Here is a 144,179-nt window from a genome sequence, read left to right on the forward strand (position 1 = left end):
GCATCCATGGTCAGGTCCACCCCTCGATCCCGAGCCCATCTATATGTTGCATCTCTTCCCTGATGGCCTGAGGTGTCATGGGCCCACCGAGCTATAAATAATTCACCCTTATGTTGCCAGTCCAGATCCACCTGAGCCACTTCAATCTTAGCAGCCTGATCCACCTGATGGTTGTTTTGATGTTCTTCGGTGGCCCGACTCTTGGGTACGTGAGCATCTACGTGACGTACTTTTATGACGAGATTCTCTAGTCGGGCAGCAATATCTTGCCACAATTCAGCAGCCCAGATGGGCTTGCCTCTGCGTTGCCAGTTGCTCTGCTTCCATTGCTGCAGCCACCCCCATAGAGCATTTGCCACCATCCATGAGTCAGTATAAAGATAGAGTACTGGCCATTTTTCTCGTTCAGCAATATCTAAAGCCAGCTGGATGGCTTTCACCTCCGCAAACTGACTTGATTCACCTTGTCCTTCAGCCACTTCTGCAACTCGTCGTATAGGGCTCCATACAGCAGCTTTCCACCTTCGATGTTTGCCTACAATACGACAGGACCCATCAGTAAACAGGGCATATTGCCTTTCGTTCTCTGGCAGTTCATTATATGGTGGAGCCTCTTCAGCACGCGCCACCTCCTCTTCTGATGATATTCCAAAATCTTTGCCTTCTGGCCAGTCCATGATCACTTCCAAGATTCCCGGGCGATTAAGATTTCCTATTCGAGCCCGCTGTGTAATAAGCGCGACCCACTTACTCCACGTAGCATCAGTCGCATGATGCGTAGAGGGGACCCTCCCTTTGAACATCCAGCCCAGCACCGGCAGTCGGGGTGCCAGGAGGAGCTGTGCTTCAGTACCAACCACTTCTGAGGCAGCTCGAACTCCTTCGTATGCCGCCAATATCTCCTTTTCAGTTGGAGTATAGCGGGACTCAGATCCCCTATATCCTCGACTCCAAAACCCTAGAGGTCGACCTCGAGTCTCTCCTGGTGCCTTCTGCCAGAGACTCCAGGTAGGGCCATTCTCCCCGGCTGCCGTGTAGAGCACATTTTTAACATCTTGTCCTGCCCGGCCTGGCCCGACGGCTACGGCATGAACTATCTCCTGTTTGATTTGTTCGAAGGCTTGTCGTTGCTCAGGGCCCCATTTAAAATTGTTCTTCTTCCGGGTCACTTGATAAAGAGGGCTTACAATCAGACTGTAATTTGGAATATGCATTCTCCAGAAACCCACAACACCCAGAAATGCTTGTGTTTCTTTTTTGCTAGTTGGTGGAGACATAGCTGTTATTTTGTTGATCACATCCGTTGGGATCTGTCGATGTCCATCTTGCCATTTTATTCCTAAAAACTGGATCTCTTGTGTAGGTCCCTTGACTTTACTTTGTTTTATAGCAAAACCAGCTTTCAGAAGGACTTGAATTATTTTCTTCCCTTTCTCAAAAACTTCTTCTGCTGTGTTGCCCCATACGATGATGTCATCAATGTATTGCAGATGCTCTGGAGCTTCACCCTGTTCCAGTGCAGTTTGTATCAGCCCATGGCAAATGGTAGGGCTGTGTTTCCACCCCTGGGGAAGTCGATTCCAGGTGTATTGGACACCCCTCCAAGTGAAAGCAAACTGTGGCCTGCACTCTGCCGCCAAAGGGATTGAGAAAAACGCGTTAGCAATATCAATGGTGGCGTACCACTTGGCTGCCTTTGACTCCAGTTCATATTGAAGTTCTAGCATGTCTGGCACGGCAGCGCTCAATGGCGGCGTGACTTCATTCAGGCCACGATAGTCTACTGTCAGTCTCCACTCTCCATTAGACTTTCGCACTGGCCATATGGGGCTGTTGAAGGGTGAGCGAGTCTTGCTGATCACTCCTTGGCTCTCCAGCCGACGAATCAGCTCATGGATGGGGATCAGGGAGTCTCTGTTGGTGCGATATTGCCGCCGGTGCACTGTTGTGGTAGCGATCGGCACCTGTTGTTCTTTGACCCTGAGCAACCCCACCACAGAAGGGTCCTCTGAGAGACCAGGCAAGGTGGACAGCTGTTTAATTTCTTCCGTCTCCAAGGCAGCTATAGCAAAAGCCCACCGGTACCCTTTTGGGTCCTTGAAATACCCTCTCCTGAGACAGTCTATGCCCAGGATGCACGGAGCCTCTGGGCCAGTCACAATGGGGTGCTTCTGCCACTCATTCCCAGTTAGGCTCACTTCGGCCTCCAGCACAGTCAGCTGTTGGGATCCCCCTGTCACTCCAGAAATACATATGGGTTCTGCCCCTATATGGCTTGATGGCATCAGGGTACATTGTGCACCAGTATCCACTAAAGCCTTATATTCCTGTGGGTCTGATGTGCCAGGCCATCTAATCCACACAGTCCAATAAACTCGGTTATCCCTCTCCTCCGTCTGGCTGGAGGCAGGGCCCCTCTAACCCTGCTCATAGTACTCGTTACCCACTTCTTGTAAATAGGAATCAGAAGTCCCCTCAAGAGGATCAGAGGTGAGATCAGCTCTTCTATTCTTTCTGGGGAACTGCCCACTGGAAAGTGGAGCGACGATTTTTCTGGAGGAACATGAACGCCCTTTTGTAATTGTTTTCCCTTGCAGCTCACGTACTCGTGCCTCTAGGGTCGAGGTAGGTTTTCCATCCCACCTCCTCATGTCCTCTCCGTAGTCACGCAATTGAAACCACAGGGTGGCTCGCGGTGTGTATCCTCTATATCCTCTCTCTTGAACAGAAGAGCGCTTACTCCTAATGGCTGAGACACTGGTCCGTACGGGTGGAGGGTAGGGCATATCCTCTTTGAATTGCCGGAACTCCCGGGACAGATTCTCTACAGCAGAGACGCAGGCCCGTAGGGACGAAGAGAGACTTTCTTCGTATTGCCGGAGTTGGCCAGCCAATTCATCCACCGTTGGTCTCTCTCCGTCCTTCCAGGCCATTACTGCTAATGAGTTGGCATATGATGATGGTGCATTCCGTACAAACTTCCGCCACATAGGTCGCGTGCAATTGACTTCATCTGGATCTTTGGATGATTGTCCATTGTCCAAGTCACCATAAATCACTTCCAGCACCGCTAGCTCCCTCAGGTACTGGATACCTTTCTCCATGGTGGTCCACTTGCCTGGGTGACATAGAACATCTTCCTTGAAGGGGTACCTTTCCTTCACACCCGACAGGAGTCGTCTCCAGAGGCTGAGGACTCGTGCACCTTTTCCAATTGCTTTGTCAATGCCCCCTTCCCTAGAAAGGGATCCCAGCTGCTTGGCTTCCCTACCCTCTAATTCCTAATACTGGCCCCATTATCCCAGCATCGGAGCAGCCAGGTGACAATGTGCTCACCTGGACGACGGCTGAAATCCTTTCGCATATCTCGCAGTTCACTCAGTGATAGAGATCGGGTAGTTACCGTCTCTTTTATGAGTTCTTCCTCTTCCTCCTCTTCAAGCGATGACTCGCTCTCTTCCCTCTTCCGTGCTTGTGATGGCCCTGCTTCAGAGCACTCTGCCTCCTCACTCTCTTCCTCTGGCTCCTTCTTAGCAGAATCTTCCTCCTCCCTTACTAAACGAGCTGACTTCCGCTTCCAAGATTTCTTCTTTTGTACAGGGGCAACTGATACCGGGATGGGCTGGTTCTCTGGTTCAGCTGCAACAGTCTGAGTAGCTACAGTGCCTGTTGCAGGGGTTGGAGTAGTCACAGTGCCTGTTGCAGGGGTTGGAGTAGTCACAGTGCCTGCCACATTGCCATCAGACCCAGAGAGCCCCTCTCCCCTTTGCATAGTGTTAAATAGGGTTCGGTAGGCATGGGCCAGGCCCCAGCACATGGCAATGATTTGTGTCTCCTTGGAGCTGCCAGGCTGACAGCATACTTCTTCCAGATATTCTGCTAGTTTATCAGGATTCTGCACTTGTTCGGGAGAGAAGTTCTAAAACACCGGAGGTGCCCACCGCCCCAGGCATTTGCCCATGCTGTTCCACACACCCTGCCATTCATAACTATCCCGCCTTGGGGCAGATCTCCGGGTGATATTCTTAAATCGCTTGCCAACCTTAGACAAAACCGAAACAATGTTCCCAGAAGTAGCAATAGAGGTATTATAACTACCCAAGGGTGTTCAAAATACGGAAAAATTACTGTGGTGAAGGAGGAAACGTTATGCTAGAGGGTAGCAAAGGTATCATTCTGCATTTCCTCCATAGAAAGCCTTTCAGAGGCAGAAGTATAATTGCTAATCGTCTCCACAAGACTGTAGCCAAAATACAGTAACGGCTTTAGTACAGAGCTCAGATGATACCACATTAAGCTCAAGGTCAGTGCTCTAAAAACAAAACTCGCAGGCGAGTACAGCAGCCCGCAGAGACCAACACCGATCCTTAACATGTACAGCAAAGACGAGAGCATGATGCAAATCAAATAAACTGATATTGTGACCTGCAACCGTTATTATCTCAAGCCTCGTGCCCCACGTTGGGCGCCAAAAAGGACTGTCGTGGTTTAGCCCCAGCCGGCAACTAAGCACCACGCAGCCGCTCGCTCACTCTCCCTCCCACAGTAGGGTGGGGGAGAGAATTAGGAAAAAAACCTTGTGGGTTGAGATAAATACAGTTTAATAGGACAGAAAGAAAGAAGGAAACAACAATGATAATACCAACAAAGGAATGTACAAGAACAAGTGATGCCCAATACAGCAATTGCTCACCACCCGGCGATCGACAGCCCGTCCCCGAGCAGCGATTTCCGCCCCCCGGCCAACTCCAGTTTATATACTGGGCGTGACGTCGGATGGTAGGGAATATCTCTTTGGCCAGTCTGGGTCAGCTGTCCCGGCTGTGTCCCCTCCCAGCTCCCCGTGCATCCCCAGCCTGCTCGCTGGCAGGCCAGCACAAGAAGCTGGACTGTCCTTGACGGCTCAGCAACAACCCAAAACATCAGCACATTATCAACAGTTTCTCATCCCAAATCCAAAACACAGTCTCACACTAGCTTCTGTGAAGAAAACCAGCTCTATCCTGGCTGAAACCAGGACAACTCCTGAATTTGTTCCAGGCATCTGTGGACCCACAGGCGCAGCGTTTATCACAAGAACAGTTATACATGAGGAGCTGGCAGCTGCCACAGGCTCTTCTCCCTAACAGAGGCAACGCTATTGTCATTCCCCTCTTGCTTTCCATTGCAGTTCACCTGTGGTCAGATTATACCCATCTGCTCGTACAGTAACATTGTCCTTTGATTTAAGTATTTCTTTTTCCTCCCTACCATTTACCCCATCATATTTATAGAAGGCAACTACAACCCTTTGTGTGGCCTGTTTTGTTACGCTAGGCAAGATAGGCAAGCCAAAGTCTTTAGATTTGAAGGGATAAAGAGACTATTGGACATCTTATAAATTGCACCTAGCTATATCTCTAGCCAGCTCTAACTTGCTTAATAAAAGAAACATTCAGCCTCGATTTTTAAGCAATAAAAGAATGGATACACAGTAAGAGTTTTGAAGCTTGACGCTTGCTGTATGCACAATGTAGGAGCCCAAGTTCAAACAGGCAAGAAGTTTATTCCAGAGTGTAACTACTCTTACTACCAGATTCCTCCAGCTCTGGTAACAGCTTCAAAGTAGAAAAAAGCAGTTCTCCCAGAAAGGTGAAGATTTCCCCTTGTTGATATCGCAGAGCTCCTTCCCATCACACAGCTAAAGATCCCCTAAAATATTGGAAATGTGAGTCCTTCTACTAGCAGATCTGTTCAGCATCTGCCACCTCTTCCAAGCAGTCCTCTCCCTCTCACACAACTCAGCAACCAGACGATTCACAGGGAGAGCAATCACATAGTGGTAATGGTATGTACACGCAGCTCTCAATGGTCAGGCTACAGGCTGTGCGTCTTCCAGTAACTCACTTTACACCTCAAGACCCAAGGAAGGGGGAAGGGGATAAAACCAGGCACACTAGAGGTGAGCCTGGGGTGGCATGCCAGTGTTGGGGGTGAAATTGATAGCCCAGCTCAGGTGCATCTACACCAATGCACGCGGCATGGGCACCAAACAGGAGGAGCTGGAAGCCATTGTGCAGCGGGACAGATATGATGTAGTTGCCATCACAGAAACATGGTGGGATGACTCACATGACTGGAGTGCTGCAATGGATGGCTGTAAGCTCTTCTGAAGGGACAGGCAAGGAAGGAGAGGTGGTGGGGTGGCTCTGTATGTTGGGGAGTTTTGATTGTATAGAGCTCAACGATTGTGCTGACCACATCAAGTGCTTAAGGGTAAGGGTGAGGGGGAAGGCTAGTGAGGCACATATCCTGCTGGGAGTCTGCTATAGACCACCCAACCAGGACGAAGAGGCAGATGAAACATTCTACAAGCGACTGGCAGAAGTCTCACAATCACTAGCCCTTGTTCTTGTGGGGGACTTCAACTTACCGGACGTCTGCTGGAAATACAATACAGCAGAGAGGAAACAGTCTAGGTGGTTCCTGGAGTGTGTGGAGGATAACTTCCTGACACAGCTGGTGAGTGAGCCCACCAGGGGAGGTGCCTTACTGGACCTGCTGTTTACGAACAGAGAAGGACTGGTGAGAGATGTGGTGGTTGGAGGCCATCTTGGGCTTAGCGACCGTGACATGACAGAATTCTCAATTCTGAGTGAAGTAAGGAGAGGGGTCAGCAAAACTGCTACCATGGACTTCCGGAGGGCAGACTTCGGCCTGCTCAGGTTACTTTTTACCTTCTCATGGTAGACCCTGCCTGAGCTTATCCACCAAAAAAGTGAGTTTTACTACTTATTATCTACTACATCTATCTGTTAAAAGACCATCAATAGTAACTTTTTATAGCTATTTACCTTCGCCAGTTGGTACTTTGTGGGTACCACCAGTAGCTGCCTACGTACCAGCTCAGGGGTATGTATGCCTGTTGGTATATGGCAGGCACCTCCAAACACTGGTGCACATAAAAGGTTTTATTCATAATTTAGCAGCTATCTGTTTACAGTGAATACTGTGAATGAATACTGAACTTCGTGTTTCTGTTAGCCTGAGGAAGAAGGAACTGCCCTTAAGAAAGCTGCTGGCTGATGGATTCCTGGGTGCAACAGAAGCTCTAGTGCAGGGGAAAAAAGAAAGTATGGGGGATTTTATGAATGCCAGTTCAGCCCCTTCCTCAGAAAGCAAACTAACCCAGTTCCCCAGCACAGATGGCTTGGGATATTCAGTACAAGATTTATGTGACCATAACACGCAAAGCCAAGATTCTTTTTCCTCAGTTCTAGGTTTGGTTTTTTTTTTAAACAGCATTGTAAAAGGACTTACTGTGTATATAAAAAAAATCTCTTTAAACTTTCATAACACAAACACTGTTAAGTGCTAGCATTTGCTTGCCAATATCCAGAGCAGGAATTAGATAATATCAGGGTGGGACAGTTGTTATGGTCTCTTGAATTCTCATCCAGAACTTTGGTCCCAGCTGCCAAAGATTCCTGGTGCTCAGCACTGACACATTCACCTTGAGCTTCCACTTCTGGGAGGTCTGTCACTTCGTATCATGGAGGGTGTTATACTCACGGTGTACTTTCTCATAGATTTTTTTTGAGGAGGACAAGGAGAAGCACAGTTCAAAACATATTCTATTAGAATGGAGGAATAAAGCGAATGACCTTTTCCTTCTCCTTCATTTGCTATCCAAGCTACTGTACTGCTTAAGCCTCTTTTTTCTTAAGGTTCTCTCCTGTCTACATTAAAGGTAGCATTCACTCCCACATCAATAAGAGTTTCACATACCTTGAAGAATCATGTCCCAGCTAGAAGAGAGCTTTTTTCCCCGCCTTCGTCTCTCAGGCAGTGTTGTATTTTTCAACAGTTCAAGAATGTTATTTCTTTGAAACACAGTTTCTAGGCATTATCACTTTTTCTGCATGTTATTTCAAAGTGTCACAGAGATACCATGAATTTTTTTCATGCTTTACAAAAGGAAAAACCGAAAACAACAAATGGAACACTCTCTGGAATTTACAGCGTTCCAACATGAGATAGATACTTTTTGCAGGTAATATGGACATATAATGCCATAACAGTCACATGGCTAAATCTTCTGATGAATTTTCACCTACCTTTTCCTTAAGTGGAAGAATACTATGTACTTTTATCAGTAACAAGAGGAAACTTGTCAAGAAGTGTCAGAAAATCAATACAGAAAACTTAAATAGTTCTTTTAGCCTATGGCAGACAACCAAGGAGCCTCCAACCTGCCAATATAACTTCTGGAGAGCTAGCCGAGTGGTCAGACACTGCTTCTGGAAAAACATCTTCTTATGCTTGCATCTTTTGCCAAGAAAGGAAAGAATAACACATAATAATACAATACACTAGAACATCATCAGACTATTTCTTTGTTACCAAAAAGCACTTTATGCAAATGTAGTAAATGCTGGGAGGGGGAAGATGCTTGTAAAGAAAAACTCAGGAATCACATGGTAATGATTTCCCCATTGTAAAAATGGACTTAGATTCTCCAGAATACATAGATGATGTCCTCTATGACAAAATCTTGTTTATCAACAGATGAAAGTAAACCACAAAGAATTTTGATACTAATTCAAGTTTTAAACATTTTAACGGCATCCCAGAAGGCAATAGTTCTTAAAATGGTTTACTGTCGCTATTGAATGTGGATTAATAAGATGTATTTTGATTTATCATCTATGTTTTCCCCCTACAGGAAAATATTATAGTGTCTTTTCACAGGGGTTTGATTCAATATGTGTGAACTGTAATGACATATTCTGAGAGTGTTCGCTGCCAGGCCAGTCAGATGCACTGACAGGAAATTTCATTTTAATGCACCCTGAGTTTTCTGAGAAATCAGATTCTCTAGTTCTGAAAGATGCACAGCTCACGATTCTCAGCTCCTGCTCTAAGAGGCTGACCAACCTTGAAATATACTGACTAGACTCGAAGGTGGACAACGACACCTGGTCTCTGAAGCAGTAGCAGGACTGTTATAGTTCAGTTCTTACAAGAAAAAGATTTTATTCTTTTTCTTTTTCATTTTTAATTGGAAGACTATGATATCTTTCAGTTAAACAAATGAAGAACTGAGAACTATGCATATACATATACATATTTTCACCAGATAAATCTGCACATGTGGAAGCCATCTGTGACATCTGGTCTTCTACTAAATTATATATATGTATATACAGACACATCACTCCATATGTATTTACTCCAAACTTCCATAAGAAGATCATGACTCTCAGACGTACAAATTGCTGAGCTCCATACACTAAGCTTTCACTAAGAAACTCAGTTCCCACAGTAATACTTTGCAATTCTGCATCTTTATGTCCAAGTATATGCCTCAGCATCTAAGAGGCAATAACAATCAATGACCGTAGTAAAGTGGTAAATTTTAAAACCATTTTACACACACAGAGATATTATGAATTGAAGCTGTATTAAAAATTTAGTGTATTGAATTGAGTTCCTCTACTGACACCAACATGCAAATGTACCAACGAGGAAGTGTACTTTTTAACTCAAGGTCACACAGCAAGATGCTACTAAAAAAAAGTCCAGAAACTCTTTTTGCATCTTACCCTCTGCTTAAAAATTATCCCAAGATTCAGTTTTAAAGACTGTCACCAGGACAGTAAGTAAATGTCAGTTAACAGAGTTTCTCATAACTGTTTCCAGACAATATCTGGTAGTTGGATGGTGACATGTTTCACAGTGATTTTTTTTATTCACAGCTTCTGATTGCAGATCAACACCCACATGAACCTCATATAGTCTGTATGAATAGTAAATGAGTCCCTCTCCTGTGACTCATTAATCTGATAATACTCAAGTTTATACCATTTGTTTAACCTCTTACTGCAGAATTAGTTGAAGATCTGTGAAAAAATATTCATATTCTCAGTTAAAGGATCCAATCAAGATATCACCTTGAACACATCTACATTTACTGTATAACCCCACTATATTAAATGAAGTCAGAAAACTAAATAATTGTGAAGTCAGCTAAATTTTGGCTTGATAAAATCTTATAAGGAGCAACAATCTAAATCACATTTTCCTAGGCTATAATGCATGCATTTCAATGGGATGCAAGACACTTGCTAATAGTTTCTGGCTCTTTAATCATACAGAACTAGGTTTTCAAAGTGTTTGTCTTCATTTAAATAACCTTCATTGTTATCAGCTTTCAAAGAGGCACCTGCACAGGTTAGTTGGTTAGCAATTCCTCTGGAAAATTCCAACTTATCAAAAACAAATTCTTTTTGCAGAAATGTGACAGGTCCACAGACTCAAATTCAGAGCAAAATACCAAAGTATTGAAGCTCAAAGCATCCAAAGAGCTCAGCAGTTAAGGCAATCAATCATATAGATTCAGCTTCAAATCTCTTCCTTTTGCAGATCAAGGATTTGAAGCTTGTTTTACATTCGGTAAAGCCTCTTAATTAGTCTTCAAAGTCAGTCTTTCTTATTATCTTATTACACAAAGTGAAATAGCTCCAACATGAGATTTTGCTTTAAAGCTGTAACAAAGACTAGCTGATTGTACTCTCTGAGCAGCACTATACAGAAGTACTCATGCTAGGCCAGACTGGGCTACCTTAGAAACCAGAAGCAGTAGAGGAAAAGTAAAAGTCTATCTTTTATTGGCACAGACAGAAAAAAAAATTAAGATACAGGTTCCCAATTACAGGAACATAAAATGATTAAGAAAAAAAGGTAGATGAGAGGTATTCAAAGGGAAATGGCATAAGTAAAAAGTGGATTGCTTCGAGAATTGTTTTTTTGGATCGACAGTACTGTTTTCTGTAGGGACCGTGACAAAAAAGGTAGGAGCATGCTAATGACAACGGGATCAAAAGAAAGGCCAATTGGAACACAAGCGGAATTCGTTTTGAATTAGAACAATAAGGCTCTGAAATGCAGTATTATGAACTGCAAGCTCAAACACTTAAGAACTAATAAGCATAGCTACTTTAAGCTGAGGTCCCCTCCAACCTGAATTACCCCATCCTATAGGAGCTCATCCGCTACAAAAAACAGAAGAGGGAATAGATCTCCGTAATACTAGTTCATCAGAGACAACCTACATGACTCTTGTATAACTTACACAAGAATTAAGAAAAGGAGAAGCTGAACAGAGCTACATGCTTTGAATAAGTATCAACATCACCGAGGTATGACTGAAGTTCCTTACCTAGAATCATGGACGTATTTCTAGAACGATGCAATCCCTCTCAAATCAGTGAAGCAGAGAACTACAAGGATGAATAGGGAGTGGAAAGCCCTTCAAAAGAGGTGGAAAATTAAAGATTTGCTTGCCTAACCTAGCAGACGAAAGGCTGTCAGGGAACACTGGTTTTCTAAAAGATGCCCCAAAAAAAGGAGTAACTCAAGCCAAAGACAATGTTAGCATAAGAATAAAGGTATATAAAATGGCCATTAATAGATGCAGACTGGAAATTACATATAGATCCTGAGTCAGAATCATTCAGAAACAACCCTCCAGCAGGACTAATGGGGTGCCAAAACCACTACTACTTTTAAAATTGGAGCTCGATGTATGTGTGAATTTGATCAAATGAAATCATAACCTAAGCTACAAAAAAAACAGACTGGCTGATAAATCAGGGCTTTTTTTCCTGTCAAATGTACTACATGAAAATTTTTCTTGCTCTTGATAAAACAGATGTCTGGATACAGAAGGAAATGTTTTGCCTAGATGAATGCAAAATAAAAGTGAAATATTAAGAAATTTCCAAGTTTTCCACCATGTTTCTGATACAGAAGAATGTATATGTGTTATTTTAAATTATAATGAAAACTAATGCTGGGTTTTTCTACAAGTAAGAACTCTGGTTTTCTGTTTGTATTTGCTGCAGTCAGAAATCTTTATGACTTGCTCCTTTTTTTTTTTTTTTTTTTTCTTCCTCCCAGGCTCACCAGTCATACTACTATACATCTTTATTGGAAAAGGTGTCTTAAACGTGGATTTAAATTAGTATGCAGTGTGCACAGCTGGGAAAGGTTCTACAAACATGCTGGGATCCTGATTCCTTCCTGGCCTCATGACATGTTTCACTTCCAGCTCTCAAAAAATAAATAGTGTGAGATTGAAGGCAACAAAATAAGAGGTTTCTAGATTCTTTCTTCCACAAATTCAGTCAAAGCTTGTTCACATGAGCAAAGTCCTATAGTGTGTACCGAGGAACACTTGTCTGGGGAGAAAACTTCATGCATAGCTTCATTTCTCAGGTCCATGCCAGTGTCTTTCTGGAATCATCCTGGAAGCTTTTAGACTAGGTTTTATGAGATGCAAATGACTGCACTCTGCTATAACCGAGGCTGTGGTTTGGCTAAGTTACTCACTGCAAGCACCCTTCTGTGGGCCACAGCTCTGGGTGGGCAGCAGCTGCTGGGCACAGTGCAGGTGTGCAGGAACCCAGCAGAAAGGTGCTGCTCCCGGGGATGGTGCTTTCTCCACAGGAAATGGAAGGACACTGGGGAAAAAAAGCACAGCTGCAAGGTGGAACTATCCCTCCATGCATTACAGGCATCACTCTTTTCCTGCCACACAGGACACAGGCGACTCCTGGAATCGCTCATCAAACTACCACCAGCTCTTTACAAAATTTTATTTTACCTTGAATGTCAAGCATTTACCAATCTCTGATAGTAGGACAACAGAAAAACAACACATTAGAAAAAGCCACTTCTAAAGCGTCGGTTAAGTTCAATACAAGACTCTGCCTTAATTTAAGAAACGGATTTTAAATTCTCATGGGAACTGTGCCTTTGCTCTTTAAGTGAAAGCAAGCAATACACCTCATTAGCAAAGCATACAATGAAAATTACACATAGCTTGCTTAAAATGAAAAAGGAAACAGCATAACAAACATTGCAGCTAATTAGCCAGCAGCTAGACCTTTTCTCCTTGTAAACCTACTTCTTCAGTTTGGCAACTGCAGTCCTCGGGGAGAAACAACAAAGGGTGTATAACTTAATACTTAACTATGCAGAACTGTTACATTGGGGTTGTGCAAACATTGTTTAATTTTTATTTTTGTCAAATCATAGCTACAAGCCAGCTATGCCAGTTTTTTGTTCTTTTTTTTTAATGCTGTTTTCATATAAGCTGAATCACCCAGATGGAACCTTTTGACCTTTTTTAGCTGAAAGTACCATCTTCAATAAAATCCTGGCACTTCTTGAACCTTGATTTTAAGCAAAGAGTTGCATGGCAAAATAGGTGATATTACTTCCATAATAAGTCCAGATATTTCTCTTAATTTATAAAAACCTGATATATGTTTTCACTCACAGAACACTTGGAGCTATGACATATGAAATGTACACAAGCCAATGAGATTCACATACATATGAAGTCAAAGCGAGCCACATTCTTTCAAAATCAAATACCATATATGTTGGCTGCATGTGAAAAACTTCACAGTAATTTATACCTGACCAATACCATTTAAGGAATAATCCTGCTCCCTGTGGCATCTCCAGCAATTTTGCAAAGGACTTCAGTGGTAACGGGAGTATGAGAGGACACTTAAATACTAAATACCAAATATTAGAGTTAATTTTATTCCTATTAAAAAATGACGATTGTTTAAAAACTTGCAATTCAATCAGTGTAAGTTGATTAGAAATTATTGGAGTTTCTTTTCTAAAGGAACGTATAACCTTTAGGATCATTATTTATACCATTTATAATGTCAGAGGTACTTTTGTTCTTGTTTATGGGATTATTGCTGGTCACCTTCCTGAGACTTAGACCATAGAAGACAAGCACCACACCTATTCCTCTAAATTATTGTATCACAAGTTAATAATTTGGTCCCTTTCTAAATGGATCTCTCCCCACAATTACACTAAAACATAGTGATGGGTCACAAATTCCAGGGGGCCCAACAGGTCCTGGCATTCCTGGACTGCCACGATCTCCATCTTTACCGGGTTGCCCACGGTCTCCAGGTCGTCCTTCCTTACTCATACCCGGGGGACCTTCAGGACCTTAACAAAACACATACAATAAGCAAATATATTACAGAGAATTTCTGTTAAAATGCAAAGAAGACCAAGTATGGACCCACAAACCCCATGCTCTTCGGTGAAATATGCAGGTAAAGAAAATCTCATTTTCTGAAAACGACACTTCTTGTCACAAACTGCTTACATGTTTATATAACCAACATGATACTTACTAAGATTTTTTAAAAATGCATTAAAATTAAAAAGTAAGATTTTTTTTAAAAAGTGTAAAACACTTTAAATGAAGATAGCTTTTAAAAGGAAATATAAAAATCTACTTCGTTGCTATACTTTATCATATAATCTGGAACCACCATGGCATGAATCAGAGGCATCTAATTTCTATTCGTTTCTCTGCCTTTGGCCCTGATCTCTCTTCCAAGCACGCAACTTTACATTTTGTGTGAATACGCTGCTCTTAAGAAGAACATTTTCCTTCACTAAGCAGTGCTTACAAGTCACATGATTGTATCAGGGCTCAGTTTTCAGATAATGGCTGACTTCAAGACCCATCTATCAAGAAACAGCAGTCTCAAGTACCAATCTCTACAAGACCTGTCTTATACTAAACAATGTATTATACGACAATTTAAAAGGCATGGAAGAGAGAGGCATTAGCCATAAAACATATATAGTAATTAAGATGTGTAAAAACTATCTAATTTTTTCCAAAGTATATCAAAGTTTTTTCTAAAACACAATTTTTGTTAAATTATTAGCACGCACTGAATCTGCACAGCTCTCACCTGGAGGTCCTGGGGGACCTTGGATCCCAGGAACCCCAATTCCTTGATTGCCTTTTGCGCCATTTTTCCCTGGCAGTCCTGTGAATTAGCAAACACATGTATATCTTTGCACTCTAAGAATATTTTCGTCCAATGAATTAGGAAGTCAGCATTTGATAACACTGATTGAATAAAAACATTTAATAAAGCAAATAATGGGATGTAAAATAAGCATTTTCTTGTAACCTGCACACAGTGTAACTGGGTTCTAAACTATCCTCATTTCTACTGAATTAAGAGCTGATGTAGCAGCTGTTAAGCAGACAGTCACTATGAGTTGAGGGAACAGATGATGGGCAATTAAGAAATTTGCTGTCACTGCCTTTCCATTGGCAAAGTTTTTAAGAAGTTTTATGAAGGAAGTGTAAGGTATTCACCACAGGCCTTGTGGAAAAATACAATACAGAAAATCTTCCCCAACATATGGTAGGATTAAACCTCCACCAAAGAAATCCTGAGAGGGGCAAAATATGTGCTCTCTTACACTAGTACAACCCAATAAATTCAGTTTCTCATAGAAACAGACACCTATTTTTCCAACTCTTATGGAATAGCCAGACTGTTAGTGTCAGCTCCAGAGGAAAACTGCACATTCTCCTGAAATTATAAAAGCACTACTGACAAATCATCATTACATCCAACATGAATTTGATGTGCTAGATGACAGTTAGTAAGTCACAAAGAAAGTAAATATTTACCAACCATTTGCCTGCCTACCCTTTGCACATTACTAGTTAGTTGTATTTCATACATCTTTCCTGATTATTTTGATGCTATAGGAAACATAGGTGCTGGGACCAGTTACTAAATTACGGACTTCGCCCAGTCTCTTGGTCCGGTTCCAGACTATATATGCATAGTGCAAGTCTGCAAATACATCACAGAAACCGGTTGGAATGCTCAGACAGATGAGTTACCTGGAAGTATAAACCTTAGCTTGCCTAACAAGAAACCAGAATGTTTAAGAAAAGCATAAAGAAAGGTGTAAAAATCCTTATGAGATAAAAAGAAAAAAAGGAGAAAACCCCAGGAAATCAGAGGGAGTATAAAGGTTGTCACATGCCAAAAATCAGCTTACAGGGTAGCAGATAGTAAATAGCCAGTGAATAAATACTGTTTTTTAAAGTAGCGAAACCTAAAGAAGTTTGGAAGAAAAGAAACCAAAAAATGTGGAAATACATTGAAATCCATGTCTAATCATATTTGATCTTAAAAAAGATATCTCAAAGCAGTTAAAAACATTCACATGAGATAAGAACTCTCCAAAATGACCAAAGCAAAGTTTGACTGTAGTAGAACTGAACACTAGCTATCTTGTTGTGTTCTTGTATTTTATATGCGTTCTTCATAAGCGGTGAAACAGTCACATTGCACCATGTCCTCAATTACATTCTGTGACACAAACCCAGCTATTCCCTCACGCCACCCTGCACTAATCCCGTTCAAAACTGGAAGCAGAAAACAAAGTCACAAAGGCCATTAGCACTGTGACACATGTGCGCAAGTACCTCTTGTCCCACGAGCCCCAGGGCGTCCTGGGATGCCTGTCAGCCCCGGAATACCATCGTTTCCTGGTAAACCAGGAAACCCTCTTGGGCCTTCTGGGCCTCTTGGACCTGGTGGTCCTGGAAGCCCCGGGGAAGCGCTTTGGGATTGACAGTGGTTGCAGTTTTGTAGCCTTCCGCTCTGGAGGATGGCAGGCAACTGGGCTGGGAGAATTCAAACAAAAAATTGCTTAGAGCAATAAAATATAAATAAAAACAATAAACAATAAAGACAATAAAATATAAAAATATGCCCCCCTAGCCACTAATACAAAACCAATTTCCTCTCTTTAGACAAAATATATTTAGAGAATATGATACCTTTAAGAAACAAGATGGTAAAGTACAGAACCTGTGGTGTGGAAATATATTGCCACACCTGTAGAAAAACAAGTGATGTATCAGCAATATCGATCCTGCTTTCAAGAAAGCATCTTTATAATTATCAGGAAACTTCTTTAGCACTTTAAACAAGAACAGTAAAGAGGCTTTCAAACTTACTTCTCAGTACATCTGAACACACCTGCCGAATAAATTCTTCTGAAAATTCTCGTGCCTAAATTGAACAGAGAACGGTTAAAAAAACAGAGAACATGTATTTGTTTGGGATTTTTAAGGCATCCAGAACAACAGGTTTGAGGTCCTATACATACAGGTTTTCCATCTGATCCAGGTGGTCCCGGGGGTCCTCTATCTCCTGGCTGACCTCTGAGACCAGGAAGTCCAACCAAACCTTGGATACCAGATTCTCCTTTTTGCCCACTGATGCCTCGAATGCCTGGATCTCCTTTCTCACCTTTCTGGAATGAAAACCAACGAAAAGCCAATCCTATCTTCACAGACCATTTGGCAACTAAGTAGCATCAAGCAAACATATTCTGAGAAAATCTTCATTGATGATCTTCATAAAATGAATATAAGTGGTCACTGAAAACTAACTTGATACTGATGAGATCTATTTCACTAAAATGTACTGAAGTTTTCAGATTCTTTAGTAACTGTTTCAGATACAATTATTTACCAAATATAACTAGAAATAAATTACCTCTTTTTTTTTTTTAATTTTAAGGACCCATTTTATTGACTAATATTGACTTATTAACATATGGAAGGAAAGGCTTTATTCACTTTTTCATGAGAATTAGATAATTTGTTAAAGTACATTAAAATCCTTAGAAGGCTGGAAAAATTAGAAGTCAAATTCTGGCATCATTGAAGTTCTTGGCAAATGTACTATAATAATCAAAACTTTTACCCTATGTCTGTAGTGTATAAGACAAAGGAAAAAAATAGTTTGATTTCAGTTAGGTGTTTTTTGTTGTTTTTTTCTGATTTCATTTATTCTCCATATGAATGATAACAACTGTAGTCCACTTGCTTCACTGGAAAAGGTTAAAATAATAATGGAAAATATTTTGATACATCTTCATCAAAGCAATGGTTCTTCTATGTATGGAATTACCTACTGCAACAGTTCATGTGGAACTCTTTCCCTCTGCTGGAGCCAACAAAAGATCAGTACAATGTAATTTGGTACATGCCCAAGATTAAAGTTAGTATACTATGCTCCCTGATGAGTCATTTCCTTCCATTTTTGCACAGCTTCTGCATAATGTTATCAGTTGCTTCAAAATTTTCTTTTGTCCTTTCCAACTATTTTAGATAGAATTATGGAAAGAAGGCAGAAGGATTACTACATATGACAAAACTTACTGGAGCAAATAATGCAAGTTTAAGAAGCACTCAGGCATACAGTCTTCATAGACTTACACTGAATTTTAAAATATGGTATTTATATTATTTTTTATCATTCTATATAGTACTTATCAAAATTCTTTACATCAGAAAAATTCAAAGCTTTCTGTCTTGGTCTGAATTAGTAAAAATGTCCAGAGTTCTCCACAGGAATTATTACAGAGTAGCAAGCTTCTCATTCAGTGTCAGATTGCTCAGTTTTATGCAGAGCGCTAGCCACTAAAATAAGGCAGATAGTTTTTCCTCTTAAAAAAGCAAAGAAATGAGACAAAATGTGACAGACGTCAGTGAAGTGCCTAAGAGTACTGCTGGAAAGATGGTCCACCAGTCAGATGCCATGCATGAACTGAACAGCAATCCATAGCCTCTTCCCACTACAAAAATTACACCCTAATTCAGAACTGACTTTTTCCAAGGTTGCAATTGTGTTTTATTTTCTTGATACTGTCAACTTGAATGTTGTAGTCATAGACAATTTATACTCTGACACCGTGTAGATTCGTACTTGTTCATTTCTATTACATAATTACAATTTTTTTTTTCATTTAAGAGGGTCAGCAAGGCTCAGAGATAAACATATAGAGCATATGTAGCTGTCCGTGGCTATACTAGAAGCTATATGTGCTGGGATCTGAAAATCATGCTGTTCTTGTGGCTAGCAGTAATTTGTTTTAACTTTAATTACTTTTACAGCTATCAACTATGTTTACATAAAAGACATCTGACTTGCAAGTTGATTTATTTGGACTAAAGGGGCTAGAAAGCACTAAGAACCAGTGAAATATTGGGAAAATGGCACCTATTGTAGAAAAACATTACAGGCAAGAAGCCAATATAAAAACACCAGGACAAAACGTTGGAAGCATCAGCACAACTGCCTGCAGAACTTGCCAAAAACCAAATGAAACTGCTGAGGGAACGTTTTCTGCAATATATCTTGGTCTTGTCATGCTCAGCCACATCCCATGTGTGGCCTTGTTTGTTGACCCTTGCTATTGGCAAAGAAAATAAAGAAAAGGAAAAGAGCTCAGTAAGTGCTGAGAACTACAGAATGAAGAAACTTTCTATTGAGGAATTTAGGGCCTAACAAAAGACAACATATTTTATAAAAATAGAAAATAAACTAATTTTATAGGTCTGATAAACAAGCACGATGACATCATTATATCTTAGTGTATAGTAAGAATATTATTAAAAGGATTTTTTCAGAAAAAAATTATTACCATGATTTACAATATTTAGAGAGGCCAGTTCAATAGTATACAAGAAATCATTTACCAATGTTGGCAATGGTTTAGCAAATCGCCTATAAGCCAAACTGTAATTTTTAGTATTTCCTGGAACCACAGCAGCATATAGGGCAATTTATATATTTAAATGCATAAAATTATTTAATTATCAGAATGAGCTTCCAATGAATATGTCCAGCTATTGATATGCAACAATGCTTTAATGAAAAAAGGTTGAACAAAGAAATCTCTAAATAAAGTTGAAGGAGAATTATATTAATGGGACAGTGTGTACCCTGATTTCACTAAATATTGGAATAAATAAAAAATAACTAACAAAGTTAATCTTTTACATATCAATTCTTACACAACATGCAACAAAAAGATTAAAAGGTCTGGCCATAAATATATCTACATTAGCCAAACACAAGAGAAAAAAGAAAAGATGGGACTTGTGAAAATATTCCGGAGAGCAACAAATGCAGTTTCTGACAGACCAAGAGCAGTCTGAACAGGCTTCCCCTTACATCCCTCAAGTTTCAGGCTAAGTTGAATTACTCCTGTAAAAATTTGGTAACAGAGAGAAAGAATTCTGCCCTGCATTTTCTGAGCCAGTTTCAAAGACAGAATCCTCTAAAAAAAAAATCTTTGTAAAGGCTTCACTATATTCTTTTTTGTTAGCTTTGAAATAAAGGCACACAGAGAAATCTCACTGGTGAAGGTGAAAACACACAAGACAAATAGTTCAGCTGTGAAAGTCCTTACCACAGACTTTTATGGAAGCTGAAAGTGCAGTATATCAGCACAATGAATTAGGCAAATTCAAGATTGACATTAAATGCAATGCTCTTGATCTCTAGCTTAAATGCCCCTAATTTGTTGACTTCCAAAAAGAGTGCAAGTATGTAAGAAGGATCTTTGTATACCCTATGTTTTATTTTTGTGTCCTGCCCTGCTATTATTGGCTGCTGCTGAACAATATAGATAATTTTGATCAAGAATTCTATATTTTTATGAACTATATTTTTATTTTTCAATGAACTTAGAATCTCTTTTTCTTTTTTCCTTTAATATTTTGCTTTCTTCAACCAGCTCCTTCTCAGTTTTTTGTTTTTGTTTCTTAAATGATCTTAATGTATATGTTTGGCCTTAATTTTTAAAAAAATCTTTAATTTAATGAAATATATATTTCACTATGTCTCTTTTTAACTAACACTTCCTTCTCTAGTATTTCTCTGTTCATTTCTGTCACTTACAGAGATGTGAGTACGGAAATAAGACTAAGCACACATTTTACAGATCACATAATTTGCAGAAACAAATGTAATAATATTGTAATACTGTATTTTTCATTACAAAATACTTACCTCTCCTCGTTCTCCACTCAATCCTTCTACTCCCTTTAGGAATTAATATGAAAAAAAAATTAAAAAGCAAGTTGAGCTGAATTACTTGGAACCAAAAATAATATTGTTGCCCTTTGTTTTCAATAATTAATCACAAATGTCAGTTTTTAAAGATTATGTGATTGCTATTTGTCCAAAAAAACAAAATGCATGAGGATGAAAAGCATATATCACGGTGAGTTAACACTTTAGTAATACATCTAATATCATACACCGAAAGGATAAGTTGCGAATATATCATACACATTATAAACCACATATTTTATTAGTGTACAAGAAGCGCATATAGACAGAACCTTATTCACTCTACAAAAGACAGAAGAAATAAAATTTTGTGTTCTAGCAAAAGGAAACTCCTGATTCTACCTGTTTAATACTGTCTTACTAGACAGAAATGAAATTCAGAGCCTTTGAAATACAAACTCAGCTTCTAAGCCAAATTTTGCATGCTGGCAAATGGTTTAATTTGTGTAATTTCTGCCGAACTGTTCAATGGTGTTATTGACCATTAAGTTCCACGGCAAGATGGCAGTTCAGTGCAGACTTTCTCACTTTTCTGATATATTCTTACGGACAAGGGAATCTGTATTGTTTCTTTGAGAAGTCCTGGAGGCCTGAGAAACCTTGGAAGGACGTAGCACTGTCTATCAGAAGTATGTGCATGATTGATTTTTTGGTTACTGACCAAAACAGAAAAGCCTGGGAAACAATTTTAGACCAAGACTGTATTATTTTTTCAGCTTTCCCCCCCGCAAAAAAGCAAGCAACAGCAATTCAGTTGCATCACTCTATCTGGGAAAAAAAAAAACCAAAACTTTTCTTTCACTATCACTTTTGTTTATCTTATGATTAAGATAATAAATAAATTTAAAATGTGTCCATTATTTGCAAAAGGAAAAAACAGAAAGATTAATTTGTAAAATGGTAGAATAGGACATTACATTTCGTTAAAACCAATAAACTTTTAGTTTAAACTGTTTCTTTTCAAAAATATCTGCGCAGCTTTACTACGGGACTCCTGTCAACCTACACACCCGTGAGAGTTACAAAACTAGGCTAACATACAATCTAGATCTCCTGCCCATGCTCCACTGAAATCAGCTCCTTCTGGCTAGACAGGCAGCTGTATCGATGTCGTAATTCCGAAAAAAGCAACTGTGACTTCCTTCCAAGTCTAGTTTTAGATATGTACCTCTAACAAATACTTCTCTGTTTAGACACGACATAGATTATGTAGTTAACAAGTATTTATAAATACCAACAGTTATTTTCTGTGGTATAACAAGATAGCCAACTATGACACAATCAGAATACATTGGCCCAGAGTTAAAGAGAAACAACTGGATCTCACTGATTTGCAGTTGAAACAGGAAACATCTGTAATTTATGAGCATAGAAGAGGTCAATAAAGACTCCCAGTATAGTCTAGGAGGTAATGAACTACATGAAAGTGTAGCATGGTACATGCAAAATCTTAACAACTCAAGCATCACTCATAACATTTACACAAAAGGCGCTTTGTGCTGTTATCTGCATTTTATTTATAATTGTTTCATGACATTTTTCCATAATTAACTATTTAATAAAATAATCCAGAAAAATGTACTTCCAGTCTGTTTCTCAAGACATAATATCCCAGAACCACAGAAACATGTAGGTTGGAAGAGACCTCCATGGGTTCAACTTCCTTTTCAGAATAGATCCATTGAGCAGGCTGCTCAATGTCCTGTCCAGATAAGTTTTGCCACAATCTCTGTGAGCAGCCTGCTCCAGTGTTTGACCACCCGCAAAGCAAAATGCTTTTCCCATATAACAAGTTAGGATTTCCTGCATTCCAACTTGTGTCCATTTCCTCTCGTCTTCCACCATGCACAGCTGACAAAAGTGTGGCTCCATCTTCTCTATATGTGTTGTATTTGTTATTTTAAAAATACTAAGGTTGTTTAAGAGGTAACTTATATAACTATGTAATAATGTTATACATAAATACATTTTGCCTGATGCAAAGAACTATCCATGTTGATGGAAGTAATCTTAAGGAATAGATATGATTCATGGTTCTCTTGAACTAGGATCACTATTTTAACAGTACCTGTAAGCCTGGATTTCCTTGTCTTCCTTTTTCTCCTTTCAGTCCCTTCAGAAAAGAAGTACATTTTCTTAAAATATACATTTATCTGGGAGACGTAATTAAACTATCAAAAATAACACAAAGAGGTAAACCCTAAAATTTCATCCTAAACCAGGCCCAATCAATCTGAAAAGTACTTTTCAAGAGTTCAGAGCAGAAACTGTGCAGAAGGATACAATTTCTATTTGGAACACAGAGGAGCCAAGTCAGGATCTCAGTAGTGACATGATACTCTTCTTTTTCTTGTAGGTATTCCCATGACTTTTAGATAACAAGGAGGAAAACCCCACTGGTTATACTTCAGTAGGTCGGCAGAGGCCAGGTGGCATTACTTTGACTATGAGCATTTATCTGATCCCACGGTGCCTGGGGATGGGAAGGACGGAATCCATCCCGGGACTGTGCTGGGTCATGTCCCAGCCCCTGAGGCAGCAGTACAACCCATTTGAACCCAACCACCACTGCTAGGACCACACAGCTCTGCACCAAATGTCAGTAGCCTGCTCAGCCCCAGAAACGCAGCTGGAAATTCACGCTGGGCATACTAGGCAGTTTTCCTTGAAGAAGTGTGAGGGGTCAGTCCTATTCTTCCAGCAAACCTTCTGGGGAGCTTAATCTTAAAAAACAAAGTGTCCTGAATTAACACCTAAGACTTGTATTAACAGTGTTGCCAGATGATTTAATTAGAAACAAAGTTGATATACCTGGATACCACTTTCACCTTGGTTTCCTTTGTCCCCCTGTAAAATATTAGAAGAAAAGTAACATTGTAACACGATTCATCTCAAAGACGTGTAGTGTGTGTTTTAATTTAACACAGTAAATACAAGAGAAGCATCTAATAGCTTTTATTTATACTGAATGAAAACAAATGACTCTATCCCCACGTACACAAAAACTGAGCAAAGTACAGAAAGTTATTATTACGAAGGGAATCTGTCAAAGAAAGAACTATCAAAAAGAGAAGCGCATAATCATATACCAAGTTAAAATTAAAAAATACAACATAATGAGGTGGCAAATCCAGCAGGATTTTATCCACTCAGCGTATGGGAGTGGAGCGGGTGTAGGCAGGGAAGAGAGGCAGTATTTCTGATGGGTTAAATTCCATCTGGATGCTAGCCACTAAGTATGCTTGCTTTCAGCCATAGACAATAGAGTATAAATAATTTCTGTAACACTTACTATAAACCCATTGAATACAGCAGTTATACACGACACACTAAAGAAAAAAATACTTTTTTTAAAATAAGAAAAAAATATTTTTAAATGTAATAAAATCTGTGTAAGGACTAAGTAAGTTCCACTTCCACCCACTCCTGATATTCACTGAAATCTTTATAGTGAATAAACATTAGTGGAGTGACTGGCAATCAGTCAAAGATACTTAAAAGGCAGGTATCTAGGTTTATCAAGTTATCTGAACACCATCTAATTGACACTGGAGAGAAATAGGCAGCTCTTGAAAACTATTTATGCCAATTAACAGCAGAGGTATAAAATCTGTACTCTGAGAACGTGCCACTCTCTCTTCATTGACTGAGAAGGGAACTTAAAGTTATGGGCGAAGGCTCTGGCCCTAACTCAAACCTCTTAAATCAGTGTGACTCTGGTTAAATACACGTGAATCAAAATGTTGGGCCAAGAACATAGCAACTTGTGAAACAAGAGAGATCTGTGGGGGGATGTGCAAAACTGCATTTAATAAAGAAAATAATTAGGATGGAGGTTTTTGGATCCGTTTCGCCAGTTTTCTTGTAAGAGCCAAACGTGTGTGTTTGGTTGTTTTTTGAAAGAGAAAATGTTTAGTTAAAGGCTAAACAGGAGTAAAGAGGAGATTTTGCCATGCAAGTATTTTCCTGACTGAACAACCCGGAACATAAAAGGGTATTTATGCCAGTTGTATTTGGTTGTATTGTACTTGAATGTAAAATAATTGGTTTGGATTCAAGTTTTAAAATAAGCTATAGCTGAAATGCTTCACTTTTACTGTCAGATGCCCAAACTGCACTTTTTTCCTGAATAATCAAGAGTTTGTCATACTTATGACTTGTAACTCCAGTTAACCAGCAATATACATTCTGACTTGCATCTTTTCTATAAAATGGATAATGAATTTTGCAAAACCTTCTTCAGTTTAAAATTTAGAGAGGTTCCATAAATTTTAACAAAATGTCCCTCCTTAAAACCAGTATTACTATCTTGGCACATGTACCTTACATGACCCTTAGATATTGAGAATGAATATATGGTGATAATGAAACTAAATGAGCTATTGTTATGACTCTGACTCAACTCAAGTCACACTTCCATGGGGCTTCAGTACATTTTGAAAGACTTAAGCCAGGAAATTTTTGTCCTTACACACTCTGGAAATCACTGTTTTGAAACTGGTCAGAGGACTAATTTTTCTACATCTTGTCTTGGAAAATGGAACTCGGGTTCCATTACCTCATTTAACTGAGATAATCTCATCTAAATTCGGATCATTCTCTAGCCTCCATTGACCAGGGACTTGCTTCAGTTGTCTAAACATAGGCATTTAAGATGCTCTAGGCAACCCAAGGCATCTCCATATGTGTCTACTGACATCTGAAATACTCAAGCATACCTAAGACATCCATACATGGCTGGCATATATGACATACAGGTAACCTGTGCCCTTCTGGAGCAGAAGCTGAAGTCTAATGGAATACCTCCGCATGGGATTTTCATAAAACTTTAACTATAATACCACCCTTCTAACTTACTGCTTCTTTACCCTTCAACCTTTCTTTCCATGGTGAAGTACCTGATTCAACATTATTTCTGTAATGCCTTTAGATGAAGGGCTTTATCCTTCAAAAGGTGGTCCTCTACATTACCGGTGATTCCACACATATGCATTATCATTTTTTACTAGCTGCTTATCTCTATCTGACACCTTACCTGAGCTTCCTTTGCTTTTACAGGATTTTCTGTTTATGCTGAAATCTGTAGTTTGAATATGTAATGGAGAAATCTTTGCCCTCGTTGAGACTCCAGTATTTCCCAGGAAACATTGCTAGATTCCTAACACAAGTGTCAGATACATTACCTGAACACACTTAATTTATTTTTATATATTTTTCTATATAATCAAATATGAAGTTATTATTAAATAAGCTGAACTACAATTAAAAATCTAACTTATTAATTGAATTAATTACAAAGTAATACTTTTTTTAATTTAAAATTTAAATATCACATTTGGGCTGATAGCAAATATAGCAACATTTTTAGCCTCGACAACTTGTTGCTTGAATAAATATCTGGTTTGAATAGTTGCAGGTAAAGCTTGTTAGTTATAGTAAACTACATCCTAAGGAAACAAGTCTATCTGTTCTATCAGATCACTTATATTGTTCCAAAGAAACAGTATAACATTAAAATAAGCTTTATAGTATATGCCAATTAAGAAACTCACTGTAAAAAAAAATAATTTGTCATGCTTTCCCATAAAAATACAATTAAATTATGAAAGTAATAGCAGTACTCATTATCTTGCAAAGCAATGAAACATTTAATTTTCAGGATGCACATACTATTGCTTTAAAAGTGTCCAGAATGAAAAAATCTTAATTAAAATTTAGACTAAAAATGTAACGGATACAAGTCAGAACTTCAGTTACATTAGAATTAATTGATTTACACCAATAAAACTGATTTTACTTCAACCACTTTTGAACCATGACAGCTGACAGGCATTCAACCCTGAAATTCTCCTCATCACCCCAAATCATATTATTGAAGATTACAATAAATATTTTTTGTCCAGCTATTTCAAATAAACATGTCTTTCCTCCACATAAATTTGCCTAATGTATTGCATATGTATTGACAAGTATTGCATATATAAAGTGTAAATTCCTGGTCTTTTTCTGTTTCTTAGTTAAGTTGGAAAGGTGCCATCTAGAAAATACAACTCTCTTGAGATTTTGTAGTTACCCACAGGGAACAGAGAGTAATAATTTTCAATTACTTCTAATTTTCAGGTTCTTAAATCCCATTCTATAGACAAAGCATAGCTGATTTTTCCTCAATAGACTCGGTGCACACTCTAGTGAGTTCTGTGAGTTGCAGTAAGATAAAAATAAGTCATTTTTTTAAAAAAAGACATATTCTAGGGGCTTTCCAGCTTCCAGTCAAACAAAAACTTCTGCCTTATTGTCTGAAACAAAACTGAGAGGTTTCAACCACATGGGAGAGCTTTAGTAGAGCACTGTCTTCTTGTAGACGAACATCTCTAGGAAAGTATTTATGTAATGTTAATTACAGCTTTAAGTTATGCAAAAAGCTGTGTGCTTGAATTTCAAAATATGCCAAAGAACAACACCGCCTATAATCTTTTCAACCTGGGACTCCTTAAAGATATGTGATTGTCAGAAAATCCGACATACCTACACTTTAAAAAGAAGGATGACTATCCAATTAAGTCAAACATCAATATGAAATTTTACAATGTGTTCACAAAACAATTCTTCAGCAATGAAGAATTTCAGCATAGCCACGTCTGTATCAGTGTTTGATAGATGTAAAGCTGCACCAAGAGATGGAGAGATCCTAGAAGGCATGATCTTTATGAGAACTCAGTATGCAAAAGGAATAAACATAGGTTCTTGTCTAAAAAGAAGACATAATTTTCAACCTGTAGAGTAGAAGTACGATCCCTCTAACCTAACTTTTTCTATCTAAAATGTCAACATTTAACTTATCTAATTGTCTAGGCTTCAGCTACAGCCAAAGAAAGGTGTAGAGATGCAAGTAAATGACTCTGCAAGGCGCTCAGACTCTCAGCTAAATACGGAGACAAGCCAGACAGCTTGGTTAGATAACTCTTAATGGCTCAGGCTACCTGAGCTGAATCTGTCCCAGCTGCTTAGGGTTAATTGCTCCACTTCTTATGGGAGCTCCACAAAAGACTTTGTACAATAGACTTTATAGCTGTAGCACTTGTTGTAGTATATAAGACTAAGTAAATACAGAATCATGGGTCATACCACTATGTACTTTGATTTATGATTCAAATTTCATTAATACCTATGCTGTAGCATTTTATGTTAACAGTTTCTTCATTTTGGTCATTCTCCCCTCCCTAAGAAAAATTGTTTTTCTAAAGAGTGGACCTTCCAAAATATGCCTACTGTTCTTTAATAGTAAAGATGTATTTAGAAAAAGGACTTCCTTTAACAATGATGACTTACAAGAAAAGCACTTTCAATAAAAGATGTGATTAATGTAAAACTGGAAAAAATACTTACCTTTAAACCCTGGGTACCAGGAATGCCTGGGTAGCCTGGTTCACCTGGAGCGCCTGGTAATCCTAGTTCTCCCTGAGTAATACAATAGCTCTGTGTCAGTGATGTGCTGTGTATAAAAACATATATTGCATGGCTTCTCAAGGTCACATGATATGCTTTAGCTATATTTTGAAATTTTATAACCGAGAATGATTCAAAGGTCTTGAGAATTTGTGAAGGGATGTTGAATTCAGAGAAGCCACAAAAGGGACTCCTAAATCTTAACTTTAGTTTCCTAGTACCTATCTTTTTTAATTATCTTTTAATACTGTTGAAGTTGATTTTTCAAAATTACACAAATAAAGCTATCTGAAGTAATGGCAACATTTGCTGGTTTGAACTTCATGAACAGCTGACTTACGCTGACTGAAATCTAGAATAAAATTAGTAAGAATAAGCCATCAAATGGACTCTGATGAGATTTTATGTTAAATATGGTTTTATTTTGAAACAAACTGCCTTGTGACTAGTCATGGAAAATCATGGAAAATCAGTAAATCATGGAACAGTCAATCAATCCCTCCTTTACCTAGAATACTTCTAGATTCATATTTACCTTGGCTCCTAATGATCCTGGTTTCCCTTGTATTCCAGGTTCACCTTTATCACCCTATATAACAATATAAGAGTGTGGCTGATACATCAGTATGTTTTGACATATGTGATATGAATAGCAAACATAAACAGACACTACTTGGAAATTGGCTCTTAAAAATAGGCACAGATAGTGACTGAAAGGCTAAAGTTCTGCTCCCTTACAGGAAACCTGAAGTTTCAATTTTCTCTCAGGAAGAATGAGATATGGATGACAAAATGCAATCTGCCAGCCTCTGCTCACCTGTCCCTTCCCCACCTGCCTAATTTCCCTTGCCCAGTCATACCATGTTTCTCTGTACTGACTTCACATTTCCATCATCTTATTTAATAACACTCTGAAAATCCTCAGACTTGCGTGAGCCAAAATGTATATTTATGTTTTGTTTTTTACTGTAGCCTGTGGAATTAGGCATATACTCAGCATGAGGATTTTCATTAAAATCTTAGAATTATTGATTGCTTCATGATGCTCTTCTGTAAGAATGACCTTGTTAAGAATGATTCTGTAAGAATCAGCTTATATTCCGCATGAGAGAGAAATACACAGAACAAAAGCATTTTTCACACATGAAAATAAAGCTAATTAATTTTTAGTCATTTCATAGGTATTCAATCTTCTTGACCATAGCAAACATTGACCATTTTAAAAAAAGTTACCTTCAGCATACAATTTTAAATAAATGCCTATGTACTTTGGATAAAAAATAATGTATGGGTGGAAATGGAGCTAAATGTAAATACAAAGTTCAGGAAATGGATTCTATATTCTTAAATATTCTCTAGAACATACAATTCAGTGCTTACTAGCGAAAGCTCATCTTGGATTAAATTAAAAGGTTACACTAACAGATCTGGATTTGTAGTATTATCTATTTTAGTTTCTGAGAGCATGGGTCAATTTAATTCTTGCTGTAGCTGCAGTGCAATCAATAAAGTTACATCTGAAATAAGTTTGGCTCCTTGGGTGGAAAAAGCTGCATGTAACATTATTTAATACAATTAAAATATAAATAAATGTAACATGGGCAGAAAGTTCTGATGTATACTGAGAATTCTCTGGCTCCCAGGACTGCAGAACATTTTCCAGGACTCTGAAGCTGAAACAAAGTCTCATGACCATTTCTGCAATTGTTCCAAACCTCATGGGATGACAGGCACCATTTACTGAGCTATATTAAGCTCTCTTGAGAATGAACTATCATATAAGGTACTATAGGGAAAATCATATAGCTACTCACCAACATTCAACATACCAAAAAATTAGCTGTGAAATCCTTGTGTTTTTTCATTATAAAGCAGTCATTTATCATAGTCACAAGTGAATTAACACAAACACTTACCTTAGGCCCAGGAGCTCCAGGTAGACCAAACGAGCCTTCTGGTCCCATCAAACCCTATTTATTTTTGAAAAAGGCAGAGGCATTTCTGTAATAAGCTAGAGGAATAATGTCTTCCCTATAGTGTATTAGTATTAGTAGTATTAGTATTATATTTCTATAGTGAAATAAATAGGACAGGAAATATAATGTCTTTCATCACATTACTGTAAAGGCTGTAGCTCTGATAGAGCATAGTGGATTATTTAGACCTTCTATTGCCTCAGGAAGAGCTATTGCAATGGAAAAAAACATTCAAGAAAAAAGCACAGCACTGTCATGACATACTCTTGAGAGAAAAAATTCTGCAACTCAAAACCCTGTCTGTGTGATCTAACCTTTAACGTATCTTTAACACATCCTTAGTCATAACTGAAAGTGACACAAGAATTTTTTAGTTTCCATTTAGGGTTCCCAAAACAAGCAAAAGTCTGCATGGTATTTCACAGTTCTCTTCGTTCTTTCTGACTATGTGTCCTTCAAAGGTTGCCATGCCTTGACTCCTTTCGCAAACTTTATGGCGATTTACTGGGAGAAGTTAACTCTGGGGCCACACCTTTGCATCTTCTGCAGAATCTTCAGGACTGAACTGTTTATTCAAGAACCCAATAGCTTCTGCCACTTCAGATCATGACATTTCAGCACATGTACAAAGCCAGAGCATTGCCAAAACCATCCCTTGGACTCCTCTCATGGAAACATGTTGATAAAAGCATGTTTAATTAATGTTTAATATGTTTCATACATAAACTAAGAGCTAAAGGGTGTTAAACCATAAAATGCCTGGCTTGCTTAATTTCTGTTTAAGATAATCTCAAGTATAGATTAGAACGGAAATATTTTTTTAAAATCATACTTTCCAAGAAGGAATTCCCATTTATAGTATTTTCCACATCTGGTGTTTATATAGGTCTTTCTCACCACTTCATCTCACTTCCCTTTGATTCTAGAACTGCATGCATTAATAAAAACAATATATTATTATTGTTTTATTCGGACTTGCATATATACTCTGAAATATATCTGCTATAAGAGTCTATTTATGACACAGCATAAAATAAAAGCATAATAATGCAGAAAGTCAAACAATAAGGCTTGGAAATCTAACTTGTCAGAGATTAAGTTTTATCGATGATTCTAACTGATAGTATTTTCAAAAACTACTGTTATTATTACTATTTAATCTTTGCTTTCATATGGATAAAAACAATCACCTTCCATTTAGTACTAAATGTTAGGAACTGTTCAGTTCAGTGACATTATCTCAGACCGCCTTCAAAAGTTACACGTGATCAAAAATAAATGTGTTTCTACAGTAATTTGTTATGCAGATTGTAACTCAGTTTTGCCAAAAAATTATTAACTTCCTTTGTTAAAACTAAAAGAATAGCTTTGTTTTTGCAGATACAAAAGAAAATTCAGAATATTGGAACAAGAAGTAATTCTTTGTAGCCAGGGTTTTCAGCATTTGGTCAATTTTCTGGTATTTCACCTGTGCTTAACTGAAGCAGCACAGATTAACTCCAGTTTCTTTCCCACTGTGTTGTGAGAAAGTACCGGTCACCAAAACTTTCCACCAACAAACATAGCAACTTGCTCTTTAGGACACAGACACAGGTCCGTGAATACAAATAAATGGTACCAATCACAAGACTAAAACTTAAGTAACTTTGCTGCCAATTTTCCTCAGTCTCAGACTTTTCCCATTCAGTCAATTGCACGTGAAAATTCTTCTATTAAACTTCAAATTCTCTAAAATAACTACTAATACCATGCATCAAATCATTTCCAACCCTTTCCTGAACTTTGAAGATTAGATCTGCTTATTCTTACTTAGACAGAAAATAAGTCATTTTATCAAAGATGATGCAGTTAATCTTCTGTAATCTATAATTTGGTAAATAAATCTTTACTATAACCTATGCAATTACTTTCATAATTTTGGAATAGAAATTACCAATTCCTCTCCAGCTGGAGTGAAGTTTCTGAGGTCTGCTTCCACTCATAACCTAAGAGACAGTGTATTCCCATTAACCATTTGCTTACAGCCTATGTTTAGCGTCAGCTTTGTTACAGCAAGCGTAAGAAAACATTAATTTGGTTTTGGAACTTAACCGTGATTATATTAAGGCTGTCTTAATTCACTTGCACATCAGGCCTGCTTCTTCATTTTTTCTCTTTTTATTTACATAGCAAAATGGTTTTATCAATTTTCATTTCACTGTAAGGCTTAATTCAATTTGGCTTTTTAAAATCAAATTTAATGTTATCTGTTGATCTACTCACTTCTGAAAATACAGCTCTCTTTATTGTGCAATATTTTCTGCATTCCTTCAAGGCTATCTTCCTTTTCCAAAAATCATTGTGAAATTAGTATCTTCTTCTCAGATTCCTGTTCTGTGCTCATTACTAGGACATTATTTGGCAGAGAAAAGCAAGCACAAGTCTGGGGAGAGACAGTAGGAAGGGATGAGAAATGGGACTAGGGGATTTCTGGCTCCCTTCACGTTGCCACCTCAGTGTAGCCCTGTGCTGTTGAGACCCTACCCCCTACCAACTCCACACTACATCACTTCTAGTTTATGCCCACACCAGTCCTTAGATTACAGAAGTGGTTAAATGTTCATCACAAATGTTCCTCATTCGTTTTATATTATACAGACTGGAAATACTAGGTGTACAGAATAGTTGTTTGGTCGGGTTTTTTTAAATCAGATACGTGTATATATCCGCACTGATCTGCAAACATGTACTGGAGAAGGCAAATCAGAAAGTACGTTCAGTATAACTAAAGGTCAGGCATATATCTGCAGGAAAGGGAGAAATAAAACCCAGTTGTCTTGGCTGCTTTTCTTGCACTTTAATTACCAGGTCGTATTTAACATATTTCATTAAAAAAATTACAGGAAGATGACTACATGAAATCAGCACACTACAAGAAGAAAACTTTCAGATGCAATATAGGAAAAGCTTGAGAATGTAATTGGAAAATATGGAATGTAAAATTAAGAGAAGAGCATGTCCTGAATAAAAATAATGAACAATTCAAGGACATAAAATGTGGCATTACTCCCCCATTTTCTAGAGCTGACACTATTTATGTGGCAGATAAATTAATAAATTACTGATGTTGGCAATGTAATAGGGATTCTTATTACTGAAGAACTTGTTACTGAAGAATTTTCCCAAGGTATTAATAGACCATCCACAAGCTTTCCATCTGTTTTTTCTGGAACAAACATATTCAACGTGACTAATACAAGGAAAATCCCACTGTCTTTTCTGGTTGAAATTCCCTAATGCCATATAACACATTCAAATATTCCATGCATCAATTTCCTACTTATTTTATCAGGTGACAAAAGATACATTAAATGAGTTGACAGAAAACATGAATAAACTATTTTCAAGTGTATCAAGAACCAGATGTTATTCATCTAAATAAAATTTGAAGAAAACATGGTAGGTGAATTACTCGAATAAATACGTACACTTTGGAATCCCACAAGGCTTTGTTATAGCTGTTGATACAGGCTTCCCTCTGACATTTTGTTCAGCTTTGTCATAAAGAAATGGAGAAAAAATTTCCAGTGATAGGCAATAAAAATGATTAGAGGCACAGGTGAGACGACAAATGTGCATGTGTTAACTAGGAGTTAGGGACATTCGAACTTCCAGTTCAGGCAATGTTTCTTCCTTTCTTCCAAATTTGACCTAAACTGCAATAACTGGTTCTCAGGGAAATTTATTCTTTCCAGAGAAGATCTTTACGTGGCTGAAAAAGTCCTTTAAGTTCATGAAAAGAGAATTAACCAGTGTACTCACTTTATACAAAAGGGCTTCTGACAGCTGTAATGTAGTGGTCATGCCTGTGATAGAGTCAGGAAAGGAAGAGCTGCTGGGTGGATGCAGCGTAGCTGTATACTGTGCAGGAAATTCTGAATGTATTGGGTGACAGAATAGCCCAGAACTCGTAAAACCCAAAACTGGTTTCAATCTTTCTCTCCAAGAAGGACTGTGTTGGTTTTAATTGATCATGTATTTTGTTAAGGAACTGCAAGCATGGAAAAAGAGGTGAGCTCTTCAATACATTTATATATGTTCATATGCCTATATATAATCTTTGTTATCTGGAAATCAGAGTCAAGCTTTTTTAAACCTAGCATTACTCAGAGAGCAAGTTCAGGGTGCTCTCTTTTGTCTGTGGTTATGTAAAGATATAGGAGAAAGTACAAACCACAACCTTAGTTCTTCTGAATTTTCTTTGATGAAAACCAGTAAAACAAAGTGAGAAATTAAGAAAAGAAATAGGAAAGAAGTTGATATCTGTGGCCTGTACAACTTTGAGAAGTCTATTTACAGTTTAATAACCTCCTCAGCTTCTTCAAGTCATAGTCCACATACCCATTTGGATTCCACATGACTAAGCAATATTCAGAACACAGACAATCCTAAAGTAAAGATTTAAGAGTCCTTTGTGGAATCAATGATTCTGACAAATGCACAATCGAAGCAAAAAGACCACCTCAAAACTGGTGAGCTTTACATGTGATAGAACATACATTACTGGACAGACACAGCAAGCCTTGACTTACAGAGTGTGTGATGTTTCCTCCCTTTGGAGGTCTGAACAACCTGACTGATTACAAATGAAGTTTAGCACCTGATTTAAATGCAATTCAGTCACAAGATAAAATAATAAAATTGGGAGGGGTCTTAAAATACATTCTGTCTGAAAAAAAAACAAGTTAGCATACTATTCAGACTTAAGCATTGGAAGTTTATCCACCTTCTGACTGAAAAGAAAAGGCAACCTTCAAAGAAAAATAGAGAACAAATGGCCAGTCAAAAGCAAGAAGTCTTCCCGCAACGGACATAACATTCTATTAAAGCAAAGAACCTCTCACCAAATAAACAATCAAATAATCCTACATAAAATTACAAAATCGCAGGAAATGTTGGGGGAAAAACAAAAAACCAGACATGCTTTCAAGGAGAGGACATTAGGAGTTACAGATGATGAAAGGACTACTAACTGAACTCACACACATAATCAAAACTTCAACACTGAGATATAAGAAACAATAGCAAGGATGGAGAAGACTCAGATAAGCCTTAGGCCAAGTACATGCTCCATTTAGCCAGGTAGGCATATATTGCTCTTATTACCAGAAGTAATTGGAGAAGAACAGACTCTTTCTAGAAATAAAGAACTATCCAGCATATGTGTTGTAACTGGAGCATAGTCTTCTCTGAATACTTTATTGTCAGGTCTGCTGAGTGTGAGAAGAGCACGGGACTCATCACCAAGCTCAGAAAATCCACAAACCAAAACTATCTTAGCCGGACAGATGTAGGCACAATCTGGTAAACTGCATCTGACTTCATCTTTTGGTGATCCTTAGACAGCCATGGAAAAGGCATAAAGCATTATCTCTCTCTGTGACGTCAGCTCCAAAAGTGTAGTACTCTAAAGGAAAGCAGACTATATTTCCAGTTGAAAGCAAAGGAGACAAAATTTTGGAAAAGTCCGTTCATTAAAACATCAAGAGCAAATTTCCCACTCCTAATTCAATACTCTAAAGTGGATGAGAATGTCTGACATCATGTTCAAGACTCATACTTGACACAGATATCTGGTAAAATAATTGCAATATCATCATAGAAAAGAAGAAAAACCCTTTCATTACTTTGCTTGGGAATGGAAACGATCATGTTTTCAGTCCCTATTTGCTTACAGTGAGCCCTTAACCTGGGCTCCCCATAAACAAACTCCTCCTAAAGCTCTGAACCCCAATACATCAATGTGTATTTTCTTTTTCTCTGGAGAAAAGACGACTCACGGTTTTGGGTACCCTTCCTGTTTTTAGGAGGGAAACATGCACCAGTAACAGTCTGGACAGAGAAGTGCCATACCCTGAGGAACATTCCAGCACTAGTGTATAAATGACCCTTAGGCTAGTAGTTACCTTCATACACAGATAGGTAAGGTAGATACTGGCAGTCAGACAGCCTTAGCAGTGCGACAGTAGGCATCCTGATGACTGAGAAATTAAAATCAAACCCTTTTTAGAGAGCCACTGACTATCCTGTATTTGACTTGACCTTGTTGATATAAGTATGGATTTCTTGAAGTTCAGAATGAGCCCACTCCCTTTCTTCTACTTCTAACACTACATATTGGCATCGGAAACCCCTTTGTCTTTTGGAATGGATGAAATCCAGCCTGACGGCTGGATGTCAAGCAGCAATTCACTACTGATGAAGCATTTTCATAGGGTAAGACCTTGAAAAGAGATGGGGTAGATAAATTGAGAGACAGACAAGTTACGAAACTGAACAATACAATCTGCCAAAATCCAAGAATCTACAGTGGTGTTCTCGCACCTGTTGTCAGGTGGATTATCACGAGGAATTAATCAAAAGGAATATCAACAGGATTAATACAACAGCAAGGGCTGCAGAGAGAACAGTTCACAGCTTTCATACACAACTTTCATACTTCAAAGATGTTGCTACGCTATAAACTTACATTTGCCATAGCCTTGTTTTTTGCTGCTGATAGAAGGAATATTGCAACTTCTAGGCATAGTTTCCCTATTTAGGAATAAAATGGTCAGCGCCATTTGTACATATAATGCAGATATCACTTTCTAAGCTTCTCAGTCTATTCTTCCATTTCATGAATGCCATCTGCTTCTTTCTAATGATTTTTCTGAAGCTCTATCCAGAGTATTTCCTTCTTGTTGTTATTCAAATCCCTCAGCTTTTTCCAGATAATTTCATTTACTACTTCCTTTTACCCTTCCATTTCAGACAGAACTAATTAGAAAAAGAATTACTGCTCTGAGATTTATTTTTGTAAAAAGTGTTTCTATGTTAGTCTCTTATTTATTAAAGCAATGCTATCAAAGCATTTATAAGAATCTGATACTTCTTCTTGGTTCAGATATTAGAAAACTGATCACTATTGTTATCAAAATCAAAATCACAGAAAGAGTTGGACTCAATGATTATTTATCTTTAAAGCTAAAGAAATTAAGCATTATCATCCAGTTTCCCATGTAAACATATTTAACCCAGTAGTAACACTATAGAAATGCTGAAATTTCTCAATTAAATATTTTCACTGAACTGCTTTCTTGGGTTCCGGAGAAATCAAAGTTGTACCTTCTATTTGGACTGGGCATGACAAGTCTGTTACATGCACAACATATAGTGAATCTCAAGATGAGGCAACAAGGGAATAAAAAAGCAAGTGATCTTCCCATTGTTGTCACACATTAAAACATTTGCATATGCTAGTCAGCTACGAATCAAGAAGTGTTACCCAGTTCTTTCCCTGACAAGTTTTACTAATTCTACAGCCTGAATACAACTGCATAAAATGTCTTACTACCATAAATCATAGAATCTTTGGGTTGGAAGGGACCTTTTAAGGTCATCGAATCCAACTACCTGTGCAAGGAGCAGGAGGGTTCTTCTTCAATTAGATCAGGTTGCTTAGAGCCCCCTCCAACTTGACCTTGAACATTTCCAGGGATGGGGCATCTACCACCTCTCTGGGCAACCCGTGCCAGTGTTTCACCACGCTCATTGCAAAAAATTTCTTCCTTATATACAATCTAAATCTAACTTCTTTTAGTTTAAAACCATTACCCCTTGTCCTATCACAATAGGCCCTGCTAAAAAGTTTGTCCCCATCTTTCTTAGAAGCCCCCTTTAAGTACTGAAAGGCTGCAATAAGGTCTCCCCAGAGCCTTCTCTTCTCCAGGCTGAAGAACCTCAACAGTCTCAGCCTTTCTTCAGAGGAGAGATGTTCCATCCCTCAGATCATTTTTGTGGCCTCCTCTGGACCTGCTCCAACAGCCCCATGTCTTTCCTGTGCTGAGAGCTCCAGAGCTGGACGCAATACCCCAGGTGGGGTCTCAGCAGAGCAGAGTAGAGGGGCAGAATCACAGAATCACTAAGGTTCAAAGGATCTTCAAGACCATCAAGTTCAACCATTAATCCAGCGCCACCATGATCCCTAAACCATGTCCTGAAGCACCACATCCACATGATTTTTGAACATTTCCAGAGATGGCGACTCCACCACCTCCCTGGGCAGCCTGTTCCAATGCTTGACCACCCTTTCGGTAAAGAAATTTTTCCTAATATCCAATCTAAACCTCCCCTGGCGCAACTTGAGGCCATTTCCTCTCGTCCTATCGCTTGTTACTTGGGAGAAGAGACCAACACCCTCATTGCCACAACCCCCTTTCAGGTAGTTGTAGAGAGCGATGAGGTCTCCCCTCAGCTTCCTCTTCTCCAGACTGAACAACCCCAGTTCCCTCAGCTGCTCCTCATAAGACTTGTGCTTCAGCCCCCTCACCAGCTTTGTTGCCCTTCTCTGGACACGCTCCAGCACCTCAGCATCCTTCTTGTAGTGAGGGACCCAAAACTGAACACAGGATTCAAGGTGCGGCCTCACCAGTGCCGAATACAGGGGCACAATCACTTCCCTACTCCTGCTGGCCACAGCAGTTCTGATACAGGCCAGGACGCTGTTGGCCTTCTTGGCCACCTGGGCACACAGCATGCTCATATTCAGCGGGTTGTCAACCAGCACCCCCAGGTTCTTTTCTGCTGGGCAGCTCTCCAGCCACTCCTCCCCAAGCCTGTAGCGTTGCATGGGGTTGTTGTGACCCAAGTGCAGGACCCGGCACTTGGCCTTATCAAACCTGATACAGTTGACCTCTGCCCATTGATCCAGCCTATCCAGATCCCTCTGCAGAGCCCTCCTACCTTCCAGCAGATCAACACTCCCACCCAACTTGGTGTCATCTGCAAACTTACTGAGGGAGCACTCGATCCCCTCATCCAGGTCATCAATAAAGATATTGAACAAGACCGGCCCCAGAACCGAGCCCTGGGGAACACCGCTTGTGACCGGCCGCCAGCCGGATTTAACGCCATTCACCACAACTCTCTGGGCTCGGCCATCCAGCCAGTTCCTCACCCAGCGAAGAGTAAACCTGTCTAAGCCACGAGCCACCAGTTTCTCCAGGAGAATGCTGTGGGAGACGCTGTCAAAGGCTTTCCTAAAGTCCACATAGACAACATCCACAGCCCTTCCCTCATCCACTAGGCGGGTCACCTGGTCATAGAAGGAGATCAGGTTGGTCAAGCAGGACCTGCCTTTCATGAACCCGTGCTGGCTGGGCCTGATCCCTTGGTTGTCCTGCACATGCCCTGTGAGCACTCTCAAGACAAACCGCTCCATGATCTTCCCCTGTACAGAGGTCAGGCTGACAGGCCTGTAGTTCCCAGTATCCTCCTTCTAGCCCTTCTTGTAGATGGGCGTCACATTGGCAAGCGTCCAGTCTTCTGGGACCTCCCCTGTTAACCAGGACTGCTGATAAATGCTGGAGAGTGGCTTGGCAAGCTCCTCTGCCAGCTCTCTCAGTATTCTCGGGTGGATCCCATCAGGTCCCATAGATTTGTGGGTGTCCAGGTGGTTTAACATGTCCTTAACTGCTTCCTCCTGGATTATAGGTGGGTTATTGTGCTCTCCATCCCCATCTTCCAGCTCAGGGGGCTGAATACCCTGTGGATACCTGGACTTGCTGTTAAAGACTGAGGCAAAGAAGGCATTAAGTAACTCAACCTTGTCCTCGTCCTTGGAGACAATGTTCCCTGCCATATCTCTTTTTGTTGTTAATATATTTGTAGAAGCATTTTTTATCATCCTTTACAACTGTGGCCAGACTGAGCTCTAGCTGGGCTTTTGCCTTTCTAATTTTGTCCCTGCTTGACCTAATGAGATCCTTGTACTCTTCGTGAGTTGCCTGCCCCTTCTTCTAAATGTGATAAACTCTCTTCTTTTCCCTGAGTCCCAGCAAAATCTCCCTGTTCAGCCAGGCCAGTCACCTTCCTCACCAGCTCTTCTTATGGCACATGGGGACCGTCTGCTCTTGCGCCTTTAAGATTTCCTTCTTGAAGACTGTCCAGCCTTCCTGGACCCCTTTGTCCTTCAGGACTGTCTCCCAAGGGACTCTCTCAACCAGTGACCTGAACAGGCCAAAGTCTGCCCTCCGGAAGTCCATGACAGCAGTTTTGCTGACCCCTCTCCTTACTTCGCTCACAATTGAGAATTCTATCATGTTGTGGTCGCTAAGCCCAAGACGGCCTCCGACCACCACATCTCTCACCAGTCCTTCTCTGTTTGTAAACAGCAGGTCCAGCAAGGCACCTCCCCTGGTGGGCTCACTCACCAGCTGTGTCAGGAAGTTATCCTCCACACACTCCAGAAACCTCCCAGATTGTTTCCTCTCTGCCATGTTACACTTCACCTCCCTCGAGCTGCTGGCCACACTGCTTTGGATGCAGCCCAGGAGACACTTGGCCTTCTGGGCTGCGAGTGCACATTACCGGCTCACGTGCAGCTTTTCATCCACCAGTAGCCCCAAGTCCTTCTCAACAGGGCTACTCTCGATCCCTTCATCCCCCAGCTTGCCTTGATACCGGGGGTTGCCTGACCCAGGTGCAGGACCCTGTACTTGGCCTTGTTAAACCTCATGGGGTTTCTTCCTCAAGCTTCTCCAGGTCCTCTGGATGGCATCCGATCCCTCAGGTGTGCCAACCAGACTACTCAGCTTGGTGTCATTTGCATCTATGCAAATGCATATGGCTATATACAATAAGAATAAACAACAAATTTCTTAGAAGGCTGAAACTTTTTAGTCATTTAGTCCCCTATTGTCCATAGAGATTAAAGCATGAGTCTTCATTCTGTACTTGATTCTCTACAGTATTTACTTCATTCTAGCAGTAATAGTCTATATTGATCTGCTTGAGGTCAAATATAGGGTGAAACATAGGTTCTTTAACTAAATAAAAAGTCACAGTAAACAGCTTATTTATGATGCTAAGCCATGTATGTCTCAGGAAAGTCAGAAAAGAACATAAAATATCTCAAACACAAAACGAAAACTACAAAAAGACATATTAACAGTGAGGATGATTAATAATGGAACTATCTAAACATTGTTGAAGTTTTCAATAGAAAAGATAATTATTTTTTAAGGCAGCATATGTTCAAACAATGATGAAGTTCCTATTAATTAATGAAAGATCTCTAGTTTTAAGCAGCTGTCCCTTTTGCCTTTAAAATTTCCATTTTTCAAAGTGTACATATACTTGCACCAAATTTCAGAACAATTATTTTACTATTGTGATTTCTAAAGGGTTATAAAGAACACAGAAATATCCCTAGTCAGACAGTAACAAAGATGTGGTAAGCTGGACTGTCCAAAAAGAATGGATTATTTTCCATTTCCTACATTCCAAAATTAAAATTTGTCTTTAAGCATTTTGTGAATTCAGTGATCTCAGCTATTCTCCCAGTCTTTGTCAAAAGAGCACTACCATAAAAGCATCCTGAAATTCATCTTCAGAAATCGATTGTACGCTATGACAATATTTAATTTGGTCTTAACTTTCATAGTAAATTGATTTGAGTACTTTCAAAGTTAATTCAAAGTTAATTAATTCAGTGAGTAAGTTCAGACTACTGTATTTGCTGGATTTGTTTATCAAATCTGCAGTCAGGAAATCAATTTTAAAAAGAAAAGTGGGTATATAATATTGTGGGGGCAATTCAGAAATTAAGACTTAGTCTGATCATATTTGCCAACCTGAAAATGTTAGGTTGGTACTTTACTTGCCATTTCTTGTTTGTCTATTACAACTAGAGAATAACAGCATCAGAATTACTTTTTCACAATAACACCATTTTGCAAACTTACAGTATCCCCCGGTGACCCTTTTGCTCCTGGTTGACCCGGTGGTCCAATTTCACCCTATATTTTTTACATAAAGAGAAGAGTTCTGTGATTAATGTATGCACAGTTTAAAAATCTGTTAAATATTCTTTAATTATGCAGATTTATTTAGTTAGGATTATTTCTCAAAGTATTATGACGTTAACTTTGGTACTTTCAAATTATTAATTCCTTCTGGAATAGTAGAAATAAAACCTAATGAGAGATTTGCAAGCATGCCACAAAGAACTTGAGGCATGTCTCCATTCGTTTGCAGCGTGATTTGATATCCTAAATCCCCACTATGAAAAGTCTCCTCTCAGCACAGACTGAACCCTCACTTTGGAATGGGTATATATATGCACAGTTTTTAACTGTGTTTTGAACTATTAATAATACCTTTTGTCCTTTTGCTCCTTGATTTCCAGGGATTCCAGGAATTCCCTAAGGGTGAAAAAGAAAACCTTTTAAATATATGGAAGAGTTTCTCCAGAAAATAATATATAACCCCTTTCCATGTCCTCACGTCTAAATGTAACAGTTGCCGTATGATTGGGGTTCAAAATATGGGTAGGGAATAGAAAATTAAAAAAAAACGTAAGAGGAAAGAGCTTCAGCTGGAAACATGCAAGCTATTTCATCCGGGGATACAACAAAACACTAATGTTCAGTTGCTCCCAAAGTTTTCCTGACAGGAGTCCATGTCTGCCGCTGGGCAGGATCAGATGGTCCCGCTTGCCCACCAAGGGCTGCAACGCCGTACTGAAAACCCTGACTGACACAAGGAAAAAAAAACACTTTTCATTATCATAGGATTTCTCACATAAGATAGAGCATACCTTCTTCCAGCAAAAATCTGGTCAATAGGACCATGAGTATGACAAATCCTATTTTCCTATATAAAATACAGTGATTGCAACAGAACCCAAGAGATAGCTATAATCACATTTGATGTATGTTAGCTTCCACCTCTATAAATACTTGAAGATCTCTGTCATTTCCTTAGCGTCATTGCTCATTTAGCTCTACAGTATACCTCACAGTTTCCTTATAGTGATCATTTAATTGAATATAATTCAGTTTTAAAACAAAACTTACACGCTTAAAACTGTAGTCTACATTCAGTTAATATTTTTTTTTCTAAAATAGATTTTTTTTAAACTATTAAAAATTTATTGGACAGACACTGTTCTCACTTGTACCATCATTAATCTGCAGCAACAATTTGGCTAACAGACTTTACATTTCAATCTAATATTGAAATTAATATGCTGCAGTGAAAACAAGAGGACTGTTCTGGACATCACCAAAGCAAATGCATTCTGTGGGAAAAAAAAAATAATGTGAATGTAGCGATCATCAGGAATAACATGATAGCTTCCATATGGATTACATCTGTGCAACGTTGGCTTGGAAAAGATAGCTCAATTGTTTTGCAATTTACACCCAGCTTCTAGTTAATAATGACCCCATCAAGCAGACACAGTTCATTGGTCAATGGCACATGAGTTAACTATGACATCCTAAGCATTTTACAGGTCATCAAAATTCCAGTGTACCTATCATTAAAAGCAGCGATCAAAGGATATTGTAACCAAGGTGGTAGGGAATTAAAATAAAATGGGGTTAGAAAATAGGTTTGTGAATTTGTAGCAAGTTGTAACTATAAGAACATTACGCACCAGCAATGCTGCTGGAGAACCCACCTAACCCTTCCCATCCTGATTTAATTATCAAGGAGTTAAATGTAACATTGTGATCATGATATTATGTTTTGTTCTAATAACAAGTAGTCAGAAAGAAGGAACACCTTGGTCAGTTCTACGGTCCGGTGGGTGGGTAATTATTCATTCTATAGTCTTGTCTTAAAACAAAGGACTGTGGGGTGAATGATTGCATATTGGACCAACAGCCCATGAAGATCTATTTAGTGTTGCCAAGTTTAAGTGAACTTTGTAGGAAAGGTAATTCCGGCAGGGGGAGATCGCGACCACCGACTCAGAGACTACCCACTCAAGAAACCCTCCGACTCAAAAGATTAAGGAAGTAAAATCTCAAGAAATTACAGTGAGCATGTGTGGTCATTTACGTGTGAGGCGAGGAATATTTAACCAATCATTGTATGGAAACTTGATGAATATGTATTAATCTTGCCTATAAATGTTTGATTTTTTAACTGATCGACGAACACGATTTAGGAGGAGCTATCCCCCGTGTTCCCGGCGCTGTGAATAAAGAATGCCTGCCTTTTAACACTACATTGGTGTTATGAGGTTTATTCCCGATTTCAGTGACAATATAATAAAAAGAACTGGAAAACAATGTCTTATTCTAAGACTTCTATTTTGCATTGTGTATGTCTTCTTGCTAAACTTTTGTCCAAAACCATCTTAGATCTTTTGCACAAATAAAGAGAAACAGGGCATATTTATCACATTTAGGAAGCTCCATGAGTTCTCAGTATAATTATTTAACAGCTAACTTCCGTAGCTGTAAAATATAAAATTAAACTATAAATATCTGTACCTGTAATATAAAACAGAATTTCATATATGTTGAAAAAAAAACCTCCCACTAGGCTGATGTACCAAAGCTTTCCATCATTATGTTTCTATGTTATTTGCAGGGCTGAGAGAAGATGGTTCCACATACTTAGCCAACCCAGCGAATTATTTACCATTATATAAGCATGGCTAAAAGAAGAAACCACACGTCTCACTGAGCTGTGTTGAACTTTTTTGGCTAAAAGAAATTGCTGATACAAGACATTTAACTTCACCTTCATATCAGTGGCAAAGAAGGATAAAACTCAAAGAACAACAATTGTAAAACTAAGTCATATTTACCTTTTTTTGACTCTTTTTCTTCTGATTAACTCTGCACTACTGAAGTACACAGAACTTAGGCTCTTATTTTAGTGGGAACTAGTCCAGACCCTTAAAATTCTCTTATGGTTCATTGACACTCACTCAGCTAAGAATGGATCTATCACTTATGCTAATGTGAGTGATTCCCAGAGTACACGGGGTGGAGATTTTCAGTTATTGTCCACATGTCAGTTGGCACCAAAGAAAGAGGATGAACTGGCTAATTTGGTCATAAAGAATGTGTTTTGCCCATGAGAGTTATTCTTCTGTAGAGCTTCCATGGTTCAGTAATTACAAAGACTAATTTCTGTAGGATCAGCTCCAGGATGCCTAAAAAATTAAATTTGGTTTCCTTCTCGTTATCTATTCCCAATCTATTGCTTACTTTTACATGGATAATCTCTGGTTATGCCAATTAGAATTATTTGCACCTTGCCAGAAGACAAGGTTAAAAAGTAGCTACAATATCCTGAGTTTCTTCCCTAACTTCTAAGTCAAAAGCCAAACCATGCTTTGGAAATGTGTCTTGTTCCTAAACAGAGATTTCACATGCAGTACAAATCCTCAGAATCTGAGCAATTTTTTTGTCCATCATGAGTAATAAAGCACTTTTAACAGGAAGGTATGTTTAATAGGGTGACATAACACCAACTAAACTATTATAGAAACCTTACTTTAATTATCAAAAAATGTACACTTACTTTAAAGCATGAGGCGAAGCACGTAGTTTTACTCCGTTTGTAAGATAAAAATATAATTTTTGTAAAGAGTATATTGTAACTAAAATTATCACACACACCTGTGTTTAATCAAAACTTAATACGAAACAGATTCATCATGCAATTTTTCTGCCACCAAGGGAAACACAATGTTTGGAACTACTACAAATGGGAAAAATGCCGCCCACTGGGAGCAAGAGAATCAATGCTATGGAATAATATATGATTCACTGGCCTACGGGAAAAAATTGCCTTTGGGGATGTCCTTTGCAAAGCTATCAAGCAACATTTTGTTCATATGCAATAAGAAAAAAGGGGTTGTAATTCCAGATTTTGCTTTGTCTTTCCATAAAACTTATTTTAAATGGTTTGTATTTATCATTTATGCAGTTATAATACCAATAAAACATAGCATTACATTTCTATCCAGAACAGCTAAAAAACAAAGCATCTACCACGCTTTAGTGATCTCTGTCCTTACAAGAGCTGACCATCTTACGCTTCTAATCCAGTTAATTTGTTCCCCTTCTTTTACCTCAAATTTCATGCAAGGTTTATTCAATGTTTCTTCATATTTAAAAATTAAGTTTATGGCAATCCTTACCACTGCCTTAGTTCCTTCAGCATCATCAATTTGACTTTCTCAATTGCCTTCATTTCATTCAAATGCCTTCCTCCTTTCTCTGAATTTTTCCCTTAAATGGGAAGTCTTCCCTTACCCCATAAAAGCCTGTAATATTATTCATTATTTTAGCCTTTATCAGCAAGTGCTATAATCACATGAAATTTAAAGCCAGCAAGATAGCCTAGTAAATGTAATTCTTTGGTGTCTAAAGATTCTCAACTGCAGTTTTATCATGCACTGCTGAGTTTGTGCCTAAAAACTAATGTGGTCATGTATCAGCCTGGCAGCTAACCAACATTTTTTATTTGTTGAGAGTCTGTTGTCTTTACCCTTTGTTCAGCCTCCTTTGCCTGTTTAATCACTTATCTTCTGCTCTGTGTTACCTACGTGTACTGAGAAGCCTGTCAGCTTTCTAAACTTTTGTTACAGACCTGTGGAGGCTTTGCAGGGTACCGCCAGGTCCTAAAGTGACACTTGAATGCCATGTAGGTAACTGAAATAATCTTTGATGTCACTGAAGGTGCTGTGGGATAGCTCATTTAACCTTTGAAAAAGATGTCAGTCTGCTCTAAGAACCGTCATACATGCCAGATGTTGCAGTTGCCCTCGTACACCTCAAATGCCTCTCGGTACCAATGCCTAGGCAACCAAATCCCATGCACCTTGATGTCTCATTCTGTGCAGCAAAAATTACCAAATTACCTCTTTTTTTTTCCCCCTTTTCTTTGCTTGTTTGTATATGCCTGGTGTGATAGGTCTCTATAGGCTCAGACAGCAAAAGCTTCTGACACAAGTCTTCGCATTGGCTAGGAATCACAAGACGTATAAGTGTAAACAAGGATATTCAAAGGTAAAAGGAGCTATGGGTATGCTTCACTTGCAAGAAATAGCAGCGCTTAGCCATGGGTCTCACAGCTTCATCACAGAATGACGCTCATCTGCGTAGACAACTAAATCACCTGATGTCCTCCTCAGCTGCAGCCCCCACAGCTGGGACTTCAGAACACCCAAAAGCATGAATTTGTTTCTATTGTGATGATGAGCTTCAATGATGACACTTCTACAATTCCGTACAAATACTCTATTTTATCCCAGTTTTAGCAAATTAAATACATCTTCCATTCTCTGATAATACCTGGCAGATACAATGGATTTAACTGTAAAAGGAACATGGTTTAAAAATCCCTGGAAAATCCTTGTCGTAGCTTTCATTAATCATGAAGTGTCTATTTTTGTTTTGTATGATATTAAACAGCTGGATTTTTTTCCATGCAGGCCCACAAAAAATGCATTAAGTAAATTGCCTGAGGCCTTATATACAGATGAACTAGGTGTAAGCATTTTTACTTAAGCCACAATCTACATTTCTCAAAATATTTTTCCCACTTTTTCTAGCTAGTATTATGGATTACTTGTATCTCCCTCATACTTAACTTTATGCTTGTGAACAGCAGAAGAAACTATTTTGCAAAACAAAACAAAACAAAAACTATTTCACTCCTAAAATGAATATTTATTGGCCTATTCTATTCTTTATATTCTGCTGCTATCTTTAATATTCCCCATCTCTTCAGAGACTGGTAGGAATTTATTCTTTGGTACTGGCTGATAGCCCTAGTATGGAAAGTAGGAGTTTCTAGACCGCAGATAACATATCCATTGTCATAAAATTCTATTTCTGGAAGATGCAAAATTATAGAATATCTCCAAAAGTTGCTCTGCTATGAGCAAACTCTTTTGTAGTCAATTCCCCCAAGTAGATGAAGAGAGCATTAGTATAATTATCTTATTATTATCTTATTTTCTTAGGGTAGGTATACAAAACTGTACTCTTTCAATACACTGCTTTAAACAAGCTCCACACTGAATAGAGTACCTCTGGACTTTTTTTTTGCAATGTGTCAAACATTTGATAAATACTGTCTAGGACAAATCACTATCACAGTATCTGCTTTCATATTTTATTCTTTTATGATGATGGTCAGGAGGTTAATTTTGCTGTGACTCCACCTTTTTTAAATTATACCAATTTAAAAACAATGATCCATTAAGTAACATTTAGAAACTTTTGCTTGGTGGTCCCATTCTAGGCTGTTTTCCACCTTCACAACAAAAATTCAAACTAATGATCATTCATCATTCAGACAGCAACAAAAGCCTCAAAAAAGACTTCCAGCCAGGCACTGAGAAACTGTAATCAGAATTTCAGTTTTAAAAAGGCCATAGGGTTTTTAAGAAGATTGCCAGAATGGTGCTAATTTTGACCCTACTATTTCTTCAGCGGGGTAACTGTTAATCAAGGTCAGCTGAAGGATCAGATTTGAAACAGATAAAAGTCATGGCTACTGATAAAAAGATGTTTTTTCTAGTGTACATGAGTTTTCTGAACTATGTTTCAGTCAAATGGCTCCTTCCACTCTGAAAAATCCGCAATTCTGATTCTGGGAAGACACTAAAGGACATTACATGAATTATAGCAATAGAACAAGATTTACAAAAAATATCTATCTACCCAGATGTTCCCATGATCCCTTTACACACCTGAAAAATACGACTATTTACATATTACTGATCCTTACCAGAAAAAGCATACTTGATGATACATGAGAGATTTACTGAAGTTATGTAAAAAAAGTACAAGTCAAGCCTTGTACTTTAGTATCAAGCAATTGTACTATAGTATCAAGTCAAGCCTTGTATTATAGTATCAAAGTACTATAATTTGGATAAAAGTACAGAAGTCCAGATACTTTTTAAAAGATTACAGCAAATCCTTGATAATCCTAATAGAATGAAAGACACAAACCCAGTTTGGATAATGGATAAAACTTTCTATTGGGAAACGTAGGAAAATATACATAAAAGAATTTCAATTAAGCTGAATCTGCTACCACTGAGTAGTTGGAATTGATGACAAAGAAAAACGGGCTAAGTACAAAGAAGCAAGCATTCCCACAGACATAATGAGCATCCACCCGACTAGCATAGCAGCTTTACATTAAATGCAGGAAAGGAAAAAGCATTACCAAGATCTTTGCAGTTATAAGACCAGAGTTTGTGAACACTTTTTTTGGCAAGTCAGTTATTAAAAATATAACACACATATGTTAAATGTGGAACACGATGACCCCTGTTGCATTGCCAACAATACAGATCCTGGAAAACTATCATTTGAAAGCTGGAAATACTAATAGAAAATGAAAACTGTGTATATCCTGTCACAGGCTGAAACCAGTGTTACTGTTTCTTGTAAATAGCCTTCAAAATAATATGAGTAACAGACTTGTCAAATCTTTGAGGATCTAAAGGTGGCCAGACAAAACCCGAGTCCCCAGCCCTTTAGGAGACACCACGATGTCCTCCTCTGCCTGACATGCCAGGCACCAGCCTTATGGACTGTGCAAACCAACATCCACAGTCTAAAAAGTTTACACGGACTTCTAACAGCTGACAAACTGACCCGTGTTTGACATTTACATCCAAACACACTGGTATCCACGCAGTTACATGCCTTCAAAACGTTTTTAAACTTCTCCACTACTTACATCATAGAGAAAAGCTTATGGGTCACACAATTTGAGCACCTTGCATGCATCTGAGAGGGCAGGCTGAGGATGGCAGAGCGTCCTCAAAGGGCACTGACCGCTGCCCTGCTCCTTGCGTGCAACACGCCCGGCTGCCTGACTCTACAAGAATCACAGTTCGGTTCACACAGGTCGCAGCGACGCAGAAGAATGAAGCCATCCTCCTTTCCCGAGCAAGGAAATTAAACTCAGTTAAATTAGCAGTGAGTAGGTTTAACAACAAATCATGCATTTTTTCCATATGGTGCATACTGTGAAGTTTGTCACAGGATGTAGCAAAGGAAAACAGTAAAACTGTGTTCCAAAAAGGACTGTAAAATTACTAGAAAATTGGTCCATTGCTGGCTATTAAGCAGAATGGGCCAGCATGCATTTTTGGCTAAGGAAGTCCCAAAAGCTCTGACAAACAGAATCTGGCAGTAAATAACAGGCAAAAAAATAATAATCATTTTCTACATACTCGTATCCATTGTCAGAGAAAAAGTTCTGTGATAATTCCTTTACTCTGAGTCTGCTTGGCAGTTCTTATCTGTGTTTAAGAAACAGCTAGGAGAAGTTGGTGCAGAAAAAGGGATCAAACCCTTCCAGAGTACAAAGAAGGAAAATCACACCTCGACTGACATAGCAATCACTAAGACTAAATTAAATTACTAAAACTAATTACTAAAGCAAAAATTAATTTGCACAGTAAGAGTCAAAGGTTCTTTCTAAAATGGGTTAATATTTCTGTAGTACATTTCTTCATTCTTGGTCTTAGTGAATTCAATAACCTTGGTTTTCCTGGTCCTGTAGTAATTTTTTCCATATTGGTCCAATACAAGTAAAATGCATCAAAAGCCTAAAGTCGAATTTTTTTTAGGCTTGACCTAAGAACAGGATCTCATAAGCATTCCTTGAGCTTCATTAGCCCAGAGTACTCTTTGATTCGTGATATTTAATCTTTTTAGAACAATGTCTAAGCACAAATATACAATATTTTAAAATTATGTATCTGAATATGTAATAATGAAGATTTCCAATACAACAACATGTGGTACAAATGAAAAAGGATGTATTTTTATCATGGAGGTTTTTTTCAGTTTGGGAAGGAGAGATCTTATAACATCATGGTATTTTAATCTTAGCAGAACCATTAATTAGACCTAATTTAAATGGATTTAAATTCACTCTGAATAAAGATTGCTTAGTTTTTTGTCCCATTATGGATGGGAAGCCAGCCTGTATTCAGACAAGAACTTCCATAGCTTCAATTCAGTGTAATTTTAATACGTAAAGACGACAAAAATGAATACACTAACTGCACCACATTTCCCCAAATTTGCTAGCACTGTATATACCTGAGTGCCTGAGACTTGAGTATCAGCTTCTCAATTTCAGGCTTAAAGCTCGTTGTGGACAGGGACTCTCTTCATTGCTTCCTGAACAGAGGTGAGCCAACTGATCTCAATTATAAAGCTATCTTTATCACCTCCTTTATAGCAAGAATATTAAGTATAAGCAATACTAACGTGGGTTCTCTGATGAAAGGATTTTTAAGGCTCAGAAGTACTGCAGATCTCCCTTATTTCACTTCACTATATCTCTTCCTATTTCTACATTACAATGTGGCAATCTGTCTTGAACAATTGGCATGATCTTAACTGAATATACAGCACAAGAATAATGCAATGCTGTTGATCATGAAGGACACATGGAAGAACAAGCATAACAAGAAACAGCCTAGCTACCGCTTCAACACAAAAATAACTTAAGTCCTGCTTTAAATTGTTTTCTTGTTTTTCTCTTTCACATTTTCTGGAAGGGTTCAATTCAACTAACTTTAACTAATCTAAAAATCTAAACTGTCTAAGCCAGTTAAAAGAAACAGGCAACATTAGAAGAAAATGACCCCTTCTATTCGAAACAATTATTTCATGATAGGATGAATAATCCTATGCAGATATAAGTTTCATATCAGAGAAGAACCATAACACAGAGATGGACTAAATACATCTATTTAACTATATTAGGTGAAATTAAAAACATTCTAGGTAATTATCAGAGTACAGACTGTAGATGAGATGCCCGGGTGCAGCACTAAGAGACATGAAGGAGTTACAGCTAGACTGCTTCATATCACCACCCTGACCACAGTTCTGGAGGAGGCTGTGACTCAGACCTTCTGAGGACATAGGTATGGCAAATCTTTGCTCTGGCTTGTCCCATATGTTGAACAAGAATGAAAAGCAAGAAAAGCAAGAAAACTGGCTACCCTGTGACTACCCTGTTGAAGTTGGATCCAAAGAAGGAAAGTCAAACATCCTTTTGGTAATTCTCTTTCTACTTGTGGTTAAGTAACTCACCATAAACATGTTGAGAAGCACAGAATAGCAATGTGTAAGTGAAATCAACTGAAATAATAAATATTTATGGCTGCTACATTCTAACTGAATGTCTTCTTCATTCATAGCCTACTGCCTACATTTGGTTTCTAAGTATAGCAATCAGTTGAGGGATGTTTCTGTTTGGTCTCCAGAGTCACTGGAAACTCCAGCAGATATTTACCTACGTTGTAAAACAGAATATTAGTTCCTAGTATTGATAGTGTATAAGGAAACGAAGATAGAAATATTTAGGGGATGTGTTAAAGGCACTTAAACGTCTCTTCTTCTGATTATTCTCTAGCATGAACATTACCAGAGACACAATTCACATCAAGAAGAGGGTGCTTTCCCTAGAAACCTGAAACACCACATCCCTGTGCTCTGCGGAGCAACTTTTGAATACATCTAGGAATTTGTCCTTGAGCCATACTATTAAGATTCAAATCGCACTTTATATTACTGTTATGTTAAAATGCAATGATATAAACCAGTGATAATCAATAATGTGTGTACCTAAAAAAGAAATATGAAATTGTACACACGAACAGAAATTGCACTGTGAAGCCTTAGATCCTATAGCGTGGCCTGTGACTACATGGAATTACCAATGTACAGTATAAAAAGTTTGGTCTGAATTTTGCATTCATACACCATAAATGGGGGGAAGAAAACCCTACACACACTCTGCTTTTATTTACCATAAGTGATAATCTTAGAGCTAAAACTTTATTGTCTGACAAATATTTGAAGATTCAAAACATTTCCATTTTGCAGCATATGTTAAAACAATGCCAAAAAATCCAGATCCATCTTGATTTTTCATAGATTGCTTCTGAGACCTGACAAAATGAAAGAGCACAGTAAGCTCTTTCATTTAGTGAAGCTTAGTGGCAAGCTCAGTGACTTGCCACTTAGAACATTAACATATTAATTACATATTCATGCATTTCACAGTCTCTAGTCACATAATCTAACATACATGACACTTTCTGTGTGATTGAACACAAGCTGCTGAGCAATAACCTTGAACACAACTGCTGTGAATTACAGATGAAAGCAATGAAAAATTGACATTCTTATTTATAATCTGGTAAACTAAATTAATATGTTCTATGCCTTGTATTTTTGCATAAAATCTACTGTCTAAATGACCATTTATTGTTACTAAAAATATTTTTAATTCTATTAGCTGGCATTGCTGCAAAATATTCAAACACAAAGAGAAAATAAAATCTTGCATATTACTTACTTGTAACTCCTCTACCACAATCCACAAAAGGGACGTTTACTCCACTGGTTGTCAAATATTTTCTCCTTTACAAAAGAATGTTTTTTCATTTTTTGCTTTTTCTTCCCAATAAACTGCAAAAATGTTACTTCAATGATTTAAAATACTTTGTCATATCATGTTTTGCTTAAAAGGTGATACATATATGCCTAAGTCAGGCCAAAATCATGTGATGATACTGCCACCCAATAGGGACTGTTGGGTACTTTGGCTGTCAGAAGTTCATTCAAATTCGTAAGTATTTCATTATGCATCTATTTATTTTTCTGGTCCTAAGCATAATGTTTCTGTCGAGGAATACACAAAATCAATTTTGTTAAAAAGGTAATTTCCAATGTGTTACCTATATTACTGAAGGATTTGACAGTGTCTTGAAGTGTTCCCTGAACACTGTGGGAGTTAAGAAGAAAACTGTAAGGCAAGAATAATGGAGAGACGTTGCTGTTTCAAGATTAATCAGCACATGTGAAATATTATTTACTGGAAGTATAAACACCAGCTTTCCTGGTACTAAAATGGCAGATGTCAGCCCAATACACAACATGTAACAGTCCAAACATTCTCTTCAAGCATTTACTACTTCAGAAAAGCCTTTCTTGGATGTATGAAATTAGCACAGACGTTAGGAATGCCCTAAGTATTACTGACATCAGGTGGATCCAAAAGAAACGTAAATGAGTCCTTTTTTAAGTATCACACGTCAAAGGAAGTGAATGTTAACTACTCCAGGCATACCTATTTTATACCAGTTTTACTATACAACTTGCAAGATCTTTAGTGGTTATTCTCTTCTCAGCAGGATGAATTAACTCATTAAGCCTGGAAAGTATTAGATCAGATCAAATTAAATTAAACACTTAAGCAAACACATAATTTAGTAAACTTACAGAAAAAGTAAAGAATGATTAAAGAACATCTAAACTTTTTAAATCAGAGCAGCTACCCAGACAGAGCCAAACTGATTCACACACACACTCACACAGAGATTATATAGTTTTGATTCTTTAATCTAAGCCAATTCAACATTTTTAACTGAGATTTGGGAGTAAAGAAATTTCTGATAAAGAATACAGCATCAATTTACAGTTGTGTGGAATTGACCATTCAACTCCTCAAAAATCTCCACTTGATCAAGTCCAGCAATTTCTTAGAATGTCTTTTTTTCAGTCCAAGTAGTAGTATGTTAGCTAATATACTTGAAATGTATCTGTACATTATTTGCTCAAAATAACATAATAAAACCTCATCAGAAATGCTTCTGTAAAGCATGCTTATAGTAAACTGACTTTCTCCCACTTAAAAATACATTAAAAGTCAAATTGTATAGCTATAATGTTCAAATACTGATAAACCATTTCTATAGAAAGGTCCACTGTAATATTAATACTAAGAAAATCTAAGTTCTGGTACTCAGAAAAAAGGTAGTGAAGTTTGTAATCCTGTGCATATTGCGGTCTGCAACTGATGTGAAATTCTAAATGCACAAGCGTTTCAATGGGCAAACATTTATATGTATTTTTGAGTAATACTGCCATGAGAGGGGACATCTGATGTGTACCGTATACATCCATACTGCCAAGATGATTCACTCTTAGTTCTGTACCGGACCTCTAGACTCCATCCTAGCCAAGCTGCAAACATAACAGCTGAAGGCTGAAGCTGCAGTATCAAGTGAATATGACCATTCCCTCAGTGGGAAAAACCACAGGTGGAACAATGTGTGTCACAGCTCTTACTCTACAGACAGTATAAACTTATGCCAAAGCACTCCATCTGGGAATTAAAGCTCACTTTCTAGTACAGATGACTAATAAGTATAATATCAAGCTCAAAGTCTCGACATGAAAATTTCCAATAAATACTCAAAATTATTTTAATGCATAGAAGAAATTACTCTTTAGAAGAGTTCGTGGTTTTGTGTATAAACAGGACTAGGTCATTGGAATCACTCACAGAATACAAATAAATAAGCACTACCACTAATTTTGTGCTTAGAAGATAGTAATTGCACTCTTTAACAAAGCTGCACCTTCAAGTGTTTGCTGCAGGACAATTCTTTCAGAATCACACTGTTTTAACAGATTGTTTTAATGTATAGAGGATTAACAAATTATTAAGAGACATTTTAACAAATGACATGCATCTGTTTATTGTCATACAGCTCAGCAAGTTAGTAGGGAGATTTTAAATTGCTACAGCATATTGGTCAGCGGTATTTCTATCACTATGTTTACAAGCCAGCTGCAATGGAGGAGGAACGCTGGTATGTAACTTGTATCAGCACATGAATTAGTAAGAAAAGTGCCAGTGTAGCCATAAAAAGGTCACTACAGCATACAAGTATAAAACAGACTACTCTGAGTACTGTTTAAAACTATTTATAGCACACACCATTCATGTCCATAATAGGCTTTACCACTACAGCTCCTTTCATATTTCCTTGTATCTTTAAAGAAATTGCCTTTGTTAACATTGCATCTATAAAATAGTCATAAAGAACTGGCAGCAAGATATGCCACTTTTTCTCCACTTGTTTTCCAAAGTTAGCAAATTTGAAAAGGTACTAAGTGAAAAAATCCAAAAACAATACTTTCCTAAGTCTCTGTAGACAAAACAAAAATAAAGATACGTATAGAAAACTAACATAATTGATGTAATTGCATAGTGTGTGAAGACAGAAATTTAAAAATTAGAAATCGTGAGGAACAGACAGAAAGTGAGAAATAGATGGGAGAGAACTGTTAGTTTTACAACTTAGAAAAGCAGGCATTATTTCCCAAGTTGCATTAGGTCTGTGGGTCCAAGTTTATTACAGCATTTATTGTGGCCCCAGTCCAGACTGAATTCAATAGGAATCTTTCCATTGACTTCAATACAGTTGGATCAGCAACTATGCTGTCATGTCTTCTATCATTTTTGTCATCTGGGAATAAAAGAGTAGTCAGACTAGTCTGCCTGAAGTTCTAAAGTCTTTAATTACCTGTTTCTTTACAGCACCACTTTCATATTTATCTTCTTGATAGCAATTAACTCTGCTGAAAATATAGGATGGAATGAATTTAGTTAGAATAACTTGTCAGTCAGAATCAAGAAGATAACCTAGGTTGCAAATAAAATCTGTTAAAAACATATACACCTAAAGTGGACCTAAAAGTTATAATTGACAGGAAAACCTGCTTTCAGTCTAAAAAATGTGGCTGAGCTTACAGCAAGCATTGTGTAATTAAAGAAGGATTATTGCAAGTATTGTGCTGTCAAAGCTGTCATCTCCCCTCAAGTGGGAACAAGACTAACATCTGTTATAGTAGCTCCAGCAATCAGAAAGTCATTAGCAAGACTCCGCCCAGTCTACTCCAACAATTCAGAAATTAGAAGAAGAAATAAAGAAACAAACATTAAAACACTAATTCAACTAACCAAACCTACTTGTAAAGAAATAATGATGTACGGCATATGCCTACCAAAGTCTTACTGCATCAGCTGTTTATGTAGAAAAAAAAAAACCCTACCTGATTAACCACTTCACTTTATATATATAATTGTATTTACAGGTCAAAGTCAGAATTTTCAACAGAGAAATAAGGTATTCTTTTGAGACCCACAAGACATCATTTGCAGAGCAAATACTAGTCCTTACTTCCCTTACGACTCTCACGCTGACACCTTTGAAAGGCAGGCCATCATGTTCAGAGTTCAGCTGCTACTATCAAGGTATCTCAGACTAGTAGAAAAGCATGAATATTAGACTTGAAGCTATGAATTTTGATAGACTCACACCATCCAGTTTGCTGAGTCCCCTCTCCTGATCACTTTTCTCTTAAAGACTGACAGGAAATAAATTCTTCTAAATATATTACTTACAAAGAGACTACTATTTTATAGCAGTGCTTAGTTTAAGGCAATATAAAACTTGAATTACTATTTAGTACTCTATGAAACATTTTCAGAAGTATCGAATCCACACAACACATGATCTTTTGAGCATCAGAAATACAACAGGATTTTTATGCTTTAATCTACTGAGAGATTGAAAATAGAAATACAACAGTAATCTGATGATTAAAAAATAAACTAAGTAAAACTTTCAGAAAGAAAGATATTTTTCACAAGACCTATTGCAGAAATATACTATAGAGTTTTTAGGTTTGTTTCTAACTGAAGTATTTCATAACTCACTATATAAATGCAGATACAAAGTATAAATTTTGAGTAAATGGCATCTTATTAAGTAAAATTGGTACAACCAACATAACATTAAGTGCACCAAGCAAAGCGTATCATTGTGATCATTGAAAAACACATTTGTGCGTACGTGTGCTGTATTTCACTTCCACATGTCTCAGCCAGTGGTCATCATCTGTGTCAGTCAACAAAAACACACTGTGCTGCTCCTTCTATTTGTGAAATAGGAAATAGGACTGACAAAGTATTCACACATGATGCTGCATTCTCAAATATGGTTGTTATCAGAAACAACTCTGCAAATACAGTTGATAAATGACCACTAAAAGCACAGAATTAGAGCTATTTTATGGAAGTTGAATAGTAGCTTTCCTCCTAAACAGACTAGCATAGCTCTTACGCTCCACTCTCTATTGCAAAAGTTTTGACAGTGAATTTTAAACTCTTACATGAATAGTTCGAAACATTTACCAAGTTTTCTATTATTCACAGTCCCATCCTATTCCACTGGTAAGTGGCTACTTTCCTCCTCATATATCTACCTAACTTAACCAAGTTAAATGTGCAGAAATCATGTTAAAATTACTTTCCGATGCTGTTGTACTCTTGAAGGCGGACTTCAACACCTTAAAATTTGCACATCTAACTATATTAGATAAACTTATAAAAAATGCTCCTCTTTAGACATCATTCACTCATTTCACATTTTTCACTCAAATATGGTAGCTGTGGTGTTAATATTTCTCTCCTCAGTGATTCTCATGAGAATGTACATGTGGCTAGAGGCATAAAAGTATGCAACTAAAATGAAAGAAAATTTTGTTGCAGCAGGTATATATAGGGAAAATATAATTTTTCAGAATTTCCCTCTTTCTCAAATATTTGCTCATTTATATATGGCAGTTTATGAAAAGACAGTCAGTGATATGAGTAAAACTGTACTGAAGAAGAAAGTTCATTACAATCAGCTACATTTACATTTTAATAAGTAAATATCATTATTATTATTATTTTTAATAAGTAAATATCATTATTTCCTATATTATGATGATGATGATTGTCTGCCAGGCATTTTTTCCAAGAACAGGATCGCTAAGGAACATTGTCAGTATACAGATAACACAGTGGCTAGTAGTTCTGTGTCTTTTTTTTTCACAATTTCCTATGCAAAGAAAGACAAGAGAGGCAACAGTGAACACAAGACTATTTAACAAGCCATCTTGCTCAAGGTGTTGCACTCTAACGCTTCCACTAAAGCCAATTTGTTGGTAGGGAAGAGATTTGGAAAACTGTATAATAAGGGAGAGGAGGAGATATTACATTCTTCACACATAAGAAAAAAATACCAAAAAAATTTTCATTCTGCATACTACCACGTAACAAAGTCAGGAGTTTTCTTTCCTTAGTTCCCGTTTCTATTAATCTCAGCATGGCTATAGATGCAGTAGAATTACATTAACTTTAGGTTTGCATTCCACATATAAAGGCTACCTGGCTATACCAGTTTCTGTGTTCTATTTTAAAGATTTCTGCCTTACGAAGAAAAATACAGAAACTTCTGTTGGAGATTTCTATACCCTTAGTAGATCTTGAACATGTTTCAAAAAGAATTTGGCTACTATACCCTAGCATAAAACACACATTTTTCAGGGAATGCATTGATCTAGATCTGTCATTCCTGATGCAGTTATAAGAGATAACAGACAAACGGGGAGTATAGGTATAACAGTGGGAGTCAGCTCAGAAGCTGAAAGTCATGTTACGTTGCTATCGCTGGCACAGACGAGGCCACATCTGAGGTCTTGTGATGTGACCTAAATATTAAGGGCAAACTCTACCATTTTAAGTGTTTGCAGCTGTATTTCTGAAAAACATGATTTCTTGAGAGTAAGTATGAGCAATTGCAAATGTTCAGACATATTACTTGTGGCAGGACAGCATATGCTAGGCCTAGAAGAGTGCTATAAAATGTCCTGCCAGCTTCACCCACAAGCACTCACTTCAGAGTTCCCATCTGCATGACTGTAAACACAAGAAGTCTAACACAGCTTCCACTGAAACAAAACTCCGACAAAGCTCTACCTATGTTAAAAAGGACAGCCAGGCTGAAATTAAGCTCAAATAAATCTTGATTTATTCTATCCTTTAGACAGCTGGCCCCTCAAAAAAATGTACTTGTCAAAACAGCCTGTCATCAGCAAGCTAGATGACTAGCCATTAAACTACTCAAGTGACAGCATGGCCTATTTTTGTCATCAGTAAAATGAGCTTGATTACTAGCTTTACTAAATGCTATCTAAATTATTCTGTCCATACTGTCAAATGTTATTCTTACACAGAGTGGCTAGGATTGGGATGGCCTGGCTAACTTAAGTTCCAAGTAGTACTACATCGCTTGGAATTATTTGCTTAGCTTTACAACCCACTTTTTCCTGTTCATAAATTTGGGGACTAATAAGAGTAATAATACATTAGAAAGTATGTTGTCCAGAAAATAACCACACCTCTCAGAGACTGGAGGCAATGGGAGTTCAGTTCAACTATGGTCTCCATATTAGACAGTTGCTTCTTAGATGTCTTCTCAAGATACATTCTTTTTGCAACTGTGCTCTTTTTATTTGCTAAAGCAAGAGGGATCATAAGATGGCTATTTTTAAAAAGACCAGCTTAACAAGTTAGGCTACATCTAGCACTAATGTGGCTGAATGGAAGAGATAAAGACTGTTGGCATGTATGTTTGTGTGGGTGGGGTATCCATGCAACCTGCTGAGCTGGCCCAAGGCTGCAAGTTGCATCTGGCTGGTTAACGATATCGAGTCATACAGTTTCCATGGTATCATCCAAGGCCTGTCCTGAGCTTAGGCAGCCTATCTGGCTATCACAGAGCACAGCAGAGTTCAGTCCCTCTCTCCCACACTAGTGCCCTAACTACTAGGGTATCCCACCAGAGAAGATCACATTGAATTGCACAGAAGAGGAGCAGAGTGGAGGCGCTTACATGTTATACATCAAATACTCATTGGAGGAACAACAGAAACAAAAGAAGCAGTAAGTTGCACAAGACATCCCTCACAGCCCCCACAATCCGGCTCACCTCCCATCGGATGAAAGCCAACTACCCTCTACTTGAAGAGGGGAGCCCACGTATTCCATGGCTGAGGATAGCTTTCATCTTGCACAGCGCAAGCGCACACTTTTACCACAAAGTGCTGCACAGAAATGCCCTCTGCTCCTCCTCCAGGCTCTAAATAGATGGGAGCACCATGTTTGCACACGCAGCCTGGTGCTACACCAGCAACAGAGGGAGATGAGCAGGCATGGCTAGGTGTCTTACATTTCCTACTGGTTACCTTGAGGCAATTTCCTGGTCAGCATGTAGACTTTCTGCTCCTCAGGAGAACCTCCACTGATTATAAATGAAGCATATAATGCAATCTGGCTTGCCCTGTTAGGATTGTGTATATCTTTTGTAGTTGTTTATATATTGGAAGTCTTCCTCTGTATTATTTTAAAAGATGAATTAGTGATTTTAACATCTTAAATCTGCCATTTCATTCCTCTTTAAAACCAAAGTATGGGACTTAAGATATGAGTTAACATTGCTGTTTAAAATGTTACATTGTGAAGCATTTATATTCATTTTAAACCAAAATATATTTCTTTAGTGGTTATAGGTCAGACTTAACCAAAGCTATCAGATCAGAAAGAGAGCTGTTAAATGTTTAGTTTTCCCTAGGTCAGAAATGCCTTCTCCTTCCTATTTTTTAGATTTTTTTTTTAAACAAAAATCACAGTGACTAACTAACATTTTTTCTAAAAATTAAGAGAAACAAAACAAGGCTAGAGACACTAACATAAGTCTTGTTCCTATATCAACACATTTGTTGTGGTGTACTAACTAACAATATACCAAAACCTCTTCACTTGTATTTTATGTTTTTTAATTAGCATTCACTTTCAGTCTTTCTTCCTTCAGAAGATACTATAGATTGTAAAAGGTTAATACATCTCACAGCTACTTGGGGCAGAAAAAGAGGAAAAAAAAAAGCTAAGTGAGGAATTACGAGTGTTCTTCACTTCTAAGCCAGCCAACTGGGAAGAAAGTCTCTTGGGAATGATTGCCCAGTGTTTTGCAGTATACTCACCCTGTTTTATGAGGTTTTGGTGAACATATCAAAAATTTAAATAAAAAAACTTGAGAACCTTTCAGCTGGGAGTGTTATTTCCACCTCCTAGTTATCAAAACTCTACCAGATTTCAATACCATATAACACATGCTGCCTCTCATTACACTCAATACCAGAAAAAATTCTGAATGTATAAAGCAGTATCTCCTTATCTTACAATTCAAAATGTAATTCGGAATGTAATTTATCTGGAAGGCAGCGTTGCACCAGCTGAGCTCCATTTACTGCTCTTGGCCTACAGAAGAACTACTGATGGTTTGAAGACAGCTGGTGCTTTCTCAGCACTCAAAGCTTTCAGCTATTTCTACAGAAATCTTGGCTCCTCTGATTCTAGAAAAATCTGGTGGCCTTAAAGAGCCAAACAAGGAAACAAGGAGGACAAAGCCTAGCTATCACATACAAAGAGGAGGAAAAATGAGCTACCCTGAGGAGCTGCCCAAACACCAGTAAGGAACAATGACTTTGGAAACAGCAAAACAAAAATTCAGCAGCATGTTGCCCAGCTAAGCAAGAACAACAGAGATACAGAAAACATGGACAGTGTAACAAGATGCAAGGACCAATAAAACTGGACAAAGGAGAGACGAAGGTAGACGGTGAAAAAATAAACTTTAAAAGTGCAATTAACAAGTATATGAAAGAATATATACCATGTTGCAGAAATGAGAGTTAAAACCACCCAGAATCTTTCCTCATGTAAGTAACTATCAATATCTAACCATACCATCGTATCAATAGGAAAGAAGTCAATAATGAGATAATTTTATAACATATTTACCGATTGGTATATAAGGAATCTTTTCTTTTCAGGCATCTTTGACTTTAAAGGCTTGTTTATTACTTTTACTAAATCCAAATTTAAAGATGAACATCAGAAAATAAAAAAGCACTTTTACAAAAATGGATATATCAACCAATTCAAATAAACATGGATGAAACATGAAGTATAATATCCATTAAATAAAAAAACCCCCACCAAAACAAATAAAGCAGTACATAAAAGTATGTCAGCAATTTAATCACTTACGGGCTCTCCCCGATGTCCTTCTAGGCCTGGAGATCCAGGCTGTCCAACTTCTCCCTTTAAAATAAAGACAACTGCTAAATACAACATTAAAAAAAAAGACCTTCCTGTGCATCATAAAAATATTTATTTCAAATAGTAGATTATAGTAGATTGCAGAGGGATCTGGACAGGCTGGATCAATGGGCAGAGGTCAACTGTATGAGGTTTAATAAGGCCAAGTGCAGGGTCCTGCACTTGGGTCACAACAACCCCATGCAACGCTACAGGCTTGGGGAGGAGTGGCTGGAGAGCTGCCCGGCGGAAAGGGACCTGGGGGTGCTGGTTGACAGCCGGCTGAACATGAGCCGGCAATGTGCCCAGGTGGCCAAGAAGGCCAACAGCGTCCTGGCCTGTATCAGGAATAGTGTGGCCAGCAGGAGTAGGGAAGTGATTGTGCCCCTGTACTCGGCACTGGTGAGGCCGCACCTTGAATCCTGTGTTCAGTTTTGGGCCCCTCACTACAAGAAGGACGTTGAGGTGCTGGAGTGTGTCCAGAGAAGGGCAACGAAGCTGGTGAGGGGTCTGGAGCACAAGTCTTATGAGAAGCAGCTGAGGGAACTGGGGTTGTTCAGTCTGGAGAAGAGGAGGCTGAGGGGAGACCTTATCGCTCTCTACAACTACCTGAAAGAGGGTTGTGGTGAGGTGGGTGTTGGTATCTTCTCCCAAGAAACTAGCAACAGAATGAGAGGAAATGGCCTCAGGTTGCCCCAGGCTAGGTTTAGACTACATATTAGGAAAAATTTCTTTACAGAGAGAGTGGTCAAGCATTGGAACAGGCTTCCCAGGGAGGTGGTGGAGTGACCATGATGGGAAGTGTTCAAGAAACATTTGGACATGACACTTCAGGATATGGTTTAGTGGACATGGTGGTGTTGGGTTAATGATTGGACTTGATGATCTTGAAGGTCTTCCAACCTTAGTGATTCTGTGATTATTATCTTTGATATAAGTAAAATATAAAAACAATACACACGATCAAGGCTTCATCAAACAAATATCTCTTAAAAACAGTTTCTAACACAGTAAGAAGTGTTGTCAATCTGATATTCCTTCATGCTGCGTCCAACAGACAGCTGTCAGTTTGCAAAAAGAGATGAGGCAATTGTCTTTTGAATCAGAACAGCAATTATTCATTGAAGTGCATAAAACAGTAATGAATTGCTATTGTCTAATTGTTAGCACAACTAATAGTCTGAAAACTATTTCAAAGCACTCCAGAATACAGCAGTACCAGATATGATCAAATCTTTATGTCCTTACTCAAAATATGTATGATACCAAAAATATTCTGAATATTTGAAGAAAGATTCCAGAAACAAAAGCACATAAAACAGACACAAACATTAATTTATATATTTTATATATATATATAAAAAAATAATCTGGTAATAATGAACTTAAAATTACAAAAACTGGACTTGAAGTAATCATGGGTAGCATCTGGATTTCAAGCCATGCTTATTTTCCACATTCTTTCCCAGAATGAATATTGTAACAGGAAAGCTCCAGCAGAAATTTCCTTCAAAGACAGTCTGTTTGTTACTGCTCTGAATTTGATTACAGACCCAGAATGAAGCAATGTTTTATAGCAAGCAGATGTTGAAGTCAAGCTGACAAAATGTTTGAATGAAGAATATGGCTTCTGTTAACTATTATATTATAAAATGAATAAAAACTAATGAGCATGTCACATTTTTTTACGACAATAAATAAATTAAGAAAACAGTTAAGAAAATCTCTTTCAGTTTAAATGTACACAGGTTCCCACAACTAATATACTGAATTATCTGTATATTGTTTGCAAGCATAAAAACAGATCAAAATATTCTCCAAATTCATGCTTTATTAACATAATACTTCACTCTAAAGGGCCACCAGTGACGCTTAATATTTTATGTTAAACAACTGTGACTATTACCTGTCCATGTTATCAAATACAAGAGAGGAAAAAATTGAATACCTATTTTTTTCTACCTTCTGTAGTAACAGAGAAGGAATTTCTCCACCAACTTAGCAGAGATATCTGTGTGTATATAAATATACATGTATATATATAAAAATAAAGCAGGATTCATCTGAAATAAATTAATGTAGGTAACTAAGCTCCTATCACAGCCAACAGAAGTCTAGTCAATACAACTGATGCAGGCTTGATTCAGCTGACCAGCCCCCAGGAGCTCAATTTCATTCCCTGCATGTAGATATTTGGTCATACTTGAGATACCCAAGGGTGTCTTGTCTGGGTTCCTACTCTACTCTCACTCCAGAAAGGCACTGGCTTTCCACAGGACATATGTCATGTTTGTCAGCTCCCTTAGGATGCTTTGGACATTAATGCATCTCAAGATGCTTTCATGTAGGCAATTAAACTGGTACCTACAAGTCTGACGCCTTTGAGCTGAATTGCTCTCCAGACTCCACTGGCATTACTGGTTAGACCACCATTGACTTTAATGGCACAGAGGTAGCTACTACGTCCTTAGACACAAACTTAGCTGAGTGTTTTAACAACGTCTGTTAAATTGTCTTTGCCTGACATATTTGCAAGTGTCAGAGACACATGCTCTTGTAGATATATATTAATAATGCCAATTTGTAGGCATGTATCAATGGGATTTGAAGATCAAAATGAAATGAATGTAGGAGTATTTAAAACTAAGCCAAGTAACAAGTAAAGTAAATATTATTTCTATGCCACTGAAAGTTATGCTGTTGGTTGCTGAAGATAATTTCAGAAAAATGAGCAATAAGAAAATATTTTTTCCATAGTTAAGATTTACAACTTCTTTTATTAACATATTTTAAGGGTGTAAACTTAAAGGCAGTTAAAAAAAAGCAGTACACCAATCTGACATAAAATAAAGTTATTCCATTACCTTTTAGCACAGTTTCATTAGACTTTCCAAAGAGAACAAATAAAATAGGAAATACTGAGTTTACCTAGCATAGAAGTTAAACTTTATGTGTACTTTTTAAAGGCTGTTATTTTAGTTGTGTTCTCCTAAAACATTTTTGAAGTGCAGGATACTTAGTTATACAGTGAAGTTGGGAAATTTTTAGAGTAACAGTGCTGTAGTGTTGTATGTAAGTGGTAACTCCCCCCTTTAACTTCAAATTAAGATGCCTACACATGTTTTTCTACCTGAAGTTGTCTAGAGATAGGTCTCTCATAGGTCTTGTGTCATATCTCCCTGCTGCAGCAGATGCCACAGATTACTACAGTAATAGGAAGTTAGACAAATGCACTTAAAAGTACACTTGCACTTTTGGACACTGAAGGAACGTTAATCCTGAGCAGCCTTAGATTGCTTTATTATTATTAATTATGATTATGATTATTATTATTAAGAAATATAGGAACAAAGCTGCTGTTAAAAAGCTTCTTTAAATCAATTCAACTGAACATTTACACACCATATTAATAAAATCATTTTCCTGTGAACTTAAAACTGATACTGCTAAAGTCCATCTTTTCACAAATTAGAACAGTGCAAACAACAACCAGGTAAACAAAACGTCCAGTGAGCTCACAGACTGCAATACATTATAGAAATATCAGATCCTGTAGCCTTTTTTCAGCAGACAGATACTTAGTCCACTTGAAAAACTGTTCTAAATTAAATATAAAGGGCACTGCACAGTGAAGAGATTATGAACATAAACATGAATCCAATATTGAAGGTGTTTTTCGCTAACTTTCATCCAGCTCCCTTCAAAAGGAATAATAATAATTAGATTACTTCCTTCTTAACTGTACACAACAGGTATGTTCTGCAGCGTATGGTTGTATACAAATTTCATTAACAGATTCACAGAGTTAGAGAAACACAAACAGGATAAAGAAGACACAGTATAAACAATATCTGATGATCACTAACACCTTAATTAAAGCTTTGCCCCTGCTCACAAATCAACTGAAATCAATGAAGTCTGCCCATTGACTGCAGTAAACCTTTAGTAACACACATTATTTTGCTTTTCAGTAATTCGACACAGAATAAACCGGGTATATTTAGACCTGTAGCGATGCTATTGAAGACTTTGGCAAGATATGAATATACGTTTGTGCGTACCTTGAAACCAGGACTTCCTGGTAATCCATCTTTCCCACTTCTGCCAGGGTCTCCCTGCGGCAATGGTTAACAGTCATCAGTAGGTGAATTAACAAGCGGAAGTTAAAGGCAAATTGTCTTCACAAAACTTACAGATCGCCCAGGCATTCCTGGAAACCCCGTATCACCTTTCTCTCCTTTTGAACCCTAGGAAATACAGCAAAAGAAAAGTAAGTAGTGCTCAATGTTTATGCTGCAAGTTCAGCATATTTAACCTATAATTCATGTATGGTATTTTTTACTTGAAAATGTATGGGAGAACTGTTTCTTTCTTAACACAGGCAGTGGTCTATTAATAACTACCCACTGTTACAGAAACATAAATATGCTCTAAAACATAGAAATGTGAACACAGCCCCTCTTTCAAATTGCATAAAACTCTAGATCAATAAATACATGAAGAAAATGTACTGACAGATGAAAATGTAACTGTTAACATTGGATGACCAAAATATGCTCTCTGAAATATAAATATTTACATACAAGCATACCCAGCTTTATACAAATTACAGATTAAAGCAATATCTCTCTTCCAGGCCACTATCAGTCTCACTCCATTCATGTGCTCTTCTCCTCACTGCCCCCACTCCTCGCCCGCTCTCCCTTTTGGTTATATGATTCATGTACATTTCTGTGTAACTCTGCAGACAGCAAGGCCAGTGGAGAAGGAGGGCAGGAGGTGCTCCAGGCACCCATGTAAAGATTCTCCTGCAGTGTGTGGAGTGGACCATGGTGGAGCTGTGGTAGCCAAGCTGCAGCACACGGAGACCACATGCAAGAGCAGGTTTATCCTGAAGGACTGCAGCCTGTGGGAAGGACCCACGCTGGAGCAGAGGAGATATGTGAGGAAGAAGGAGAGCAGAGAGGAACCCTACCCTGCTCCCCATTCCCCATCCCATAAAGGAGTGAAGTTGAGCCTGGGAAAAAGCAGGGCGGAGGGAAAGTGTTTTAGTTTTTCTCTTTTTTTCTTCACTATCCAAACCTATATTAGTTGGCAATAAATTAAATTCATTTTCCCCAAGTTCAGTCTGTTTTGCCCATAACAGTAATTGGTAAGTGATGTCCCTGTCCTTATCTGGACCCACAAGCTTTTCCACCTTATTTTCTCCCCCTGTAGTGTTGAGGAAGTGGAATGAGAGTGAGGCTGGGGAGGTATCAGGCAGCCAGGCAGCAAGCCAAGGTCACCCCCCCACAGATACCAATAACATTTTATTTTATGATTATAAATTTACTTGCCTTTTTTCCATATATTCCTGGCACTCCTTGATCTCCTTTAGGACCCCTTTCCCCCTAGACAAAATGTGTGTGAATAAGTTAATTTTTAAAATAGAAGTAGTTATATACAGATATATATACAAAGTATACACATATAGTAGACATAAAATGAAGCAGGCAAAGAGCTCCTTCTGATATAAAAAATATGCTCAAGATGGTAAATGCAAATCTTGAATTTTCCAACCTTTCCTAGGAGAGAAGCCCAGAATGTCCGACACTGCTGGTGACACAATGCACAGCTTGCTGGGTTAATGCTTTTATTTTCAATGGAAGGCACCCTGAGTTTCTGGTTGTTTCTAAAATAGGTAGGTACCTAAATGAAAATTCAGCTCTTTTAAAAGTGCTGCACTCTTCTGAAGACCTTATTTGAAAAGTTTAAAACACAAATTTGGAAAAAACAAGAAGTAAACTCAGTTGAGTACTAACACAGAAGAGCAAAAGATACTGTTGGCGATGTTTTGGGGAACATGCACATGAAAAAAACTCATTGGGTTAGACCAGAATTGTCCTTCACAATGATGTCACTCAAATTGAATGACTTCAAGAAAATATTATTTTTTTAAGACCTTTTTTGTGGTTAAGAAGGTTCTAAGTAGTAGTAAAATCAAAGTTCCAAGTATAGAATCCCATAGAACAGAACAAAATGAAAAAAATAGGCCGTTTCCATTGCTTAATATGTATGTAATGAAGTCCCATGGCATGTATCTTTATTCAATTTCAGCATCATATCTGTTCATTTTATGTAGTTCATCAAATGCACTGACATAATATTGTATATAAGCTTCTTTTTCCTTTAAATTAAAGTATAGATCAAGCTGAAATACATGAGTATTGGAACAAGAAATATTTAATTTCAACCTTTGGTGCTGGCATCCCATGTAATCCAGGAAAACCAGGTAGTCCACGTTCACCCTAAAAGAGCAAACATATTTTAAATTCTTGTATCTAAAATAGTGGTAATATACTGTAATAACATTCATATTCTCAATGATTAACAAATAGTGGAAAGAGGCTCTATATCACCATATCAAGTACATAATATTGGTATGCTGACTGATTAGAGTTTGTTGATCTTTAAACAAGATTCAATACATAAAAGAAAAAATTAAACAATCACTAAACTTTTTAGAATAAATTTTACTGTAATCTCTCAATAAGGTTTATGGAGATTCAAAACTAGCAGTTTACCTTTGACAAGAGGATAAAAAGCTTTGAAAAGGGCTTTGAAAATCTCTGTAGGAGCTGTGATAATTCTACCATCCATTCCTAATTCCCGAAGAATAAGGAAATTCCCTAAATCTGGGATAGTTTTGCTCCTACCTCCTACTGAAAATATCAAAGATCTACTGACCTTATCAAATTTCTCACCAGCTTACTCTAGATGAGTGAAGCACTAAAAAATAAGGTATTAAGTACTTTCTTTAAAAAAAAAAAAATGAAACCAAAATACACTGATAAAACAACTTTGGCCCTTTGACAAATGAGTTCTCATTTCAGTGGAAGAAAGAATCCACGTTAGTAAAAGCAGTTGGCAACTGAAAACATAAGCCAAGACATCAGTTCTTTTTATTATGCTCACAGGTGTCAGACATCAGGAATTCCAAAACTTTTGCTATTGGTACTGAAGACATTTAGCTGACAATTTTTCTGCAAGCTCCCTTGAGTGATTACAACAAAAGGCTAAATTATAACTTGGCACTACCTCACTTGAAACAATAAAACAAGCTTAGTGCTTGTTCCAGTAGACTGGATCTACTTCACAGGACAAAAAGCCAATCACCAAGTCATTTTTGGACAATAACAATGTTTTCTCTCTGTTAATACCTAACTTTATATTGAGCAATATATTTCAATTTGTTTAATATATTTCAATCATAAAGGAGAAATATTAAATTATGCTCAGGAAGTTACTTTATATAATATTTCAAGTTCTAAGACAAAGGGTAAAAGAAAACATGTCTGTTATTTATCAAAACTATTCATGTTTAAGCAGATTTGGAGAGGTCTGTCAACATATTCACAGAAGACAGGAACATGACCACATGAATGACAGCTTGTGGATTAATGCTATCAAAATATCTCTCAACAAATAAGTACTGAAAACAGGCAATAGAATAGAGTTCAAAAAATCATCAAAGCTTATAAAATAAACAATTCATGCATCCATTGCTTCTTAATGGAAAAGAATGGAGCCTCCATTTCTGCTTAGGAGTGGTGATTCAATGACTGGATAAATTAAAACACCTGGCACTGGAAACAGTTTTAAAGTAGTTGCTATAGAAACTTTACAAGTAATGGGATGAAATTAAGAGATGAAAATTTGGGCTGAATCATCAGGAAAAAAATTCTAATGGCAAGACCTATTTTACAATGGAACAAGTTTTCTAAAACAGTGGTGGAAGCCCTATTTCTTGGCACATTTTAAACAAGGCTGGACTGAGCACTAGGAAATATTCTATCTGTTACAACCCTGCACTGCCACGAGAATAGAGTTTTTTATCATCAGTATCTTACTTTCTGCACATGGCCCAATACTGACTGATCAATTATATTAGCATCTAAGATCAATTAGGTTAAGATGCCTGAAGCACAGAACACATGAGCACATTTTTCAGCTCTAATCATGCATTTGAGAATTCTGCTGAACAGTGATGAATTTAAGACCTGCTTTTAATATTGGGAACTTTAGAAGAAAGAAATTCGAGGGAATTCTACAGTAAAATCTGTTTGGAAAACAAGTCTTTGTTTTACAAAAAAGGCTTTGAAGTTTTAATAAACCAAAAACAAGACTAGTTTTTATCACAATAAACTTAGAACTCTTCTAAACATAGGGCAGAAGTGTGAGAGTAGGGCAGACATATATTTACATATCAATGAGACTTGCCAATAGCCAATGCCTAGTTTATTCACTCTGTATACAGGAGATCCAGATTCAAGTTCATCCTGATTACCCGAGAGAGTTATATATAAGCTTCCACATCTGTCTGCAGCTCCAAACTACTGGCTACACCTCAGCTAGAATTTTGCCACAAAACGTTTTGGTTTAAATTAGTCAGTGTTTTCTGATAAAAAGTGCCATCCAAAAAATTTTTAGCTCATCCAGATGCTTACTTAAAAAAGGTGAAAAGAGACAGAAAGAAACCATTCTGACACACATCTGTATCATGCTTCCACGTACCCCCATAGATATGCTTTCTAAATATAAATTATTCCGTGCAATGAAGGTGTTACTGGCAGTGCTAAAGCCTACATAAGCTTTATTTAATAAAGCAGACCAGATTCAGAATTGAAGTAACATTCTAAATGTAGGATCCTTATTACTTCTTTATTACCTTTTTAGTAAGCAATTCTCACAGAAGTCTCATGTGAAAATATTGATACTACTAACTGTACAACCAAAAATGAGAAAAGGCAAGAGTAAAGTCTTTTTACCTATTACTCTTTTTTTCTTTTTTTTTTTTTTTTACCTTAGCCCCATCTTTCCCTGGCTCTCCCTTGATACCTGGTAAGCCACGTGGTCCCTAAGGGAGAAAAAATAAAAAACAGCTCAAATACAAATACAGTCTGATACAGAACGAGACATAGAAAAGACCCAGGGACTGATGTGTCAGATGGCTGATCACAGCATTTTGGTAACTGGATACAAAAGCAGAACCAAGCACGAAATCTATCCAGCATGTATGAATATGGCATACTATCATAACCCATGGCTGAGGAACACCAAAACAATTCTTTACTCTAACCAACGACCACCCCAGGAAAAAAGGACATTACACAGCCTGTGCTAGTCCAGAGATGTCCCCTTAATTTCAAATGTCCATCAAACAGCCTTTGCATATGCCATGCTGCAGAGTTGCTCTTGGTCCCAGCATGCTCTCAGATACTTAATTCAACAAATTAGGAAGTCCTCGACTATCCAGCCAGACTGCATCATGTCACAAGAAACTAAAGCACTGGTAACTTTAGCCAGTTAACTGTCCCAGTAAGGGCTACTAAAATAATACATTGAAGAAAGAAAATGAAATCACGTTCATCAGTCTGGGTTTTAGCTGAAACCTTCTTCTGGACATGTGAACTGTGGGTAATCAATCACCATGACAAGGCTTCAGATCACTGATTCATAGAAAAATGGAAGGAACTACTGTTTGGCTTTTGGATCGGGATGAAAATGTCTAAGTCCCAGCTGAGTCCTGCTCCTGCAGGCCTTGCCTAGCAATGATTAGATTTGCAGTCTAATTGTCAGCCTACCAAAAAACCGCAAAGCCACGTGAGTTCCAAAGCAATTCACCCAAGAACAGCCCCTGACTTTACGCCATCACTTGAGCCCTTTTCATTCCCCATGCCTCAAGTTTCAAGGACAAACAATGGATACTGGGAGAGAGTCGGTAGGATTTGTCTCAAATTTTCAAATTCTAGGAATGAAACAGAAACTTACTTGAACCCCTGGAGTTCCTGGGATACCTGGATTTCCTGATGATCCCTGATATCCCTAAGGAAAAGAAACCAAGACTTGTGACTTTTCATAACTTACATTTACAAATTTCCAAACACCTATTTAAGGAAAAAACAATCCTTCTGATTATTAGAGTACTGTTGTCACATCCCTGTTGTTTTAGGCTACAAATTTCAGTAAATGCTATCACAATCATACATTTGAGATTTAGATTTCAGCTTTCAGAACCTTTCATCTCTGTATCTCAAGTTTGCAGTCTCCAGACTTTATGCTAAAATCCATTATTTCAGAATTGTTATATGGAAATGTAACAAACATATTGTTTTATTTCCCACTGGGGAAAAAAAAAAAGAACAAATTAACCCACATACGTAGACAATTTTTTTCTCTCTCCCCCTCAAGAAAAATAGCTGACAAATGCCAGGACTTTTAAAGGCTTATTTCCAGTTATAGGAATAAGGTTTAACAAACAAGGCATGTTCTAATACATTATGCAGCTAGTTTTATAATATCTCTAAATAATAAAAATTCCATTCTCAATATTAAGCACATAGCTATGAACTTGAAGGTATGTAACAGGCTATGCAAGTAAAAAAATAATTTGAATGACTGGGACTACGAAAAGAAATAGTAAATAATTCACAAGTTGAAAATCCAGTTTTTATGCAAAATTAACAAGTGCTTTAGAAGAATCCTTTAAAAGAGGCAAGTAACTGAAGAATACAAATTTTTCCTAGCTCCATTATAAACATGTCATTTCAATGGACAAAATGAGCTAGAAAGAGGGTTTTTTTGAGAAAACATAAAACCAAGAAGAGAAATTGTCCTATAAAACTCTAAGGCTATTTGGCTTAGACCTTTCAACAGGCAGTCCAAACGAAATTTGATAAATCCCATAAAATGGACTATACAATTTCAAATACCCAGAATTTAATCTTGATTTGAACTGGAAGAACTCATAATCCTATTTCTAAATGAGTTTCAGTCTTAAAAACTGAGCACAAAATTTAATGGGGGGATTTCCACAATGGTAAAAAGGAGCTAGTAGAATCTTTTCAATACAAGGAAGGCAATGTGTATGTCTGATTTCTTCTTTAAATCAGTCAAGAGTTTCCTTGTAATAACAAACAGAGCTAAAATTATTTGCTGGGTTAGATACAAGAGAGTACTTGCTGTGCCCTCTTCCCAAAAGACATTTGAGCAGATGCCCGACAAGCCAGCTGGTAATGTTTAGTATAGAAGTAAACAGAATTCTAGGTCTCTGTCATACATGGATCCTTTATCAGGCATTTCACTTTTAGTGCTTGAGGCAGTTCTAGCAAATTGAGCTTTAACTGTAAATAGTGTAGCATTCCCAGATTGCTTATAAGCCTCCTGAGTAGCTGAAAGAATTCATGAAGCCTAAAAATGCCTTTAAAAGTTTATCCTTTTATTTCTTTTCCAAAAAAAGCAAAAAGTTTATATGACTTCCTGTAGGATATAATTCTATATAAATAAAACTTTATTTCACATTTTAGATCTCTGAAATGCAATTTCCCTTCCTTCTCCTTCTAACTGAGTAGAGGAAGAAGTAGAGGAGGACAATTTCCTGGCTAAACTGAATTTCAAAATTCATGAAATGAATGGAGGGCAGCAGAAGAGTTTTCAGCTTACAAAATTGCATATTTAGCTCAGAGCTAGATCTTGTAATGTGATTTCAGAGCAAATCGAACACGTTGTCAGTATGTTTGTTTAATAGAAAGCCGGAACAGAGAAGCTTCAAAAGGAAATTCACAGAATTCCTGCCTGACCAAAACAGTGGCCTTCTATGATGGAGTGACTACATCAGTGGACACGGGAAGAGCCACCAATGTTGTCTATCTGGACTTCTGTAAGGCCTTTGACATGGTCCCCTACAACATCCTTCTATGTAAATTGGAGAAATATGGATTTGATGAGTGGATGTTGGGTGGATGAGGAATTGGTCGGATGGTCACATCCAGAGGGTAGTGGTCAACGGCTCAATATCCAGATGGAGATCAGTGACAACCAGAGTCGCTCAGGAGTCTGTAATGGAACCAGTACTCTTTCATATCTTCATCAATGACAGACGGTGGGATCAAGCGCACCCTCAGCAAGTTTGCAGATGACACCAACCTGAGTGGCGCAGCTGACACACCTGAGGGACAGGATGCCACCCAGAGAGACCTGGACAAGCTTGAGGAATGGGCCTGTGTGAACCTCATGAGGTTCAACAAGGCCAAGTACAGAGTCCTGCACCTGGGTTGGGGCAACTCCTGGTATCAATCCAGGCTGGGGGATGAAGGAATTGAGAGCAGCCCTGCCCAGAAGGACTTGGGGGTACTGGTGGATGAACAGCTGGACATGAGCCAGCAATGTGCACTTTGCAGCCCAGAAGGCCAACCATATTCTGGGCTGGATCAAAAGCATGGCCAGCAGGTTGAGGGAGGGGATTCTGCCCCTCTATTCCACTCTGGTGTGACCCCACCTGGAATCCTGCGTCCAGCTCTGGAGTCCTCAGCACAGGAAAGACATGGACCTGTTGGAGAGGGTCCAGAGGAGGGCCACCAAAATGATCAGATGACTGGAACACCTCTCCTCTGAGGACCAGCTGAGAGAGTTGGGGTTGCTCAGCCTGGAGAAGAGAAGGCTCCGGTGAGACCCTATTGCAGCCTTCCAGTACTTAAAGGGGGCTTAGAAGAAAGATGGGGACAGACTTTTTATCAGGGCCTGTTGCCATAGGACAAGGGGTAATGGTTTTAAACTAAAAGAGGGCAGATTTAGATTAGACATTAGGAAGAAATTTGTGATAATGAGGGTGGTGAAACACTGGCACAGGTTGCCCAAAGAGGTGGTAGATGCCCCATCCCTGGCAACATTCCAGGTTGGGTTGGACGGGGCTCTGAGAAACCCGATCTAGTTGAAGATATTCTTGCTCATTGCAGGGGGGTTGGATGACCTGTAAAGGTCCCTTCCAACCCAAATTCTTCTCTGATTCTATGAAAGTCACAAAAATGAGAATCACTGTTCGGTACAAATAACACAGTAATTGTCTGGACAAGTTCAAAACATCTTCTATAAGTTACAAAAACTGGCTTTCATAAAAACTGAACATGTGTTTGTATCACTACTCCTTTTTCAGTATGGATCATCAATCTATATGCTAATGCCTACAATTTTTTTGCACTAAATTCAGCTCAAATCCTCTTTCTGTAACCTCAAAGCCCTCAGTAGGAGTACGTGTGACATATACACATATGCTCCAAGAACAGCTGTGCCATAGCTGACATTTTAAGTAAAGGGACAGAAATGAAAATTCCCTTTTCAATTCACGCAGATGAGTTCAGAACTGATGGTTTACTTTGAAATAAGGTGAAAGCACTACATGTGCCACCAAAAAGAATTCTTTTTATTTGGACTTGGTCTTCTCTTATGAACTTTTGAGAAGACACACAAATGATGTGAAAAGTATTATAGCTAACCCTGAATTTGATACTCAGTTTTGAATCCAGTTGCCTAAACATAGGCAGCTCCTGTCTTTTGAGATTCCCTAGACACCCATCCAGTGTTAGAAGATAGTGGCACAAAATATTTGTGAGGCATTCATCCTTTTCAAGCTGCAGCATGGGCAACACAAAATTACCTCTTGGGGTATATTAATTAAATAGTTGTTTTTATGTCTAAATAGGAATTTAGACACCCAGTGTCTCTGCTCACATGTAAATACTAAATGTAGTGTGTTATACTGAATCCCACCTTTCATGTTTCATCAATGTTGTCCGTCAGCACTACTCCACAGCACTTTGTTTATATTCTTATTCATCATTTTACATCAGTGCAACTGAAATCAGGATTATACAAAATCTCCCTCTCAATTTGTTGTGGGTGGGAACAGTACTGATAGATTTCTAGTGCCTGAAAATCTGTAAAGGCAAAGTGATAAACAGCAAGATATTGAGATGCTTAGTTTTGTTCCAGATGGTTGGGTATTTTAAAAAATCACAGATAAAATGTAAGGGAAAAAGTTCCAGACTTCTTAGGCCAAAGAACTTACATAAATTACACAGACCAAATGGCAATACTGTTGTCATCAGTGAATTAAGAGCCTTGCTGAAAAATGAAAGTTAGTTTACCCATAGGGAAAAAATTGGGCAAGGACATATGACAAGTATTAATTCCAAAGAACTTTTAGGTCCAATAGCAGAGTAAACTTCAGAAGTATATTTTCAATGCACTTGCATGCCTAAAGGACAAAAGTTCAGACAGCATTCATAGGTGTATCACATCAGACAAATATAAATTAAAAATAAAAATAGAGGACATACTGATAAGGCAATGACAACTGCACTCCACGCTTCCTTACTGAAAAGCTTTTAGAGTCATTGAGCAACATAAATGACAAAGGCATGACAACACACTACTTGGGAAAGACAAGGGAGAAGTAAATAAGCTCAATTTGGCTAGGAAATAACCAAGGATCAACAGTAATGGTCTAAAGATAGTTAAGGACTGTAAACACTAAGTAAATAGAACTATTTAGGGTGATGTAACTAAGCATAATGGAATTCAACTGCAAAAGAAAAATTTAACTTGGTGTTAAGAAAACATCCTAACAGAGAGGTCTGTGGACCTCTTGTGGAAGTCTCTTGCGGAAAATCTTTAGAACATTTAAAGCACAATTATCTAAAGTGTTAGAAGAGAAGTTTCCAAAACCTTTTCATAAAATGCATTACACCTTAAAGGACAGAAATTCTTATAGCTATTCATACATGTATCAACGCCTACACTCATATTTGCAGTCATGTTATGACCTTCTCCCTCACTGGCAATATCAGTAACTAAAATCCCATGAGGCAACAGATTCAATTGTTCATAAAGTATTTCAATTCAAGTACATCAAGTACTTGATATATTTGAATTAAGTGTTTTAGCCTTTTTCAGGGAAGTTGTTTATCATCTCGTGTTTTTGCCTCAATTAATTCCACCTCCTTTTCTCACGGAGCTTTTTTCCCATCCCCAAATAACCTTCTCTAATACCTCACTACACCTGTACTCATCTGCCTACTGCTTCTCGCTGCCCCTTTAGACATGTGGATCAGTCAGGTGGTCCCCTCCAGCAGGTCTGTTTGGAGCCTGTGCCTTACTCCTTTCTCTGGGCCTTTCTTAAGCAGTGGTAACACAGGACCTCAGAACAAGTGTCATCTCCTCTCTCTTCCCTCAGTTAAATAGCATGACCCTGTAGAAGGACTTCTTGTGGCAACTGCTTCTGCCGGAACTGTCTCTGCAGTGAAGCCCCTCTGTCTACACAAACCAAAACATGAAGGGCAGATCCAGCAATAGATCACAAAGGTAATTAAATGCAACTTTTGCCCTCCAACATAAATTTGGGGGTGACTCCCGATCAAAGATTTGTAATCACATGAATATTATTATGGGAAAAGTACAGGAAAGAGTTTTCATTGACTTGTCTGTTGTGTTTTTTTGGTGTGTTTAATTCTTTCTCCATTTGATTACACTTCCTTCCATTGGCTACTCCCTCATCTGCCAAGGCTTTCATAGCTCAGAGCCCATAGCAGTATATTTTACCAGAGCATGATGTTCTGGGCTCAAACACCACAAAGGAAAAAAAAAAAAATCCATCAAGATTATTAAATACAAGGTCATAAATCCATCTTTAAATGTTCCCAAGCTTCAGACTTTGGGGAGATGGGATGATGTACTAAGGGAGTATAACTTCCTGCTTGCTGCTTAGATGTTCATCCTTATCACCTGCCCTTGGCCACTGCTGAAGATAGTCATATGGTCTTTTGTCTGAAATGTATAGCTGTACGCAACACAAGTCAGCATCAGGCATCGTCCATTTCAAAGTAGTAGGTCACAGTGAAGCCACTGCACGACTGTACTAGTCAGAATGTAGCAAACATATTTCCTCTAGAAATAACAAGGTCACAGTGTTAGGGAGGAAAACATTTTTCTGGAATTAAGCACAGCATTTTACAATTGAATTATCAACTATGTCTGTGAAGGTTTCCTGAGAAATGTAGCTACAGAGTATATATCAACTTAAATACCCACCCACAATCCAGGAGGAAGCAGTTAAGGACATGTTAAACCACCTGGACACCCACAAGTCTGTGGGGCCTGATGGGATCCACCCCAGAGCGCTGAGGGAGCTGGCGGAGGAGCTTGCCAAGCCACTCTCCAGCATTTATCAGCAGTCCTGGTTAACAGGGGAGGTCCCAGAACACTGGAGGCTTGCCAATGTGACACCCATCTACAAGAAGGGCTAGAAGGAGGATACTGGGAGCTACAGGCCTGTCAGCTTGACCTCCGTACAGGGGAAGATTATGGAGCAGTTCATCTTGAGAGTGCTCACAGGGCATGTGCAGGACAACCAAGGGAACAGGCCCAGCCAGCATGGGTTCATGAAAGGCAGGTCCTGCTTGACCAACCTGATCTCCTTCTATGACCAGGTGACCCGCCTAGTGGATGAGGGAAAGGCTGTGGACATTGTCTACCTGGACTTTAGGAAAGCCTTTGACAGCATCTCCCACAGCATTCTCCTGGAGAAACTGGCGGCTCGTGGCTTAGACAGGTTTACTCTTCACTGGGTGAGGAACTGGCTGGATGGCCGAGCCCAGAGAGTTGTGGTGAACGGCGTTAAATCCGGCTGGTGGCTGGTCACAAGCGGTGTTCCCCAGGCCTCAGTTCTGGGGCTGGTCTTATTCAAGATCTGTATTGATGATCTGGATGAGGGGATCGAGTGCTCCCTCAGTAAGTTTGCAGATGACACCAAGTTGGGTGGGAGTGTTGATCTGCTGGAGGGTAGGAGGGCTCTGCAGAGGGATCTGGACAGGCTGGATCGATGGGCAGAGGTCAACTGTATGAGGTTTAATAAGGCCAAGTGCAGGGTCCTGCACTTGGGTCACAACAACCCCATGCAACGCTACAGGCTTGGGGAGGAGTGGCTGGAGAGCTGCCCAGTGGAAAGGGACCTGGGGGTGCTGGTTGACAGCCAGCTGAATATGAGCCAGCAGTGTGCCCAGGTGGCCAAGAAGGCCAACAGCATCCTGGCCTGTATCAGAAATAGTGTGGCCAGCAGGAGTAGGGAAGTGATCATGACTCTGTACTCGGCACTGGAGAGGCCGCACCTTGAATCCTGTGTTCAGTTTTGGGCTCCTCACTACAAGAAGGATGCTGAGGTGCTTGAGCGTGTCCAAAGAAGGGCAACGAAGCTGGTTAGGGATCTGGAGCACAAGTCTTATGAGGAGCAGCTGAGGGAACTGGGGTTGTTCAGTCTGGAGAAAAGGAGGCTGAGGGGAGACCTTATCGCTCTCTACAACTACCTGAAAGGGGGTTGTTGTGAGGTGGGTGTTGGTCTCTTCTCACGAGTAACTAGTGATAGGACGAGAGGAAATGGCCTCAAGTTGCGCCAGGGGAGGTTTAGATTGGATACTAGGAAAAATTTCTTTACCGAAAGGGTGGTCAAGCATTGGAACAGGCTGCCCAGGGAGGTGGTGGAGTCACCATTCAAAAAATATGTGGATGTGGCGCTTCAGGACATGGTTTAGCGGACACGGTGGCGCTGGATTAATGGTTGGACTTGATGATCTTGAAGGTCCTTTCCAACCTTAGTGATTCTGTGATTAAATCCTGAGGCAAACCATCCAATAGTACAGGTAATCTATAACATAGTTAAGAAGGGGCAGGGAGGAGAACACCTGCACAACTGCAGCCAGAGAGAGTGAGAACACGTGAGAGGGACAGCTCTGCTGACCCCCAGGTCAGAGCAGCAGCAGGGGCAGGAGGGGCTCCAGGTGCAGGAGCAGAGGTTCCCCAGCAGCCCCTGGGAAGCCCACGGGGAGGCTGGCTATGCCCCTGCAGCCCATGGAGCTCCATGCTGGAGCAGATCTCCACCTGCAGCCCGGGGAAGGTCCCATGCCGGAGCAGGGGGATGCCCGAAGGAGGCCGTGACCGCATGGGAAGCCCATGCTGGAGCAGGCTCCTGGCAGGACCTGCGGCTCCATGGAGAGAGGAGCCCAGGCTGGAGCAGGGTTGCTGGCAGGACTTGTGACCCCGCAGGGGACCCAGGCTGGAGCAGTCTGTGAAGAACTGCAGCCTGTGGGAAGGACTCACGTTGGAGAAGTTTGTAGAGAACTGTCTCCCGTGGGAGGGACCCCATGCTGGAGCAGGGGAAGAGTGTGAGGAGTCCTCCCCTGAGGAGGAAGGAGCGGCAGAGACAGTGTGATGAACTGACCACAGCCTCCATTCCCCGACCCCCTGTGCTGCTTGCGGGGAGGAGGGAGAGAAATCGGGAGTGAAGTTGAGCCCAGGAAGAAAGGTGGGGCTGCGGGGAAGGTGGTTTAGGATTTGGTTTTCGTTCTCATTATCCTACTCTGATTTGATTGGTAATGAATTAAACTAATTTCCTCAAGCTGAGTCTGTTTTGCCCATGACGGTAATTGCTGAGTGATCTCCCTGTCCTTGTATCGACCCAGGAGCCTTTCGTTGTATTTCCTCTCCCCAGCCCAGCTGAGGAGGGGAGTGATAGAGCAGCTTTGGTGGGCACCTGGTCAGCCCACCACACATTGCTATTTCTCCTGACAAGGCAATTTAATCATGTCAGGTCCCGAATGACATTTTTGATTAAAAAAAAAAAAGTATTTTCATTACTTATTATGCTTGTCACTTTTGTTCTTTTCTCCAGTTATTGAATTGATCTTTTCTGTATGTATCGGGAGTACGGAAAATAAACAGAGGTGGCAATTAAAGGGAAAAAGCAACCTATAAACAAAACTATTTAAAAAAAACAATTAAAGAACTGAAAATGAGTCACGTTTATGTTCACTTCCCCAAATGTTACAGCAAACAATTTTACTGCGTAACACCAGGTGAACAACTATTTTCTGGTAATATTGAAGATATTCACCGGAATTGTTTTGAATTTTTCTGGACTACAACTAACTTTAAGGATTACAACAATCTAGCCAGCAGACAAAAAAATAAACTAAATTTTCTCTTGACATTTTACTTTAAAAATCAGTTACATATAGTAATATAAATGTATGCCTAAAACCTTTCTCAGAGAAAGAAAGATTTTGTTGACCAGTTACACTGTTCCAAGAAAATGAATACCAGATAGGCAGACTGGAATATCTTCAGAGAAGAACGTAAAAATGTGTTTGGGAACAGAAAGACTGACTTTCCAGGAAAAGCTTTTCATGCAAAAGCCATTTGATTAAACAACAGACTACACAACTACCTGTAAGCCTATTGTGCTGTCTGAATTAAGAGCTTGCTTTTCAGAGTTCCCCAGGGGATACCACTAAAAAGATTCATATGAGCAAGTTATCTCAAACAAGAAAAATCACTGACAGCATAGAAAACGTGCAAGTCGTATAAGCAAATAAATAAGTAAAACAGAAAGAAAAAGACAGAGGGAGGAATCTGTTTTCCTGCACAGTGTATCTAAAGGGTCTCCCATCGCTCATGGCTAAAAGCTAGCCTGGAAAGCACTCAAGAATCTACTGTAAGGAACAATAATGTACTGCCCGGAGCTGCAGATGATCTAACAGGTTTGCAATTATGTCCTTACAAAGAACAAGTGCAAAAAGCTACAGCTGATTTTTCAAAAAAATTAGTCAGTTACTAAAGCTATAGGATTTAACTGTAAGCACTTCAAATAATGTATGAACTTCAATTCAGCAGAATGGTAAAACTTCTCCTTTAGCGGGGCTTTCTGATTCTCTTCTAATTGTCTGAGATACTTCTGCTAGTCTTTTTTATGTTCAGAGAATACCCAGCTATGCACATTATGACTCACTTGCAGGAAAAAAAACATAACTGCCAGATTATGAAGTTGCAGAGACTACAATATCAATTTATTTCTCCTTCATGATTCAGCCTGTCACAGATTTCAGTGCTTATGAGAATACATAGAGTATCGAAGTGGAAACCTGTTAATACAAGTATGAAAAAGTTTTGTTTCTAAAAAAAATTGTTTCTAAAACCATACTGTTGCAGCTGACTGGACACTTCAGAAGTAAGTGTCTTAATCTATTTTTAAAAAAATTAGAATCTATTTTTTTAAAAAATAGAGAGATTGGAAACTGACAGTTCCTTACCAATATCCAGTCCATTCTGGCTTCACTAAAGCTTAGACAATATCACTTTATTTTTCAAAATATCAGAGTTAGCTGGATTAAAAACAGCTCTACTACACTTATGCATACTGCAAATCTACTTGTAGCAATCAGTATGGTCAAACTGTGATGGACACCTTCTCCCACGCAACTCTGGGTTGAGACAGTTTGTATACCTGTCTTTGGAGAACAGGACTGCTTTTCAGAAGCTTAAGCACCATCAATAATCAGCTGAAAAGTTATTCTGATTAGATCACACTTCCCCAGCTCAGATTCCACCCATTCCTATTTTAAAACCTGTATTTTCATGATTGTCTGGAACCAAAATGTAGTATTTTATTGCACTGTCAATTTCAATTCAGATTTTTTTCTCTATTTCTAGTTCCAAAAAACATTGACAATAATAGCTATCAAAAGCTGTTTAAGACAAAAGCAAAAGCATGAAAATGTTTTTATGTAACAGGAAAAATGAGGATCTTTGCTTGTGGAACTACTGAAAAATTCCTGTACTCACTGCTCTCCTGGGCCATCAGGGCTACCATGGACAGATTTCAATATACAAAGTCCCATATTTTAAAACAGAGGAATTTTCAATTTTTAGAAACAATTGCATTTCTTGTTTTCAGTGCCTATTTTTTCCCTATAAAACTAAATCTGCTTCCAAAAGGAATCACCAGAGTTAAATGAACCAACTGCTATCCCTAAGAAAAGGCCAACACATAGCCAAGAAACACAATAAGAGAAATGTGAACATTTTATAATGTGCAGCGTGGAGCTTTCCCTTCGTAACTGGTAATATTTATTAGCCTTATGGCATACACAATTCCAAGTAAATATCAATCTCACTGTTTCCATTTTTAGCTGAGATAGAAATGGAATGTATTACCAGTATTAAAAATTCTTAACAAAAATAGAACAGTAGGTGTTCTTATGAAGCCACCAAATTTGGTGGGTAGTGCTTCTTTAGTAGGAGTAACATGCTACTAAAAGGTACTAAAATTGATAAGCAAGGGCAGATTTGGGAAAGACTTGTGGTTAGTTACAATATCCTCATGAATCTTTCCACAGGACAGAAAAATTACTAAAAGAGTGAAGTTGAAAGGCCCAATCCAGCCCTTTCTTGCCCTTCTCTGAAGTCTCTCCAGTTTGTCAAGTGTGGACCAAAAGGGACCAAAATACCTTTAATATCCCTTCTAAGTCTCAACCAAACCCATAGACCCTTAGTTTCCCAGTTCATAATGCAATGCTTGTTTCATAAATTATGTTGTCTTCTCTGCACTCATGCACTCATCCACTTCTATTTTCTAATGTTTTGGGACATCTTCTTATACTTTTATTCTCAACAGTATTTGGGACTCCTCCCTAATTGCATTTTCTGTGGATTTCAAGACACGATGCTTTACCTTCTCCTCTACTTCACCATGGAGATTTCAAAATAACACTACAACCTAAGGACTCAACCGTAAAACTTAGTCTTCACAACAAGAATGAAAAGCTACAATGAATTAACAATTTCTAGTACATGCATGCACTTTTCTTTTCCTGCTTTTTGGTGTCCAAGCAGAGAAATTATCCTCTTTTCAGAAGCAAGTTATTTTTAATGCTCAAAACTGTCTTTTACCTTTCTCTTTTTCTTTTTTTTTTTCTAATATAAATAAAATAGCTTCTAATTAATAGTATGCAGTATCAGAGGCCACATTCTTAGAAAAGAAACATGGGTGGTGAAGTGTCCCAGCTTTTGGCCTGCCTTCTCTTAACACACCAGAGGCACACACACCCCATCACTTTGGTGATACAGAGACTGCAGGCTCTTAACAAAACCTTACTCAGCAGAGAAGTTTGGCTGTCAGTATCTGAGAGTCTTCCAATTACATTCAGAGATCTAATATATTTTTTAATTAAACCTTAGGCTATTTTTATATATTAATTGCTTCTATTACAATTTTATTACAATAAAAAATGTTAACCATGAAGGCCAGACGAGCCATTGCCAAATCTGTTATTTCATTTTAGGGACGTATGTTCTTCATCTACTTTCTTCCAGTCTTTACCATACCTACTAATGGAATGACAGTTTAAAAAGTAAAATCTAGGATAAGAGAAAAGTACAGGTATTTTTGCAATGTATGTTTTAACACATAATATTTAGAACTGCAAAATATATATGTTTAACATTGTATACACACATATACTTATTTTGATAGACTACTTGAGGCAGCCTAAAAAGAAATTAAATGAACAAAATTCAAAGAGAAGCAATCCCTAAAACAAATAGACAGGATTTTAGCTGCCCTAAAATGCAAAAAAATTTAAGTAGTAAAGATTGAAGATCAGAAGGTGATAACTGATGCAAAGACCAACAGGAGCACTCAAAGCCTGTTCTCTGCTTTAAATCAGTGCCTAACTCATGCTATCATATTTACAATATTTTATCTTGAAACACAAATACTATGATTAACATATTCGTAGAATTCTTACATTCAGATAACGCTTAAGTGACATTCACAGTTTCAAAGAATGGAGACAAAATCATCTCAATTTGAAAATCTGATATCAGTGGTACATGTTTTTTCTCCTGTTAGTTTTGCATTTACAATATATGACTAAGTTTTTAGTACTCACAGGCTTACCATCTGGACCAGGCTGACCGGGATAACCATGATTCCCAGGCTGCCCAGGCTCACCCTATGGAGGAGCAGTATGTTAACACACAAAAGATATGAAAGAGTATTTTAAAATTAGCACAGAACAACCTTAACCCTAATACATTCCACAAAACAGTGGCTGCAAGCCCAGATACCTGCTATTGAGGAGTAATTCATACAGCAAAAAAGAACTGATCTTGTAACCCCCCCGAAAATTCTCCCTAACTTCTTGTGCAGGACTTGGAGAAGTGAGCTCAGATAGAGCACAAGTTTGCCCCATCACCTCAAATGCTTTCAAGCTTTTTAACATCTTAACTGAAATAAAAAAACTTTTCAGCAAATAGATGAAAAAATCTTTATTAAAACCTTGTCGATTTAGTAGTTCTACTCTGAAGAAAACTCTCACCTGCTTTGGCTGAATGTAGTTCTTAAAGCAAAAGCATTGGCAAGGCAGGAGCCAGGATTAAAACCTGCTAAATAATAAACTCCTCTTCACACACTTATTTCTGTCTAAAAAGATAGTCTTTTAGATTTCTTCTTATACGGCCTTTGCAGTTATTCTGTCATGTCCATGTTAAAGGAAAAGGTTTCATGTTTATGCTAAGAAAGCAGGAACTTCCTACTCAGTATATCCTCGTAGAGTACTATAGTTCTCCGTTTACTAATGGACTTGATTTGAGCCCAGCAAAACCCAGTAAGACTTGATCTATAAAAACATTTTACTTCTACAGGAGCGTTAAGCAGGTACCGCTTCCTTCAGCCTGAACCATCAACAGACCCATGGGTCAGTTACAACTGCAGAACTGTTATAAACAGGGAGGACCTTAGGAGGGAAATATGAAACTAGCTTTCAGTGTGACTGTGAAAAAACATCTTTTCACATATAAACCACAGAAATGTAATGCTGAGCTAAACGGGAAAGGATATTGAATAATGTCTCTTTAGAAAAGCATAACCATCGTAATTTGCTAAATTAATAATAGGTTATCCAGAATTATTATTGTCCAAATTAAAAAGTCCAGGTTTGAGATTTGAGTGAAAATAAATTTACTTTCAAATATACTATCTAAACTGTGAAATTTTATGCCTTTAACTTGAAAAGGTTAAAACATCACTTGTATTTTTAAACTGCTGTAATTTAATTAATTTTATTGGACGCTGTTAATATCACAAACAGACAAATCAAGTTTAAATTTATGTGGTTCCAAAGTCGGTATTCAAAAATTAAGAAATACCATAACTAGGATAACCTATACAATCTTAAATTGGCTTCCTTTTCACTCTTGCTGCAGACTTTTGTGTTAGGAACCATTGTGTCCCCTGTATTATTCAGTTACCCCCAAACATACTGCAATGCCATTGAAAGACTGAACATGAAGGAGGGTTCTAAATAAAATTGTATAGGTCACCCTAATTCTGACATTTCATACTCTTTCATACTTTACAGGATGTGGCTTTCAATTTTTTTTAAATTATACTTTCTTCTCTCTCTCTTTTTTTTCCTCTAATGTGCTAAACAGAAAAAAAAAAGGTAAAAGACCACAAAAATTCTGTTACATGAAATAATAATGATCTCTATCTTGTGGATTCCAATTCCCTGATTAGAAACCCTTACCACTGTAGCAAAAAGCCCTTTGACTTGAGGCAGCTGCAGAAGACTGTTAACCCTTTACATAATGAGTAAATTTTTTTTTTTTAATTATGTGTTCTAATAAAAGACAAGCAGTTTGGGATTTCCTTGTCTACCCCAATAAGGTAAGCTAGCAACTCTGGAAGCACTGCTTAGAACAGTTCCTGAGAAAGGTACTACAGCCAAATACTAGGGACTTGAGTTTGTGTGTTAGAAATCAGAGACTCAAGTCTGGTTCTCATTTTAATCCTTCACCAGCACTAAAAGAAGGTCATCAGAACAGCTAAAGTGGAACTCGCCCAGTAAGCATCTAGTCCATTCTTTAACAAAGAAGGAAAAAACCCTCTCCACTGAAAGACTTTTATTAGCAAACCATTTCATTCTCAAGCAATTAACAGTGCAAGATCATTTGCTGAAGGAAACACATTTGCAAGGAAACACAATTTCATATCCATGATCATTTTCCTTAAAAAATAAAAGATATATTTGCGTTATTAGGAATTATGGCACTTAAACATGACCTTGAGTATCCTAATCATTATATCATGCACTGGAAACTAGAACTTGTCTGCTACTTTTTTAATCTGCCTGACTATGACAGGGGTTGGTATTGGGACAGGTGCTGTTTAACATCTTTGTCGGTGACATGGACAGTGGGATCGAGTGCATCCTCAGCAAATTTGCAGATGACATCAAGCTGAGTGGTGCGGTTGACATGCTGGAGGGACCTTGACAGACATGAGAGGTGGGCCTGTGTGAACCTCATGAAGTTCAACAAGGCCAAGTGCAAGGTCCTGCACCTGGGTCAGGGCAATCCCAAGCCCAAATACAGGCTTGGCAGAGTATAGATTGAGAGCAGCCCTCGTGAGAAGCACTTGGGGGTGTTGGTTGATGAGAAGCTCAACATAACCCACAATGTGCATTGGCAGCCCAGAAGGCCAACCCTATCCTGGGTTGCATCAAAAGAAGCGTGGCCAGCAGGTTGAGGGAGGGGATTCTGCCCCTCTACTCCACTCTGCTGAGACCCCACCTGGAGCACTGCATCCAGCTCTGGAGCCCTCAGCACAGGAAAGACATGGACCTGTTGGAGCAGGTCCAGAGGAGGGCCACAAAGACGATCAGAGGGCTGGAGCACCTCTCCTCTGAAGAAAGGCTGAGAGAGTTGGGGTTGTTCAGCCTGTAGAAGAGAAGGCTCCAGGGAGACCTTGTAGCAGCCTTCTAGTACCTGAAGGGGGCCTACAAGAAAGCTGGAGAGGGACATTTTACAAGGGCCTATAGAGATAGGACATGGGGTAACAGCTTTAAACTGAAAGAGGGTAAATTCAGATTAGATATAAGGAAGAAATTCTTCACTATGAGGGTGGTGAGGCCCTGGAAGAGGTTGCCCAGGGAAGTTGTGGATGCCTCATCCCTGGAAGTGGTCGAGGCCAGGCTGGATGGTGCTTTGAGCAACCTGGTTTAGTGAAAAGTGTCCCTGCCCATGGCAGGGAAGTTGGAACCAGGTGATCGTTAAGGTTCCTTTCAACCCAACCTATTCTATGATTCTATGACTGGCCAACATAAGATTTGGAAAAAAAACAAGAAAAAAAAAGAAAAAAAAAAAGTCATGTATGCTCAGTAAGACAAAATGGGAACTTACTTTTGGGCCTGGAGGTCCTTGCTGTCCTGGTGGGCATACACAGGGAGCAGGTGTTGAGCCTACATCACTAGGACCATTCATGCACTACCAAGAGTGAAACCAGCCATCAACACACATGCCAAAAGCATTCAACAAACGTATCATAACATTATACGAAGCTGATTTTCCTTAGCTTGCATAGGTCCTGGCTTTCACTCCCTCGTTCAGCTGGAACTTCTACTTATCTGAATATAGCCCTCCAACTACTTTGCATACGTGAATTTTTACCCAGAAGAAAAAGAAATAAGACAATAAGTACCAATACTGGGCTGATATCTGAAACTCTATTTGCTCTTCCACAAATACTTTGTCATATAGTTTGATAATTTTAAATCTGGCAACATGCAAAACTCTTCTCCTAAACTAATTGATATTCATCATTTGAAGTGTGATCAATTATCAAATATAACAATTTAATTAAGGTTTGTAAAAAGAATCTAATAAATATTATATATATCATAATGACCACGAGCAATGGGTATGCTATCATGTGTAGCAAGCCTGAAAAGAACATAAAGCCCAAGTCTCCTACCTCCTGGGCATGTGTTCCAACTACAAAGCTACTTCACAAAAGGTGGGGCATGGCTGCTACCACGGACTCCTACAAGTCCAAGTCCTGGCGCCCAGGGTGCCCATCCTCCAAAGACCATTAGGTGACCTCCTCCAAACTATGCTCCCTATACAAACAGCGGTAAACACTAAGCCTTTTCAGACCACATCACCCTCTAGGGAATTTTTTTTTTTTTGAGGTAGTTACTTCTCACCACTGATACCACATGAAACCTCAACATTTTAGCAAGGCAGGCCAGGGGAGAGCTACTAGATCAAATCCATTTGCCCAAGGTGAGGCACCCAAAATTTAGGTGCATCTGTACTAAATCTGTATCCTGAAGTTAGATTCAGTGAATTCTTTTTCACCTAGCAGGTTTTTAGAGCTATGGAAAGGCAAAAAAAGATTCTAAGATACAAAAACCCAGATTTTTTATTTATTATCTGAAACATTTTCTATACCATTTTACTCATATTTTCTAAAATAACTCAGACTTTTTACAATGTTCTCTCAATGGAATTCTCTCTCAGGGTCAAATAATTGATCAAAACACAAATCCACGTTTCCTTTGCAATGGTACCAAGTGGAGTTGAGGATGGTTAGGGAAGCTATCATATTAAGTCTTCAAACAAGCTCCCCTTCAGGGAGCTCCCCTTATCATGACACAGGCAACAGCTACCTGACTGTGCGTATCCCCAATCACTTTGCAACAGCATCCACCTCTGCAAATAAGAGCAATTGAACTTAACCAGGGAAAAAAAAAATCAGGCCATTTATTCTAATAAATGTGGGTTTATTCAGAAAACTGATTTTTAATTTGTCTGTAGACTGTAGGGTTCAATTAATGGAAATCCATAACTTTCCAGCTTAGCAAACCTCTGTCTACTTTTCAAAACAAAGTGCATATTACCTAGAATAATAAAAAGTTTATATAAAGTCAAATACTACCTTAAACTCAGTTTGAGCAGTTTGGGATTGAGCCTACCTCTCCATTCTGAAACAAGAAGAAACGCAGTTTAAGGGTACAGCAATATTTGTAATAAGCAAAATCCATTCATTTGTAAACACTATCAAAACCAATCATAAATTCAGGGCTCTAACTGTCAATTTTAATTCAAAATTTTAGATTTTTTCAGACTTATGTGGAGCTGCTTTCAATGCATATGAATTTTTAGTTCATTTAAAGGTCTTTCAACAGGAGCTACCAGTAGCAATTTTTAAAAGGCAATGACAAAACTACAATTAGTACTGAACAATGTAATTATTTACACACTAAATGTTTAGATTTGGGTTAAAACTTTTGCCAGGAGTAACTTCTCATCAAAAAAATCCTCTGCTGACTCATTCATGTCAGAGAATGTACCAAAATATTTCTAACATCTCTGATCTCTGCCTGAATCCAGCATCTGGGAAAACATAAAGCAGCACAGAGACAAGGCTGGCTTTTTCGCACTTTCTGGTGTGACTGCATCAGACTCTGCTATCAATTGAGTTGAGTTTTCCAGTATCTGCAACATCACAGAACAATCCATCCCCAATTATTTCAGCACACCAACCATGAAATTGTCTGTCTTAATGGTGTAGTGGCCACCATTAGCTGCACCGTGTACAGAAGTTTTCTAATGCACACAGTCACCACTGACTTCAAACAGTATAGGGAGAAAGACAGCTTCCTCTGTATTCAATTTTCATCTTAGGTAACCTCCAGAGAAGGTTATCTTTCTCCACGGATCATAGAGGGAGCTTAAAAGTACTATGCAGCTAGGTATCTCCGGGAAAGGGGATGAATTCAGGCTGTCATTAGTACATACAGCCCCTACTTAGTTCAGGAGCTCTGACACAACCACACTCTGACAGAATACAACCACAAACCACATACTCATCCTTAGAGATCATTCAACATTTTTATTTTCTGAAGGAGTCCAGAATTTCATGGGTAAAGTCCAAATTTACTTTACTGCAACAGCAAGTGAAACCAAACAGGCAAAAAGCAATCTTTCTGCTATGACTTCTTGCCAAATTGAAGAAAGCGCAAAACACTTTTTAGTGTTTGCTTTCTTTATGCAAAAATTTGTTTACTTTTCATATCCCACTTCTATTTTGTAAAGAGCAAAAAGATATGCCACACAGTTAAATAAAACAAATACTAAATTTATGTCAGGATTTAAAGCAAGCTTTAAAAAAATGTTCCTGAACCCATTAGTTCTTCACAGACACAGTCAGATTTCAGCTAATAATCCAGCCACCTACTCGTTGCTTAAATGAAAGCTGTGAGTTTTGAAGAAGCCCTGATAAGGCTGCTCACTGCAATAGACACACTGGCCCCAAATAAACAGAAATAAAACAGACTAGCTGGGGGTTTGCGCAAGTCTGACAAAAAATAAAATATCTGGATGTTGAAGATTTGCAGGTTCTGTTGTCAAACTGGCAAAATGGTCCTAATACTAAACTAAATCCCAACATGTAGAATATGGGTTTACATAGTCCCAACATGAAAAATACGGGTTTACATAATAAGACACTGGTGTCTGATTATCTTTAGGTCTGTTTGTTTTATACAACAAACAAAGGAGGACATTTTTAAGAAAACTACATATAAAACAATCTCTTGCTTATATTTTGAGATGGGAGCCGAATGGTTTTGAAAATCTGGCTCCAACTGTGTGTGATGAATAAAACACAAAAAAAAAGTGTTTTACATTTCATTGCATAATTAACCACAAGTAAGAGGGCAAAGAGAGGGTCAAAGGATCCCCATAAGCTTCCCAATTATGTATCTGAATCCTAAAATCCTGAACAGGATTTTATTTTTGTCTTATTCATAATATAATTCATGAAATCTTAGCAACATTTCAGTTAATGGGCTACTTAACACAGACATCAGCATACATACTTCTGATAGGAAAAGGTGATTTAAAATTACAGGTTTGTTTGTTATGTACAAAAATTTCAGAGATTAAATGACCTGACAAGTAGCAAGAAGTATATCAGGTAAGTTAAAAAGTAGTAAAGTATTTTACACTGCTGTAACGTAGTAGTTTTATTAATTTATAATGTTTACAATCTTAAAATGTAATAGAAGATTCTGGAGATTCTTCTATATTGCTGTCAAATTTCCACCATCAAATAGCTAAACCAAAAAAACTTTCAAAATAAGTTTGTGCAAAAATAGGGCTGAAAAGATACAAATTCTGTGTCACTTGATATTGCACAGCGTTTGTTTGCACCAGCTGAATCAATGTAGTATCACTTATTTTAAGAATTCATTCAGTCAGCTTTAAACAGTCATTTGCAAAAAATGCCAAGTAGTCCTCAAAAGTTCATCTATCATACTCACAAATCCTGGGATCTCACAGACTGTTTCTCGATTATTTTGCTCTGGGTCACAGTAGATTCGCAATTTTTGTATATCAAACTATAATTCAAAACATAAAAGAAGTTTTTAAGAGAAAGTGTTGATAGTCTGACATTAAGTTAGTTTAAACTATACTCTTCTTAAGTTATACATTCCACAGGTTTAAAAAAATGAACAAAATATTAAAAAGCAAGAGAAACTGGAAGCTCTGTGTGTCCACTATGGTTAAAAATCAATTAAAGATGTAGCAACACTTTTAGTCAGGCTACTCACAATGGTTAATACATGCAACCAATTAAACATTCTGTAACAGAATTATTTAAAGAAAAATAATCAATTCAAGATTTTCTTTCCTATAAATAATAGAAATCACTGCCCCTAATCCTTGGCAATAAATCCAAACACTCGTGGCAGAAATTACACTGGTTGTCAATATCACTGGGAAACAAGTTACAACAGCACAGGCGAAACCAACCTTTTCTTTTTTACCTTAACACTCCTGGGAAGATGTTTGTACACTGACCTGTCTCTACTAGATGTAAGAATATTAAGTTTTGGTGAAGCATCAGAAGGCATCCCTGACGCTTGAAAGAATTTGGTTTAGAGTTTAGCTCTATAACATAACGCTTTAAAAAGCAACCAATAAAAACACTGACACCAGGTAAGAGAAAGTTTGTGCCATTCTGCTCTGTTGCTACGCTCCAGAAAAATGAATCCATTGAAGTCAGTTTTTCTAGCAGAAACTATCATGACTGCAAAGAGAAAAAAGCCCTGTTACGCTTATTTGAAATCATACACTGTAAGCTGGACTAGCAGGGGAAGAAAGCACACAAAATGGAGTCTGTTATGTGTTTTCACATTTGAAATGTCTGCAATTCACAGCACTAAGTGTGTACACAAGTTTATCATCACTATACTGGAAAACACTTCAGCCAGTAAGATCCTAATTAAATGGAGAACACTTGCAAAATACATTTTCCAGACATTTTCCAGGGGTGATCCATAGCCTAGGGGATTGATATCTGTGTGTTATATCAAAGGATGGGAAGGGGGGGGGAAGCGGGTAACAAGAATGTAGTGCAGGACCTGTGCATGACGTGAACGGTACGGGGAGTGGGGAATGTGCTGGTTTTTGCTGGGATAGAGTTCATTTTCTTCACAGTAGCTACTACGGGGCTGTGTTTTGGATCTGTGCTGAAAACAGTGTTGATAATCAAGGGCTGTTTTAGCTATTGCTGGGCAGTGCTTACACAGAGTCAAGGCCTTTCCTGCTTCTCACCCCACTCCACCAGCCAGCAGGCTGGGGGTGCACAAGGAGTTGGGAGGGGACACAGCTGGGGCAGCTGACCCCAACTGACCAGAGGGATATTCCATACCATATGACATCACAGTCAGCATATAAAGCTGGGGGAAGAAGAAGGAAGGGGAGACGTTCAGAGTTATGGTGTCTGTCTTCCCAAGTAATCATTACGTGTGCCGGAGCCCTGCTTCCCTGGAGATGGCTGAACACCTGCCTGCCCATGGGGAGTGGTGAATGGATTCCTTGTGTTGCTTTGCTTGCGTGTGCAGCTTTTGCTTTACTTACTAAACTGGCTTTATTTCAACCCACAAGTTTTCTCACTTTTACCCTTTCAATTCTCTCTCCCGTCCCACCATGGGGGACTGAGCGAGTGGCTGCGTGGGGCTTGGTTGCCGGCTGGAGCTAAACCATGACACAGAGAAAGGCAGCATGCAGATACATTAAAATATTTCTCTATAATCGTATTTTAAATAGAACTATCCTGGCAAAGTTTGACTGTTAATGTTTTGCAGAATGCGTCACAGTGAAAAAGCAGAAAAAGGAAATACCTTTTTTAGATTACAAAAATGATCTGGAAATATAAAATTGCGACCTGAGACAGATTTTCTACTTTTCTTCTAGTTCACTATCAGAATGGGATCTTACATTCAACATTCCCAAAATGTTTTCATTTTCATTTTACATAACATGTCTTGCTACTAACGTTCAACTCAGAAACCGTATTACTGGGAATCCATTAAAGTTCCATTTCTCCACTGACATAAGAGAAAAAACATAAACACAACAACAAACAAACAACCCTCTTAATCCTAGAATGCCCAAAACTATAAAAATGGGATAATCCTTCACCAACAGAGAAAATGCATTAGATGATTGATTATAATTCGGAAATGTCCAACTTCCTTGCAATAAGTGCTTGAAGTCCTATCAGAAGTCTGTGACATTCAGTAGTTTTCACAAAGTACTTTAGTATACAGACAATGTTACCATCAGAAATGCTGAGTCATGCACACAGTGCATCATCCAAGTTTCCATGTACGCTTTTAGATTATGATAATAATAGAACTGAAGCCTGGCTACAAAAACACAAAATTCAGGAGTTACTGAGTAAAGACATCTGAAGAAAGTTAACAAAGATGATGCATAACACATTAATATCTTTTAATAGGACCAGTAAGGATCATGAATTTAGAGTACAAAAAAAGGCATAGCTTTTAATATAAAAAAAATCATGTCTATTTATGTAATTCAGTATTTCTTAGTATTGTTTCCATTACTATCAGTCTAATTAATAATTTCATTACCACACTGCTATAAATATAAGGAAACAATCTATCTAGCCAACATCTGGAACACCGTCAACATAAGAGTCTTCACCAGTGGTCTGCACAGCCTTTACCTATTCAGCCTGAAGTTTTAACCAGCTTTTTGGTGTCTGCAAAGAGCTGAAGGCAAAAGGACTTCAATGTTCCTCAGAATAGAGGGTACAGGGTTTTCAGGGAGGGGTTCCAGCACAGTAGAATCAAACAGTGGCAGTCTGAGTATCAAATATTTGCAGTACAACAGAAACAGAGTTGGTATACCTTGTACTTTCGTGACAAGCTAGTGATGAGAAAGAACCTTCATAAAAATTTTCTCCCTCTTTTACTAGCATAACTGATAGAAGGAAATTATATGCAAGTGTCAAGCACAGATGAAATCCTCTGTTTTGAGACACTTTTTCCCAAATTCGGGCAACAATGTTGCATCAAATTTGTGTTCCAGCAAAAATGAATACCACTTGAAGTCAGTGACACCAATTAAGCAGCCACCGCACAGGATATATCGGTTGCGCTGAGTCTTTCTGATCGTTTATGATCCATCTTAACTATTATAATTTTGTATATTTTATATTTATATTTCTGTAAATTTCAGCCTACTGTAAATTAGCAGAGTAAATTCAAGAAAACAGAAGGTGCCAATGTAATGTTAACCTACAGTAGAATTTCTGAATTATTGTGGTTTTAGCATATGCTTACCTGTACAGTTTCCTCCTTTCCAGAATATTTTCCTATTTGGGTTAGGCCACTGATGTAAATGCCTAAAACAGGATGTAATGGCTTAATTTCAATTTCTTGGTCATCTATATACAAAGTTACAAAGTCTTCTGTTACTAAGAGACGAATTTGATGCCAGCCTTCATCAAACAACGTCTAAGAAAAGTGAAGAAAACAGAATTGTGTAAAACAAAATGTCTTCAATTTAAATAACAATAAAACTGCATTTTAACACTTAAACTACTGTTAATGGTTGAGATGATCAATGTTCCTGGTTTTGTCATACAAAAAGTATTGTAAACTGTATAGGGAAAAAAGTATTTGCCAAGTAGTATTATAATTGAGAAGATGATATTTGGTAAATATTAATCTCTATTTCAGAATTATTTTATAACCTACATAATTTTTTTCAGTCTATGATCTTGAACATGCTCAAACCCATATTTGTTAAAAATATGAAGCCAGCGGCCTTTTTTTCAGTAGTGGTATAATGTCTCAAACACTTCAGATCTTAAATCATGGTGAAAAAAAATTGAAAGTCTTTCTACTTAATCTCTTATGAAAAAAATCTTAAAGACAACACGATATTGGCAGAATGAATCACAATATTGCAATGAATAAACCAAATACTACTTTCATCATCTCACAAAACCTCAGGTTTCTAAAGCTTAGGATTTAGTTTAAACAAATAGCATAGTTCTGCAAGTAATAGAAAATGAGAGACCCCTTTAAAGAAGTACTTACCCCACGTATCTTAGAAATTAAATTCCACAAGGGAAGAAATGCTGCCTTCTTCAGCCTATCCATTAATTTCAAAAACAATCTAGCTCTTTAGCCTAGCCTAGACTAGATGCTTATCTTTTATATAGCTAAATTTAATACAGATTAATCCCACACTAAATTGTTATACATAAGAGTAAACTGAAACATACATCTTTCAGTATGTTATATATCTTTGTTACCTTTTGTAGACATAAACAGAAATTTAGCTTACTTCACTTAATAACATTCACCCTTACACAGCACCTCTGTTTCTATTTCATTTTGATTTGTAGATTGGGTTTTTATTTATTCACAATGTCTCTCATTACAAGATAAAATAAACAGATCAGAATATATAACATTTCCATTTTTCTGACTAAAAGTGATAAACTATGATAAAGGTTTGTTAAATAAAAAGGTTCATTGAAAGCATAGTGACACAGTGTGTTTAGAGACATACAGCTCTAAAAAGGGCATAAAATTATTGTTCTACATAATAGCAATACAAGCATGGAGAAACTCAAAAGAAAAAAGCAAGAGCGCTCTTTTCATGGGAAGTTCATGGATACCTGGGACTGCAGGAATAATATTGATTTGTCACTGTAGCTGCCAGAAACAATGAAATACAAATTTTTTGATTGACTTGAAACTGAACAATTTCCAGTAAATCAAGTTTAACACCGCTTCTTAAAAAAAAAAGAAAATTATTTCACCTACAAATAATTATAAAAAGGCAGAGGAAATTTGGAAAGAAAAAGTAAAATTCTCCATCCAATAACAGAAGAATAAAATACCTCTCCCTAGCAAAAGCTTAGTAGTTAAGACCTTCTTTTGGATAGGAGCCCTTCCTTCTCTGAGGATCTATATTCCAAATTCCTTCAGCCTGATTTGGAGTAAGGATTCAAATGCAGGCCACCGCTTCCCAGAAAAGTTGAACCCACTTGGCCATGAAGCGCTCCAGCAGTAAATCTTTCCCACTCTGCTGAAGCATCTCTCTCTGTTCATTTAAATAATACCCCCTGCAGTTAGAATGGGAATCTCTGGGCTGCATATTCCTATACTGCTACAAATGCAAGGGTAGAAATACTCGATCTCCTTCCCTCTGTCTCACCTGCAACCGAGATAATCCGTCTTACAAGAGTTGAATACTTCACTGGAAGTTAATGAGGAAAGATTGAATGAGAACCTTCAGATTACACTAGCACACAATAAAATTGGTTTGCACAAAGAGGGGAATCCCTTCAGTGAGAAAAAAAAGTAGCTGAAAGGACTTTTTATACAGCAGAGAACTAGACAAATCCAGGTTGAACTCTCATTTTGTAAGCTGCTATTTACTCTTCTGGAGAAGAAAGTAACTTCTGTCATTGTATATTTTCAAGGAATTTGGACACTTAACAGAAACTGTTTCTAAAAATGGACTATTTTAATTTACATTTTCTAGTCTCCATATCAAAGGCAGAAAATACTTTCCAGCATACATTAAGCAAAGAGCTGTGTGAAATAGTCTCTGTGATCTTCACAATTACCTGCTGGAAACTACTAAGTAGAAAGCACCTGCAAAACATTTACAGTGATGATCACTGAGGACACTCTGGAAACATGGGTAAAGTACCCTCCATCTACTTTCAAATGTCTAAGCAGCCAAAAATAAGACCATGCATTTTTAAAAAACATAAAGGGCAAAAGAATAATGTGCACTTAAGTGAGTATCTCAGCATGATGACGACTTACTCCTTACCTTTACACGAGGTGCAGCAAAAGTAATAACTTGTGTGCCATTCATTAAACTTGTGGTAGTGAATGATAATGTTTTTTCTTCTCCATTAATAGTGACTGCTATCTGTGGTCTCTTATCCAGACTTAGAATTCTCCACAAATCCCACGTCTTTTTTACTTTAAATCTTTGAGTGGAAACAAACACATAGGATGGAGGCAGACCTTCTGGAAACACATTCCTAAATAAGGGGGAAGGACAAAAAAAAGGACAGTACTTGAACATTCATATAGATCTTAAAATAAGTCTTTCTCACTTTAAGCAAACAAAAAAAATCTGACTAAATTTAGAACTGTATTTATAAGTTTAAATACCTTGTCAATTCTGACAGGTCAACACGTGAGGTTACTTCATAAGCTTTTGCATTAGTGGTTGGTATTTGAATTCTCTTTTTAACCTTTTTCTTCACACCTAATCCTAGAAGAATGTCAAATCCTTTTTCATCTCGAGCTGCCACTGGAATTCTTGTCGGACAAACAGATTCTGCAAAATAATAAATGCAAGTATAGTTCAAAATATGACTTAAAACTTTCAAAAAGTAATCACCCACCTACCTAATTTTTTGTAGCTGCCTTTCAAGAAATAAAAGAGAACTGAGAACTGCCAGTTAAACGTAACATGAGAGAAGTGACATGCAGGATCCGCAGAGACATGAAGTGAGAATACTGAGATGTCATATTGTACTGCAGTTACGTTCATATACTATTTTGAATTGTCACTAATTGTAATTAAAAGGTATTACAATATCTGACTAAAATATTAATTTAATTTCTAAAATTGTATGGTTTCAAAATGTTACAAAATTATAGATCTTCACTTCCACAAGGCACTAACAGTTTGAATTAATCCAGCATCCCTCCCAACTATAACATCAGGTTGAAAATGGACAAAAGTAGAATTATCTACAACTATTTTTTTCTTTTTTTTTTTCTGGAAATGGACTCTGATCTATTTTGTCTGTTACACTGAAATCTGCCTGAAGCTATTCTCACTGTACAAATATTGTGTGGTATATTTTCTGTGGAAATAAAGTTAGCTGAATGTTATCTCTGTTTAATTATCTTTACACAAAAACAATACTAGGCAGTGGACCTAAGTTGTCTCAAAAGAAAAAAAGTGAGATAGCACAGTGAAATTTAACACTAAAGCCAACATTGTATTAGAGTAATAAATCAATTAAAAGAAAGCAAATAACTTTTTGCTTTATTAAAACTATGCTAAACTATTTACAGTAAATACATTTTCATCATTCATTTCCTATTGTTTCTTCAGAAAAGCATCAGTTCATAGAAAGGGAAGAGGTCAGGAATACATTCCAAAGCATGGGTGGAGAGTTCCCTCATCTCCATCTGGACCAGCCACAGTCTGGAAAACTCATGTTTCAGTGCCAGGGAATTACCAGCTCAAAGGTCTAGACTGGCTTCTCTTTATAATATGAGCAACACTGCATGGCTTCTCTCTTTAACCGACTCAAGGGCAGTCAGAAGCTACCCTGTTCTGGTGGGGGAGGCAGGATATATAAACTCTAAGAAAATTCAGCTAAGTGTCTGCACAAACTATCTATGGTGGGAAAAGACAATCCCTCTTAAGGCAACATGCCACATGTACTTGAGGCAGCAGCAAGAAGCCACATGCATTCCCCTTAGTTCTCTTTTCCTCCCCACAGCAAAATGTCACCTGGTTCCCAAATTAAAAATATATTTTAAATTATCTGTCTGGTTCTACAAGAAAGAATTGCAAGAACTCTCTGCCTACATTTTGGAAACTAAAATGCCCACCTTCTGAATGCTTCCCGAAAAAAAAAAGAGAAATACAAAGTCCAACACAACTTTTCTTCTCAAAACACAGATGCAGGATTTAAGTCAACATACTTATAATATGAAGAAAGAGTAATAATAATTCATTTTTTCAGGTTTCTTCACTGTGCATTGTTATCATGGAAACATTTTCTAAACTCATTTATTTCAAAGCTGAATAATGGTCATATTGCCATTAATACAGATAATAATATACACTGACAGGAAAATGAACGCAAGAATCTCTCATCAGTTGCACTATCAGAAATTTGGCATAAAATCAAAAAATAAATGCAGAAATAGTATTACTTTATGTGAGAGGGCCATTATTCTGGATCAATGCCAAGGAAACTATTCCAAACCAATATAATACAAATTAAGCATGTGTAAAATTACACATTAAGAAACTATTCTTTATTTCCAATGGCACATTGAAGAATTACATGAAAACATTCCCAGTAAGGCAGATCTTTTCGGGGTCATCTGGATCATCTTCTGGACTATTTTGATAACTAACTGAGCCATTATACAGGATGCAGAAGTTAGTGGCAAAATTAAGAACTATCTTCCATGGGAAAGAGGAATGTGATTCCAGTCCATAGTACCAGTCACAGCAACTCTTTAGCCTATACTGAAATCTTGTTCCCTTTCAGTGTTTTTATATAGTTTTCAGGTGCTTTGTCTTTCCTTCCTGAAGTATGAAATAACTTTTCGATGTTAAATCCCATTATCTAGAACAAAGGAACTTTTCTCAGCATCCTCCAGACATACTTCTGAGGTCTGCACTGAGTACTGTTTTTAAATGAATTCCTGACACACAATATTTCTATTTTTGCTAGAGAATATTAATAATACAGGAACACTTGACTTCCAGGATAAATATTAAATATTAAGAATACCTTAAATATCTGGGGACTCTTTTAGCCATGTTGTCCTTTCTGGATTCAGCAGGTTTTTTCACCTTGCCGTACTATAAAATGAACACTAGAGCTCCCAAAAGGCACACAAGACCCCTCCACCCACAAGGCCATTTGTAATAGCACTACTCGCTACACAAACCACCGAACCTCAGCCTCCTCTTTCCAGAAGGGAAATACTGCCCCTACGCTCTTATATCTACGTTCACGTAATAACAAAGTTAAAAACACCATAGAGTAAAAAGCTAGCATTTTTTTATGCAGTAGAACAAAGATAATCAAAAGAGAATTGCAAAATTTTCAGGCAGTTTCACATGGGTGATCACAGCCAAATCGTTGCTGCTTTGCCCTCATGGAACTTCCTCTCCCAGAGTCAAAGTGAACCTTAACAACATGAACAAAAGAATCCACCACTCATACAAAATTTCCAGTTTACTACTCTTGCAGTTCACCTGCTAAAGACATCGTGGTTAGAAATGAAGCTGCCAACTGGCTCTGATTGCTCTGAGAGAGGCATCTCAATGCTAACACGAGGGAAGAGCGCAACGTAAGAGAGTGGAAGCAAAGGGTCACTTTAAGTACACTTTGGTATACATAGTCAATATTCACAGATTACTGCTGTGAAAGTCCTGTCAAATATTGCAGCTGAATTTTAAAGGATACTAGTTAACTTAATTCTGAAAGCAGAAAATCCACCTTGATGAAACATAATGTCACTTCTTCTAAATTTTTTTAAAAGAAAATATTGTGTTTATTTTGGGGAATTTCTCCCTGTGTGCAGTTTTATTAAAAAATTTTGCTGCACTTAGTTGATTTAATTTTTGGACTGACCACCTTACTACATCAGCCACAAGGAATTATTATGATTTTCATAAGTGTATCAAGAAATAAACACTATTATCTTCAACATAAGTATCACCATTCTTTTTCAATGAAGTCCGTACTCAAAGTGAGAGCAAATGAAAACTATTTTTCATTCTTACTAAGTGCAGAATATGGTACAACTGAAATATGACTTGGATCAATTGTTGGCAATAAAATATGTACAAAATAGCACTCATAAACATTCGCAGTATAATAGAGTCCTTCTGAGTGATATATTTTAGAAACAATTCGCTATCTTTTTCATATATATGGGAAAGTCATTGTTTTACAAAGTTATCAGAAAACTCAATGCAGTAATGCTGCTAGCATTCTAAAGGTAAAAAGTCATTTTACAATGTTGGTCTTGGCTAATTCTTCCATAAAATCCTTCTAAAAAAGATCATAACAGCTTGTTACAATTCCAGGCAACTTTGCCAAGAGTCTTTCTTCTGGGTTTTTCAACACATACACATAGCGGAAGAACTCCTGTTTGTAATGATAAGCTATCCTCTCAAATGTCGAGAAGAAATTCTAGACTGTGGAGCAGTATCAGCTGCACCTAGGGAAAGGATAAAGCAAGCCCTATATTCTCAGCACTATGAGGATTGCTCAAACATTTTAGGGTTTCTAAACTTTATGAATGCAAAAAATTTGGAACTTAGAGCAAAATGCTACATACTGAAATTAAACACACACTATGCTAAAGCACCATATCTTTCATAAATATACCTCTGTTTAACAAAGAAAATAACATATTGGGAATTATTTCCACTGACAAGGTCAAAATGAAAGAAGATCATTGTAAAGATTATCAGATACCTTAGGTTACATTAACCATGCATCCTGCTTGTGAAATAAAGAAATATGGGTACAGAACTACATTCCGCACACCTAAATTATTTTATAATCAATTACTTACCTTCACAGAGTTTCTGCTTTATAACTTCTTTAATTCTTGATATGGCAATATAATCTTCAACATAAAATACGTAAGTTGATGAGGGCTTGTTGGCAATAGCTTTAAGTTCATCCTCCTCAATTTCTGAGCCAACACCAATAGCAAACAAAGTGATTTTATTTTTCCTTGCTTCTGCTGCTACGTCTTTGACTTCATCTTGGGACTTTCCATCAGTGAGAACCACTGCTATTTTTGTTAAAAATCTTGAAGATTTTGCAAAAAGATGGTCAAAGGCAAACTGAATAGCTCTTCCCGTTCTCGTATTTCCTCCTAAGTAGTGTATGGACTCCATTTCCCTGATGAGGTTCTCAGTGGATTCATGAGTTCCGAGGGGAATTTCAAGTACAGGGTAATCACTGTACTGGACAACTCCAACTTGAATAAATTTTGGCCCTATGTCAAAATTTCTTGTAATATTGACAAGCCAGCTTTTGATTATTTCAAAGTTTTCTGGGCCAACACTGTAAGAGCCATCTAAGATAAAAACTAAATCTGCCGGAGCAGTTCTACAACCTAAAAAAAAAAAACAAAAATCAAACAAATATTTTACTGAACTCTTCCACTTTCTTCTTCCACAGAAAATATTTTTCATATCAATTACTGTTTGTATTAGAATTTATATCAACAAATACATTTAATTTAAAAAAAAATATCAGCTGAATTTATCAGAGAAAACAAGATTGTTTCTGTAAGGCACACAGATCCAACTTGGTATCTGAAAACCATTCCGTTTTCTGTTTTTTACATTATCACAAGAAACAGCTATGAAAAATTCTGGAATTCAGTTCCTTAGCTGGCAATTGCATTTCATGCAATCAGCAGAGAGGAATACATGTTGTTTTTTTCCAGATCTCTTTGTCTGCAGAGATGATAAACATAAAAACTCATTTTTGCTAGCAAACCAAGCACACTGCAGAGGAAGGCTATAGTCTGAATACTCCAGAATTCAGCAGTAATATCCAATCCTTTCACACATACATTTTAATTGACTTCTGACACTTACAGTACTAGTTATTATAAAATCCTGAGTCTCAGTTGAATGTTGCTTGTACCATATTCTGATTTTAGAAGAAAAATGCCCAGTGAATGAGCTCAACCTCCAGAATACAAGATCACGTAAGCATTTAATATATATAATGTAACTGCATGATGCCTTAGGCGTGGATTCAGCTCCCCTGGCTGTAGTCACTTATAAATGGAGCTTTTAGACTGAATTGCCAACTACAGGTCATGGACCGACATAAGCATTTGTATAGGACACTCCTATCCATCTTACATGCACATTGCCTCCTCAGGTGGAGGGAATAACTCTCTAGAGGAGAGAATCACCTTCCCTTGATGGCGAAAAGAGCTTAGATAACTGACACACAAGGTGACAAGGAGATGGCCAAAACCAGGAGAGATTCTTTTGATCCCATGGCACATGGCACAGTGTATATACTGTGCTTTCTGTTTTGTGAAAGGCTGCAGCCCCACCACAGAGAGAGCTTTCCCTTGTCCTGACATCTGCCTACAGATACTTCTGGTCAGGTCAATATTTCACCTTCCTTGAAATCAAGTGACCACAGTCTGCTGGAGAGATGATTTTGCAATGCAGGTGATGGTGAAGAGAAGACATTGGGAGAAGGAGCAAGGGGCGAGCAGAGTGTGTCACTCTGTGGTCCAAGGTTATGAATCACAGAGTAATTCCAGTTGTAAGGGACTTTGGACATTATGAAATGACTCATGAAAGCAGGCCCAGCTTAGAGCAGGTAGACTGAAAAAAATGTATGTCTTTCTAGAGACCAAAAGGAATTTTATTGAGTTTGTTGTAAAATACTGAAAATTGCTAGATTGAGAGTAAAACTGGAGGAAGAAGACCTACCCTGGAAGTATCACTGGGGCCAGAGGAAAGTTTTCTTTTTATTCAGCCATTTTGTCTTTCAAAAAGCTACCTTGCTTAACTTTTTATTTTCCATAAACCAGATTTAGAGTACAAAACTTGGTTTGGTGGTGTTTGAGATGCTAATTTTGAAGAATATGCAAGAAGGTCAGTCCCAGAGCTGTGGTTATCTCAGCTTCCTCTCACAGAACCTTTACTTTTCTTATTTAGTTTCTCACATAACATTAAGCTATTCAAAACATAACTTCTGAAGAAATTAAAATATAAATACTCAAGACATGTTTAAATGAAGACTGAAGCTTTACAGTTCCATCTGCCCTCTTGGGCATTTCGAAGACACACAAAAAAAAAAAGATATTCCCTTCCTAAAGGAGAAATAAGATATTTAAGTTACTTATCATATATTATAGGATTTTCACCAGGAAAATTGTACTGGAAAAATACCACCATCAACAAAAGTGTACATGTGGACCTAAAAATGGACAGTATAAATTCAAGGCATGCTTTAAAGTTGCCCTTATCTGAAACATAAAAATTAAGACTTACTTGCTCTTGTTTCCCCATCGTCAGCTGAGATGTAATCATGAAGTAGCAGAATTAATAGCATCTGAAAAAATGTTATGATCTGTGCCATGTGTATTGTATTTTCAAAGTCTTGAGATTAAACTAGATGGGGAAGAAATGAAAAGAACATACAGTGCTATTATATTACAAAACACATCCAAACTTCTGTGTTTTAAAACCTATACATGAGGAACAACTTTGAATCTAACCTGCAAGCCCAGGTGTAAGGCCAGCCTGCAATAGACCACAGACCCAAAAAGTGTCTGTCAGGCATGTAAGCCCAAAATTTAGATTCTAAACTCAACAACACTCACCAGCCTTTCTGTAGAAGCTCAGTTTTCACCAAGGCACATTTCTGTACTTCTGCTAGGTACATACATGAATAGGTTATAATCCCAGTCCTTGTCAGACTTGTCCAACCACTATCCCACACTGCAGCCATTATCCAAAGACTTGACAGCTACTGCTCCAAAATATGGCGAGTGTTTATGTATCAGGTACTGGTGGGGAGACGTTACTTCAGTCTCAACGCACACACCTGGCTACTTCAGAGATTCTAGGACACTTGCCACTCTTCTACCCCAGGGCTGAGATTGCCACCAGGAGTTGGGGTCTCAGCGAGTCCCAGCCCTCTCCCAGGAGAGCCAAGCCCCACAGACTGTGTACCGTAACATCCAAGGTTACATAAATTATATGATTCTTCAACTTCTGATTTTTTCCTCCATTTATGTCTCCGTTGTTATCCTGGTCTCTGAATTATATCCCCAAAAGGGTCCTGAAGCAAACATGCAATTTTGGTCTTGTGTTGCTGTCATAAACAATATTTGACAAATTTACTTAAATTAAGCCATATTATGTTCACTTATATTCATTGCAGAAAAATAGAATCATAATGGGAAGAGATACTGTCTTAGGGATCCATTCATTTCAAGACTCTGAAAAAAAAAGTATACTTAATCCCTTTTGCATTCTGTCTTCTCATCCTCCAATGCAAAATGCAATTTTTCTAACTAAATTTTATCCTCCAGTACAAAGCATGAACACCCTGGCAGAAAAAGGGAAGACTAACTACTGGTTTATTGTATGCCGTAATTTCAACGTCAGCTTCATTTCTGGTAGATTCATGATCCTTATCTGCCAAATAGAAGGTGTGCCACAAAACCAGCAAGTTGATTTACTCTGGCTTTTCAGTCAGCTGCTTTGCTTTTTTCACTGCTTATAAAGCACTTCTTCCACTAAGACAAAAAAAAAAAGTTATCTCCACAAGCTCAAGAAAAGCCCAAAAGTCAACTTCCAGGAAATGCTACTCCTACCTAATATAATCCCCCAAAGTCAATAATGCAAAAACATAACTATTATGTTATTAAATATCACCTTCAGATCACAGGTAATTGCAAGGTAACACTATATTTTGTTATTCATATTACTTTGCATCAGAACGGGTAAGAAACCAGATGAAGCACTTTGGGTTCTATGGGATAGGACATAAGAAGCACTGTTCCAATGATGCCACACAAATGCTGGGATGTTGACTCCATTGAAATAGATTGTGGCACTTTCTTGTCCCAGCTATTTGAAAAAGGACCTGTTTAAACTATGAAATTAAATCTGTAAGTAATAGGCATGTAATACATGAGAAAATCTTACCATAGTAGAAGTGGACAATTTACATTGATTATTTCAGACGTGATGGTTTGTAAGAGTCATCATTTTAAAATCACTTTCAGCCTTGTCTGTGGCAAGTCTTTACTGAAGGATAAAACACATCTCTCACAAGGCCAAACTGAGCAATACCAAAGAAGAACGTATGAAATTAAATCTATGTGGGAATTTGAATAGCAGGTAACCAAAGAAGGACAACTACATTCTTTGGGAATATCAGAAAAATGTCAGCCTGTAACTGAAAAAAAAAAAAAAAAAGACAGACTAGTGTACAAGAGGGATTATATGTATCAAAAAACCACAATGCTGGCCCAAGCAAACTATAAAAAACTATAGATTCCTCCCACCAACAACCCCAAAAGAAAAAGGTCCAAAAGATTGATAAGGAATGGTTGTGAAAAAGACGACTGCGGAAAACATCAGAACAGTACATTAACTAATTTTTGGTGTTTGTCATCTCTGTGGTTGTCTAAATGGTTATTTATGTAAAATCCATAGAAATTATGTAAAAGGAAAATAAAAACCAAGCAACTTGGTGGCTTCACTGCATCAGTCTTCACTAAAAAGAGCACAGGAACTGCTACCATTAATATTGCACCTTTTTTTGAAAACAGAACAGCACACTGTATCTACGATACTCTTTTAACAACACACTCCCTGCAGCACAGAACCTGCGTGTGCTCCGTGCCATAAGCACAGGCACATCAGGTCAGGCAGGGACACCGGGATCCTGCTCGCTGGCGCAGCTCTCCTTTCAGCAACCCCTGCAGAAGCCATTAACACCTTCCTTGAACTGCACCACCCTCTTTCATCTCTGCTCATCCTTCTGCAAACGTTTACCCACTGGTACCTTCAGGGATGAACCCCCCGGATGGGCAGGAACGAGAGAAGCTACGTGGAAGAGGAAGATGCTCAGAGCTGGGTGGGTGGGAAGGAGAGAGCAGGGGGCTGCAAGGAAGCCCTGGGCCCCCGAAGGAAGGAGGTGCTCCACAGAAACACTAACACTTCACTGTGGCAGAGGTACATGTGAAAGCATTTACTGGCTGTCCTGGAGTACAGGAGCGTCAGGGAGCCTGGTTTAGGAGCAGGTCAAAACCACTGCAAACAGGAGATGAGGGTTGTTACAGAGGAACTAGAAGTAAGGAAAGGAAAATTCATGGGGTTACGCTGGGGTATGCTCCACTCATACACTCAGCAGACATGTGCTGTACTCTGAATTTTTCAGTTCTGTCTTCTCCTTCTATCATTCATTTGCATTCATCTCATTCATGTATATATTTTAAACAACAGGCAAAAATTGATGGCACACCCCTCACCTGACCCACAACTCATCTCTCATCAAGTTGTCTTAAAACTCTGCCAAACAGGAGTCCCGAAAGAAAAATGGTAGTACAAGAAAGAAGAAATGTTTGCAAGTTCCTCCTGACCCCAGCCCCCCCTTACCCAAACAGAGATCTGCTGTTGACCGTGCAGCCCTGGCCTCACACTGAGGGCCATATCCAAACTGACTCTCACTCCACTGGTAAAAGAAATAATACTGGGAATACCCTCACAAGCGATCAGGCGTCAGTGTGGGGGAGCACAGGAAGGAATTACAGGGCAGGAATCATGTATGTCTCACTTCTCACAGTGAAGAATTTCCATTCTTCATTAGTGAATGCTACGGCAGCCTTCAGTGCTGATAAAGTTGAAAGATATTAAAGTAATTAAACTATCACATCAGAGAAAGATTTCTTTTGGTGAAAACCATGCTCCAACGTATATTTCTTAAAAAGATTCAGTAAAATAACTGGCAAAACAAGCTTATTTGATTTGCAGAGTCAAATTGTTTTCCCTCAACAGATCAATTTTTCCACCCATTTGTGAGAGTTCTTCTGCATTTCATTTACAACAAAGCCTGAAAAATATGATACTGAACTTGAGAACTTCATTATAAATATAAAGCCAAATAACTATTTAATAGTCCAAAATGGACTTATTAATAGAAACAGAAATTGAAAGGATAAACCCAAAACTTAAGCAACCAGCCAATGAGGATTCCAGGAATTATCCAGTGTTCAATTTATTTGAAAGAAAATAATAATATGGCACTGCACTTTTAATAGTCAAAAGAGTATTGCCAAACCAACAATTCCAGAGATCAAACTTCTGTGTCTTGTCAACACAGTAATTATAGCACACGCAACAGAAGTGTACTTGAAATTACTTACAGAAAATACTTGCCCAAGTGCCTTACTGCTACCGTGGAGAGGCCACCATTAATATCAGCCCAGGATCTCTCCACTGACATTGCCAAATGCCAAAATTCATCACTGCTGATCATGCCCTTTCTACCTCCAGGTTTTTTAAGAGAAACAATTGTCTTTATCGTGGTCCATGGAAGTGCTCACTGCTTTCTTCTCTGCCCTTGAGAGCTCTGCTGACTGCTACAAGAAGTCAGGGTCCTCGTGCCAAACTTCTGCTGCTGGAGCTGTAGGAGCTGGGTCTGATTGTGCAGGGAAGTGCTAAGGGATGATAAGTCTGTCCAGCACTGCACAGAGGGACATGGGATTCATACTTGCTCCTTATGTCCTCTGCATCTGCAAACAAGTTGCCAGGACTCAACGATCCTCATGGGTCCCTTCTAACTTGAGATATTTTGTGTTTCTATGATATTTTTCTAAGCTATTTGAAAAATTAAAAAAAAAGGAGTATTTTAAATAAAACTTTTAGCCCCTGTCTTTTTCCCAAGTATCTGTTGTGTTTGTGGTTTTACCAAATGTAACCAGCAAAACACATTTATCAAACTGCTTTCCTACCTCTCAGTTATACCAAACCACTTTTAGATATGGAAGCTCATGGAAAAGAAATCCATACATGGTTACTAAATAAATACACAGATGTTGCATCCAGCTCAAGTAAAGGGTTGTGAACTGGGAGAGTATTAGTGGACAAATAGCGTATGCATTACTGTATTTTTCAAGGCATCCCCCATGGTTATTTCATTTTTCCACCTTAAATGGGACAGTGCCCTGCACCCAGGTAGCAGGAGCAAGCCTTTGGCTATCTCCCAACTGCACAAAACCGTTTAAATTAAAGCCACAAGGGCCTATCAGACATTAACTGAGACAAGATACTGGGCTGGGTCGACCTTTAGTGTGACTCATTATGGCCATTCTTCTGTTCTTCACTGTACGCTTTTTATCTTGGTTTTTTACACGCCACTTTGACAGTAAAAGGGATGTTTAAAGTGAGTGGAAACAGCCCCCTGGGGTAAAATGGTCTGTCTTGCACAGAGGGATCTCAAACAGCTAATGTAAAGGCCTCTGCTCTAAGCCCCTTAGAGCCCAGGCTCTAAGCCTCTGGGGTTGTAGAGTACCCCAGATATTTCTGAGTACCTTTGAGACTTGCATCAAGACCCAGGCAAGTTTCTGTGCATCTCAGAGTAAATGAGGTAAAACCATAGCAGTGCTACTAAGCATCAGTCCCATGAACCATGACCCACAGCGCAGTAGTGTAAGACCCTGTTCTCTACCAAAGCAGAGTTAGCAGAGTATTATTTCTGTCTTCACCAAAGGCAGGAGAGAAAGAGGCTACAGAAAATCTTGGCTGCATCAGCCCATGCCCTGTGAGTGCTCAATCAGAGACAGAGAAATTACAGCCTCCACAATCCACATGCAGCAGAGAAACCGCCTTTTGAGATATAGAAGGTGCTGCTTTAGGTATCTTAAATGCAAAGAAGGAAGCCAGGAGAGGTATGATTTTAACCTTTTCCAGCATTCCAATAACCAGACTAAAGGTTTTACATATTATCTCACCTTCCAAGTATAAATTAACACTTCTCTCATATTACATCACTGTATAAACATCTCTTAATTCAACTAGAGATCATTAGGTTTGGCCTACAAAGGCAAAAATCTTAAAACAGTACAACAATAAAGATTGAAAGGACATGCAGGAGATTCTTTGCATTTCCAAAACTTAGGCAATACTACAGCAAGAGAAAAGCACCCCTGAAAATTCTGACTTATATGCATTAAATAATGTGGAAAAGTAATGCAATATTGCATCACCTTCTGCTTATATTTGTTCCCTCCATTTCCAAAATTAATGGGTTTTACAAATAAAATGTTAGGGCAACTTACATTTAACTATTTATTCCTAACTCTACCTTATACTACCAGTCCTAAGCACTCAAAAAGTCTATGAGGTTACACCAAATCAGTCACTTGTAACAAGTAATACATCTGAATCTGTTTTTATTTCCACTTGGATTTCAGTCCCATTCTGCATTCATATTTTTCCACATATTGTTCCTCTTTGTTTATTTTTCTTGGTGGGCACAACTGATGAGGTTATTATGCTTGCAAACATTTAAAATAACAGCATTTCCTGGGAAGGGTGAGGCTGTGAAAACATCATTAATTTAGGCTCAGTTTACATATATGTGTACATAAATGCAAGATTGCATATAAAGACATAAAATCTCCTACCATTACAAGTATATTAGTATTCCCCATACCATTTCTTTCTATGTTCAAAACAACTATTTTGGCATAATAACCAGTATAATTACATTCATACCAGGAGTGTTCTACAACATTAAATATATGATTACAGAGTAGTTCAGATGAGTTTTTATTGAGGGGCCAAGAAAGAAAACTATGTGTTTAAGTTACATATATTGTGATTTTTCTTTATTTTTTGTTAATAGTTCTAGTGCAACAAGAATGAAAAGTAGTTTTAAAATGGTTCTGTCCTGGCTAAGCAGTATCTGTACTTAAGTCTATATAAGACTATATGGCTGTACAAAGCACACAGAGTACGCAGTTCAAGATATTTTATTTCCTAACCCTGAAATCAAGCAGAAAACATTGCCTGGACTCCCTTAAAAAGAAAAGGCTAATAGGGCTTTTGCCTGGGCCCTCCTTCCCATTCCCCACCGCCTTTGCTGTCTTTCTTTTCACAACAGTGGCAAGCCTAAGAGGCACAGCTTTGTTTCCCCTCCCGCTGTAAGTCTAAAAGCCCACCTGACACACAGACTGAAGAACAGAGATCTCCAGACGGAGCAGAAGCAGCGTGGGGAAGCAGTGAGGAGAGGTGCCCGCAAAGAGCTATTGCAGCTGAGTAAGTGAGTCTCCCAAGTCCACAGCTGCAGCAATGGGAGCTGCGCAGTGTTGACAGCAAAACGACCTGGATTAGCTGAAGGTGAATGTCCAAGCACCTGCAGAAAGTGAATGAATATTGGAAACCTCAGAGAAACAGTAGCATCAGTGGATGCTACTGGAGGAAGCAGTTAGGGACCTGCTATGCCACCTGGACACCCACAAATCTATGGGGCCTGATGGGATCCACCCCAGAGTGCTGAGGGAGCTGGCGGAGGAGCTTGCCAAGCCACTATCCATCATTTATCAGCAGTCCTGGTTAACAGGGGAGGTCCCAGAACACTGGAGGCTTGCCAATGTGACACCCATCTACAAGAAGGGCTGGAAGGAGGATCCTGGGAACTAAAGGCCTGTCAGCCTGACCTCCATACCGGGGAAGATTATGGAACGGTTGGTCTTGAGAGTGCTCACAGGGCATCTGCAGGACAACTAAGGGATCAGGCCCAGCCAGCACGGGTACATGAAGGGCAGGTCCTGCTTGACCAACCTGATCTCCTTCTATGACCAGGTGACCCACCTAGTGGATGAGGGAAAGGCTGTGGACATTGTCTACCTGGACTTTAGTAAAGCCTTTGACAGCATCTCCCGCAGCATTCTCCTGGAGAAACTGGTGGCTCGTGGCTTAGACAGGTTTACTCTTCGCTGGGTGAGGAACTGGCTGGATGGCCGAGCCCAGAGAGTTGTGGTGAATGGCGTTAAATCCGGCTGGCGGCCGGTCACGAGTGGTGTTCCCATATAGCTTTGCTATATACAATGCATAAAGTATTATGCAGGTTACATAAAGGAGCAGAGGTGATTAAAGAAATTACCATATTTTTGGCAGATTTCAGATACAAGTTTTGTATCAGCTGTATAAAGGCTTTTTACCAACTTCAATGCTGTACATCGAAGACCAAAGTAAGCAGTTTATATATTATAACCCAAGCAAGAAGACACACATTTCTGAAAGCAAAGAATCCTCTTAAGTGGGATGGGCTGACTGTTTATTTTTCATACGATTCAGTAAAGCACAGCAAACCCACAGACTCCTCTAGTCTACAGCAGAGAAAGTTTGTATTCATGCTCCAGCATCTGAAGTCACAGGAGGCTTGTATTTTTAAATCCAATTTATTCTGGCACTTTTCACTTTGTTGGATTTATTCCCACTCCAAGAGGATGCTGTGCCAGGCGCTGGCAATTAGTTATTACAGGTTAAAGAAAAAGGAGGTTTAACCACAGCACTTGAGCTCCTGAACTGATACACGACTAATTGGAAAACAATATAGGATGCGCAACTTATGTAAGCAACCACAGTTGGCAGCTCAGTGTTCTGGCTGCAAAAAATGAATTTGAGGGCTCCCTGGAAACCATGATTTCATCCTGCCTGTGAAAAGCCCGTGCTGTTATTTCTCTCTTTATCAAGCAACTTGACATTCCACAGAATTTTCCCTCCTTGGACAGACCCAAGGAAAACAGCTAATCAATACGATAAAATCTGACATTCAAATTGTACAGTTGACATTAACCTAGCATATGATAACAGCATTCTCCATAAGAAACGTATGAACCTACTCCTACAGAAAATCCCAAAGTGCGAATTTTCAGTGTGCACATGTATATGTATCTATGCTACCAAACAGGGAAAGAGAAAACAATTTAATACAAATGACTACCTGGAGCAACAGTATGGGAGACCATTTTGTCTGAGCTAAGGAATGTAGAGTTCAATTGTGCCAGTGATAATTGTTGGTAAACAGAAGAAAAACAGTCATTGGGGACATAATGCAATAACTGTAAATGATATATAATAATTACATATAACTATATATAATTTAGCAATGAAACCACTATAGAAATTGGCTCAAATCTGAGAGAAAGGTACAAGAATCTGTAACAAAGAATGTTGATAGAAAGAGGCATAAAAGCAACATAAAAATTGAACCGATCCAAGTAAGAACTTCTAATGCAAATTAAAGACTACATTAGGATCATGCCTATTTGACAAGAGGTACACAGAATTGCTGCTCATCCATTACTGCTGTGGTCTCAAAGTCCTCAGAAAAGCAAGCCAGACAAGGATTCAGAAACACAATGCCACCAAATTCAGCTAGGTCCTGATGTGTCAGATACACATTTCTGCCCATAGCTCCTCACTCACTTCTTTATTTTCCCCTAACATTTATTTTCTATCCATCTTTTTTTTTTCTCCACTTTTAAAAAAAGGGAGGGTAGGTCTGGCTTATCTGCAATGTGATCCCTGCAACATTTGCTATGAAAACAAGAGAGATGCAGCAAGAAATACACAACAGGTGATTTAAAACAAGTTTGCTATGTGAAGGAAGAAATAAGTCTATGGGCTTTATTTGCCTCCTGCAAGTAAGGGCCAGCATCAGAAATAAAAGTTATATTTTCTGTCTTCCTATCTTTTTCTTCTATTCATTTATCTTTTTTATCCCTCAAACAGGTTTGGATTCCAGCATCAAGCACAATGGATCAAGCCCGTAAGTGTTATTGTCTTTTTCCATAAATTATACTTAATGCTATTCTCAGTGTCAATTTAAGTACTGTCAAATGCTGGAGGGGATAAGAATGATGAAACGGACCCCTGCTTTCGCTGAACGTTTCAAAACTTTATTTGAAAGCTTAGTCCTTTCCAATACTTTAACTGTCCTCCCTCTTTTTCCCTCATTTCCAGAAACATTCAATAAAAGGCAAAGCAGATTCATCTTTTCTTTTTTTTTAATAGCGATCTGTAGCAATGGGAAAAGCTGGTTAAAGTCTCTGTTCAAGCTTCCAAACTTGATTTTGTTGTTTTATGCTACACAATGAATGAATGTTTAGTCCATTAAACTTAGTACAACAGCCTTTAGACTACATATAAAGGTATCATAAAGTAGTCTGGTCTTTAAAACATTTGATTATATGTCAGAGTTTTGACAATGATATATAAACTCACTGACATCAAACCAAGAAGAGGCATATGAGGTTCTTTTTTTCGTATAAAAATAATTTTATGTTTTCCAATTCTATGTTTTTTAAATGATAGGGTTTTTTTACTTAGTCTTGTTTTTACTGAAAATATTGACAAGTCATTCAAAGGAGACTGTGACTGCTGAAGGAATGGAAATAGTAGAAATTCTAGAGGAATTTAGGACCTGAACTAGTGAAATCTTTGAAAGAACTCCAATTATCGTCAGTGGAGCTGAAGACCCTTAATATTTTACAGTTTTTTGAGGGAAGAACACAGAAGTTTAGCACATTCATGCTCAAAGGGGAAATAAATATTTGCTGTTTCAAGCATATCCAAAATTTGGTACTTTGAGAAATACAGTTCCAGATACAATATGATCCCAAGTGAAAATTACAACCATGCAAAACTTACATGCCTAGCTGCTTTTCACCTGCAAGAAGACTAAAGATACTCCAGCTCACTTTCTTTACATTGGGATGACTCTTACAGCCTACTATATGAAGACAATTATTTTTATCACATTAATAAAGTATAAACCCCCTTCCTGATCCCTACCGTATTTTTTTCCTTCCGTCCACCAACCAACCAAGGAAACAGTAGCTGCAAAGTTAAGTAACTAATGAATGGATAAATCACAGCAAGAAAGTTTCACAAAGGTGCAGGCTGGGGAGAAGGCCAGGGCCATCCAGCACTACACAGCCCATGTCTCTGAGTATTCCCTCCCCACAGAATTCCTGTGTATTTGTCCTGGTTTCAGCCAGGGTAGAGTTAATTTTCTTCACAGAAGCTACTGTGAGGCTATGGTTTGGATCTGGGATGAGAAATTGTTGATAATGTGCTGATGTTTTGGATTGTTGCTGAGCAGTCAAGGACAGTCCAGCTCCTCGTGCTGGGCTGCCAGCGAGCAGGCTGGGGGTGCACGGGGAGCTGGGAGGGGACACAGCCGGGACAGCTGACCCAGGCTGACCAAAGGGATATTCCATACCATATAACGTCATGCTCAGTATATAAAGCTGGGACAAAGAAGAAGAAAGGGGTGGCGAGACATTTGGAGTTACGGCGTCTGTCTTCCCAAGAAACCATTACGCGTGGTAGAGCCCTGCTTCCCTGGAGATGGCTGAACACCTGCCTGCCCATGGGGAGTGGTGAATGGATTCCTTGTTTTGCTTTGCTTGTGTGTGCAGCTTTTGCTTTACTTATTAAACTGGCTTTATCTCAAACCATGAATTTCCTCACTTTTACTCTTCCGATTCTCTCCCCCATCCTACCGTGGGGGAGTGAGCGAGCGGTTGCATGGGGCTTAGTTGCCGGCTGGGGCTATACCATGACAGTATTCCTCTGCTTTTAGCTTTGTTTCACACAGGTAAATACGAGGTAAGGCAGCAGATACCATACAAACCTCATCCTGGATGTTGTAAATCATATTCTGACATAGGAAAAACACCAACATTTCCCAATCCCCCAGGTGGGCGTCTGAACAGGAGCTGTTTTAAGTTGTACATGAAAGCACACATGTTTAGAAAAGAAATGCCATTTCAGCATCCATACAGTTAAGTGAAAGGTCATCTGCTTTGCCAAAGCCATTATGCATGATCTTAGGAAGAGAAAAGATCATCCAGGATACTTCTGTCATCTAGTTTGACCCCTGTAGATTGTTTACAAGAAACTGGATTAAACTGCATTTTTAAGAAAAAGATCTAATCTTGTTTTAATGACTTGAGTTCATCCCTCCTCTCCCCAACCCCCTTAATCTTTTCCACTGTTTAATCAGCCCCACTTTCAAGAAACTGCATCTTATTTCGAAAATTAATTTGTCTGAATTTCCAGCCACTAGTTCTGCCTATGACTTTCTCGGTAAAACTCAAAGGTCCTCCTCACTCCTTTCTATCTATATGTATACGCAGTCCAAGCCACCACTCAGTCCTGTCCATACACTAAACTTGGCCCTCATAAGATTCATGTTGCAATACTTGTTTTTCAAATCCCTTCTCCTTTTTGTTATTTGCCTTTGAACTCTATATTTGACATAATGTTTTTGAGGTGTGGACATAGAACAGGGCACAATATTTTAGCATGCTTGTTATTGTAAGATCCCAGATTAATTCCCTGTTTCTCCTCAAAAGCCTTGTACTTCACACATCCAAACATATTGGTCTATTTTGTCCCAGCCCTGGAGCAACAGCGCATATTGAGGTTATTATCTACTGAATAGTGACATCAAAAAAACCCATCTCTGAAGTAACTTACAAAGAATAAACTGATGACAACGATTATTCCAGGTGATGTCAGAAGCACTGCTGTTCATAGGTATTCCTCAGTGTCTGCTAATGAAGCTGTTTCTAATTATTTCAAGAACAGCCTTTGCTGAAGCACTTGAGGTCCTTGGGCTGAGGGGTGGAGAGGGGTGCATGCAGCATTGCTACAAGTCACTGAGAGAGAACCAAGAGGACAGTCTGATGTCTGGGAGGACTCTGTAGGACTCCTGGGGTGTGGGGAGTGAGGACAGGTAAGTTGCATGTAGTCCTGGTCAATATTGTTCTGGGGCTGTGGGAATCTAAGTGGAGACTGGAATAAAATCGGGATCTCTTCCTCTCTCCCCCATCCCCAACCTCCCTACCTAAATGCAGAAAAAGCTGCGGGGAGATCTTAGTGCAGTCTGCAACTACCTAGAAGGAAGACATAGAGGAGATGGAGACAGACTCTCCTCACAGCCATACAGTGGAAGGATGAGGGGAAATGGGCACACATGGGAACAGAGGAAATGCCAATTCAGTGTAAGGGAAACATTTTCTACCAGGAAGATGGCCAGACACCAGAAGAGGTGGCAAAATCGCCACCTTTGCAGTTATTCAAACCTGGACTGAACAAGACCCTAGCCAGACTCCACTACCTAGGTCTGCTTTGAGCAGAGGCTGGCCAGACAATCCCAGGAGGTCCCTTCCAACCTGCAGTTCCTTTCCAGTACCCCTCCTTCTCGCTCTTCAGAGTACAATTTCCAGGGCACTTGCCCTCAATGTGCACAGCCCCTGTCACTCAAGCACGTCACCCTCCTCCAAGACGTCTGCTTTTCTGAGCTGTTCTGTTGAAGAACAGGGCCTACGAAAGTAAGAGGAGAGCGTGATGAGAGCAGACAGGAGGAAGAGATGGGACAGGGTGAGAGAAACAGGCCCAGACAGCCCTGCCCTCCTGCTGCCCCAGAGGGCAGAATGGGGCTTCAGGGGCGGCCACTGCCACCCCTCATGTCTTGACCTCTCTTCTTGGCAACACCACCAGCAGACAGCTGACCAACCAGGTATTCAAGTACAATGGGTATTCAAAGTACACCCTATACTTTGGGTATTCAAAGTACACCTAGCAGCTACTCCATATCTCCCCCATCACATGTACAAAATGTGCAGCCATATTCCTGCACGTGAGAGGCCTAACAAATGTCTTCCAGTTTGAAGTCAGCAATGACAAAACAATATTGTTTTTATTATTATGACACCTCAGAGGAGCTTACGAAGGACTTAATCTTGTGGTCAGAGGCAATAGGAGCCTTTGTAGCAGACATCCACCAGCTCTTCAGGTTTCAATTTTCAGTGGCCTTTTATTGCCTGTGATTCTTTAACAAGTAGTGGTGGCTTTCCCCCTTCCATGAGTAACTCCAGCTCTTCTCTTTCGTTGTTCAGGGGTCAGTGTTCATATTAACATGTTAAAAATGTTCCCTACATGTCTTTGTGTGCTTGAATTTTCACATGTGATACTTCCTAGCTGGATCAGAATCACAGAATCACTAAGGTTGGAAAGAACCTTCAAGATCATCAAGTCCAACCGTTAACCCAACACCACCATGCCCCCTAAACCGTGTCCTGAAGTGCCATATCCACAAGTTTTTTGAACACTTCCAGAAACAGTGACTCCACCACCTCCCTGGGAAGCCTGTTCCAATGCCTGACCACCCTCTCAGTGAAGAAATTTTTCCTAATATCCAATCTAAACCTCCCCTGGACCAACTTGAGGCCATTTCCTCTCGGTCTATCACTAGTTACTTGGGAGAAGAGACCAACACTCACGTCTCCACAACCCCCTTTCAGGTAGTTGTAGAGAGCGATAAGGCCTCCCCTCAGCCTCCTCTTCTCCAGACTGAACAACCCCAGTTCCCTCAGCCGCCCCTCATAAGACTTGTGCTCCAGACCCCTCACCAGCTTCATGGCCCTTCTTTGGACATGCTCAAGCACCTCAGCATCCTTCTTGTAGTGAGGGGAATACATAGCTCCGTACCTGTATCATAATTGACTAGATATCACATCCTTGTTTTATGATGAGCCCCACCCTTGGTGACGCTGGGGAGTGATTCTCCCACTACTGAGCTAGCAGAACCATTAGTACCATCTTATCTCTCCCTATGAAAAAGTCCCTGAATCCTGTAATACTGCTAAAACCATCTACCTCCAATATATTCGCTTTTTCTTTTCTCTCACTCCAGACAATCTGTGCTATTGGCCACTTGTTTAGTGTTCAGACATGCACTAATCAGGATTTAACAGTACAACAGGAGTACAACTCCAAATCTCTAGGATACCATGAGGAGAACTACCCTCAAGTCTGAGAGATGTTTGGTTTTGCAACAATTACAACAGTCAGGGCCATGCAAGTTTGTTATGCGCTTGGAAATTCTCAGAAATCTCAATGTTCAAAACAGCAGAAAATTACTCCTCAGCTACTGAAGATAATTCCCCATAAGCTGGCACTGAAAAGAGGGAGTGGGAGTGGAGGGCAGCATCCTGTTCCATCTTGCCAGGTTACAGCACAGGGGAAGAAGGCAAATTCTTTCTTCCCACTCGACGTCTATGAAGAAATATTCAACATATGGGTCAGAGAGTCATCTGGGCCCCAGGGATGAGATTTGCTTAACAGGTGAATTAAATTGCCATTAGAAGTTAGAGCAGTTTAGGCAACATTTTTTCTTTCAAAAGCACAGTTGAATTTTTCCAAAGTAGTTCCTATATCTCAAAACATACAAAACGTGTGTAACATTTTCCATAGAGCCCATTAAGAAATGTCTACTGTCACCAATGTAGGTTGCAAAAGAAAGAATAAAACAACATGGCACACTTGCTAGAATCTATGACAAACTGCTTACACCGTATACCAATGGTATCAGACAGGCCTGAACAAAGTGCAGGTCATGCTTTCTTGCATAAACAGGTGTATACCTTACCTTTCAGAGATATCCCAACAATTAAAAAAGCAGATTTTACATTGTCATAAATTTTAAAATGTAGTTTTCCAAAGAAGTGAAAGGAATACAGTATGTTATTATTTGTGCCAGAAATTTGACATTTCTAAAGATGCCAGATGCGCCTTCAGACATATTCCAGAGTTATTCAAGTTGAGACAGGCTTTTTTTTTAAATATCAAACTGGTGCTCTTAGAAAAATGGGAAGATTTGGGGTTTGTTTGTTTGCTTGTTTTAAAAAGCTGAATTTATATACAAGAGAGAATTCTAATATAGTCTGTGTTCCCAAGAACACAAAATTTTGAGCATCACTTACAGTGTTCCAGAGCAAACACTTAAGAGTGTTTGCAGGGTTTATTCCGGCACTTGAAGCTAAGGATTACACAGCTGGACAAAAGCACCATGCATGCAGTCTTAGTGACTTCATATAAAGAAGGCTTGTGGAGATAAATTAATCTGTTAAATGTCAGTTCCAATTTGTATTTCTTACAGCAAATGAAAAGCCGTGGTTTAAAAGCATTACTAGCACAGATTCTTCAGACCATGGTGTTTTGCAGCATCCCTTTTGGGAGTGATCCTTTTTAATTACATCCAATCCTTCACCTTTTGCAAGCATTCCTAAGAGTTTGACCATCTATCACCAGAACACTAAAGATTCTGGAGTCAATAATAGCAGAGTTTTACATTTCACATTTTTTTCTACAGTAAATTTTTAAATACTTGGTGCAAAGTAGGTAGTTACAAAACGAGGTGCTGCTAGTGCCTGTCATGGTACAAACCAAAACCTCCAGATTCATCAGAACTCAATGCCTACATTTAAGCTATGGAGCACCAACACAAAATCATTTGGTTTATATTTGTTCTCCATGATGCACAAGATTCATGTTCATTTCTATAGTCTTATTAGCAAATATCTATTAGCTTTAAAATTGTGGGGTTCATAAACTGTCAAAAATATAGTAAGCCAGCAGCATGAACAACCATTAAACAAACATGGAACAAGATAAATAAAAAAGAAGTTCTATACCCAACTTATCCAACATATAGCAATAAATAATTTATGTCAGACAACACACAAAAAGAAATCAAAATAAATTCATATTAAGAGTTTCTAAACATATTTCCTTGTATATAATGTTCCCTGTCTATGAAGCAAACTTCATAGACAGTTTTAGTAGACTTAATTAACATGAATTAAAAAAGACCAGTTCAAAAATGCATTAAAGCTTTCTTTCAATATTTCAGTCCTTTACTAAGGTAAGAGGTAAGAACATGGTACAACTAATAGGTGTTGAAACCTCTGTACCAGAAGGCAACCTCCTGGTGGTGAAGGGTAGTCTGGATTCAGGCACAGCCTTTGCTGGGCAAGTCTTGTCCATCGGTGCTACAGAGCATCACCGAGTGAATGTCAGAGGCACTTCTTCAGTTCTGCTCAGAGACATCTTGAATAGGAAAACCCTAAAGAAGCTATTGGGTGTGCTATTACCCAAAGCAGTACGAACAATGCATTTGTGTGCTTTAATTTTGCAGCTTTGTTTCTAATACAGCACCACAGACACACAATGTTTGCCGTTATCCTTGATTGAATAAATCAGACTTTTCATGTAGCTTTCCTCTTCATCTAGTAAGAAGCATAATCTCTACCATAGTTGACACATACACATCTCACTTTGGTCCAGTGTAAACAACAAATGCTTCCTGAGTGTTGCGGCTTGCTTTTGGAGGCCTAACACCCAAAATGAATCAGAGATCTCTAGTGTTGGGGCACGTCAGTTATGCTGCAAGGATCACTTTAGAAACTGAAAATGTGATACCTATATTTATGGCTCTCTGCAGAGTCGGCAAAAAAAAGGGCTTGAAACACACAATACTACCCATAGTTACACCATACCTCATACTCCCATTCCACCTCTATCCTGCAGCTCACCTTTTAAACATTTACCAGAAGTGTAAGGTAAATGGTTCAAACTGCTTCAAAACGAGGAAGAAACGAAACCTTGGTCTTCTTTTCTGACTAATGCTCTAACCACATGACATACAGAGTAAAAAATACTGCTTTTCATGGAGCCTGTTTCAAAAACATGTCTTAAAAATTCCTGCTGGATCAGGATCCACAGGTGAGACAGAGGAATTTCTACTCTGTAAATCTTTCTAGGAATCAGGCTTGTGCTAGGTACCTGTTGTGCCACACAGTTCTTTGCATGCCTAGCATCAGATGTATAGGTGTGTAGGAATTTTTATTGACAGAAACACAGGCATAATGACTTCAGTTACCCTTGTGGCTGAGTAGAAGCAAGAGTCTCTATGGCATTTAAATGTTGGACCTAGGCATCTAAAGTAGAAGTTACATACCAAAGTCCTTTACGCCTTTGAGGAATGATATAATCAAGACTCATTTCTATACCTGAGGGAAGCCCTTTCGAAGTAAGCCAGAACATACTAGTAATGCAGAACGCAGATGCTCTGCAGTAGATTGTATGCTTCGAAACAGGGATGCAAAATTTAACTGAGGTGCTGTTTGCTGAAGCTTCATTCCCAGAAATCCAGATTTCAGTGGTATCTCCTTCTCAGTGGTCTCTCCTCAGCTTCGTTCTTCCAATTCTGCTGTGTTCCCATGTGTCCCATGGAAACCTGCAAACCAAGTTTCTTGCTTGTGTCTTGGCAAATATTACCTGACCTGCATCAAAGTATATAGAAAATTTTGTACCGACTTTAAAACTAAGGGAAAGATGGACAAATTCCTTTTCAGTACAGATCAATGTACCTGTATATAGTAAAGTACATTACAGTCTACATTCTATGCTGAAGTATAAAAAAAAATGTAAAATATAAAATAAAAATGTAAAAAAAAATAGTATTTACCTGCAAGTTGTAAAACTAGCATCTGTGGGCCTATAGAATCATGGAGACGCCATCTCTGGAAGTGTTCAAAAAACGTGTGGATGTGGCACTTCAAGACATGGTTTAGGGAACATGGTGGCGCTGGATTAATGGTTGGACTTGATGATCTTGAAAGTCCTTTCCAACCTAGTGGTTCTGTGATTCTGTGAATCAGGTAGGTTAGAAAAGACCTTTAAGATCAAGTCCAACCGTTAATACAACACTGCCAAGTTCACCACTAAACCATATACCACAGAATCACAGAATACCCAAGCACCACATCTACACCTCTTTCAGGGATGGTGACTCTACCACTGGGCAGCCCGTTCCAATGCTTCACAACCGTTTCGGTGAAGAAATTTTTCCTAATATCCAATCTAAACCTCCCCTGGTGCAACTTGAGGCCATTTCCTCTCCTTCTATTGCTTGTTACTTGGGAGAGACCAACACCCTCGTCGCCACAACCCCCTTTCAGGTAGTTGTAGAGAGCGATAAGGTCTCCCCTCAGCCTCCTCTTCTCCAGACTAAACAACCCCAGTTCCCTCAGCTGCTCCTAAGACTTGTGCTCCAGACCCCTCACCAGCTTTGTTGCCCTTCTCTGGACATGCTCCAGCAACTCAATGCCCTTCTTGTAGTGAGAGGCCCAAAACTGAACACAGGATTCAAGGTGCGGCCTCACCAGTGCCGAGTACAGGGGCACGATCACTTCCCTACTCCTGCTGGCCACACTATTCCTGATACAGGTCAGGATGCTGTTGGCCTTCTTGGCCACCTGGGCACACTGCCGGCTCATGTTCAGCCGGCTGTTGACCAACACCCCAGGTCCTTTTCTGCCGGGCAGCTCTCCAGCCACTCTACCACAAGCCTGTAGCGTTGCATGGGGTTGTTGTGACCCAAGTGCAGGACCCGGTACTTGGCCTTGTTGAACCTGATAAAACCATTGGTTTAGACAAAGCCAGTCATTGTACAGACACAGTGCTGCTCCTTCAACTTAAAATGAGTGGGAGGACTGCTGTTTCCACTCGAAAAAAAAGCCCAAAATAAATTAATAGTGATCTCAATGGATCACAAAATCTGCACCTGGACTGTAATTCGTTGCATTCAGGCCTAAATAAACACAGCATTGTCTAGGACTGGGCTTCCAAAAGAAACAAGTCAGGAAGTCTTCAAAATAAATAAGCATACACATTACATTGTATAACTTGGAAACTTTAAATAACGGCTATTCTGTTTCCAGCTAGAGAATGATATGCCATGCTCTAATCTCCACCTAACATCGCTTTTCATGTAAAAGAAACACCACAATTCAAGAAGTATTCTTTGAAATTCTATTCCCCCAAATTTCATACTATATTTATAAAATACAAAACTACTGAATTATTGAATACTTTGAGAACACTAACTTAATACGTTCAGGCAAATTTCATAGAAGCTATATTTGCCAGTGCAACAATGGTGGTATTTGCAGGTACTTTAAGACCACAACAGTTATATAATTATCTGTGAATTCTAGATACTCCACACAATAAGCTAATTAATTGCATATGTTTATTACCACTTCAGAATGACTTTGTATAAAAATGTCATCTCCTTCAAAAAAGTCTCATTGGAGGAATCCCTGGGGTAAACTATCAATCTCTGGGGTAAACTATCAACATCCAAAGAGGATGTGTATAATATCATATACTGTTCTTTTACTTAAACTTTAAGAAATCGAGCCATTGTTTGACTAAAATGGATTTTCGTGCTGCTAAAACTTATTCCAATATGTGTGATTATATTGTCTGCTCTTATGGGCTGTATAATTCATCAGAATCCACAATCAATCTGCAAGTAGCAGAGTTTAGCTACAACTTAGCCATAATAATTAGCAATGATATCATAATCCCTAAGCATAGCTTTATATTTTAGATCTTTAAAATTAAATGCTGTCATGTATGTTTTGGAATGAACTTGTTAAAGATGAACTCTAAACCTAGACACATGGTTATTGGTTCTCAATTTTAAAGGTGAAAAAAGCACATACACAAACACAGAAATTCCTTTTCAGCCATATTATAAAATATGCGTCCATGACAACGAAAATAGATTTTAAATATCAACCAGTGAAAACCTGTAAGCAAACGAGACTAGAAAATAACCATTTCAGGAAAAAGGCAGCAAAATGTCTATGTCACAAAACATAATAGGATTATTTCATAATAATTATGAGTATTTTCCATGGTATCAAAATATTCTCTACATCTCGGCCTTTCTCAGGAAAGAAAGACTGCCTCGTGTTTATTCAAACAAGAAAATAGGTTAATGATTTAAAGTAGTTATATATTTACTTCAACTGTCATTCATCCATGCTCGAGTTCTATTTTGCTGTTAGCATAGCAGAGTCGTCATCGTGAAATCACCATATAACAGAATTTTCGTATCACTTCGATTTCCGAGCAAGATTTCATTACCTGCAGTTGCCCAACTTTCCAAAGGCACCCTATAAATATGCAGGTGCAGAAGACATATATTACCCCAATTCAATTTAAAAATCCAATAGAGTGAACCAGGGAACGAATCCAAAACTGCATGTGGTCAAGTGTTCAGGAGCAGAGAGAATCAGGTCTTCTGCAAAGCACCAAAACTTTTGCAAAGGAAATGCTCTGTATTGGACAGCTCCAGGACAGTTTTATTGAATGTCTTCTTCTTGCTGCTATCAGGTACCATCAAACCATGAACTACTGATTACCTCTTGGGAGTACTTAGCGTAAGTAGGTATACTTATGCATACACAAAGAAGAAATTATCCTTTGTTAGAAACACCTTTTCTGAGGATAGATCCCTTATTTAAATCCAGATTGGAAAGAAAATAAGAGATAAAATAAATGGAATTTCTTTACTCTTTAGGAAGTAAAAATTAAGCTTTTTTCTTGGTACTGCTTGGCATCCTCAAACACAACTATCTGCTTCTGAAAATTAGGTGCAGCTGTCCTCCCTTTTGAGCTCCTTAATGAAATCCTCTGTATCGTGGCTTCCCTCCCCTTTTTGGCAAAAGTTGTCAATGTTCGTTTCAGCTGAGTCATGAGCATACCATGACCATGTGGGCCTCTTTGCACAGCAAATGGACTTAATCACAGGGACATACAATTACATTCCTTTCTCCTCATTGCAAATTCATCAGGGAATAACAAACATAAAACTCCATTGTCTAGGACCTAGAAAAAACAATCGCTGCTATTCCTATTCAGCAAACCTTCTTGCCCTTCTCCTCCCCTCCTTCTTTTCCATGGTAGTAAAAAAGAAAAAAACCTCCTTTATCACTTTATCTTCTATTGTACTGCAAGATTATATTTTCCACAGTTTAATATATTGCCAGCATTTAGATACATTTTATCATCAGTGATTTCTCACAATTTGTGTAATTCTACATAGTACCTAAAGGAGTCTCAATCTTACTTTTCAGGGATAGGAATAATCTCCTCCGGGTCTCTTAATTGCCATTATTTCCCCATTCTTTTTTCTCTCAGCTTCCAGCCACAGTTATTCAAAAAGCCATTTAATTTATTTGGTTGATTTGCTTAGGGTTGCCATTTGATTCTCGCTTTCTCTGCAAGTGACAGAGTTTCTGAAGGACAAAGAAGACTTCTCAGTAGGTGAGAGTTTCAGTTTCCTTTCAGTAAGTAAGATAATTAGGGGTAATTAGGGGATAATTAGGGTCTCTGAAAATTCCCCTTGACATATTAACATCTTTGATTTTTTAATTTCCACCTAAAGTTTCCCTTGTTTTAAGTTGCTACAAAGTAAAGGGATCCACTCTTTACATCGCTCCAATGCAGTTTTTCACGTTGTTCTATCTCATGGTGTATCTCAAAAGTTCTGTCACTTTTGCCCACCCAGTTCTGCTCCCTCCTAATGGAAACCTTTTAAACAAAATGCAATAACCAGGCAGATACCATTCCACTTGGGAAAGGAGGGCACACAGTTCCTTACCAACAGACTGACATTCAGTTTGTCTTACATTCCACCAGGAGAGACCTAATTTATCTTTCAGTCCTGTGCTACCAAGGCCAAGCTTTTAAGACCTGGAGGCTCCCATGTCCACCTCCCATAAGCAATCAATCCTCCAATTAAATGGAAGTTCAGCATTGTATAACTTTCCCCCGGGTTTCTGACTTGGGCATAAAGTCGAATCTCAGAGAGCCTCTTCGCACAGAGTGCTTTTTTTGTTTTGAAACATTTCCCACAGTCAAGAAAGGAACGACTACACGATGCTAACAGTCCAGCCATGGTCCACTTCCATCTCCAAGTCATATTCTGCATAATTCACCCATCCTTTAAGTTGTGGGTGTGGGTGCACACACCACAGTGTGCCTGCCTCCTTTTCTCCACATAGGACACTCCAGCTATGCTTGCAGTGTTTATTTTCTCCTGTGCCTTTTTATTTAACTGGAAATATTATTCTATCCTCTCTACTTGCAAAGAGGAAAGGGGAAATAGTACAAAACCAGGGTCAGATCCCTAGTGCAAGTAAGTAGGAACATGCTGATCTGTTCAAAAATAGCTGCGATTAAAGGAAGACACATTTATTTAAACACCCTTGCTTAGATTTCTGTCTAATGGAGTCTGTCTGGGCCAGAGCTCCAAGAGAGTCACCCAGGAGATCCCAGGTGGTTAAAAGACTAAGAAAAAGAAATTATTACATTTGGGGACACTGAAGGCAGTAGGTACTTTGCTAATTGCTCCTATAATTTGAACCTCTTAAGTGTTTGGTACCCGGAAAAGAATTAAAGTACCACTTCAACCATTTTCCCTCAAATGTATGCATTACACTGATAGTTGAAAGCTCATCATGGGACTACATGGTCCTTCCCTGGCAGCTCCCCTGCTACTTTGGCAAAAGTTCACACAGTTCTGCACACATTAGTGAAGCAAGGGTTATACCACAAGATTTTCAACTGAGCTCAATAACCTGGTATTTTAATAAATTGTACTGTTGATACAACTACATAATGTTATCCTGACCTCTCCACGTAAGATACTGCAAGCTGTCATGGAATTAGAGACCTCATAAGGGGGTGAGAACTGAAATTACCTGCCGAGACCAAAAGAAGCACAAGGTATTCTTGACAACAAAGACTACCCAAGTGTCTGTTAAAGGCTGAGCCTAGACATACTCCTGCTTCTATATCAACTGGAGCACTCTTCTCTTATGTGTCTTCAAATCACCTTAATTGGGCTCATTTTTATATGCTGCAACAGTTTTGACTAAAAAGAAAACTTTTGGAAATCATTAACTCTGCTTAATGAAGAAAGTACAGATCATTATAAAATATTTTGGAAAATACAAGCTGGCATGTTTAAAAATTGTTGGCTGAATCTCAAACTAGAGCTCAGAGGGGGTTTTTTTTTCCACTTTCTGTTGCTGTAGGATATAAAACATGTTCTAACTTGCCTGAACTCATTTATCATCACCATGGCTCTGAAGATTTACACAAAAGAAAGGGGAAAAGAATTGACAGTTTGGATAATGCAAATCAATATTGTACATTTGATAAGTTGGACTAAATGCAAAAAAATACAGAGCTTTGGGTAGAGTAAATAGTCTTTAAAATATATAAAAATGTTCTGAGCTAACCAAATATCAGTGTTAATGTACACTCCAACCACAGAAGTTGGGATACTCTTCATTCCAAGAACTCAGTTTCTCCCTTTCAAAGACAGCTTGGATAAAGACACTTTTCTAGTATGTTCCACAAATAAAATCTTTTAAAAAATCCTAGAAGTTTTGCTACATCAGCAAATATACAGCATGCTACAGCCACTTCAGCTGTGGATATGCCACATCCAGAGAGACACATTTAGAGCCCTCCCAGATAATCTTAACTTCCCAATTAAAACATACAAAAACCCAACAATCACTTCTTTGTTCGAGGTCTTTTATACCCATGCACAAACCTGCACACTTGTAAGCATGTGGTCCACTTCTACCAGCAGATTTTACCTATGCCAAAGAAGATGGGGATGGCAGAGCTACACCCCAAGCCATTGATTAGCATCTCCTGTTTACACAGTAGTTCTGCCACCACCTCTAAGGATAGAGGTGAGCATACCTGAGGCAGCAGCAGGACCTGCCGTACCCCTCTGCTGTACATCTCTCTCACGTCGTCCAGGACGGCAAGAGAAGCAAACCTTGCTCTTCAAGGTCACTGAAGTGCTGTCTTCACCTCTGCACAATCCCCTTATCTCTCTTCTTTCCTCCCTTTATCACCTTCCCAACAGCCAGAAGAAGTGACACTGAGACCCCAGCCCTTTTCCCAAAGCCTGGGAGGGGGGGAGAGCTGGCAGGGGCCAATGAAGAGGGAAAGCAAAACTGTTAGCTTCAGAAAAAATGCATGGCTGCAGAGGTGGTATGAGGCACCCACAACATGGGACAGCAGAGAAGACAATGAGGAGAGCTGGTCTGGATGAAAAGTGTGAGGGACTAAGAGAGACTCTGCTGCCACAAAGCTCTCCCAAGCCTCCATACCCTGCCCCATCCTAAAAATGCCCAGAGCCCTCCTCATACCTCTGTCCCTGTGTCAGTTCCCAGAAGACCCTCGCCCCTAGTCCCACAGCCAAAGGCAGGTGGCCCTTACAGCCACTTCTCAACCTCTCCTGCCCCAAAAATGCTGGAGCTGATCCCAGCCCCTCCTTATCTTCCCCCTACAATCTCCAGAACCCACTCATTTTGCCACATCAGTATTTATTTCTGTCTACACTGCTAAGAAGCCTCCAGCCTCTCTTTATTATTAGTTCAGTGTCTCATGCCTCAAACCAGAGCTTCTGAGCAAGCTACTGGAACTAATCATGGGAGAGAGAAAAATCTTGGAATATAGAAGTTTGAATTATGAAGAGGCTTTAAAGTACTAATATACAAGGAGGAAATTTAGATTTCCTATGTGCTAATGCAGTACTCTTAACATGCTTACTTTGAACTGACAGAGAATTCAAGGAAAAATTTAAATCTCTCACTGGCATGAATAATAGTTTTATTTTTCACCACACCAAGTTCAAACAAACTTCCCTGTAATTTTTGCATGTTCTTAGTTATAGAGAATAACTCATTCCAGTGCCTGTGCGTTTTACTTAGAGCAGCGACTAACTTCTCACTATTTAAATCCTGTTTTATTACAGCATAAAACACACTAATAAAAAGATCAATTCCTCAATCCAACACTGAAATGATATAAATCACACAAAATTCCAAAAGGTTGACATGTATTTACTTTGTACTCTTATTTCCATTCATAACATTATTCAGTATGATCAACACTGCTCATCTCCCTGGTTTCTATCTGCTGTTAATCACGAATAGTGTGCCTGACATCTACCCTGGAAAGCTAAATCAATCAGCGCTGCTTTAAAACAATGTCTGTGCAGATTAATGGTAATTTAGAAAAGCTTCTTTCGTAAGTCTCACAGTACTCCAGTACCATAGAAACCTGAGAGAGGAAAAAAGCCTCTCAAACCATTTTGTCTATGCCCCCACGGGTCTAAGTTTTCTTCTACCATATATTGTTTTTTTCCACAGCCAGTCCAGTTCTAAATGAAGCAACACAGAAGCCTTGCAGGGCTCAGCCTACTTTCATGGGCAAAAGCAGGGAAGAAATGTCAAGTCTTGATTTTTTTTTTTTTTAATTATTTAACAAAGCAATATGTATTGCCATGGTGTAGCAACCTCCTTAACAATTTTCTGCTTACACCTAAATTTGACCCTGGACTAGCAGAGTTGGCTACTTATGACCATACCTTGGCTGATGGAGCCAGCTTCAACGCAAAGATCTATGCGTGGTCGTCGCTGGTGCCCAAGGAGGTGCACTGGATTCTCCTGGAAGAGGATGCACAGGGGGCATCAAACCCTACGCTCTTACACGCTCCAGCAGAGGCAAGTCAAGGACATGCCGTAGAGGGAGGAGGTGCTGAACCATACATCTCTATTGCAAAAAAATCTTCTGGAGAACTTGCTGTTCTGTGTAATTGGGGGCGATAAACTCTCCGGCCATCTCCTTGTGACTGTCACCCTGGGATAGATGGCAAAGTTTGCCTTCTGGTCTCTGTAGGCTCACCCTTCCTAAAGCCGAGACCTTTGGATGCTTCAGATACCCGCTACCGTGCTGATGGGTAGATTTCACACATTTTCAACACAAAACCATTTGGATCAGTGAAGCTTTGACATTCGTCAGGACCCTCATGGCACTAACAGGCCTTTACTGGCCCCCGCCAAAGCCCAGGACCCCATGTCATCCCCCCAGGGCCGTCAGCGACGCCGCAGCGGGGACAGTCTCCAGCTCCGCACATACCTCTCTGCCCAGCCACAGGCCCCGCCAAGCCATGGGCCCACATCCCAGCCTCGCCTCAGCCTGTCCCGGGGGATGCGCCCAAGGCCTGGGGCTAGGGCTGCCCTGGTGCCCCCAGCCACCCTGGCTCCTGGCTGGGGCAGTGGGACAGGCCCTGGCTACCAGGCCCTGCCCTGCCACCCCTCCACGGGGACCACCCGCCATTGTCAGAAGAACTAAATGCAAGACAGTGCATTTTATAAGGCTCATTTTGATTTTTTCAAGCACTCTATAGACTGCTGTGCCGCCACGGGTGTGATGGGAAGCAAGGGAAGCGGCAGAAGACGCCACATGAACAGCACGTCTTTGGCGGCGTTAACTGGGCTCAGCTCTGGTCATGCCAGCTCAAAGAAGAGAAAAAAGGCAGAAACAAAGACATCTTAATAATACAGATGACTAAGAGCATTAGAAAGGCCTGTCTTACAGAGAGACACTGGAAAGATTGAATCAGCTTTATTCAATGCCTCTCTAAAACAGTAAGGGCAGAACACAGGGACAATGAAATTGTAACAAATAACCTAGAAAGAGAGGTCAGGCCTTGTCTGTTCCCACTCTTATAAAAACGAGGATGTGCAAAAAAATTTAAGTGATCGTTTTGTGGACTGTGAGGCTAATTTCACAAGCCATCACCCAAAGCAAAGAATGTAACAGAATTTTAAAAATAATTAACATGTAATTTGATAATAACTACAGGAAGAATAACATAATAAAAGAATAACACTTGAGCAAAGCAGCAAAAACCTCTAGGTAATGGAGGTAAAGGAAGAAAAACCACCAGCTATTTCCATAATTAGTTGGGCTAATAATTGGACTGGGCAGAAAATTTGCTTAATCCAGTAGGACAAACTACACTCTTCAAAGTATGTTTTAGAACTGAACTATAATGCAAGTAATTTCAAAGATGATGATCACAGCCAAGATAGAGATATTTAAACCAAAGTAGTTAAGTTTTGCCTCATGGACTGCCTGAGACATACCTGTACTAACGAGGAGCTGGAGGTACCAATGTGATACAGTTTACAGAACCGTACTTTGAAACTGAGCTCAAATCTCCTAACGCTTACCAATAAGACAATTGGTGCCAAATTGAGATGTGATGTTCTTCAACAGATCATCCACCACTGCTCTTAGACTTCAACTGTAAATGCAGTTAGAACGTACGGAAGAATCACAAAAGCTAGTGTAAAAGTTAGGTATGGGAGTGAAATATTATAAATGGACTACTGAGCCATGTTTACCTTACAAAGCTGCCTCTTTGACATGCATGACCATCACCAAGAGTATGAGTTCACAGGCTGGCCTCCTGGTAGCCTCTGCCACCCCGCGAGCCTGTAAGGCACCTGGAGAGATCATGCAGCATCTCTCCCAATTGAAAGGCACAGTCACCCTTGCCTTAAGCATTTCTGGTAAACATTTTTTAGATCTGATCCTAAAAAGCTCCAGTGAAGAAGATTCCACACCCTACCTGGACAATCCAATGCTCAATTACCTGTACAATTACACAGCACTTTCCCTACCATTTAACCTAATCTCTCCAGTGGCAGTTCAGCATGCTGATTCTTGTTACATCTCCACTGGATGTGGAGAACGGTTTATTCCCTGCCACTGTACAGCAACCAATTACACACTTTAAGATGGTTATCACATCTCTCATCAGTCTTTGCTTCCCCAGACTGTAAAATTCCAGTTCTTCCACTATTTTCTCACAGATTATGTTTTCTAGCTCTCTGATCACCTTTGCTACTCATCTCCTGTCTAACCAAATAGAACTGCGGTGTCCAAAATCCCATAGGGTACTAATACCAGACACACACCTCAAAGTCACAACTACCATGAGACGCCATCACACATCAGCAAGACTCCTGTTATGCATTCCAGAATTATGTTTGTCTTGATTTTTTTGTTTAAATATCTACAGACACATATAAAAACAATGTGTGTGTGTTACTGACTGATGTTCAGTTTCTGATAAGCTGTAACTCCTCAATCCTTCTTTTGCAGAACCTCCACTTTGCCAGTTCACCTCACCTTGTACTTACACCTCACATTTTGCATGTATCTTTAACGTGCTGTATCCTACCAGAGTCTTCATGCTGAAAACTAAATTTCTCAAGGGAAATACTTAGAACTGGTTTCACACTTCTTCAAATAAATATTTGGTGCCCATTCTTTAGTTCAGTATTTTGTAATTGAATAAATATTGAGACACATATAATAAGCACTCCCACAATCAATAAGGTTTGGGGAAAACTTCCAAATAAGTTTACTAAGTAAATCTAAAAAACCTACAAGGATTTCTCAGGTGCCTGAAAGCTGGAAGATTCCCAGAATCAAGGTTTTGCAGCCTGTGAAATCCTTGAATCGGAGACCAGATCCTTTCAGCAGAGTAAGTACCACGCACATCTAAGCATTAACACCACTGAACAGCAGTAATCAGAAGCGGCCCACGGCACAGATTTTTCTTTCCAGGTACGGAAACTTGTATAATTGCAGTTATTACAAACCCTTCGACTCTACTTACATAATGTCTGAACTCCCATGCCACAAACTATCAAAAGAGTTAAAGCACACGTACACAAAGTCAGGAACTCGCTTCACGCCGTGGCACGAGAGAAAAGCGGATTTCTGCGTGGCGCAGAGGGATATAACGCCAGATAAACGGTTTCATCTCGTGCCAACAAACCGAGCGACGGTTTTAAGCCGGTGCCATCTGCCCGCACGCACTGCAATCCACAGCAAAACCACACCAGTGAGGCAGCCCACCCTCAGCCCCGCTGTTCAACAGGGGACACGAATTTCCTTCTCTCCGACCCACGGCGCTCCGACGCCCACCGCCCCCACGCCCGGGCTCCGGCGGGGGCCGACCGCCCCCGATGGCTGCACCTGCCCTGCCGCCGCCCCGGCTGCCCTCCAGCCGCCCCCCCAGCCCCCGCCCGAAGGGCATGAAGCGCCCCGGGGAGCCCGCCCGCCTCTGCCCGCGACCCACCGGCGAGCCCCCGCTGACCTGCAGGCCGCCGGCCGCGCCGCCTCACCTGCCGCAGGGCTCTGCTCGCCGCGGCGGCCCTGGCCCCGGCCCCGGCTCCGCGCCGCCAACCGGGGCCCGCCCCGCCGGCAGCACCGCCCCCCGCCCGGCCCCGCGGCCTGGCACGGCGCTGGCTTGGCCTCTGACCAGCCCAAGAGCCGAGCCCGCCGCTTCGCTGTTCCCCTGCTGCACCGCCGATGCACCCCTGCCCCCCAAAATGCACACCCCACCCCCCCTGCCATCCCACCCGGTCCCCGGTACGGGGTGGGACAGGCTTTTCCCGGTCCGGAAGAGCATCCCGACCCCGGGCCGCATCTGGGATTAGCGAGAGACCGGTAGTTTGAAGTAACTCGTTGATGATGCACCTTTCACTTCAGATGTACTTGGTTTGGGGAGCTTACTGCAAGACTAGATATGATTTGGCCACACACCTCAGCACTCCCATTGCACGTTGGTTTCACACTTTCTGAAATGAAGCTGTCCCACAAAGCTCCAGTAATCACCAGAGGGCCCTTGTGGCCGCGGTACCACCGCCCATACCAGAGGTCAGGTGCAGAAGTCCATTTTCTGTCCATGCAGAACTACTGGCACTTGTTACCCAAATACCTCCCTCCCCCTCTCCGCTTTGGACAGCACACGCTGCACAGTGCTGTGATGGAGGAATAGATCTAATCCTGCAGCTGCAAAGGCAAAGGCCAGACGGACAACTTGAGTAAACTCCAGCCCATCTTCTGGCGCTTCCTTTTCCAGGTGAAGGGACAGGATGACTTTTGCGAGCCCTGGCCTCAGTGACTGCTGTGTCCAGGAGACAGGCTGGTGGGAACACTTTGCCTTTGGGAATTGGATGACCAGCCAGTGAGTGCATGACTTTAATATGTGGAGAGGTGTTACCAAAGCCAGGAGCTGGCATCCTTCACTGCCTTTACACTAACTTCAGGAACCCCCACACTTGAGAGAACTGTGGCAAGCCTGACACAGGCAACACGGTATTTAAGACCTCTGGGGCCATTCCCTAATTGGTCTTTATTTACTGGTTGTACCTCAGTGGTGTTCCTCATGTCTCCCCTTACATGTCTATGAAGGTACTGGTGGAACCTCAGAGCTGTGCCACATGGGCCCTCTTCTCCTGTGAAGGAATGCAGATGGAGAAAAACATTAATTAAATAACATGGAAGTGGCAGCTTTCATCTGACTGGATGCCTGGCTAACAAGGCTTCAGGGCTGGCAGGTAGGAACGGGAATGCAGCTTCACTAGTCCTCTGTGAATAACGTACGTGTGCTCCAAAAACCAGACACCTACGTTACAAAGCAGTATGGGTTATGGATGCCAGCGGTCCCAAACAGAGAGCTCCTTGCTCACATACTCAAGGTCCTTACCCCCTCTGCCACTGCCATTTTCAGGGTCTGAGGCCAGCTTTTCTTCTTGATGCTAAATGTGCTTTTCCAAGACATCGCAGGCTATTTGTACTGTGGGCACAGTGGTACCCATGACAGGTTCACCTATTTTGTAGTCAGGGTGCACATCACTAAGAGACTTCAGCTTCTCCCTACAGATCTTTCTGGCTTGCCTTATACCCATGCCTGTGTACAAGCTTGTGTTTGTACAGTTCATTCAGCCAGGAGACAAACCTGGGTTCAAACATAACCCTGATATGCTTTAACATGTAGTCTCTTTTGAGGCTCGCTGAACAGCAGCGGGTTTCTGTGAATGAACAAAGCAGTGTCTGTGTTGCACGCTCATACAGCGAGACAAAGTTCAGGCAAACATCTCCACACTTGACGGAAAGAGCTATCACCTTCCAGTTAAGGGCAAATACGAAAGTAATAAAAGAAATCAACCCTGCTGTATCTGCCTACCCAAACACAGAAAAGGAGCAAAAGATGCTTTTTGTTCTAAATCGTACCCCACAAAGGCATTATTTGGGAACATCTGAAAGGAACATCTTTGATTGATAGCATTCCTTGTTTCCCATCCTCACTCTGACCATGCATTTGGAAAACTGAGCAGCTCAGCAATGAAGCAATATATATCTCTGTTTGTGATGATGCAGCTTGAGTGCTGTCAGTGAATTCATTCATATATGTGTGTATATATATACCTAAAGACACATACGTATGTGTATTTTGTATGGGTTTTTTTATTTAAAAGAAGAGCCTCTAGAAGAAAAACATTTAAGTGATTCTGCATATGAACTGTCATAAAATAGACAATACCTATTTTAGCTAAAAAAGTTCAAGAAAAAAATTTACTATCTTTTAACAATAACATGAACAGCGAACATAATAGCAGCTGCCAGCTCTAAGAGGCCTTAAAACTAACAGAATCAATATTTTTCAATTTGTGGCACCTATTGAATATTACTATTAACAGCAAATTTCCCACCATTCATGGCCAATGTATTGTGACTCCTTAAACATGAATAATTTGCAAGCTTTAATGATGCTCTGTTTAACAAACCTGTTTCCTGGGAATCAATTTAGAAACATTGTAATGCTATATGTGTAAAACATATAAATTCTGTAAAACAGAATTTACAACTAAATCTGAAAAATTACAGTAATAAAGCAGCGGTCTCAATCACAACTAGCTATCATATGACTCCAATCCACCAGTGATCACCGAGGCTTCACTAATAATTTTTTTGTTTAAACTTTTTGTTTAACTTACACAAAAAATGGGATAGCCCTTAGGCTGGTCATGTTGGAAGAAATTATGCACAAATGTGGATGTGAACACAGCCCCCAGTAGATCATTGTTTTGCCATTGATGTTTATTCACCCATTAAGACTTTCCTACCATTAAATTATGAAAATGGTGAATTTTTAGCTGATTACTTATCAATAATATTTGATATTATTTCCTAGATGATGAGTTTGAAGAGGAGGAAAAAAAAATAACCTTCTTATATAAAGCATACAGAAAGGTATGGTCCCCAGTGCAAAAGAGAAATTAAATGAAAATGCAGACTAAAATCTAAGCATGAATTGTGTCCAAATTAGTCATTCTGAGGCCTCTGTTACAGTCCCATCTTGCTTCAGGCAATCAGAAATTGTGTCATCCTCCTCCCACACTGTGAAAGCTCTCGATGTCTTTCTTTGTCTCAGGATTCTGTGGTTTCAGATGAAGTTTCTGGTTATTCTACAAACATGAGCCAAGTCTATGTAGACAGAAAACCGTTTCCTTGTGGAAACTCTCAGGAGTTACACTGAGATAAATCTATATCACCTAAATATATTGAAGATTCGAGCTTTACTGACTGGGATTAAGAAAAGTACCTTTTAAAACCTATTCTTCTTCTATGTCTATTGTCCTCCTCCTGAAATAGGAATCGCATTTTGCAACCCTTATTCTTCCTCGCTCAAGAAAAATTTTAGTTTTGCCATTTTTTCCTCAGTGAAGTTTTAAAGGACAGAATAAAGAAGAACATAGCTTTGCTGTCTTAACTGAAGAGAAATGTTTGGAAAAGATAAAATGGACATTAAAAAACAGTTCTTTATTACATAGATCTGTTTCTGTAACAACTTGCACACTAGTGGCTTTACTCAGAATTACATGGTGTGCATGTTGGTGTGCGTATTAGTGTTTGCAGGGCATAGTCCTGAGGATGTGAGTCATGGAGGTAGCATGACTCATCATTGTAGAAATCATATGAAGGTCAGTTCTCCCAAGACCCATTTCACCAGCCACAAATTCCCCTTCTCTTTCCCTCGCAGGAGCAACACAGGGCCCTCTCCCATGCCCTTTGGTGTGGGACAAACGGAGAGGATGAAGTGGTGGGACATGAAAGACTGGTCATGAAACAATATCTTTTCCATTCATAAACCATTCCACACAGTGGTTAAAAAAATACATAAAATTAGATTATTTCCAGTGTAATACAGTGTTCAGGTCATGTAATTTGAGAGATTTACATCAACCTCTCTATTTCTTACTAGTGATCACATCAAAAAGTGACATTTCAATGTATTGTGGAAGGTTAGGCTGATATTACTTATACATTCAAGATTCAGAATATTTTCGGCTAGCTTCGAACATGATTTTGTTTTCAGATTTGGCTGGTCTGATGTTTCAGTGAAATTCTGTGCCTATGATTTCTTCACTTTTAGCCATCCCTACAATGAGCCAATAAATCGTAAGAAGCCAGCCAGGAACCAGTAAGCTGAGAGATAAGTGTTGATGCTGAACCAGCTCAATTTACACCTGTGTATGATAGATAATTTTCATGGGACCAGTCCCACTCCTGGTAAATAGCAATACTTCTTTTCACCTCAGCAGATGCCTAATAAATAAAGTGTACTTACACTTCTGATAAACATATGCTTGCCTGTGAATGGCAATATTTAGTAAGAGTTTAGGCTATGTTTAAGACACCAGGATCACACCTCACACCCTAATGAGGGTGAATTCTAGACAACTTTAAGCTGTATATGAAATCCTAGTAAATACAGGAGCTGTGGTTATCACACCACTTAGAATTTACACTATAGAATACTAGCAATACAAGACATTTTCTTAATTCTGCTGTCGGCAGCCACACCACATTCTTAAACCATCTCTGCAAGATCAGGTTGTTTTTTAAGGGACAGAAGTTCAACAACCTTATTCCCTACCAACATTTTTGCATTTTACTTTACTTCTCCAATAAATATACTTTGGTTTACCATATCAGCATAGCCAAGATTTTGAAATGAATTCTGCATTATCATGATGAGAACAGGGACTGGGGCTGGGAAAATAGAAACTAGAGCTAGTGCATGAGAAATAAACAACTGGAAAATAATAGTTGGAGCCCAGGATTTGCAAAACAGAAGTTTCCACAATCCCTGTCATTTAAGCCATTGCTTAAAAAAGCTTGATGTTTGGAAACTTGTATTTCCATAGTTAAAGTGATAGCTCTTCATAGTTTAATGACAATAATGTAGGCACTCTGGGCAATTAGAGACAAACCCCTAAGTTGGGTGTCCCCTTTAGAAGCCCTGTCTCTTTACATAAACACTGAAGAGAGAGAGACTTCTCCAAGATACGTGTGAAAGGATTTAGACTAGGTCTTTATCCTTCATTAATCATACAAATCTGGAATGAAGTTACATAATGTGAAAAGCCCTCATGGATGAAATAGGTCTTTCAAAAATGGGGTGGTACATTTGATTTTCAGTAACTGTAGTCGTTAACACAGAAGACAAGATTATTTAAAATGCAAAGAAACTTTTGAATTTGGAAAAATATTAACTCCTTGGAATTGCAAGATTTTACAGAAATCTTACAGATTTCTATTGACACAAAAAAAGGTAAAAAAGAGTGAGGCTCCCCTGTTTTCACTGTGTAGTATTATATTAATTCAGTAGGCTCATCTACACCTTTAGACCTTTTCAGAGTACCACACTCAGCATGGCTCAGGGTACAGAATCTGGTCCCACATACATCGTTTCCATATAGTCGGGTCACACAGAAAGTTCTCCCAGAAAAATCACTCTGATTTGCCATGAGAAAGAAGAAAAGAACAACAGTAGGATTTATCGCAGATAGAAGGCTGCACATAGCAGACTCTAGTGCGTAGGGTGGTGGAACTTCGAGATTCGACAGCTGTCTTGTAACTCAGGCATCTTGTAAACTGCACTATGAGCTATTTTCTTCTCTTGTGAATTAATATAATACATATTGATCAGCTGAAGCTCAGAACTGAACTTAGATGTGCTGTAGGTAGAAATTGTTTCCAATATATTTACACTAACATCCAAGATTTTTTCTATGATGCAATCATGAAGTTAGAGCAGCTCAATAACATGCAGGTCTCAAAATCTGATTTTGACCTTGCAAATTATATCAGAATCATTCTAGGAAGCACCTCCACAAAGAAGTACTTCATTTTAGCAGTGGTTTCTTTGGAACAAAGAAGTTGTTGCTTTGGATATAAGAGGAGCAAGAAGAAAGTTCAGTCCTGCCTCACAATGCTGCCCTGACATTCGCAACAGGGCTGGTGACTCCTGCACAAAAAAGACACAAACCGGTAAGTCAGGTAAGCCTAGGGTTTCTGATCTAGCACATTCAAGAAGAAATGAAGCAATAAGCAGCATTTAGACAGTACTGTATATAAGGAGTGTGTTTATGTATTAGTCCTCTTTAATCTTCATTTGTAGACAATTCTCAACATGGAAAGGCTGTAACCTTAATAATTACCTAGTTTGCCATCGTTACTGCAAGCAGAAGACAGGATGCACAGGAAGGCAGCTGGTTGATTGGGCAATTCCTGTAACAGTCTGCTCAAGAGATGGACTCTGAAGCCTGAGTGAAAAGTTGTTTTAGAAATGGCTTCTGGTGAAGAAAGAGAACACAGTGCATCAATCATCAAGAGTTGCAAGTAACAAGCAGAAGCTGTGATGGAAACTTCATGGAAGCAATTTTTTTTTCCAGAGGTGAAACGTGAGTAATTGTCAATGCAATCAGAAAATACTGGAGCACTTCAAGGTGCAGAAGTCTCACAAAAATGTCACTGGCCAGATCAGTGAGAAAATTTATTTCTTAGCTGCTCCAAGCCACATGGTATTTACAGGTACAGTAGACTTCAGAGGGATCAGATGGTAGAACAGGGTATGCTGAGGAGTGCCACCTTATGGGATATGAAAATCTAGTGTTATTGAAGGGCTGGTGACAGTTTTTGGAAGGACCTGGACAACCCCAGATCTTCTGGGTTTCCTGTAGCACTCCTCTACAGACATCTGTGGCTCGGAAGTGGCAGCACTGTTGGACGTGTTACTGACCGGCACAAAATAAGCATTGCTCAGGTGGTTAGGCTGAAGCAAATGTGTTTAATACTAATCCTCTGCCACTGCAGACAAGAAGAGAAGTGCAGCTTACTTTGTGTGCTTTCTTTCACAGTAAATTGTTTTGTGCTGTTACAGTATTAGCATTTCTATTCAAGCTGTTTTGGTAAGTGGTTTGATCCAAGTCATGGGAATCCGCAGGGCACAAATAGAATAAGGTGGTTTCTGGATAATATTTGGGTGTTCTATGTCAGTAGGAAGAAGTGTGACCTCCTAAAGCAATGGCCTTGCATACAGGGTGACAAGGAGTACATTACTGTCATTCTGAGCAAGGGCTCATAACACAGTTAGAAATATTATAAGTCATCATGCAAGTAGATCTGTAAGGTTAAGAACTGCTCTTTGAAACTGGGACTGCTGTTTTGCAGAACTTTGATTCAAGCTAGATGAAGGATTGAGCTCCAAGGGAAAGGAAGGACTAGGAGAAAGTGCAGCTAAAGAAAAAGCCAGTCATGGGGAGAATGTACAACTGGGCTGGTGGTTCAGAGCTTCTCAGAAAGACGGAATTCAAAAATGGTGGAGCAACACAAGAATCCCAAAATCTAGGAACAAACCTAACAGAAATATCCATAGAAAGCAGTGAAAGGAAGCAAATAGAGCAATTATTTTGTACCTTGTGTTCTCAAAGTATAATGAAGAGCTGGACACATATGATGAGGAGCAGAAGTGAAGCATAATTCATGGAATATTGCTGGGATGCAGCAGCCCCACTCCCATTGGATTTCCTAGCATATCACATAGTAGTTAAAAAGAAATTAAATTTCATGATAGAGGATGGCTTGAAGCAACAATCACCATGATCTTCCACACTTGTAATTGTATCAAACGTCTGATAGAGACATGAAGGGACATAAAGATTTCTGTTTACAAAAGTCTTCATTCACAGAAAGGACAAGATCACCCACCTTATTATACAAGGAACACTTTGGGGAAAAGGTAAGGAGCAGAATATATTCACAGTTTTAATTAATCCAATACATGGATATCCTTCAAGTTGAATTATCATTCAGAGATGGAGGGGGGAATAAAAACAGCTGTTCTGATAACCTATGGATTGCTTCAGTGGTGCAGAATTCCTTTTAGACTCTTGAATGCACCAGGGACATTTTCAGATGTTTGTGAAGAGTATAACCCAAGTTCTGAGGATCAAAAAACATCCTCACATCCTTAAATGACTTCATCTGTTCCCATAAAACATGGGTGGAACATCTGGTAGAAGTGGAAAGTACTCCAAAACTTTTTAAGAGCCAGAGTTTAAATTTGTAAGAAATAATGCTCATTTACAAAGGATCACACAATTTTCCTGGGACAAAAAGTCAGTGATGGTGGGCTGGAGCCTTGTGTCCAAAAACATGGAGAGTAAAATAACAGAAAGTTCCTACATATGTGAGGAGGGCACAGCAACTTCTACAGCAGCTTTGTACAAAAGTTTTACAGAGCAGAAAATACAAGCTATTCTTCTGGACTGAGAAATAGTGAAAAGATTAATCCTCAAGGAGGGAGAGACTGCTAAATTATGGTGTGCCTGAATCTTCCCAACTACTTGCCATGGACCTGTGATAAGGCAAAGTTTTCTGTTAATTTCCTGTTTTGAACAAAAATTGTTGAAGGCCAAAAATCAGAGAACCACAAAAGTTCATTTATTTGATTACTGTGGAAATCCTCCATTGTTGTCATAAATTTACTTTACTGGATACAGAACTCACAGGTACATAAACCACAGACTCTGGAGTGACTCCAAGGATGTTTGTAAATTCGCAAGTGGCCTAAACATGCATTCAAATAACACCACAATGCTGGAAAGTGAAAAGTGGTTATTTATTTAGATTCAGCTACAGACCGAGTGAGAGTAACTTCATCCCAAACTTGAGATGACTTCTAAGAATGACAGCTACTTTGTAAAGTGGCACTTCCGCAGCACTGGAGAAGGCTTTCAGCTGACCAAGTTGGATGTGCTACCTGAGAAGCTGTAGTCTGTCTTCTCTAAAGAGAAGTCCACAAAGCAAATGGAAACATTCAAAGAATTTCAAGCTAGATCACATTAGTCTCAGTCCAACTACAGGCTAAACCTATAATCAAATGTTGAACCTGACTGTGGCTGCATGTGCCAGGTGGGAGACTATGTAGATTCCTAAGGGTTTCAGAAAAAAAAATCAGTCTGAAAAATAAATTTCCAGTAATTATTAAAATGCTTAGTGAAAGTCAATTAAAAAGTCATCCGTTACTCTTAATTCCTAAAAAATGATAGCTTAAGGCAAGCTGAGGGCATGGAAGTCAATGAATCATAAATGGGGGGCGGGTAGGGGGGAAAGGGGTATGGAAAGACTGTCAGGAACCTCAGGAAGTCATAGTCCCAGTCCTAAATAATTTCCATGAGGTGTTTGCCTAATATACTCTTAAAGATGTTCAGCAATAAAGAATTCCAACTTTACCCAGGCAATCTCATATCAACTTTATTTACCAGTATTGTTAAAAGATTTTCTTCTTCTCTAACCTTATTTTTTTTTACTCTGTGTTATTCTCGCTACTTTTATCTTATTCACTTTTGACTTCAAGAGC

The 144,179-nt window shown here is 38.9% G+C and overlaps 1 protein-coding gene across 2 annotated transcripts; it reads right to left on the bottom strand.

The window, feature by feature from the left end:
• Positions 1-13,729: 13,729 nt before the first annotated feature.
• On the bottom strand, positions 13,730-105,632 carry COL21A1 (collagen type XXI alpha 1 chain; the record flags this gene model as incomplete). 2 transcript variants are annotated; one of them, XM_081998124.1, is made up of 29 exons in its annotated part: positions 13,730-14,025; positions 14,790-14,867; positions 16,337-16,537; positions 16,874-16,928; positions 17,026-17,172; positions 20,724-20,756; positions 22,855-22,899; positions 23,598-23,633; positions 28,173-28,244; positions 28,768-28,821; positions 30,149-30,202; positions 41,974-42,027; positions 42,388-42,432; positions 62,831-62,884; positions 66,943-66,996; positions 67,075-67,128; positions 68,218-68,271; positions 69,115-69,168; positions 71,724-71,777; positions 72,692-72,745; positions 85,474-85,536; positions 88,766-88,849; positions 90,340-90,348; positions 92,692-92,769; positions 96,028-96,201; positions 98,546-98,762; positions 98,896-99,064; positions 103,078-103,629; positions 105,545-105,632. In XM_081998124.1, the coding sequence occupies 29 exons, from the start codon at positions 105,630-105,632 to the stop codon at positions 13,838-13,840; spliced, it is 2,874 nt and encodes a 957-aa protein (XP_081854250.1). In that variant the 3' UTR covers positions 13,730-13,837. The 2 variants fall into 2 exon arrangements, with proteins under 2 accessions (XP_081854250.1, XP_081854251.1); XM_081998125.1 differs by lacking the exon at positions 90,340-90,348.
• Between the last annotated feature and the right edge of the window lie 38,547 nt (positions 105,633-144,179).

This window comes from Phaethon aethereus (assembly GCF_964289735.1).
Source record: "Phaethon aethereus genome assembly, chromosome: 3".
Classification (NCBI taxonomy): Eukaryota; Metazoa; Chordata; class Aves; order Phaethontiformes; family Phaethontidae; genus Phaethon; species Phaethon aethereus.